Raw genomic sequence first — 144,179 nt, 5'->3', positions numbered from 1 at the left:
CATTTTCACAATTCTCATTGTTTTGAAGAAGTTGCAAATCCCCAGCATAGCAAGACAAGCTCAGGAACATGGATAAAATAAAGATGAGACAGGCCATCTTTCTGTGGCACAGAGCAGAGAAATGATCAGTTCTTTAAACCTTGGTTACTAACATGCATACACTCTGGAAGGCTTTCACTTCAGCCACTGAATATTTTATAGGCAGCGAAACTTAAGACACATGAACGTATTAATATAAAACATACATGAAAGATACCTAATCTTATTGTGTTTCCCTCAGGGTCATATAACAGAAGCAGGATCTTGTCCAATGCAAACAGCTAGCAAGTGAGATATGAATACTGGGCTGGGGACAAACGCTTCGCTGTTTTTATCTGCAATTCCTCACCATTCTGATCCAAGGATCTCATTCCTAGTTGCTGAACTTTGTGACTAGAACCTGAGCTTTTTGGGGATGATCATAACTGTCTCTCTTCCTCTTAATCTATGAATCCCCACTCTAAATAAGTCTGAATTAAAAATAAGCTACCAGAAATTTAAGTGTGAGATGAACTTTATGTTTTGGTTTTGAGGCAGGCTACATAGTTTACACCAACAAGTCATTATTATGACCTTACTTTCTCTCTTTTCCCCCTCCAGCTTGGCTAGGTGAATCATCCAAAATTATTGGCATAGATTTGAACACAATACCGGAGGCCTGTCTCCCAATGCTTTGCCTTTTTGCATCCTTTTACACTTTTTAAACAGCAACATGGAAAGTTTTGCAGGACCAATTGCCCAGCAAAAACTGGATTTTCATCCTGTTAGTAGGTTTCCACAACAGGTGGCAGCATTGCTTCTTGTATAGACTGGTAAAAGATCATCTGTGCCACAATCAATTAGAGATTGAAGTGGCTGCATACTTACTATAATTAGTGATAATTTAATTGCTTTAAACATTGTCAAAACAAAAGCAAACAAAAATAATTTGGATGGTTCATCCTTATGTTTTATTTCTGTTGTTTATTGCAACAAGCAGAACTAGATTATGGATTCTCTTCACCTAGGCCATGACAAATCTAAGGGTAACATTTTCAAAAGGGTCTATGGGCCAGATTTTCAAAGGTATTTATGCTCCTAAAGATGCAGATAAGCACCTATTGGGATTTTCAAAAGAACCTGAGCACCTAACTCCCATTGACTTTCAATAAGATTTATACCCATATGTGCCAAAGTCAATTTTGTTCTAAAGTCTTATTACCAAAATAACTTAGGCACTAAGGCCCAGATCCTCAAAGGTATATAGGCACTTTCAGTGGGAGTTAGGTGCTACATATATTTGAGCACCTGGGCCTACAGTAACATTTTCAAAAATGCCTAAGTCCTATTTTCAAAAGTAATTTAGGGCTTGTCTACATGGGAACACTTGGGAAAATTAATCCAAATTAACTGAAGGTCTGAATTTAAAGTGGATTAAATAATAAGGCATGCATTTTTAACATTCAGGAAGGTGGTGGTATTATGCTGACAGGAAAACTTCTTCTTTCTGCATAATCTGTGTCTACTCTGGGGGCTCTTCTAGTATACTTACACCAGTATAGCTATATTGGCAAAGCAAAGACAAGGCTTCAGCAGAGAAGAAAGAAAAGGGAAGTATTATTATTCCCATTATATACATGAGGATCTGAGGTACAAAGAGATCAAAGTCCCAGTCCACAAATATGAGTGTGCATGTAACTTTACACACACACATACTCCTATTGGTGAAGGGGCTAATCAAGTGTATAAAGTTATGCACATGTTTGTAGGATTGGGGACAAATAACTAGCCCAGGGTCGCACAAGAAGTCTGTGATAGAGGTAACTGAACTCAGATTTTCTGCATCCTAGCTGGGTGCCTTAAATGCAAGACTGTCCTCATTAGCACGATTTTAAATAATAGACTAGTGGAAGCTGGTTATAACATTAGAGATTTTTTTTTCTCCTAGTGCTGGAAGGGCCTCCAAATCATAGGTATGGTAGCAGCATCTGCAAACATAATGCATATAGCATCAGATGAACAGACCTGAGAATCCGGGATAGATTTGGTTTTATAATGAAGAACATGGAATAATTCAGGATAGTGGCTTATACAGTAACTCTTTCATAATTATATCTCCTTTTGGTCTCTGCAGCAAATATCAATACCTGTGGCTATGGGCCTGAACTGATGAGATAAGACTTAATTGTGGAAAAGCTATCAACAATTGGTGCTAGGTTACTACTCAGTGTTACTAAAAAAACATACAATGTCTCATTTCTCCAGAAGTGACATAAGGGACTGTGGTGTGTGCCAATCAGTCACTTCCCTTGCTTCTGTTGGGAATGCTGGAAAGAAAATACTTTAATGGGAGGAGGAAAAGGTCAGACCCCAGTGGAGATGGATAATGTTCTAAGGGTGGAGGCTAATGCTGTTTTAGGGAGCTCTTCTGGTTGTTTTTAGTCAATTGTTTTATGTCCAAGTTCTCTTGATAATACTAAAGGGAAGGGGAACAAAGAAACTAAATAGGAATTTTTGTACCAGGAGGGAGTGCTTTGGTCTTAGAGCAGCAGCTGTCATGTAGCTTTCTTCCCTTATTGTTTCTAGTGTGCTGGAGAGCAAACCTGATATATTAATCTTGATTGCAAAACAAACAAACAAACCACACGTACCAAATCGCCAAACCCTCAAGATACACGTTTGCAGCATTGACAACCCCAAATGTTCAAAAATCAGGAGTCATGCTCCCCAGAATCATGAGATTGGTTTAGAAATCACATTTTTTATTTGGATTGTTTGGTTTGGTTTTGAAATTGGGGTTCTTTTTATGGTTTTGGAGTGTTTAGAGTGCCCTGGGGTCACATTTTCAAGCTTTCCTCTGAAACCATGAGTGCTAGAAACTCACTTTTTAAAATGCAAGCTGAGAGTCTCACATAATCACAAAATTCCAGGAGCCGGAAATTGAAATAAAACATCACATATTGTGAGACTTGGGATTAAAAGTCACAAGAACAAGCAACACTACATTTGTTTTGTTCACATAAGCATCAAAAAGCTTAGACTCTTAGCCCAAACTCTTGGGACTCCTTTTCTCTCCTATGATCTCCCAGGAGGTGCCTGGCTCCTTTCCTTCCCCTCCCACTCTCCTGTGGGCCTTCTGATTCCTACCCAAAGACCAACTAGAGATACCCCAATATTCAGGGAGAGAGAGAACAGGGTGATGGGTCTTTGGGATTGTTGCAGTGGCTTACTTGCCTAGTATTGAGAGCAGCCACTGCCTCAGTTTCTACTTGCTGATTGGGTAAAGCACTCCAGCTAAACCACAAATTCAAAAAATCATAGGACTGGAAAGGACCTGGAGAGGTCATCTAATCCTGTCCCCTGCACTCATGGCAGGACTAAGTATTGTCTAGACCATCCCTGACAGGTGTTTGTCTAATCTGCTCTCAAATATCTCCAACAATGGAGATTCCACAACCTCCCTAGGAAATTTATTCCAGTGCTTAACCACCCTGACGGGATTTTTTTCCTAATGTCCAACCTAAACCTCCCTTGCTGCAATTTAAGCCCATTGCTTCTTGTCCTATCCTCAGAGGTTAAGAACAATTCTTCTCCCTCCTCCTTGTAACAACCTTTTATGTACTTGAAAACTGTTATCATGTTCCCTTTCAGTCTTCTCTTCTCCAGACTAAACAAACCCAATTTTTTTCAATCTTCCCTCATAACTCATGTTTTCTAGACTTTTAATCATTTGTTGTTGTTCTTCTCTGGACTTTCTCCAATTTGTCCACATCGTTCCTGAAATGTGGTACCCAGAACTGGACACAATAATTCTAGTTGAGGCCTAATCAGTGCGGAGTAGAGCAGAAAAATTACTTCTTGTGTCTTGCTTGTAACACTCCTGCTACTTTCAGAGTAGCAGCCGTGTTAGTCTGTAGCCGCAAAAAGAACAGGAGTACTTGTGGCACCTTAGAGACTAACAAATTTATTAGAGCATAAGCTTTCGTGGACTACAGCCCACTTCTTCGGATGCATGCTACTACATCCCAGAATGATGTTCGCTTTTTTTGCAACAGTGTTACCATGTTGATTCATATTTAGCTTGTGATCCACTATGATCCCCAGATCCCTTTCCACAGTACTCCTTCCTAGGCAGTCATTTCCCATTTTGTGTGCAACTGATTGATTGTTCCTTCCTAAGTGGAGTACTTTACATTTGTCCTTATTGAATTTCATCCTATTTACTTCAGACCATTATGATGGGTTTGATCACAGAAACTCCCTCAAGACTGTCACTAGATGTGCTGGGATACCACTGAAAGCAAACCCCCCTGTCAGAGAAGGCTTCCCTCCACTCCCATATTGCTGAATTAGACACTCCAGTCAGCTACAGCACAGACCAAGAGGTTGGGCCATGCCGCCCTGCAGTGCACAGGAGTTTCTCAGTTAACAGGGACTTTCCCAGCACCCAGTATTCAGTCTTTCTGGGAGCCTAAACCCCAAATGAATCCATTTTACTCTGTATAAAGCTTATACAGGCAAGGTAAACTCATAAATTGTCCACCCTCTATAACACTGATAGCGAGATATGCACAGCTGTTTGCTCCCTCAGGTATTAATTACTTACTCTGTGTTAATTAATAAGCAAAAGCCATTGTTTACATGTTGTTTACATGTTGATTTGAGTGTTACCAGGAAAGCTCAGATGTGGATTGGCATCTCCCAAAGTCCATTGTCAGTTAAGTGTTTCTTGATTGGGCACTTACTCAGAATAGTCCTTTCTCAAGAAGCTGACCAAATGCTTCACTGATGCTATTTAGAATCAAACACATTGAGATACAAGTCATAGCCAAATACAAAAATGATACACACATACAGACAGCATAATCATAACTAGCAAATTACAACCTTTCCATAAACACCTTACTTGACCCGCTTTGTACAAGATTTGGTGCAACTATAGGACCTTGGTTGCAACAATGATCTATACAGTCACAGTTCATGTCAATAACATCACAACCATTTCTCCAGTTTGTCCAGATTTTGAATTTTTATCATATCCTCCAAAGGACTTGTGACCCCTCCCAGCGTGGTATGGTCCACAAACTTTATAAGTGTACTCTCTATGCCATTATCTAAATCATTGATGAAGATATTGAACAGAACTGGACCCAGAACTGATCCCTGCAGGACCCTACTCGTTTGTCTTTCCAGCATGGCTGTGAACCACTGATAATGACTCTCTGGGAATGGTTTTCCAACCAGCTATGCACCCACTTCATAATAGCTGCATCTAGGTTGCATTTCCCTAGTTTGTTTATGAGAAGGTCATGTGAGACAGTATTAAACACTTCACTAAAGTCAAGATATACCATGTCTACTGCTTCCCCCCATCCACAAGGCTTGTTACCCTGTCAAAGAACGCTATCAGGTTGTTTTGACATGATTTGTCCTTGACAAATCCATGATGACTGTTATTCATCAGCTTATTATCTTCTAGATCTTTGCAAATTGATTGGTTAATTATTTGCTCCATTATCTTTCCGGCTACAGAAGTTAAGCTGACTGGTTTGTAATTCCCCGGGTTGCCCTTATTTCCTTTTTTATAGATTGGCATTATATTTGCTCTTTTCCAGTCTTCTAGAATCTCTACCATCTTCTATGACTTTTCAAAGATAATTGCTAATGGCTCAGATAGCTCCTCAGTCAGCACCTTGAGTATTCTAGGATGCATTTCATCAGGCCCTGGTGACTTGAAGACATCTAACTTGTCTAAGTAATTTTGAACTTGTTCTTTCCCTATTTTAGCCTCTAATCCTGCCTCATTTTCACTGACCTTCACTATGTTAGACGTTCAGTCACCACCAACCTTCTTGGTGAAAACCAAAACAAAGAAGTTGTTAAGCACCTCTGTCATTTCCACATTATCTGTTACTGTTCTCCCCCCTCACCCCATTGAGTAACAGACCCTACCCTGTCCTTGGTCTTCCTCTTGCTTCTAATGTATTTGTAGAATGTTTTCTTGTTATCCTTTATGTCTCTAGCTATTTTGATCTCATTTTATGCCTTGGCCTTTCTAATTTTGTCCCTACATACTTGTGTTATTTTTTTATATTCATCCTTTGTAATTTGACCTAGTTTCCACTTTTTGTAGGACTCTTTTTTGATTTTTAGATCATTGAAGATCTCCTGGTTAAGCCAGGGTAGTCTCTTGCAATACTTCCTGTGATGTTATTGACATGAACTGTGACTGTATAGATCATTGTTGCAACCAAGGTCCTATAGTTGCACCAAATCTTGTACAAAGGAGGTAGAGTAAGGTGTCTGTGTAATTTGCTAGTTATGATTATGCTGTCTGTATGTGTGTATCATTTTTGTATTTGAAGTTATGAATATTGGCTATGTACTCATTTCTCAATGTTTTTGATTCTAAGTAGCATCAGTGAAGCATTTGGTCAGCTTCTTGAGAAAAGACTATTCTGAGTAAGTGCCCAGTCAAGAAACACTTAACTGACAGTGGACTTTGGGAGATGCCAATCCAAATCTGAGCTTTCCTGGGAATGGTCAAACTAATATGTAAACAATGGCATAGGCCTCCAAAAAGCTGAATCATTCATGGACATGTGACTGGCTAAAAAATCCTGTGATTTTGCACAGAAGAACAAAGGGGTTTCTTCCCACAAGAGAGAGAATATAAAAAGCCCTGGAAGCCTTTCCATTTTATCTTCAGCTGGCTCTAGAGAGGGCCTCTCCACCCCAAAGAGATGCCTGAAAAAAATGGAACAAAGGACTGTAACTATGGGGGTGTGAGTGATTGCTGGACCCAGATCATAAACCACAACGTTGGTCTGAAAAGGATTGGGCCCAGACTAGGAAGGAGTCTAATCTGTGAAAGAAGCTTATTGGGGCATCTCTGAGGTTGAGATTTAACTATATTCAGTTTCCTATTGTATTAGGCTTAGACTTGCGTGTTTTGTTTTATTTTGCTTGGTAACTTACTTTATTCTGTCTGTTATTACTTGGAACCACTTAAATCCTACTTTTAATACTTAATAAAATCACTTTTTGCTTATTAATTAACCCAGAGTAAGTAATTAATACCTCGGCGAACAAACAGCTGTGCATATCTCTCTATCAGTGTTATAGAGGACGGACAATTTATACGTTTACCCTGTATAAGTTTATACAGAGAAAAACAGATTTATTTGGGGTTTGGATCCCATTGGGAGCTGGGTGTCTGGGTGCTAGAGACAGGAGCACTTGCTAAGCCGTTTTCAATTAAGTCTGCAGCTTTGGGGGTGTGGGTCAGAACCTGGATCTGTGTTGCAGCAGATTAGCGTATCTGGCTCAACAAGACAGGGTTCAGGAGGCCCAAATTGGCAGAGAAAATGGGCTCAGAGGTAGTCTCAGCACATCAGGTGACAGTCCCAAGGGGATCTCTGTGACTGAACCCGTCACACTTCCTGTCTTTCCTATGCAATGGGATAGTTTCCTCTTGTGCCCTTAATAATGTCTTTTTGAAAAACTGCCAACTGTCTTCAATTGTTTTTCCCCTTAGACTTGCTTCCCAGGGGATCTTACTTACCAACTCCCTGAGTTTGCTAAAGTCTGCCTTCTTGAAATCCACTGTCTTTATTTTGCTGTTCTCCTTCCTACCATTCCTTAGAATCATGAACTCTACCATTTCATGGTCACTTTCACCTAAGTTGCCTTCCACTTTCAAATTCTCAACCAGTTCCTCCCTATTTGTCAAAATCAAATCTAGAACAGCCTCTCTCCTAGTACCTTTCTCTACCTTCTGAAATAAAAAATTGCCTCCAATACATTCCAAGAACTTATTGGATAATCTGTGCCCTGATGAGTTATTTTCCCAACAAATGTCTGAGTAGTTGAAGTCCCCCATCACCACCAAGTCCTGTGCTTTGGATGATTTTGTTAGTTGTTTAAAAAAAGCCTCATCCACCTCTTCTTCCTGGTTAGGTGATCTGTAGTAGACCCCTACCATGATATCACCCTTGTTTTTTACCCCCTTTATTCTCTTCTACCTCTTCTAGGGTAACCAACATTTTAAAAAAATCAGCAGTCCAAAACTTTCACCCCATCTCTTTCCCCTTTGAGAACCTGTCAGTATCCTCCCCTTATTGAGCTCCAATGAAAACAGCTAGAACTTAAATTGCTCTTGAAGGGAGAGCTCTCCCAGACCTGAAGGAGAGCGTTGTGTAAGCTCAAAAGCTTGTATCTCACACAAACAGACGTTGGTCCAATGAAAGATACTACCTCACTCACCTTGTCTGTCTAATATTCTGGGACCAACATAGCTACAACAGCACTGCATGCAGTTCTCCCAGTGACAGAGATAAAGGCGGATTTCTTTCTAATCGTTATTTTTCTTGACTTTACTCTTTACAGAAATAAAATGAGAGAGAGCATCCAATGCAACCAGAGAGCTCAAGTTCCATTGTTCCCTCTTCTTTTTAAACGAATGTAGGAAAGTGGATGGCATAGGGGAACAGACAATTAAATGCAATATGTTATTGTAAAAAGGAGAGAACCAAGTAACTAATTAAATTTTTAAGCCTGCTCAATGTATCTCTTAAGTGGTAGAGCAAATACCTCTTCTGGGACCACCCCACTCTAGTCCACTGTGGAACTGATAATTAAGACCTGTTCTTAATCCAGTTGTTGCTCTAGTGTAACTATTTCAGTTAGAGTGTGTTGGTTTTTTTTAACCAAAATAGTTATATTAGGGACAACCTGTAACATAGACACAAATAGTTATATTAGGGACAACCTGTAACATAGACACAATTGTATTAATATAAAAATAACGTATACTGATGTAGCTTATTCCCCTCCCTTTATGGATATGACTTTACTAATATAAAACACCATTATACTGATTTCTGTGACCATATTAGAGGGGGTAGGACCTCTTTAACTATAGTGGTACAATGAAAACAGTAGAACTTGTGTGTGTAGACAAGCCCTAAGGCTATTGAAGGATGAAGTGTGTCTGTAACATAGTGATGTGAGTGAAAACTAAACAAAGATGATTTCTGCTATATTCTTATTGCATTTCTGGGAATTATTGTTCAAAAATAATTTGTAATTCTAATTACATTATTCTCTGCATAACAAACTGAGTGAGATGTCAGCATGTTTGTAATGGGTTATGGTTAATACGGCAATTCAAGCAGGTTGGTCTAGTTTCCTGTATAAAAGGTTAATTAGGGTTGTTAAAGAAAGGAGAGAATTTGTTCACATAGCTCCACGTAGGATAAACCTTCTCCCAGAGGCACATATGCAGACCTATCTCTGAGACATGTTGACATACATTATTACTTTCCCGTGTAAATGTTATTTTCCAGATAATGTTTACAAGAGCCAGAGGCTCTTGTAAAGGAGGCCAATTAATGCTAGATGCTGCTCTGTTTGCATTGCACAAGTTCACTGCGGGAATATTTAGGAGAAGCTTACATATTTCAAAAGCTGACCAGTTTAAGGGCTTGATTGTGACGCCATCCTTGGCTCAGGGCTGTGCATTGTGTTGCACACTAGAGTAGCACTGGAAGGCATAATGACTCTGAGAATCACAATCCTTCCTCCTCCCCCCCTCAGGATGGAAGTTATCTGTTATCTGTTATTGGCCTATGGCAGCAGTATTCCCTCCCCTTCTCTGGCTCAGCTGTGCTGGCCATGGCATTGGGGGAGGTGGAGTCAACATTCCATGTACTCACTACCCACCTACTCTGAAAACGAAGTAAACAGGTGCATAGCCCCCTTTACTTCTGTGTGTTGGACCCAATGTCTGGTTAGCTCATGTAGAGGTGTAAAGAGAGTTCTTACTGGGTATGTAGTCCTAGTCAAAATCTGGCCCGAACAAACCCCAATATACTTTGTGATTAATTCATTATGGATACATGATTGTCATTATAATACACAGTGCATTGTTTTGCCACTGAGTTTCTGTGCTAAAGTGCATCTGATAATATTAGCAAACTAGGGAGAAATTCTTCTCAGTATAACAGTTCATATACATGGGAAGTTAAAGTCCAACATCAGACATATTGTATAGTTTATGTAAATATACTTGATATGGACTTTAACTGTGTGTGTGTATTTTATTATAGGCGACAACATGTCTGGCTGAGAATTCTAAGAATTGCAGGGTTCCAGAGAAGCTGATTATCTGGCATTCGATCATGGCGGAAATGCCTTTATGGTTGCGTAATGATTCCAGCGAAATGGAAAGGTCACATTACCTGCGACTCAAACACGTACACCTGCAGGCATTAGAAAATGATTCCTCATCAGTTGCCAAAGTACTCGCAAAGCCCTTAGCATGCATGGGTCTAATTACTGTTCAACTCAAGATCTGAGTTTTCTAGTGTCTTACTAGCATGTGAGCCAAACAACTCATAGCCAGGTATTTCTTGCTTGATTAAAATGGGACTTTACCACAGACTGTAGAAACGTATAAAAATTCATTTATGCCCTCACTTCTAGTAAAGTATTACATAAAGGCCTGAGAGATCTGCACAGGAGGTATAACCTCAGCCCTTGTGATGTAATAGGTAGAAATAAACAGGCTAGGTTAAGGGAGCTGTGGCAGATTTAATTCTCAGTTTCCATGTAATTGTGTATTTAATGCAGTGTAAAAACTGTGGTTTAGTCTCACTATTTTAATGCTCCCAAAATGTGTGTGGTTTGTTAAGGTCAGGTTGTAAACTGCTTACTCCCACTGGTGTCCAGTTACTCATGTGAGCAACTGTTCACCAGTGAGTGGAAGGGCTCACACTCAGGCGATTAGTGAGCAGCAATGGGAACTGGCTGGCAGGGCGGCCCGGGGGGTGGGCAAGTGGGGCAATTTGCCCCAGGTCCGTGGCCCTGGAGGGGCCCCCACAAGAATATAGTATTCTATAATATTGCAACTTTTTTCTTTGCCCCCAGGTCCCCTGAATCCTCTGGGTGGCCTTGCTGGCTGGTTCCATAAAATATACATATTCATAATGAATGGCATGTAAAATTCAAAACCTGCCACTAAACTTAGTATTAATTGATAAGGCAGACTTTTCTGTGCTTAAATCTCTGTCACTAGTGAATGTTTGGATGAGGTCATATAGTAACCAGGAGACAATGGCATTTTGGTTCCCATTCTTCACTTCCGTCACGTCAAATGTGGTGGTTATTTTGGATATCTCATTGTATTCCAACTTTCAAAAATTAAAAATTAAAGCTCCTTGGAGACTTACGGGATCATCACAGTTGGATATGAATGACAAACAAAGGCATAAAGAGAGGCTGGATTTGACCCCCCAAAACAGACTCCTCGACGTGACAGTGCAGCAAGGCCTAGAGCAATGCCAAAGGGCCTTCCTGGTAGAGAAATTGGACAACATTTTCACAGACCCTCCTCCCCTGAGAGATGATATCTCAGACATCACATCCCAAACGGCTGACTCAGAAGATGAGCCCCAGAGAACGGCCATTGAAACAAAGGAGAGAAAGGGGGAAATGTCTGCCCCAGAGATGACAATGAGGAGAAATTGGATGACTTGGAAGCCAAGGCAAGAAGAAATAATCTTCATATTTCAGGCATCACAGAGAGTTTAGAAGGTAAAAACACCCTCACTTTTCTTCAGCAACTGCTCCCAGATCTCTTCCAGATAGACCCACTGCTTACTACTGCCCCCTTTGAGATAGAGCTCAGCAAGTGGGTTAAAAAAATAAATAAAAATGGCGGGAAAATGCTCAGCCTGAGGTTGTGGTACATAAACTGCTGAAATGCACTGATAAGCTGCTAGTAACAAAGGCAACTAGTTCACATTTGTGTGTTGAATCCTATTGTCCAGTTACAAAGACCAGGATCTCAGACCTGAACTGATGCATTTAGGACTGAGTCTTGCAGGCCCTTGAGTGCCATGGAACCAAGCTGTGCAGTGTCTCTCTCCTCAGGAGTGCTTGGAGGAGAGCTTGTGGGAGATTTAGGAGGAAGGGGGGGAATGGCCAGTGGATCTATGAACTGTGTGGAAGCACTGTATCACAACACTGTGTGGGTGCGTTTGTGGTAGGGCACATCATATTATAGCCACTCCTACAAGCTAAGGGACTTGCTCTCTGTTCTGGGTGGAAGAGTCTTTCCTCCCAACATTTGCATGGTTCCCCAACTCAAAGATCTCAGCTTTACTCAGGAAATTAGAATTTCAGCCCAAATGCCATCTGCCAGCCAGTTCCATTCTCAGTGCATTTCATCCCGCCCTTTCCACGCAGCTACAGAAACACACTTTGCTTGAATTGAATCATTTTGTTTCCAAGTTTCCTGAATAACAAACAAAGCAGAAAACAAATATTGTCTGACAGCTCCAGCAGAATCTGTATTAGCCAAGACATTAGCCTCCTCCCTGGCTCAGAACCTTGTCTTCTCTTACTCTCCATGCAGATGAGCCCATCTGCCCTCATCTAGTGCAGCTAGCTCTGGGGTGGAAAAGGAGGGAACGGGGAGCTTATGCTAAGGCTGTCTTCTCACAGAAATCCATGGGTAGACTTTTCCTCCTGAAAGACAGCTGCTACCTGTTATTCTAGAAGTGGCAGGGAGAGGTTTTTATTATCATTAACATGACTTCCCATGATGCAGAAGGTTTTCTAAATTAATGTAAATTCTCCTCTTTCCTGACTTGCCTGTGATATGAAAAAGTAAATCCTCTGTGCTAGTCAGGAAATTGTTTAAAAAAACACCATACCATTGGCTTTCGCTTTGCTGTTGTTTATTTAGGATATGGTATTTTTAAACTGAAGTTGGTTGCATCAGGGAGATGCTGTTTGTTTTGGCACTGGTCACTCGTCATATAGTGCTTGTACACCAACTGTTCTGTATACATTACAATGCATGGTCTCCAGGACATATTCCTTTTAGTATATTTCTTGGGATGAAAGGAGAGAGGGATCTGGATTCTCTGCTGAGAACAGTCCCCCTTTCACCATGTCGGTATTACAAGGGGGCCAGAAAGCTGCCAGATCTCCCCAATGTGGGATTTCCCAGCAGGCATAGTACTGGTATAGCCAGGTTCTACACCACCATGCCTGCAGCCCTTGGCATAGCACAGTTCCTAGGTGGGCAGTTCCTTGATGCGGGGCAGAAGCAGCCACTGTAGATGAAAGCACCTCTCAGGCTGCATTCCTCTGGGCTGCAACTGGCGTAAAACTGATTCTAAAATCAGGGGACCACAGGTGGGGCTTCTTTGTTGCTGAACAGAACTGCATCCTGCTGAGAATGTGGGTCAGAATCTCTTCTCTGACATTTCTTGGTTCCACTCGCCATATTGCATGTTCCATCATGCTGAACCTAACGCCTGGAATAATGTCTCTCTTGTTTGCCAAGCACCCTCTCACTCCTCCATGAAATCCCTCCATTCTTCTTATCCTCCGTAATCCCCTCAGCCACCCTCTCCTGAACCATTACCCCATAACTGGTGAGTATATGTCTAGTAGTCATAGGTAGATTGCAAGCTGTTCGGGGAGCCAAGAATGTGCCTTATCTCTTTTTGCAAGGTGTTATGAAAACAGATGGCACTATACGCGTATGTTAATAATATTTTCTGAAGATTACTAGACATCCGTGTGTGCCAAGGAAGCTACTTTGCAGATATCTGCACTCTAGCACTGCTAGGGAGGGAAGTATTGTATCTGCAAGAGTTATTACATCTGTGATTATGTGAAGTAGCTTCACCGCTGCTCCATGTCCTTAGAATAGGGTGACTAGATGTCCTTATTTTACAGGGACAGCCCCAATATTTGGGGCTTAGTCTTATATAGGCGCATATTGCCCCCCATCCCATCCTTTTCCCCCCCCACACTTGCTATCTGGTCACCGTAGGTTGGAAGGGGAGGTTTCCTTCCTCTGGAAACCCAGCAGACCTCTTGCCTACAGTTCCCACAGTGTGGAAGGATAGACAACCTCAGGACATTGTTCTTACAGGAGACAAACTAATATTAAACACAAAATCTCTGTGAAAGGAGACAGCTTTGAACAGACTCAAATTACTATAGGGTTCTGTAAGTCAAAGGGGATCATATTCACCCTGTCTTTTGTTTACACTACCAGTCTTTTTGTCCCAGTCCTAACCTCTGAATCCAAATATGTCCAGTATTTAACAGTGCTGTTCTGTAGGTAGATAAATCCTCTGCACCGAATGCAGCAGTTCACCTGACTCTTCTTCAAGTCATAGCATGTCTGCAACAGTTTCATAATGAACGTCCTCTCTCCTGATGCAAAAATTCCCCAAAAGGCATTTAAAGCATTACATCTGATCCAGGTGCTTGTTTTGTCTCTTTCTGTGCTACAAATTGACTTTTGCATTCAAATGCCAGGCCCCTGCACTTTCTTTATGTCTTAAAGTAATACCGTGTGCTGGTTGGACTTATATGTTGCCTGAAGATGGCGGTTTTTTGCATTTAATAGTTTGGTTGATTTTGCGCTTTAAGACCTGAACCTATATTGCAAACCCATCTTATTTCTTCATTACAAAGTCATGGGAGAGGCTATTTAGTTAAGTTTGGGAAGACTATAGCACCTTTTGATGTGATCTTGTTACCTTTCCTAAGCTAAGCAGGGCTGCACTGGGACAGTTCTTGGAGAGGAGATCTACAAGGAACACTCAGGGGCGCAACAGGTAATAGTGTTGATGATTCAGTAAGCAGCAGCCTTCCCTCTGAATCAGTAATGAATCTGTACCAAGCATGGTGCCAGGGAGTTGCATTGCCAGAGGGTGTCTTTTTTCCAAAGAGATGTAAAAGAGAAATGTTGAGTCGGAACAACTGTGGTCATTAAAGATCCTAAACTCAACTTCTGTATGAATCAGGGAGTTAACATAAGTGGCCAAATTGCAATATTGGCAATTATGTGCTGCCTCCCCAGATTCCCCAGTTAGACACTGTGTTCTTCACTTCCCATCAGACTACTGTGTTCTGTGCTGGTGTTAAAAATCTACCATGTTCTACACAGACAGGGTTGCATTTCAGTGGTAGAGAAAGTGAGCCCTTTATATCTCATATTTTACCCAATAGGATTGGTATGAGGCTTTATAAATGTTTGTGAAGTGTAGAGATAATTAGATAAAAGTTATAGAAGTGCAATATATTCTTATGAAAAACAATTCCTATTTTAAGCCTTCTTCTTTCCCAGGAATGCCCCTTTTGGCCTGATATATTTTATGTGATTGATTGTTAAAACAGCCTCTCCCTCTATGAACTCTTGCATTAGCGAAGTCTCTGGTTCCCTGAATCACAGATTAGTTTCTGATCTGAAGCTAGAAATTTTTAGACATGATTATAAAATACATTTAAGTGGGTGAGACAAGGGAGAGGGAAAAAAAATCTTTTTTAAAAGAACATCTTTCCTATTTCTATGTTCCAGTTCTTTAGGAAGTTCTCATGTAAATGTGAGAAATGAATAAAAGGAGCACATTAAGATCAGTTTTATAGCTTGAATTTCACATATTGTAAATAAGAACTACACTATTTGCAGAGTTGGTATAGGAATGTTTATAGGTTCCAAACAGATTCCTTGCTAGAGTGACTGTCTAAAAACCAAGACTCTCTGTTCAGACCAGAATCGGGTTTAAGAATCTCTCTCTCTTCACTTTTGGTAATGGTGGTATTACCCCTTTATAATAACGATGAATTTAAGCAGATTGTTAGTGCATAAGATGCTCTTATTTCCAAGTTTCTAACTATCTTTTATTTTATAATGTAATACAACACTGATACCAATAGGTAACACAGTAAATACATGAGTGTGAAATTATCAGCATTTATTGACAGTGAGAAATAGTGGAATGTAATTCATTGCATATTAGACAAAGTTCTCACTGAGTCTTCATTAAAATACAGCCTGTAAAGTATATATTTTACAATGGTTAATTCAGTTTTGAGCATAATATTTAATAAGTGATACAAATCAAAAGTTCAAGGTTCAAGTTCTGCCCTCACATACACAGATACCATGGAAATAAGGACAATACTATGTTCTTATTGTACATCTTGCGTCTGTACTCTTTACACTTCTATCTGTGAAGTCCACAACTGATTTGACTCCAGTACAAAGGATCACTAATACAAGTTAAAATCTCTATTATTATGCTGCCTCATTTGTACTTTTTTAGTTATATTCCAGGATTTAAAGGCCATTGAAATCAATGAAAGGCTTTCCATTGACTTCAGTGGGGGCTAGATCTAGTCCTTAATTCTTATTTCTCAGTTTAATAAAGTGATACAGTATTCCTGAGTTCTATCATGCATGTGGTATAAGAAAATCAAGATGATTTATTGTATATAGTGGTCTCTGAAACATTCACCATGATCTTTTCTTTTAAAAAACAAACTAAAATTTCCAAAATATTGCAAATCCCTAGAAACCTACCAGCCTAATTCTGCTGGTAGGTTCAGGTTCTCTGACCCTAAGCCTAGGAATGACTCCTGACATCCTTCATCCAAGCTAGAGTTAAAGTGCAAACAATAGTAAAGACGGATGAAATATAATAGAAAAGAAACCAAATTAAGGAAAATAGTTCTATTTTGGGTAAAACTCTGAAAGAAAGACCTTATTCGATATCCCACACTGAGGAGATATATGGAAATCAGGAAGTGAATATTCAACATACAATATAATACAGAATAATTTATTTTAAATATATGCAGTTATAATTCTTATTCAGACTCTGTTCCTCACTCTGGGGGAAAATACAACCTGAATATAAAAAAATCTTGATATAAGAACAGTGTTTAGCTGATTAAAAGGTAAGAAGTTTAGGACCTGATCCATCATCCACTGAACAGTAGCTCTCAGAGCTTAATACTCAAAAATATTCAATGAGAGGAAGGAGACCCTTTATTAAAAGCAAAATGCAAAGACATAATTTACATAGGGGGAAAATAGATCACATTCGTAAGTACTTGTTACCGGTAACCCTGATTCTACAATATCTACACATGAATAAAATCTCTCCCATTTATTTCAAAGAGAGAGGGATATATGAATTGATTGCAGAGGATCAATCCTTTTATGTGTTATATATTGCTCCATATGTAGCAAACAAGGAAGTTTCATAGAAACCAGCTAATTCACAATCAGAGTTTACAATAAAGTGAGACTAAATCTGGAGACAGGTATTGAGGTTTTCGGGAAGTAGTTACTAAGTCTCTAAAATTTCCTAACAGATCCCCAATTATTCGGTGATAACAGTTTTGATTTTTTTTTAAATTGAAAAGTTACTTGGTATAAAGGTGACATCCAATATTGTGAGTAAATATCTACAGTTATATGGAAGAAATTTTTCTTCTGTTGATCGTACAAAAATCGATTAATGGTTTTAAAATTTCAGTTTTACTATTCCAGACTACCTACATATACAGTCTTCTACTGTTATAAACTCTGATGGTATCTTTAAAAAACTTGTCCTTAGTTGAAAACACATAGTCAGTTGTAGGAATTTTTTTCAGTGCGTGCCTTAAAAATCTGTAATAACCCCATCCTTGAAGTTCCCATTGACTTTACATGCCACTGCAGGTGCTTAGCATCTCTGAAAATTCAACTCATATGGTAGGGAATAATCTTGTACCGGCACTTAGCGGTTTGGACTCCAGAGATCTATGGTCAACATTTTCAAAATTAGACACCTATATTGTAATGGCTCAGGGTTCTGAGCTCCCACAACTTGAACTAGCTTCACAGGGAGCTGTGAGTGCTCAGTGCTTTTGAAAACTAGGCCACGTATTTAAGGCTCCTAGCGTTAGATGCCCGAGTTTGAAAACTTCTTTTGAGTATTTTCCTCTCTAATTTCGATTAGTCCAATTCTGGGCTCTCGGGGGGTGTTTTCATCAGCAGCTCAAGTTTTAACAAATTCAAAAGACTTTTACTGTCTGTTTTCTGGCTGTTCCTCAGCAACAGCTGCGGAGGATGAGATGGGAATAATGAACCTACTGGTACATTCCTAGAAGGCAAACAAACAAATGAAGCATTCAGTTGAATAGTAGCTGTCTTGTTTTAGTTATTCTACATTTTTTTTCCTGCTTGTCTCTGCAGGCAAAGGTGATTTCAGTGCAGTGCAGAACTCTGGGCCTGATCCAAAGTCTTTTGAAATCAGTAGGCATTTTTCTCCTTGACTACATTGGCTCTGGATCAAGCCATATGATACTATCTTAAACTTACTCAAGTTCCAGGAAGGTGGGTGGGTGCAAGCCCACTCACAGCTGAAGGCCCCTCCCCCAGCCTAAGGGGAGAAACCACTAAGCCCAGGGTTCAACTACGTTCAGGGGACAACAAATGATCAAACAGGAACAGGAATGAGGGTTACAGGGCCGTAAGTAGGGATCCGGGGTGGGGTGGGGGGAGATACTATTCTACAGGTGAGCATAGTGTTGCCAACTTTCTAATTGCACAAAACCAAACACCCATGCCTCGCCACTGCCCCGCCCTTCCCTGAGGCCCCACCCCGTCTCTGAGGCCCCGGCCCCACTCCCTCCAGCCCCCCTCCCTCCATTGCTCGCTCGCTCTGCCCCACCCTCACTCACTTTCACTGGGTTGGGGCAGAGGTTGGGGTGAAGGCTCCAGCTGGGGGTATGGGCTCTGGGGTGGGGCCAGGGATGAGGGGCTTGGAGTGCAGGAGGGGGTCTGGGCTGGGGTCAAGGGGTTTGGCATGTGGGAAGGGGTGAGGGGTGTGAGTTCAGAGAGGGAATTTGGGTGTGGGGGCTTAAGGCTGGGGTAGGGGTAGGGGTAGGCGTGAGGGAGTGGGTATGGGGTGCGGGCTCCGGAGGGGGGCTCAGGTCTGGGGTAGGGGGTTATGGTGCGGGATGGGGTGTGGGCTCTGGGAGGGAGTTTGGTGCGGGAAGGGGTTCCAATCTGGGACAGGGGGTTTGGGCTCCAGCCGGGTGGCACTTACCTCAGGCGGCTCCTGGTCGGTGGCGCAGCGGGGCTAAGGCAGGTTCCCTGCCTGCCCTGGCTCCACGCTGCTCCCAGAAGCAGCCACCATGTCTGGCCCCTAGATGTAGGTGTGGCCAGGCAGCTCTGTGCGGTGCGTGGCTGCTGCGCCCGCAGGCACCGCCCCCATAGCTCCCATTGGCCGCGGTTCCCGGCCAATGGGAGCTATAGTGCTGGCGCTGGGGGCAGGGGCAGCACACAGAACTTCCCTGGTTGCCCCTGCACCTAGGAGCCGGACATGCCAGCTGCTTCCAGGAGCCACGCAGAGCCAGAGCAGGCAAGGCGCTGGCCTTAGCCCTGGTGCACCACCCACCAGACTTCTAATGGCCCAGTCAGCGGTGCTGACCGGAGACACGAGGGTACCTTTTTGACCAGGTGTTCTGGTCGAAAACCGGACACCTGGCCACCCTATGTAAGCAGCTTCTACACTAGAGCTATTCCGTTAGGATGCCCTTAACTATGCGGCACAGTTGCCTTCCTCAAAATTTACCTTTAAGAACATGGCCAGCGACGTTCGAAGATGAAGAGGAAAGAGGCTCAGACATTTCTGGTAAATATGGAAGGGTCCCGCCACTCAATACGTTCGGTAAGCCACAGTCCTGTACAAATGAAGCATCCAAAACAGTCAAGCGTTTTCACTCATCACCATGAACTCATTTCCTCACTATGGATACATTCAGGTCCTGACATGCAGGGGCCAGATTCCTTACTCTATTCTAACCCCAGGGGACAGAAGATGGCAAGTTCAGTCTCTTCATAGATTCATAGATTCTAGGACTGGAAGGGACCTCAAGAGGTCATCGAGTCCAGTCCCCTGCCTGCATGGCAGGACCAAATACTGTCTAGACCATCCCTGATAGACATTTATCTAACCTACTCTTAAATATCTCCAGAGATGGAGATTCTACAACCTCCCTAGGCAATTTATTCCAGTGTTTAACCACCCTGACAGTTAGGAACTTTTTCCTAATGTCCAACCTAGGCCTCCCTTGCTGCAGTTTAAGCCCATTGCTTCTTGTTCTATCCTTAGAGGCTAAGGTGAACAAGTTTTCTCCCTCCTCCTTATGACACCCTTTTAGATACCTGAAAACTGCTATTATGTCCCCTCTCAGTCTTCTCTTTTCCAAACTAAACAAACCCAATTCTTTCAGCCTTCCTTCATAGGTCATGTTCTCAAGACCTTTAATCATTCTTGTTGCTCTTCTCTGGACCCTTTCCAATTTCTCCACATCTTTCTTGAAATGCGGTGCCCAGAACTGGACACAATACTCCAGCTGAGGCCTAACCAGAGCAGAGTAGAGCGGAAGAATGACTTCTCGTGTCTTGCTCACAACAAGGGGGAGGGATAGCTCAGTGGTCTGAGCATTGGCCTGCTAAACCCAGGTTTGTGAGCTCAATCCTTGAGGGGGCCACTTGAGGATCTAGGGCAAAATCAGTACTTGGTCCTGCTAGTGAAGGCAGGGGGCTGGACTCAATGACCTTTCAAGGTCCCTTCCAGTTCTAGGAGATGGGATATCTCTGTTTATTATTATTATTATTATAACACACCTGTTAATACATCCCAGAATCATGTTTGCTTTTTTTGCAACAGCATCACACTGTTGACTCATATTTAGCTTGTGGTCCACTATAACCCCTAGATCCCTTTCTGCCGTACTCCTTCCTAGACAGTCTCTTCCCATTCTGTATGTGTGAAACTGATTTTTCCTTCCTAAGTAGAGCACTTTGCATTTGTCTTTGTTAAACTTCATCCTGTTTAACTCAGACCATTTCTCCAATTTGTCCAGATCATTTTGAATTATGACCCTGTCCTCCAAAGCAATTGCAAACCCTCCCAGTTTGGTATCATCCACAAACTTAATAAGCGTACTTTCTATGCCAATATCTAAGTCGTTGATGAAGATATTGAACAGAGCCGGTCCCAAAACAGACCCCTGCGGTACCCCACTCGTTACGCCTTTCCAGCAGGATTGGGAACCATTAATAACAACTCTCTGAGTATGGTTATCCAGCCAGTTATGCACCCACCTTATAGTAGCCCCATCTAAATTGTATTTGCGCAGTTTATCGATAAGAATATCATGCGAGACTGTACCAAATGCCTTACTAAAGTCTAGGTATACCACATCCACAGCTTCTCCCTTATCCACAGGACTTGTTATCCTATCGAAGAAAGCTATCAGATTGGTTTGACATGATTTGTTCTTCACAAATCCATGCTGGCTGTTCCCTATCACCTTACCACCTTCCAAGTGTTTGCAGATGATTTCCTTAATTACTTGCTCCATTAGGTTTGTACCTTTTTTGGTTGGGCCACCTACATGCACAGCCAGAACCTCAGCCATTGTGTTTATATATATGGTGTTTTCTTTATTGGATATTAACTCTATATATCCTCTGCAACTATCTTTTCACCAAGTTAACCAAATTACCTCCTGAAGAAAGTCCTCCCTTTTGTGGCCATGAGATTGGAGGAAACACATCATCTCCTTATTTTCCTGGATTTTTAGAAAGTGAGTTGCAGTTTGACACGATTTTGGTTTCTATGGAAAAAAGGAATCTAAAATTAAGGGAGGGAAATGAAACCCGCCCACCCACCCACCCACAAAAACAAGTAAACAAGTCATTTACCCGGAGACTGACACTCACCTGCAGCCCAGGGTTTGCTCCCATTTCTAATAAACAATTAATTCCCTCAAGAATTTTATCTTTGCGCAGTTGCAAAAACTTCCGCATGTCACTGTGGTTGATGACTTTTTGAGACTCCCTCACTAATGCAGTGTGAGCAAGAACTGCACAGTGTAATGGTGTTAAACCTGAATAGGAAGAACCACAATGACATCAGACACTTTCTGGGGACTAAATCCAAATGATTGGGTATATTGGTTTTAACAAAAACACCAACAATTAGATAATGTTCAACTCAAGCTTTCTTCCCAGGCTTAGCTATTCCCAGGGGGTCTTCCCTCAGGACTGCTCAGCCCTCACCCTGGGGCTTCTACCTGTAGAGAACCACTTCTACCTTTTTTATATCCCACTGGCATAGCAAAGCACCAGCCTCAGTGAGCTGGAAGAATTCAGCCCTTCCCAGCAGGGCGTTGCTGGCAAATATTGCCAACTTGATATTTCCGACCTAATTTCTGGGGTTTAAAATTACTTAGCTTAGAGTAAAGCCAGAGTTTGGAGCCTTAGAGAACTCTACAGTAGGCTTAATTGTAGTTAAAATGGCATCTCTTACCATAATGGTCAGTTAGATCCACTTCCACATGCATGCCGCCTTCTTTACATTTTTTCAGAACCTGAAAGGAGGAGGATGCAGAAATTGTAAATATTGTTTGTGGCCTCTGGGCACTGCTACAGTACAAGAAAACAATAACAATAGTGACCCCAGTTCATCTCCGGTGGCATGGTTTCTCATATATAGAGAGTCGTCTCACATTTTGCATGGCATAATATGCATGCGTTTCCTGCAAAATGCAGGCAGAAAAATCCAGTGCATATGATAGTGTAATTGCATGCGTCTGACGAAGTGGGTATTCACCAACAAAAGCTCATGCTCCAATACGTCTGTTAGTCTATAAGGTGCCACAGGACTGCTTTGGCTCTGTAATTACACTGTATCTTTAATTAAAGCTCTACTTACATCCAAAACTCTTAAGTACCCGTTCTCTGCACACAGATGGAGTGGTGTTTTCCCTAAACTGTCCTGTTCATTGACATTGGCTCCCAGAGAAATCAAATCGTTGACCATCAGGTGCTGGTTCTTTTCAGCAGCTAGATGTAATGCAGTCTAATGATAAGAGAGAGAGAGAGAGATTTACAGTGGAATAAATGAAAAGTCTTTAAGCAGCAGGGATTAGCAGCTGGGGAAAACATTGGGAGTCAGGACTTCTAGGGTCTATTCCTGGTTCTGGGATGGAAGTGTGGTATACTGGTGGAGGGGCGTGGTGTCAGGACTCCTGGGTTCTATTCCTAGCTCAGCCACTGACTTGCTGTGTGATCTTCTGCAAATCATTTCACCTCCCTGCACCTCAGTTTCCCCATTTGTAAAATGACAGTAGTAATACCTGGCTGACTGGGGTGTTAGGAGTTTAAAATCAATGTTTGGAAAATGCTCAGAGATCCTTTAATGTACTAGAGATGTGCCCGATTTTTTTTCCTGTTAGTGTCATACCCGTTTTGCTGCATCCTTCTCATCAATTTTGTTTAGAGATGCAAATCTCTGTGCAAGTGCATATGTCAGTGCTCTCCTTCCTTGAGTGACAGCCTTGTGCAGGAGCCTGGAATAGGACAAGGTTTGTAATGCATTAGAACATTCAGCAAATGTGGGCAAGGTTTCTAAAATAACCACAGGGGTGGTATCTTAAAGCAAAAGGAACCATTTTTTTCAGTGTGTAAAATAAGGCATCAAAAACTTTGGGGACAGTTTGGTATTTCAGTCATTTATTCTTTACTCTCTATTAGCTGAGCAGGGCCGGCTCTAGGTTTTTTGCCGCCCCAAGCAAAAAAAATTTTGGCTGCCCCCCATCCCAGCCCTGGGCTCCCTGCCGCACCCCCCTGCTGCCCCAGCCCTGGGCTCTCCCCACCCACTCTGCTGCCCCAGCTCTGAGCTCCCTCATGCCCCCCCACCATTGCCCCCCCCCCACACTTCCTGCTGCCCCAGCCCTGGGCTCTCTTCCCCTCTCCCCCACCTGCACCCTCCTTCTGCCGCAGCCCTGGGTCACTGGTAACTCGCTCCCCCGGCAGGTCATTCAGCATGAATTTTAGATGTGCACAGAACACAGAGAGGATTGGTTCCCATATGGTTACAGAACTGCAGTAAAGTGGAACAATTTTCAGCTTGTGTGATTGGAGGATATCTGGATGCATATTATAAGACTGTCCTACATAAATGAGGAAAAGTTGAGGTGCCTTTATTATTCTTTTCTTCCACTCTTTCTTGCTATGGGGAATTTGCCAGTGCAGTATCACTGTCTTCCTTTTAAACAAACAAACACACACAAACAAACCAAACAAAAAAGGCAATGGCTGTTGAAAATAGCAATTCCAGTCCTAATAACCACTGGGAAGCATTTCTTGCTCAGTTTTATCCTCCTTTTTCTACAGCAAGTTACAGTGGATCAGTATATTTGATTTGGGAGAAATGAAGTAACAGCTGCCCAAACTGAGCTTGAGCACTCCTGAATTTTGAGGTGTTCAAATCTGGAAGGCAGGTGCTGGGGGGAAGCAGGGGAAAGGGAGCTGTGGCTCCACAGGGGAGCATGGCAGCATGTATGCAGCAGTGTGTCTGGCGCTGCACGGAGCCAGACATGCTGGTCTGAGTGGCACGGTAAGGGGGTTGGATGGGGCGGAGATTTGGGGGGCAGTCGGGCAGGGAGACGGTGGGGTTAGATGGGTCAGGGGTTTGGGGGGGCAGTCAGGGGACAGGCAGAGGTTGGATAGGCATGGGAGTCCCAGGGATTTGTCAGGGGACAGGTAGGGGGTGGAGTCCTGGGGGGAAGTTGGGGTGGTCTCAGGAGGGGGCAGTTGGGGACAAGGAGAAGGGAGGCTTAGATAGGGGGTGGGGTCCTGGGGGGGCAGTTAGGGGCAGGGGTCCCGGGAGGGGGTGATCAGGGGACAGGGTGCAGGGGGGGTCGGATGGGTTGGGGTTTCTGTGGGGGGCAGTCGGAGGAGGTGGATGGTGGCAGGGTGGGGCTACCCTCCCTGTGGACTGTCCTATTTTTTGAATGTTAAATATGGTATCCCTGCCCTTCAGAGTACAGCTCTCCATTCATAGCAGGCTGCAGCATGAGGTCTCAGCTACCTCACTCCCTCTCCCTCTTTCCTGTTGGTAGTGGCCAAGGGAATGCTGGGAAATGTAGTTCTTTCCCTGCTCCAGGGCTGGCTCCATAGGCAGGGAGCTAACCAAGGAACTACAGCTCCCAGGGCCCCCTGTTGGTTCTCAGCTCCCCTACTGGATCCCTGCCGCCCCTGCAAATGGGCTGCCCCAAGCACGTGCTTGCTTTGCTGGTGCCTAGAGCTGCCCCTGTAGCTGAGGGGGTGAGGGAGGGCACACACACTTTGTAGGTCTGTAGGCTGAGATCACTGCACATACAACGGCCTAGTTGCATCCCTCCATTTCACCCCACAAGCTCCCCGTGCACCTGTCTCTCATCATCTGTATTTCAGAGATCCCCCCACAACATCCACCCTGCCAGCGGTTGTGTATACACCCCATTTCCCCATCCTCCCTTACCAGGGTTCTCTGTAGGGTTGCCAGTTTTGGTTGGACGTATTCCTGGAAGTTTCATCACACAACATAATCTTTAATGAAAGATTAATCTTTAATTCCTGGAGACTCCAGGACAATCCTGGAGAATTGGCAATGCTAGTTCTCTGGTATGGGACAAGTGGGGAAATGTAGAAACCCTCCTGACCAAAACCGAAAAATAACTTCTAACTCCAGCTGCAAAACAATGTTTCTCTTTTTAGGTGAAATTCACCCCTCTGCAGAAGGAAGCTGGGAATCATACCCCTAGCTCACCGTGTAAACTTAGCCTTTGTGTAGAACAAATAGATCCTAGTACATGCATACGGGTATTGGCATACCCAATCATTTTATTTTATTTATTTCTATCATTTTATTGCTGTATTCAGGATCATTCTTCAGCATAGCACTTGGTCCACTTATTACATTTCGTTTCATATAATGTTGCAATCCTGTAAAATGAGATTGTGTTTGGATCCCTTTGCATTTTAAAGACAATCAAGACGTCTCATCCCTGCTGAGACTAGGCCAGTTTTAGGAAAGACCATTTCTGTTTTATATCAGCTTCCTTAAACTGGCTGAGCTGTGAAGGAAATCAAGTGGTTGGGGTTTTTTTGGGGTGGGGTGGAGTGGGGGAGGGATTGTTTGTCTGGGTAAACAAATATTTGCTCTTTAAACACAGTTTATTCTAGTGAAATGGGATCAATAACCTTGTTGTCTTCAAGTCAGTTCCAGTGAAGCAGGCACTCCCAATTCTTTGGAAGTCTGCTGCCTGCACACCACATAAAAACATACGTACGTTGCTAATCTCCTCACCCATTTTTATTGCCAGCCACTAAAAATAGCAATTATTCATAGACTGTTTGCAGACTGGTAAACAGTGTTAAGGAGTTTTATTATTGCAAATCAGTTTCTCAGGAGCATAAAGTAATTGTTTCAGAACAGATGCCTTTGATTACATTTTCTTCTAGCAATTCAGTCCTTGGCCTTATTTACACAGGGATGCTGTCCTGATTTCAGTTGTCAGTGGCCAGAAAGTGGGCTAAATACACCAGTGCAAACCTCTAGTGTGGGCAGGCAAAGTTGCTATCCGCACTGGTAGAACTTGGCCCTACCTAAAACCAGGTCCAACTGCACTATCCAAATTACAGTTTGCACTGCCTTCACTCAGGCTTTGTCTATGCTACAAGTGATACTGCGGGTCAACTGCAGCTACATTGCTGTAGTGTAGATGCTTGCTACAGCAACAGATGGTGTTTTTCCACTGCTGTGGTACATCTACCCTCTCAACAGGCAAGGGTGGTGTCTATACCGCGACTTAGTTTGGCTCAACTATATCTCTTAAGGGAGTGAATTTTTCACATCCTGACCAACAAAGCTAGGTCAACCTACGTCTTAGGTGTAGACCAAACCTAAAGGTTTGCACAACACCAGTGGCTGGAATTGGATCAACTCCCCTTTGTCAATAAGGTTTCAGAAAAGAGAAAGTGATATATTATATATCTATATAACAGTCACAGACCTGCTCCCGTTTTCATCAGGTGCAAGCAACTTGTCCACTGGAATATTTCTCAAGAGACTCTCCTCCCAGTATAGTTGGAACTGGAAGAAAGAGAGGGCAGAAAGGTCTTGCTGTTCGAAAGAAACAGAGGTTGACTTCAAATGTCCCACATAGTCCCGGGAGGTTGCATCAACTTCCAAGAACTCCTCTGGATGGTGTCCTGGTGGATTATAGCAGAAAGGTTTGTTCTGTGCAGAAGGCCCTGGGAAATGCCTCTGGGGATTGATAAAAGCATCCTGCATCTGCCAGCTGTTCCGTTCCTCGCTTTTACTCGGAAATGATATTTCCCGGGAGTCCAGGTGTTGCATTTTTTTATAATCGGATAAATAAGAATTCTCCTCCTGTCCACACAGAAGTGGGTTGCAATCAGCAAATGGGCAACACGGCTGTAATTTGGTCAGGTTCTGGCTCCTTTCCAGCAGGCTGCCTGCTGGTTGTTTGCTGCCGTTCGCTTCCCACCAAGAGGCCTGAATATCAGGGGAAAAGCTGTGCCAGCAGCAAGCGGGCAGAGGGCTCAGAGACTCTAGCTTAGCGTGGCTCTTGTTCAGGTCTTCCTCCAATACCTCAACCAGGATATCAAGGTCCTCCAAGCCTTTTAGTGCTTTCTCAGAACTTTGTTTTTTCTAAAACACCAAGAAGAAAAACAAAATTCAGTCATCAGGTGTTCTGTTCTGCCTCAGAACTGTAACATGTGATTTGCCTGGGAAAGTCAGAAAGGTGTGATTTGCCTGAAGCAAAAGGTGTCATGCATACCTGTCTGAACTGGTTTTCTGTATAAGGGCGAGCTTTTCTTCTTGCTATTGGAGACAAAAACAAACACATTTGAATTTAAAAAAAATGCAAATTATATTCACTCCAGTATTTCTCCCCAGAGGATACATGGGTGAGAGGAAGTATATGGTGAAAATGCCTCAAGCCTTGTTTATAGCACAGAGGTGGGCAAACTACAGCCCCCGGGCCGTGTCTGGCCCATCAGACCTTTTAATCTGGCCCTTGAGCTCCCTCCACTCCATGCACGCTGTGGCTCCTGGAAGCAGCAGCATGTGCCCCCTCTGGCTCCTACGCATAGGGGCAGCTAGGGGGCTCCGCACACTCCCCCTGCCCAAAGTGCTGGCTCTGCAGCTCCCATTGGTCGGGAACTGTGGCCAATGGGATCTGCAGGGGCGGCGCCTGCAGACGGGGCAGCGTGCAGAGTCGCCTGGCTGGTGCCGCGCCTCCACATAGGAGCCGTAGGAGAATGTGCTGCGGCTTCCAGGAGCTGCTTGAGGTAAGTGCCTCCTGGAGCCTGCACCCCAGAGCTCTGCCCTAGCCCTGATCCCCCTCTCGCATCCCAGCCCCCTATCCAGCCCAAAGCTGCCTCCCGCACCCTGAACTCCTAATTTCTGGCCCCACCCCAGAGCCCGCCCCCCGCCCCCCAGCCAGGCCCCTCACCCGCTCCCGAACCTCAACCCCTCAATTTCATGAGCATTCATGGCCCACCATACAATTTCCATACGCAGATGTGGCCCTCAGGCCAAAAAGTTTGCCCACCACTCTTATAGCATGTCTCTCAGCTTTGCAGCCCTGCTAGAGCTGCAGGGTTGCTGGTGCAACCATGAAACATTTAAGAAACAAAGCTGGTTCTGACAAGGGCTTTGGAGTACATGAAGGTGCACATATTAATGTGTATTTGTGTTAGCATAGACGTACTATGAGGGTGGATCAGTGTGTGCTTTAAGGGACATTGAGGAAGCTTTTGCTAGATGTGTGGAGGGAGCAGAAGGACAGAAAAGCGCCATAAAACTGGCTGGATCTAAGTCTACAGAGCGGTTTTGTTTGTTTTTTTAAAAGGGTACAACTTTGAAATATATAAGGGGACAGCCTCAACAGCATCATCTCAGCCTATCTCTGGCAAAACAAAATAGTTATGCCAGTTTATACCAGCTGAGAATCTGGCCCTGTATCCTTAAAACAATAGGCAGCCAGTGGAAGTGTCTTGTGACTCGGTTTTTTGTGTACATGTGCTTGTGAGAGGCATCAATCTATAGGAAGAGGAGTTTGCATTCCCCCAAGGGGGTTCTTTACCTGTTGTTCCAGAAGATCCTTTAGTTGTAGTTGCCTTTATTGATTGTGCTTCCTAAGGAAACAAGCAAACAAACAAAAATTAATATATTTTGAGCTGGTAACATTTACTAGAAAAATTTAACTAGTGCACAGTATGTGGCCTGAGCCAAATAATTCTGATACAAACAACTTTTAGCTGATAAATTTTTTTGCAGAGCATGGAAACTGTGATTTCTTTTGGACGAGAAAGATCCTTGCTACCCTGCTCTTGAAAAAATCTCCACTCTAGTCCCTCAGTAATGTCTGAATTTGGGATGTACAGCACCAGATTGCAGACCTCTATCACTTCACTTAAAGGAGTAATTCCATTGGATGGCAGCAGCACCGTGCAGGTATCATATGCACAGTAGCCACAGAGAGAGAACATGTAACCTACTTTGCCATCATGTTACACTTTCATATGTGGTGACTTCTCCAAACTCAAGGAGATTCGTACCTTTATGTCACTGGGGGCCATCCCTTTGGAAAGCCGGACTTTTCTCAGCAGTTCCCGCACTGGCATTTTCACCCGCACGCCAACATACTGCTTCTGAGGGGGGAAAGTGCTAAGCGTAGAGTCTGGAAACAATCAAAATAAGGTACTTGAAAAAGAAATTGCCACAAGATATATTCTACAAGCCATTGTGTGATAGGGAGAGTAGGAGGTAGTTTTGCCCTGAGAGGATGTGCATAATTTCAAGTGGTTTGTTAGTTGGGGAAAATTCCCACTCTGAGCTATATGTCCTCTGGTTCTGAATTTTCAAGAATTACTCTTATTTAGTATTGATAAACATGCTCTAACAGTTCAGGGGGCTTCTCAACAGGTAAGAGATAATCAATAAAATAAAATACAAATCTGACTAAGACAGAGCTTACAACTTGAGGGCATGAATGGAGAGAGAAAACACGTGTAAGCAGAGTCTGAATGAGCTCTCCTCTGCCTTCTATGGATGAACTGGGGGGAAAAGATCTCAGGAGCAGACTATATTGGCATAGACCAGGGATTGGCAACATTTGGCCCGCAGCCCGCCAGGGAAAGCCGCTGGTGGGCTGGGCCAGTTTGTTTACCTGCAGCGTCTGCAGGTAAACAAACTGGCCATGACAAAAATTTACTGATGTGAAGGGTCCATTGTCCTTTTGGGTTGTGGGCCAATTGAAAGAGAACACAGGGCCACAAAGAAGGCCTAGGTTTAGGAGGCCTAGGTTCAGGAGGACCCTCATGTGTCAAGACTCACTGCATGGGCTGCTGAAAGCCAAGACTTTGATAGAGGTGATGCTCACTGAGGCAGTGGTGAGCTACTGCATCTCCTAGCACACCTCATTGTGGTGCATGTGGAGCTAAAGCAAAAGAGGATACGCGATTATGATTAAACACCAAGACCATGCTGGCCTAGAATGACAGGGATATATGTGACTCGGGTGATCAGATCCTGTGGTGATAGCAGTCATACACAGATAAATAAAACCTGAGGTTTCAGAGTGGTAGCCATGTTCGTCTGTATCAGCAAAAACAATGAGAAGTCCTTGTGGCACCTTAAAGACTAACAAATTTATTTGGGGATAAGCTTTCGTGGGCTAGAACCCACTTCATCAGATGCATGTTGCACTGCTAAGTTTATCCCATGGACTAGATTTTCAGCTGTACCCAATAATCACTGCTCTACTCTGGCTGGCTATTGCTTCCAGCTGAGAATAGCCAGAGTTCAGTAAGCTCTGACTACGCCCCTTTCTACCCTTGACATGCTACCACATCAGAGACTACAGGGGATGGGGAGTGGCCTGGGAATTGGCTACTGTTCATGTGGTCCTGTTTTTGTTCCCTGTTTAGGAGGCTGAAATATTTTCAGCAGGAAACATGTAATAAAATTGCACTTATGATAGGCGCTTTGGGATGACTTGTCATTTTTGCTAAAACTTGTGAATCCTTTGGAATTTCTGAATGCTTAGCAGGTGACAGAATACCCATGAATAATATGACCTCACAAGTCAGTTGTTTACTATTCAAACAGCTCTAAAAGAGGGACTAATACCTGCTTCTGGCAGATATTTTAAGGCTCAATTAATTACTTTTGTAAAGCACTTTGACAGCCTGGATGAAAGTACTATTGAAGTTCAAAGTTGATGTTAATTGTATTGTTCTCTTTCAAGCTATTAAATAATAAAAATGCTGGATGATGCATCAAATCACCTGCCCAGGTGCATTCTTGCAACTGAAGCATTCAGTAAAGGCAATAATGTATTATACATATTCATATACAATTCTATAATTATTCACCAAGTCATACATTACTATTACATGCAGAACCAAACATAATTAAAAAAATAAATAAATGAGCAGTAAAATGTTATACGTAAACAAATCACGGAATATTACTACAGCAATCTCCAAGACATGGAAGAACTTTTGCCTTTAGGAATAAACCACATCAAAACCAAAAAGAAGCTAACTACATAAACTGATCATATTTCTCCATTTGACATTATTACTGCATGTACCTAAAATGCACAGTTCTTACAACAAGTTACTGTATTGCTTTGCAAAGCGATGCAATATTGTTGTACAAAATAGTTGAAAGTATGTGAACAAAATTTTAATCTTACCAGTGAGAGCAGACATCTCCTGGGTTTTTACTGGGGAAATATGACAGCTCTTAGGACTCACAACATTAAATTCTGTTAATCCAGAAGCTGGCAAAGATGGGCTCTGTTGAGAATAACTTTTGGGGTTGGCAGTTTCCCCAGGCAAAGGAGATCCTTGGCCTGTGCTATAATCACCGATTTCACTTTCACTGATGTTTTGATTGGTGAGTATTTCAGGACTCATTCTGATTTTTTGCAGCATTTCCACCATACATGTGAAAAAATGCTTACTTGATTTTAAGGAAATCTGTAAATCCAAGTTTTACATTGAGAATTTGAACACTGTTATTCCCCAATGCAATTAGCCACTGCTAGCTGAATCCAATTTCCTTATTCTCTTTAAAAGGAAAATATAGAATAAAATCAATCTTCAAATCCCAGCCGTCTGTGGAAACTACTTTTGAGTGCTGCATGGCTTATTATCTCCCTACCTCCTTTATAGTCAGGCATGGCTTGAAAGACGTCACAGCATGAAAATACCACACCCTCTTTCTAACAAACTATTGTAGCAGCTGAAGAAGAAGTGACTTTTCCTAAGAAGTGCTCAGTGGGATTGAGCAGGAAGCGGTGAAAATACAAAACTGAAAAATACTTTTTTTCCAAACATAAAAAAGAAAAATTAAACAATGATTTGTTGATTTTAAAAGAATATGGGAGGGAAAAATGGTTTCCCAGGAATTCAGTTAGTTTGCCCAAAGGTTTAAACTGTGCAAAGAACAAATAAATCTGGCCCTAAATTTAAACAGTTTTATTAACACTTTTTATTTATATTTTTTCTAAAGTTACATAAAAAGCAGCCTTACATGTGTGACATTTAATCCTGAAAAAAGGAGCAAACACTGACACCCCCTTGCTCCCATAAACCCCTTGGTGGGGGTGGGGGAAAACCACAAAGAAACTCTACCCACTCAGAGTTATGATTCCATAAAGAGAGAAGTGCCAGAGGGTCTATGAAGTCCACGAGGAACTTTGCTATTGCTATTGATTTTACATTGAAGGCAGTCAGATACTGTGACGATGGGTGGTGGTATGAAACCCTGAGATAGATATTCTTTTTAAACTTTTTTTTTTCATAAGCAGTGGCATGCTGTCATGGTTGATCTATGAAAATAAAACGTTACATGTGGCTAATAACATTCCTCAAGTTTTTGACAGAACTGTCCAGTGTGGGAACTAAAATCCATCTTCATTTCTCCAGGGAAGATATTTGAAGTTGTGTATCTATCTCCAGTACTGCAAGTGCATACCAATGGCGTGAAATGTAGAACAAGCCCATCAAGCCTTATAGCTGTTAAACATTCCAGCAAGATCGTCCACAGTTAATGGTGAGGAAAGACCAAACTCAACTTGTGACACTAAAGTGTTTACTTGTGCTTTAGCCAATCAGAAATCAGTCCCTACAACTCAATTATTTGGGCGGGGGGGGGGACAACATATCTTTATGTCAAGTAGAGAGACAAAGTGGGTGACGTAATATATTTTATTGGACCAGCTTCTGCTGGTGAAAGAGACAAGCTTTTGAGCTACACAGCGCTTTCCTTCGGGTCTCAGAAAGGTACACAGAGTGTCACAGCCATATACAAGGTGGAACAAATTGTTTAGCATAACTGGTTAACATATATTGTAAGGGACCATTCAAGATGAAGTGACTCGCTAACACCTCTGCCGTCATAGGACAAAAGGGAGGGGGGGAGTTAGTGGGTTACAGATTGTTGAAATAAGCCATAAATCCAGTGTCTTTATTAAGACCATGATATTTAGTTCTAGCAAAGTTATGAATTTAAGCTCCGAGGTTTGACTTTTGAAGGTGTTGTGCAGGTTTCCTTTGAGGACATGCATTAGGAGGTCAGATATGGAATGATCATTTAGTAAAAAGTATTCACCCACACGTATGATATGGTATTTTTGTCTTTTATCATTTTTCTGTGTGAGTTCACTCGAGAGTGTAGTAAGTCCCTGGTTCCACCCACATAGCTGTTATTGGGGCATTTACTGCAGTGGATGAGGTACATCACACTGATGTGATGTGCATGTGTAGAACGCATTGACCTTGAAAGGTGTGTTGTGGGGAATATTGATCATTGTAGCAGAAGAGACATGTCCACAGGTTTTGGATCTGTTGTTCTGGTAGTGTCTGGTGCTGCTTTGAGTTGCTGTGTCCTGGTCTGTGGGGAGCTTGCTTCTGATGATGAGGTTGGTGAGGTTTGGGGGGGTTGTCTGAAGGCCGGAAGAGGCGGTTCAGGACAGGGATGCTGGAATGGGGGGACCAGGGGGCTATGCCCTCCCACTTTTTATGGCTGTAAGGGTGAGCGACAGGGGAAGAGGGCGGGGTCCTGGGGGAAGAGGTGGTGTGGGAGTGGGACTTTGGGGGAAGGGGCAGTGTGAGGATGGGGGCTCGGTGAGAAGGGGCAGCCTGGGAGCGGGGCCTCAGAGGGAATGGGTGGCAGGAGGGCAGGGGCTGGTGGGAAGGGGTGGTGTGGGGATGGGACCATGGTTCATGTACCTGTGGGCTTCCCCCACCCCCACTTGTAGAAGGCTTCCATTGCTCCTGGTTCAGGAAAGATTTCTTTCAGGATGAGGTCCCCATTGCGTATGGGTTGTAAAGTAATTATTTAATGATACCCTGTAATTGTTTAATGATACCCCGTGTATCAAGCACACACAGATGGGATTCAGTCCTTAAGTGTGCTTTAGCTGAGTTCACAACACCTTAGGGATGGGGACGCAGAAGTGGCATTATATCTCCTTTTCGCTACCTGAAATCCTAAATCAGCCGGGTGCCAGTTTGGTCCTAGCATAAATTACAGTAACCTCACAGCTCCTCTAATCAGCACCAGTGAGGCTGGATCTCCAGGAGCTGTTCTGCTGGGCAAGGATTGCTGGAATGCCTTGCCTCTCCACCTCATATTGTTGGGGGAATCCTCAGCTCGGGCTTTGGGCCAGATTCCCAAATGATGTAAATCTGAGTAACTGCATTTACAGCATCTGAGGATCTAGCCTTTTGTGTTGATAACAATAGTACCTAGTTCTTATACAACACTGCTTTTCATCCATTAAACTCCAAGCTCTTTACAAAAGAGGCATGTATGATTATCCTCATTTTACAGATGAGAAAACTGAGGAACAGTCAGGTAAAGTGTTTTGCTCAAAGCCACACGACAGACCAGTGTCTATCTTACTTGTCTGTTTGCCAGGTAACCTCAATGTTACATAGAAATATGGCTCCACAAGTTTGTAACTCAAGAAAGATTAACAAAACAAAGTGAGTGCTGACTTGCAGATTTCCCCAGTGCCAGTATATTTACAAAAAGATTTCTGTGCGAGAAGGAGGAGCCAAATAATTGTGGTTGACAGGGGTGGCTCTATGTATTTTGCCACCCCAAGCACGGCAGTCAGGCAGCCTCTCTTTTGGGAGCCTAGCTGGAGACACCTTATAACGCGGACCTGATTTTCAGAAAGTGCAAAGCACCCACTCTCTGAAAATTATGGTCCTTTATAAGAAGTCTCAAGTTGAGCACTCAAAAATTGAGGCTCTCAGAACTACTAGTCACTTATGAAAATCTTGGCTTTTTTAGTGTGTTAGGGTTTTTATTTATTATTATTATTGTTGTTATTATTATTTATTATTTTATTAAATCTTTATTTTAAAAAATAATGAAACAAAAAAGAATAACAGAAAACTTACTCTGCTGATTAAACCAATATCAAAGCCAGGTAGATACCAGTTTCCATTCTCTAATTTCAGGCCCCTTCCATCACTATCTGTGTTTCAGATTCTATTCTATATAGATTCTTATACTGCCCTCCTCAACATAGTATGTGAGTGCATTAAACAACATGACTGACATCTCTCTTTCATCCTATACTCAGGAGGTGTGCAGTGTAGTGTTTTGTTTTGGTAGGGTTTTGTTTTTAAATGTACACAGATAATGACTTCACCAGCAGGAGTCCCAACGTGGATAACTGTAATTCAGATCTTTCCTCTGAAATACATTTCATGGTTGTTTGCATAGAGAACTTCTCTCCATGTGAATTTTTGGGGTATGTTGATGAAGGGTGCAGTTGCCTTATCTTATTTAATGCAAGGTAAATTTTTTATAACTTCCTTTGCTCCTTGTTGGGTACAAGTTTCCCTACTGCATACATCCACATTTATGGCATTTGCTGGACTTTCCAAGGGATTGTCCCCCCTGTAAATTTTGTTGCTTTGCCAAGAATTAATCCAGCTGAGTATGAAATGCTCCTATTATGAAGATTTCTTAATAAGATTCTTCTTCATTTAGACTGTGGGTGAAATTTGCCCCAGTGAAGAGAGCCAGCAGAAAACCTGTCCTCCACTTACGCTCTCAGGACTTAATTATGACATAAGTTGTGCATAGGCCTTCTTCTGGTTCTCTGCACAGAGGTGCATTTCATGCTGTGTGACTAAATTTTTAATCAAATAGATGTTTACGAATTAACAGGTTACTCACTGAACAATGATCACATCTCACGTTTCAGGCTGATGCATGTCATTTGTGGATTCATAGTACGAGATGGATGCAACAGTGGATGGATGCAATAATATGAGCCTGACACCGGATATAGTCACAGCCCAGGGTTTATGCCAAGTCTGGGGAAGTATGTTGAGTACACCAGAAAGATATTGTACAATACTTCCCCCTAGTGAGCAGAGTCATAATGCAAGCTTGGGGATCCCATTTCCCACAGTTTGCATGCCAGTAGAAGTCTAAAATGCTTTTATTATAGCTATGCATATTCTACCCTACCCCAGATTTTGCATCAGCGCTGGGTTGTAACTATCCAGTGTCAGGCTCATAGTGTCATAGCAAGCAAGAATATCCGATTTGCTACACCAGGACAGACCGTAGGGTGATCCTGTCTGGGGTCTGTTCTGGCAGTGGCCAATACCTAATGCTTCAGAGAAAGGCAAAATATATTCACCGGTAGTTCAGTGCTGCACATGGGGCAAACCATTCTGTTTTGTCTCTCAGAATAACCCCTTTGTTTGTATGTAACACTGCAAATATTGTTAATCATAAAATGATTTAGGCCCTTTTAAAACTCCATCTTCAGTATTTGACTCTGCCTTCCTGAGGCTTTGAATGCTGTAGGCTCATCATAGGCTTAGTAAAGAAGTATTTTCACCTGTTACATCTTTGCCTGCTGTTAATTTAATCTAGTAACCTCTCCTGTACCTGTCTTGCTTTTGGATGACAAAATCGAAAGACGTTGAAGTCAGTTTTCACTGTATTGCATCTTCCTCAGTTTTAAATGTCTCATTTGAGCCATATTTAACATATCCCCTTTGCAGGTTGAATTATCCTAGTTTTCAAGGTCTCTCCTGTATCTCTAATCATCTTTGCTGTCCTTCTCTAGGGAGGTAGGATAGTTTTGTGGCTAGGCACACAAATGAGAGTTAGGAGACCTCAATTTGTATTCTGGCACAGGCTTTCTGAATAATCTTGGGCATGTTTCCCTTCTCCATTTTCCCATCTGCAAAATGGGGAGGGTAATACTTACCTACCTCACAAGGGTGCTGCAAGGCTAAATGCATTAGTGCTTGTGAAATGCTTTGAGATCCTTAGGTGGAAGTCACTGTAGAAGTATAAAATATTTTCAAATTTACAGTTAAATGTGAGGTCAACAAAACTGGACTTAGTAAACCTAATGATGGTGTAAAAAGCAACAGAGGGACCTGTGGCTCCTTTGAGACTAACAGAAGTATAGGGAGCATAAGCTTTCGTGGGTAAGAACCTCACTTCTTCAGATGCAAGAAGTGAGGTTCTTAACCACGAAAGCTTATGCTCCCTATACTTCTGTTAGTCTTAAAGGTGCCACAGGACCCTCTGTTGCTTTTTACAGATTCAGACTAACACGGCTACCCCTCTGATACTAATGATGGTGTAACTGTCTTTCATAGTATTTTCCATATGATCTCTATTGTAATACACCCAAACATATTTTTTGTTTCCTTAACTGCTATTGAAACATATTTACTGACAATCCATGGCGATTCCTAAATATTTTCCCTCTGTTCAGAGTCCCTCAGCATGTACAATATGTGATGTTTGGACTTTTAGGCTAGTTGCAATCACAATCCTCCATAGTTATTAACTGAAACAACTTAGTTCATCAGCAAACTTCACCAGCTCTCTGTTCGCTTACTCTTTCAGATCATAATAATTAAAGCTGGTTCCCAGACCCATGTGGAATTCTGTTAACTTCTATCATCATGCTAGAATGCACAGACACAGTTAATATCAACAGGTCTTTGTTCTCTTCTGATATGTGCGGTGAGATCTTGAGGGATTGTGTGTTGTCAATGTGAACAAGAAACCATTTAACAATGCCGTCAGTGGCGTTCTCTGTAGGTACATTTTGTTTCTTGATTCAACTGTATGAAGTAGCAGTCTTCACTCAAATAAATTTCTTTTTATGTTCATTGTTTGGTATTTCTGGAAAATGCAACTAAGAAGTGGTCCTTTGGGCCAACGTAGCTGATGCAGAATGTTAGAACTCCACAGCTGAATTGTGCCATGTCTAGTCACCCTAAAAATAGCCACTTCTAGAGGAATCCTATGCTTTAGTGCTTATAGGTGTCTGCTGTAAAGCAACAGCGACCCCCTCTGGATAGGTAAGATTCTTCCCTGTATCTCACAGGTGAGCTGAACTGCTCACTAGGTATTTGTTCCATTCTAGCGAGCTGACAGAATCTGGTATGGTAAAAATTAGTTCTACCCAAAGAGTTTACTAGAGAGAGCTGGACCTGTGTTGCACACATTAAAAGGTCATTTGGGGTATGTGTACAGTGCAAAAAGAAAAGAAAAGAAAAGGAGCGTTCTTAACTTGAGTTAGCTAACTCAGGTTAAAATAGCGGAGAAGACATGGCAACTTGGCTTAGCAGCTTGAGTTCAACCTGAGGGTCACTTACAGGCTTTCACTTGAGCTGTTAATCTGAGTTAAAAAATGAGTTACTGTCATCTTCGCTGCTTTTTTAACCCGAGTTAGCCAACCCAAATCAAGAACACATCTTTTTTGTTTTTTGTTTTTTTCCTTGAAGACATACTCTTATACATCCAACTTTGTATTATAGATTTGCAAAAGTGATTTTCCACAGGTAATGCCTGTTGGTGACATCCTAGCACACCTAAATGTGAAAGTATAAACTCACAGGCCTGGTCATCTGCCTAGATGGGTAAGGAACATTTTTAACTCCTTGAAACTGTGACTGATCACTCAGTGAGACCTACTATGGGCACTAATCATAATTTCTCTTCCAGGCCACCAGTGAAAATTGTGTGGCTCAGGATTTTATGCAAACAAACCCTGTAAGGTACAGCTAGGATGACCAGATGTCCCGATTTTATAGGGACAGTCCTGATTTTGGGGTCTTTTTCTTATATAAGCTCCTATTACCCTCCACCCCCGTCACGATTTTTCACATTTGCTGTCTGATCACCCTAGGTACAGCTATGTTTCTGGCTATTTCCTCCAAATATTTTTCTTCTCTGGTTTATGTTAAAGAAAATATTCTGGGGAGGAGAGAGAGAGGATCTGTACTCTAAGCGTAGGGTGCAAAGGCAAACAGTCTGTGTTCTGAATCTCCCAGAGAAAAGGTACTGCAGGATACTGGTTTGACAAAGTAGAGCTGGTTTCTGTGGGAAGCTAAAAGTGGATTTGTAGGGTCAAATGCACCATGTTCTGGTGTTACTTATAGTTGACAGGTTTGGGATTCCTAGTACACCTAAATTACCACCTTACATACCATCAATATTATCCAGAGAGCCACCTGCTATAGTAGAGGCAAAATTCTGAATTAGGGTGACCAGATGTCCTGATTTTATAGGGACAGTCCCGATTTTGGGGGCTTTTTCTTATAGAGGCTCCTGTTACCCCCCACCCTGTGTCCCGATTTTTTACACTTGCTATCTGGTCACCCTACTCTGAATGCTTATGGTTAAGGCACTGAACTCACAGAATAAGGGCTCAGTTGCTGGCTCTGCCATAGAACTTCTCTGTGTATTTGTGAATGATCCAGTCAGGGGCGGCGAGCTATTTTGCTGGAAAGAATTGAGCGGGAGCCAGCTCAGGTGTTTTGCAAATTTGCAGGCAAAAATAGATGTGTGCTTCTTAGAAAGTCAGATTAGCATAGCAATTACTGCAAGAACTTAAGTCAAACATATGGCTTAGGCTGATTGATTTGGAAAGTAATAGCCTGCTTACTGTGATACCGCACCTACATGCCATGGTGCTGGCTGCTTCAGAAACGCTCATAGATGGACAGACAGACAGATTTGGTAGATGACAACTGATATACATTTTTTTTTGCTTTACCAAAAAATTAAGTGAATTTAGTGCTGGTAAAAGATTCTATGTTGACCTCTGTGCTGATGGAAGCCCTCTATTCACAGAATAGCTTCAGAATGTTCTCCTGGCAACAGCAGCACAAGCCGAGACACCTTGCGGTTATCCACTTGGTCCTTTATCGCTCTGTCGAGACTGCCTATACTAGTACCATTTATGGGGGTGGCTTTGTGTTGTAGACACCTGGCAAAGAAATAGACAGAGACAAACTGACCAGTACTTTCTGGTTACTGACCTGAGCAAGGTTGAAACTGGAAATCTGGAGGCAAGAATGCTTTTCCAAAATCCCATTACCAGTCCCCTGAACCATCCACTTTGCTCTGAGTGGTCATCACTTGTGTTTGTGGATCACCTGGTGCACTGGATATCAGCTCACTTATCTTATATATGCAGAACAACAACTAGGCAGGCCCTCATGATTTATAAAATCTCTCCCTGATAGACCATTGTTATATTAACACAATGTGTACTTGGGTAGGTCATGGGTTAGGGCACCCATCTGGGAAGTGGAAGACCCCAGGTACAGTCCCCCTGCTCGAGTCACTCTTTTGTTATTTACTCACAGTGGAACAGCTTCAACAGGAGAGATGGGGGGAACCCCACATTAGAATATCTGAGAAGTCAGTGGTTAGCGCACTCTCCTGAGAGGAGAGAAACACATGTTCAAATCCTTTCTCCCTTTTGGGTAGAGAGGGGGGAATTGAACTGGGTCTCCCACATCCCTTGCTCTAACCACTGAGCTAAAAGTTATAAGATATGCACCACCGCCTTGTGTGGCTGGATTTTGAACAGCACCTGATCCAGTCGGCAGCCTCTGAGCACGCTGGACCCAATCCACGATTTAGGTGGCCAAAGGTCTATCTTCCCCTGGTTTGTAAATCGCTCTGGGGCTTGGGCAGGGGAGACTGGCAGCTGGATGCCTAGAGAAAGAAACATAGGCGCCTCGGGAAATGTTACCCTGAAAACTCAAGATGAGCCCTGTGTGGATCCACAATTTATATCCATGGATTTGCAGGGAATTAGGTGTCTGAACCCAAGACTCAGTAACTTTGTGGCACCAACCCTGTGTCTTTAAAATGAAAGCCTGGGAACTAAGTTGCTTCACACAGCACTGCGTATTGAGAGTCACAGTGAGGATGAGGGCTGGAAACTAATGGAACAAATGGATGAAGTAGTAGAGGAGAAGAAAAATTAATATACAGATAAATATTTTCTTTAATCTGTAATTGCCATGTTCCCTTCAGACCCGCTTTGCAGGAAGCTGTAACTGCTACATAAGAGTTTGCTTATGCACAAGGGAGCACAAGAAGAACACCCATTTTTTTGTGTTGAATGGTTTAAAGCTCATTTGAATATAATATTTGCAAACTGACAGTGTTCAGATATCCACAGATTGTTCATCACTCAAATGAATCACCTGTCAGATGCGGAATCAAGTGCTGCTACAAAAATGAGAAATCAAGCATTGCCAGAATAAATTGACATATGAAATAATTTTGGTGTCTTCCATGTGACCCACTGGGATGCATGGAAAAGAACACAAAGTAACTATGTTCTCCTGGCAGCTGGAAGCAGGATGCCATGGAGGGTGAATACTAACTCGCTCTCTCTTATTGTCAGGAGAAGAAGTTAAAAGAACATTTGTTGGTGGGAAAATTTACTTCGTGGCAGCAAGTGGATGAATGTAGTTAAGGAGGTAAATAATTCAAGATCAAATATGAGATATATTCAAGGCAGGATTGGACAACTAGGGACCCACTCCATCTCCCAATTAAACTCCACTGGCTTTCATGGGAATTAGATTATTACTCAAGAACCCCAAAGCCCAAATGTTCTAAGCATTGTACACATAGTAAAAAAAACAATCATTGCCACATATGGTTGTAATCTAAATAAATAAGACAAAGGGTGGAGGTGCAGAGAGATCCACAGTGACAGAACAGGACAAGGGCAGAGACAGGAACAGATCCCTGGTGTCCCAGTACCTAGTCCACTGGACTATACTGCTGTAAAATGTCAGTATGGAGTTACTCCTGAGCCAGGGAAGGGTCAACATTGATAACCCACTATGTTCTCCCCACCAACTCATTGATGATTCATGAAGGTTTCATTTTTTAGCTTTTTCCTCTGTGACTTTTAAAATAAAACCAAGACATTGAAATCAAAGTGAGAAATATCAAACAAAATATTGACTCCAGAGCCCCTACTCTAGCAATCCATCACTAGATGGTGCTGTGAATGCAATCAAAGGAAACCTATTAGAAATAAAATGAATATGTGTACTTTCGACACATTGAAATAGGAACACTGGTTCTTCAGGGAATATTAAGATTCAGATGAGAAAGGAACTTTTTCTTTTCCTTCAGAAGAGTAAAGATAACAGGGTGGCCCAGACGGGGTGTGTATAAATTCTATTTACTAAGTAGGTGACTGTTTCTCAGGGATAAAAACGTAACATCTTGCTAAATACTAAGCCTGCTATTTTGTGAATTCCTCTTTAGAACAGATATTTTATCTGATGATTTAAAAAAATTAAATTAAAAAATGACTCTGATCAGTAGTTATTATAGTGAGATTGAATGGCTGGCAGTCAATCAAATTGCTTGAATTCTCCAGCCCCTCTTACAACATTCCTTTCCCATCTTGTAACTCATGTTCCGGGGTGACAGATGGAACAATTCTGCTATGCTTGCATTGAATAGTAGTTGCTCCACAAGCGATTTCAATAGGAAGCGTGGTGGAGAAAGGGATTACTCCATGAGTAAAGGTGGCAAAATTGGGCCCAAAGTAATGGAATGGAACCAAGTGTAATATTAACTTTTTTCTGGCATTTTCTTAATTCTTTCTTTATCTCCCATTTCATCTTGCCCTGGAAGGGTACAAAATTCCTGATAATCTATTTCCTCCACATTTCTAGAGGCTTTATCTCAAATGAGATTAGTACACAAGGTATTCAGGACCATAATGTAACCCTCTGCTGTATTTCATCTCACTTATCCTATTTGGTCGGCTCTTTGTAGCCCTGATTCTGCAAAGCACTTAAGCATGTGATTTTCAATGAGAGTTATGCACAAGTTTAAAGTTAAGGATGTACTTAAGGCATAGATCCTCAAAGATGTTTTGGTGTCTAACTCCCATTAAAGCCAATGGGAGTTAGGGTCCTAAATACCTTTGAGGATCAGGACATAAGTTCTTCGGTTAAATGGGAGCACTATAAACTCCTTTTTATGGTGGTTTAATATTCCATATGGTTTCCTGATGCAGCTGTCTGTTAACGTCAGCTATACACATGAAACAATCCTGATTGGGCCCCAGTCCTGCAAATACTTCTGTATGTGAATAATTTAACAGATGTGAGTAGACAACCTATAGGTCCAATTCCATTTTATCAAGCACATAGTAAGATCAAAGCAGAGCCGATAATTCACTACAGGATTGCATAGATGGTGGCCTATTGGCATGGCACCATTCATTGGGTTGAGATAACATTGAGATGGGAATGGCATAAGTAAGTATATTTAAGAAGCATAGAAGCTTTATAGCAGAACTCCTGTACTTAACAAAGGTCAATGGTTTTGGATCATGACTACAATTCATAAACCATAATCTTATATGTTGACATGGAAGGCCATTGAAGAGTAGCTTAAACCAAGCTGATGATATTTGGTCCTTGTGAATTGAAAATTAGCATAGTATTTTAAACGTTTGTACCTATGGCTGGTCCTGCTTTGAGCAGGGGGTTGGACTAGATGACCTCTTGAGGTCCCTTCCAACCCTGATATTCTATGATTCTATGATTCTGCAGCTGTAGAAAATGCTGCAAGATCCCACAGGGTCTGTATACCAATATCTGTATCTTTCATTGATTCCCTGCTACCAATGGAGAGAATCTCCAGAAACTTGCTTCCAATACCTCTAGAGAATGTTGATGACTTCAAAACTTTATCTGCACATTGCATAGCAGAGAATTCAGACAAAGGCCACCTTAGACATTGCTCTGAAATGAGAGAAAGAGAGTGAGAGAGAGAAAGAGCAAGTGTGTGTGTGAGAGAGACAGAAATTAAGAATTTTTTTTTTCATTTGACAAATGGGAACAGCTACATGTATTTACCCTTACATTTGCTTTAAAAATGTACATAAAATTCCAGTAAATGCTATAAAAATATTAAGGTGAACCACATAATAATAACACTCCTATTAACTGAAACTGAGCTACATAACTTTTAGCTATTTGCTTATTTAAAGTTAATAATTAAAGCAATCAATATGTGAGGGGAAAAAACTAAAGTTCCTAAATCCATCTCTCTTCTCCTGAACAAATATAATGAAAGTCACGGGAACAATGGCCTGCAATCTGAGGTTAAGTTTCATAGACTTTTTCCCACACTTTATATTTTACTTTTGATTAAGTCAGGGGGAAGACTCCGATTGAAGTTAATGGGCATTGGGTCAGGCCTATGAAAGTAGAGGAAAGGGGAAAACAAACTCATTTTGACTAGATTGTGACTTTTAGCCACAGCCCATAGAAAGGGGCAGCGATTTGGCATGCTGCCCCCAGAAGCGGCACCAGAAGGCAATGCGTCTCAAAGACGCTACTCTGAGATACAATTCCTCAAGGTCTCCCCTTTTGCACTGAGATTAGGGAAAGTAATTTTCTGTAGCCCTTGAAAATGTGTGCGATACTTCCTCGAAGATATGACCAAAAAGCTTACCCTGAGCATGCGCTAAAATCGTTATTGCCAGCACAGGAAAAGATCCGCGGCTGCTATTATTGTAATTATTTATATTACAGTTGTCCCTCAACTGAGATTAGAAACCAGTGCCTTATCTGGTGAATCAGCCTGATCCTAGTAGTCAGATAATAATAATAATACCTAGGTCTTATGTAGTGCCTTATAATTAGTAGGTTTCAAAGCTTTTTATAAAGATAGTCAATGTCATTTGTCCCATTTTACAGAGGTACTGTTCTGTTTACCAAAAATTTAAAGCCAGAAACTTCATATAGTTCTGGTTGAAATCTAGATAGGATGATCTGTTATGGATATGCTCTGATTTCCCACAGTCACAAATGGCCCTGTTATCCTGGAGGATGAGGCTCATGACATATGAGATTAAGACTGCGTTGATGCATCCTTGGCCAAACTATTCCAGTTGAGTAATACAATGAATATCTATGTTACCCTGAAAACCATCTGCATAAGATTTCACGGAGGATACTAAGCCACTTTATTTGTTCAAGGTTGTGTTTTTTTAATAAGTAATTGTGACATCTGGTATTTATATAAAAATAAGGAAGTAAACCCTATTAATCAACAAGGCTGAGAAACTTATTCAATTCCTTTGTAGTATAATAAACTAATCCCTGAGAGTTTTGTGTATGCAAAGCTCAGTTATAATGGGGGCATTAACAACAAAGCTCATACCTACTTTTAAGACCAGGGGCCAAATTTATTTAATATATAATACCGTTACAACAATGGTGGGATGTATAAGGGACTTTGTGGGGCAAGAGGGGGTAAATTACACAGGGCTTCTGATTAGGGCTGCAGTCCACTACGGCACTTAAAAACATGCTTAACTTTAAGTATGGGAATACTACTGTTGATTTCAATGGGACTGCTCACCTGCTGAGAATTTAACGTGTACTTAAGTGTTTTGCTGGACTGGGGTTAGTGGAGAAACACCAGGCCCATGTGCAATTCTGATTAATGAATTAGTTACAGTGTTTTGAAAATATAAAATGCTAAGCAATATTCTTATTCGTCAGTTATCCTTGTGATTGCTTTAGAATGAGGGTCTCTTTTTGGTAGGGAAAGAGAAGGGCTGAACGTAGCAGCAGGCAGCAACCACAAACTAAAGAAGATATAACGATCATCAGCTTAGCCTGACAGCCTTTGCACGATGTCTATAAAGCATTTGGTAGGAATAGTAACATTTAGCACGTTAACAGTATTGTGCAGACATCAACTAATTAATCCTCACAACCCTCTCCCCCCCCCCCGCCATCCCCTTCAGGGTGACAGTGGGCAAATATTGTTTGCATTTTGCAGATGGGGAAACACAGACAAAAAGGTGAAGTGACTTGCCAAAGGCTATGAACGGAGCAAGTCACAGAGCCAAGATTAGAAGTCAGGATCCTGATGCTTCAGCCTATGCGCATTCCTCCAGGTGCCACTATTTTCAAACTTACTTAAGTTCCCAATTTACACCAGGTTTTTTGGCCACACTTTCTTATGTATGGTAGATTTTTTTTTTATGGAAAATATCCTACACACAGTACCTACAGCAAGTAGAATACAAGATCTATAATGTAGTGCACATCCCTCTTCAGATAGAGTCCAGGAGTGCAGCTGCACCCAATGCAACATGTGCCAACTGGAAATATAATTTATAGGACAAATTTGGAAGCTGTTTCTCTTAAGTAGGCATATTTTACAGAGATATAGTTATTGGTTATATTAAGAGATGTTTACTTTGATTGTTTTTCTCTACATATTGTATAATTTGCTTGATCCACAGATAAGTGGTTATGTCACCTTTTGAGGATTAAACTCTAAGACCAAACCAGTTTAACTTGGTGATTGTTTAGATTGGTTTTTTGCCACATTTTTTTTTCTGAACAATCTGTTCCCATGAAAATGCCAACATCTCCCTATTACTATAAGTTAATGCTGTATTAACATAAATCATTCAGAGCATGGCCTGGATTCTTCTACATGAAATATAAACCTTCATGTAACCCTTCTTTGTAATTTGCACAGCCAAACAAATTCCAGTACCACTTCCTTGTGCTGCAGTTAGTTTAATGTAAACCATACTTTTTAAGCACTTCTTTCATTCTTCAGTGGCATATCTCCCATCTCCATCAACAAGTGCTTAAATCCTCCTAAGCATTTCAGGTACCTACAGAAATGTACAAACCGAGCAACTCAAAGAAAGGATGTCTAAAACAAAGGATCATATTGGTGCTCCATTGGAAAACAGGAATCAATTGATGGGAATACCTCTAAGAAAAAGATTACAACAATTCTCACCAAAAAAGTTAAACATATCTCCCCTAAAGACAGGGCTTCTTGTTAAATATGTCCAGACACATCCTTAAGTGAAGTAAATCAGCATAGCTGCATTGGCTTCCAAACAGTTACACTAGCCAGCCAAAATTATGCATGTGGTGTACACCTACAATACATTGTACAGCATACTCCAAAAATACTCAATTGAGCATCGAGGACCAGAGTTTAAAGATGCTGCAGTTTGGCAAGGTGTTTAACTTCGCCAGAGGCGAGTTTGTATAGGGAAATGAGAGAATGCAAAAACACAGGTGTTACTTGGAATTAACTCCTCTTTATCCAGGGTCAAGGGGCTAATTGAAGTCTAACTTGAGCAAGGAGTTCACAGAAATGATTAAATATTTACCCAGTAAAAGAAATGCAGGTCTGCAGAATAAATATGCAGTTTGCTCTCTGTTATCATTCCAATAATTCCATAACAATAACTTAAATCAGAAGGGGCACCAAAAATCTGGTACACACCTGTGCAAAGCAGAGAGAGACTTACCATCTGTAATTCTCCGTAGGAGTATGACCCTCTTGAAGTATCATGATTATTTTTCAGTCCTTCCAGTCATTTTTTTCCAATGCACTTTTTAAATCGTCAGTTGTACATAGAACTGGGCATAAATGGTTTACCCTTTCAATGAAAATGTTTGAGATTTCAATTTTGTTTTCCTATTCTGCATTGGGATGAAACCAAGACCTTCTGAAACTGTTTACAAAAAACTGGAGGGGGAGGCCGGGAGGCACTGAGTTATGGTAGACCCAGCTTCAAGTTCTTTTTCTGCCTGATTAATCTCTCTCTCTTTCTGGTTTTGACCAGAAATTCCCTCCCTGGACCTGAGAAACCTTCCTGACAACAATTTTATCAAAACTGATATGTTTCCAAAAAAGGTTCGGGTTTGACAAATTGGCATTTTCCAATGAAAAACAGTTTTGTCAGAAAATTCCTGACCAACTCTAGTTGTATACACCAATAAAATTCAAAGAAAAAGAAAAATAATGAAACCTTTAAGCAATAAATGAAATCTAGGGCAACATCCTCAGCTGTTGTAAATCAGCATAGCTCCACTGATTTAAATTGAGGGATGCTGATTCCTGCCAGTGGAAAATCTGGCCCTTTTACAGCAATGAAAGCAGAAGTTAGTTCTAACGGTCTTAACTTCAGCTTTGGCCTGAACTAAGGAACATAACTGTACATCTCATGTGGGCGCTGTGCTCTAGAGTCTAAACTCCATCCTCAAAGGGTGACATTTCCAGTATGAGGTTTATGCACCCACTTACACCCATAGCTTTTTCTCCTATTAAGTCCCAGAGGGGCTAAGCTTGGTGCTGGTGCCTTGCAGAAGGGATAAGTTTCACCCTATGGGCTGATTAGTGCTTTCCTCCATGAGTAATCCACTGATTTCAACTGCACCCACTTCTAAAAGAGGCGCAGAATCTGCTCTTCAATTAATAAAGATGTAGGCCTGATCTACACATATTTTTTACCATATATATTGGTTAGGGTTGTGTTTTTGTTTTCCAGATGATATAGTTATACCCATACAACCTCTAGTGGGGACACAGTTATTTCAGTATAAAGGTGCCTTATAGCGGTAAAGCTATACCAGTATAAGCACATTTATACTGGCATAACTTCATCCTCTCTAGATTGGTATAGTTAAAGCAGTACAGCTTTTGAGCGTAGGCAAGGCTGAAGTGAATTTATCATCTAGACTGATGCTATATCTACACTGCCGACACAGTTATGTCAGTCAGGGGTGGGAAGGGCTATGATCCTTGACTGACCTAGTGGTGCTGGCAGAAGTCCCTAGTCTTGACACAGTTATACTGGCTAAACGGCACTTTTACTGGTTTAGCTTTACTATACTGGTACAACAAACAACTTTGCCAGTACAAGCCGCATACATATTAGGAGCGCTTTGTTGGTATGGTATATCAGTATTCCTAGACTGGTGCTAGACTGGTGCTAGACTGGTGCTCCTACGGTAGGCATTGTGCCAATGTATTTATCAGCAAGACTTGGTGATCTTATCGTCTCATTTAGATACAAGGTGGTGCCTGTTTTGCAATGTTGAATGTCTGGGAAATATTTGATTGGACATGACTCGCTTTCTCTTTGTAGTATCATTGCAAAACCCTGACAATTAACCTGTAAAATGGGAAGAAATTCTTTATGCTGTCTTTCAAAGGAAATATTTAAATAATCTTTGTAATACTTCAGAAAAGGAGGGTTTGATGCATCTTTTAGCTCCTTTTATTTGCTGTCCCTTACCAGTTTGCAGGATTTGTTTTTCCTCTTTTAAAGAAATCTGTTGGAAGCTTAGACAATATCACACAAACAAACTGCAGGTGCATTAGTAACCCAGTAAACCACAACAACCAGAGACCTGTGCCGGAGATAATATACATGGAATAAACACATCAGGTGACACTGAAGCCTTTTCATCTCAAATAAAGGACAGCTATTTGTTTAGCGTCGTAAGCTGGACATTTCATTGATCAAAAGCAAAGGAAAAACTTTTGTGCTCGGGAGATTAAACTTTTAACTCAGCTGAGAAATCTTCTTTAATTCACAGTGGCTTTTGTTGTCCCCTAATATTGTGCATAACTATATGCAAATAAGAAGAAGAATGACTCCTTCCACACTGAAATTTCACCAAAAAACAGTTATCATTTAAGCCCAGCATTTTTATTTATTATGCCTCCTGTGTTAGCAGGTTGGCCATCTTGGTCAAAGCAGTGCATGGACAAAGAGGAAGCGGAATCACAAGGCTGCTGTCTCTGGGTGCTGGCAGACACCCCCTCGCCCCACGATAAGAAAATCCTGTTGTTATGGAACGGGGTCACTCCTACATAGCTCTGTTACATACAGGAGTGGATTTACCATGAAACAAACCGTGTGGTGGCACGGGGCCCCCAACAACAGAGGGGCCCCCAAAATGCAGGACAAATCTCTGACAACCACCCCCCGAGTCCCAGCCGGTGGCACAGCAGGGCTCCGGCAGGCAGGCTGCCTGCATGCTGCGGCTGGTGGCCCCATGCCGCTCCCGGAAGCGGCCAGCTGCTGGCATGTCTCTGTGCACCCCTCCATGCACTGCATGCTGCCCCCACCCCGGGCAAACCATGGAGACCTGCTGACCCCTCCCCACAAGGGGCGCGTAGAGACGTGCCAGCAATAGGGCTAAGATGGCTCCCTGCCCGCTCTGCCTCCCTCCCTCCAGTCTGCTTCGCTCCTGGAAGCAGCTGGCATGTCCCTGCGGCCCCGAGGTGTGTGTGTGTCTCCATGCGCTGTCCCCGCCCTGAGCGCCGACTCTGTAGCTCCCATTAGCCAGGAAGTGTGGCCAATGGGAGCTGCAGGGGTGGCACCTGCGAGCAGCAGTGCGCGGAGATCCCCTGCCCTCCTGCCCACCTAGGAACCGCTGCTGGAGGGGTGTGTGTGCTGGTCACTTTGAAAGCCACACCGCCCAAGGTAAGCGCCACTCCCCTATCCCCCTCCTGCACCCCAACCCCCTACTGTAGCCCAGAGCCTGCATCTTGCACCCAAACTTCCTCCCAGAGCCCTCCCCCTCTCCCAGGCCCCAACCCCCTGCCCCAGCCCAGACCCCGCACTCAAACTTCCTCCCAAAGCCTGCACCCCTCACCCCTCCTCCCATACTCCAACTCCCAGCCCCAGCCCAGAGCCCACACCCAGCACCCAAACTTCCTCCCAAAGCCCTCCCCCCACACTCCTTCCTGCATCCCAACTCCCTGCTCCAATCAAGGTACCTCACTTTATTTTCACTTTACTTCCCATTACTTATTATATAGGAGGAGGAGGATGAAGAAAAAAAGAATGAAAAACAGGGGGTGGGGAGGATGGTATAACAGAGAATGTTCTTTTTCTTGGCTGGGTCCCAAGGGGAGCCCCCGAAAATGAAGCTGCCCACGGGACCCCACTAATTCAAAATCCGCCAGTGGTTACACGTAATCTTACAAGTTCTTTTTCCTCATGCGTGAACAAGTTAAGTATCGGTGTAAGCTTGTAAGTGTAGACATGGCCTAACTAAAGTCAATTCTTGAGGCAGAGTTGATCCCTGGGAACAACTGGCATTGGTGTTTGGCCTGAGATCCCTGGAAGCGGGGACTACCTGCATTCTGTTTGTGACCGCTTCTGTTTTATGACTATGTTTTATGTGTAAATAAAAAAAGTTATACTAATGGCAAACCCAGACTCCATAGCAAAAAAATGATTTCTCCTCCAACTGGAAGGCAACTTGCCAGGCCCCAGAATTCTGCCGGCTCTCAGCAGACAGGCTACACTGTAGTTGGGAGTGTGACAGGGGTACCAAAAGAAAGAGGCAACATTATACAAAGAGAAAGGATGGTCTTATGGGTAAGGCACAGAGCTAAGATTTGAGTTTAATTCCCAGGTCAGCTTCCTGTGTGACCTTCCCCAAGCCATTTAGGCTTAATCATAAGCTTGACTGTGTGTCTGTGCAAGTTTGAGAGGGCTCATGGGGACCCTTTTATTCCCCTGTCTGAGATGCCCAAATTTCCATACCATGAGGGGACCAGGCGAGAGCAGCTGGTGGGCTGCTACACCCCTCCTGTGCAAGTGAATGGGCCATGGGCAGAGGCTTGTTCTAGCAGTCCACTTGGAAGGGGAAAGAAACTGTGCTAGGAACAGGGCTGGTCCAATTTACTTCCCAAAGGGGAGCAAGGCAAGACTGAATCGTGACACTTATTCACAATTGGATTCCCCCAACCTCCCCCCCCCCGCCCCCCCCCCCCCCCCCCCCCCCGCCCCACACACTCCCCCATGCTCCTGGGGCTGTGCAATTGCATGTTGCCCCTTACTTTGGCTGGATTGCAAAGCGCCAATCCAGCCCTTAATCTGTCTGTGCCTCAGTTCTGTACCTGTAAAATGGGGATAATAACACTGTTTTATTCATCCCAAACAGTAAACTCTCTGGGACAGGAACTGTCTCTTACATTGTCTATGTACAGTGCCTAGCATAACGGGACCCTGATCTCATTTGCAGCTTTTAGGCATTACTGTAATATAAATAATAACCCATTTGTGCGTGCATAAATGTAGTGCCTCTGAAAAGGGCAGGTTGGCAATCTTGGGATCTGTTTATTCCCAGCACAGCGCAGAGTCCTGCAGTGTAAACTTCTCTAAACCAGCTTCACTAATGCAACTCAAGAGCTGAGAGCAACCAAAGTCATTGAATTTAGGACAGCAATAGCAATCATATGGTACAAACTTTCTTTCACTGCCATCCTGACCTGGATTTGAATGGGTGACCTAGGGATGAAAGGATATGGTTCCCTGTACCTCTGCAACTGGCCAGATGGAAATTTTCTATCTAGCTACAGAAGACATATAGCATGAGCCTCAGCTCTACCTTGGCGAGATCACTTCTAGGAGTGAGAGGGGATTGCAGTCTATCTGGCCTATTCAATCTTTGTTAGAGCTGGAAACAAGCGCCTAACAAGTGCCAGTTTGGATGGTGGTTTTTGTGATGTGGACATTTTTCCACTGGGACCTGGACTGAGAACATCATTTTAGCAAAGGATCAGTGCAGCATTAAGTCTCCCACTAAGAAGGGAGCTGCATGCAGTGGCTTTCTGCACGCATTGCTTTTCCCGGGGACAAATTGTTTTTGTTCCAGCAAGCTGAATGGCAGCTGATACAATCGCTAATACCAGGAGCAATAACTCTGCAGAGCTGTAACCTGCATCTGCTGGCTTGTTTGTTCTTCCCAGGGAGAGAAGGGCTTGACACTGCGAGATGGACTGTGCCGTATTGTGTTGCTTAATAAGAGCACTTCTCTTAAACTGAAAACAAAAGCACATGTGATACCATTACCTGGCTTCCTTCCAAAGCCTGTAGTTCCTTAAAATGTCAGCATGTCATAGCCACTTTCAGAAATTGCTGTAAGCATTTACTCTGCATGTTCCAGGGAACACCATAGTCCCCACACCAAAAGGTGCTTTAGAATGAATAGTTTCCTTAGAGTTTCTTTTATTTAGATCACTCCAATCTGCAGAAAAAACTCACAGGAGGAGAAGGCTGGTCTAAGAGAGGAAGGATTATTGCTAAGCTGGTCTCAACCTTTTCTGTTTACAGCTTGACTCTTCTAAGTGCTCTAAAACCAGATTCCTTTGAAATTTTGTATGTCTTGCTTCTTGTTCTGTCATCTGTCACCACTGAGAACAGCCGAGCTCCATCCTCTTTGGAACCCCCCTTCAGGTAGTTGAAGGCTGCTATCAATCTTTCATCTAATCATTTTTCAATCCTGGAGACTCCTGGACAATCCTGGAGGGTTGGCAACCCTACTCATGATTCAAGCCGTAATCCAACCCTTAACTGTTTGAATTTAAGAGGAAACTTCTCCCATCTCCTATTTTGTTCACTACAGGGGCTTTTTGTGCCTCCCTCTGAAGCGTGTGATATTGGCCACTGATAGAGACAGAACGCCGGATTAGAAGGGGCACTGGTCTGACCTGGTTTGGCATTTCCTATGCCCTATTTTGAGGCTTTAAGTGGGGCCTGGCCTAGTATATCTTGTCCACATGCTTTGCACAGGGGTATGTCACCCAGGAAGAGACACAAGAGGGTATCAATGTGCCTGAAGGAAAGGGTGGTGGCACGGTGTAACTACATAGACCACGTTGTCTGTGTACACAGGTTGCGTGCTTCTCACCGGTTCCACTGCAAGCCTCATGGCCTTCCTTCTCTTCCAGCCTACCTTACTTACCAGACATGTTTTTCTGCTCTCTTCCAGTCTGCTCCTCCTCTCCGGTTTATGTCTCTCTCTCTGGCAACAGCTGTACTGTTATAGGATTGGCAAAGAGCCAGCCTTGTGGCTCTTGACAGTTACAGAGGGTGGATTAGCCGTGAAACAATATTATTTTGGAGAAAAAAAAGCGCCCTTCTTTAATCCACAGCTAGGGGTGATGTGAATTATTATTAAATAATATGCAGATGGGGTGCATGCACGATGACAAAGTACTTCATGCTAATGGAGAGGAAGGTATAAGCCTCTCTCACGGGATCTTAACCTCCACTGGGACTTTTGCTCCTAAATCACTTAGCACTTTGGTAAACCCTGCACTACATTTCTTTGTGGACCTGATTCTCAGTTACACTATATAGCTCAGGCATCAGGAGAGGGGTCTTAAACTGGGCAGAACCAGACCCTGGACACCCCCTCCTGCACAGAAGGCCTCTCCAGCCTTTGTATAGAGCTGGTAAAAGGACTCTGTGTTAGACCCCTTGGGATAATGGGTGTGAGACTAGAATGCACTGCACTGCAGCTCTTCTCTGCTCCTCATTAGGGCCATAAGGACGCAGAACATAAATTAGAGCAGCGCGGGGGTTGCTCTCGCTTACAGCAGGGCCTGGGAATATAGAATAGGGAAAATGCAAAGGTGACTCAAAGCTGCACGCACACGCGCGTGCACACACACCTAGAGTCCCTGCCCAAATTCAGGAATAGAATAACTAAGAATTAGCCCTGTGAAATTTCAGATGAGCTTCTGGGAAGAGAGAGCAGGAATGATTGGAAGGGGTCACTTCTCTGGGCCACAGACCTGCCCCTCCCATTATTATTATTATTTATTTATTATTTTATATGCTGAATGTCTTGGTTCAAATTTGCTGTCCAGTATCCAGTGAAAATGACAAAGTGGCCTGCGAGTTTTTGTTTCTAGGACCAGCTGTAAGGATTGGTGGGACTTGAATCCAGGCCTAGAGGGCTAGCAGACAACCCAACGCCCACCCAGTGGTATCTTTAACCTAGCTAATCCCTGTTATTCCCAATCCGCAGAGGTTGCACACCACGGGAAGTTCCACCTGGAGTAAGTTGACAGTGGTCATAACGATCCCTGATAGACCTTGAGCCTATATAAATTCCTGGAGAGTACCAGGAAGTGTCCAGGCAACAGTGTGGATTCCTGGCTAGTAGCTGCGATTGCCTTGCTTCTGAATGTCTGGTACTGACCTTTGCTCTGACTTGGGTTCTCACTCCCAATCGACCCCCTGGAATCCCAACGCGGACCCTGATACCTGGTATCCACCCTTGGCCTGATTTCTGACTCTTTCCAGCTTTGACCCTTGGCTTGGCCCCGGACTCTGGCTTGTCCGTCAGCTTGACTCTTGACCCTGATGCTGGCTCTCACCCCGGCTTCAGTTCCTGACTGCCACGCTCCTGCCATGAACTGCTTCCTGGGGATTTTATGAATACTGGTTTTCAGCATTTTTCCTGCTGCTGCTGCTGCTGTCCCCTGAGTAGATCATGATGTTGTAATATGAATATTGCAATAACCAATAAGGGCCAAATTCCAAGCCCATCTATTTTAATGGAAATGTTCCAGTTGGCTTTAGAGGCTCATTTCAAGCCCAGTAAGGCACTTGCATTATTCAGTATTGCCAGCCACAAACATTCAAAAATCATGTATCAGAAATCACAAGATCTTTTCCAAATAGTAAATTTGGGGTTCTTATCATTTGCTTTCTGTTTTTTGACCCTTTAGCATGCACTCACTTCATGTTTTCAAGCTTTTCTCTGCAACCATGAGAGCTAGAAACTTTCATTTTAAAAAAAGTAGGCTTAGAATCTCACATAATCACATGACTCCCGGAGCTGGGGCTTTCAGAAAAATGTCCAAATACCACAAGTCTCATGATAAAATCATGAGCATTGGCCACACTGATTACATGGCTTTTCAAGCAGTGTAGTTAAGCTGAAGGTGGGGAACAATTCCAAAGAGTCTGGCTCAGATGGAATCAAACAGTGATGCCCAAGGTATGTGTTGACCTTTTGTTCAGGAGGGGTGAATTTCACATAAAGAGGAAAATGTCAAAAATCTGACATTGAGAGCCTGGCATTGCAATAACCCACAAAGCTATGCTGTTTTCACCTGCTTCACTCCTTGAGGAGGTGGGTTGGTCCTGAAATATTTAATTGTTTGTGTTTTTACTGCGGGACAAGGAGATCCTAGCTGAGGCAGTCGTGGTTGTTACAGTTTACAAATTGAGTTATTAGCAAGCTTTGGGGCACAGCGAGATCAGAAGATATTTCAAACCTAAGTCCACAGTAAGTCATGACAGATTGTGCTGCATTAGGCCATTTATGCCTTGAGGGCATTGTGAGACTAGACAAAATTCCATCAGTCAGGAATATGTTATTGTCCCATAAAACCTGCCCTGTCCTGCCTTATAGGCATTCTAATATTAATCTTCCGGCCTGATGAATGCCCTGGCTGGTTGACTGAGACGGGGAAGGGGCAATCAGGAAGCACGAGGAATAGGTTTTAGATAAGTTCTTGTCTTTGAGGTATGCGTGCCTACTTGCCATATCCAGTAGCCCTGGAGTCAGGAGCATCAAATTAACTCTTGAAAGTGTCCTGGATTAACTATGAAAAGCCTTGGAGAGGCACAGATCGGGAGGCGGGTACATGTACGTCTGGACAAAGAGAGGATGTTGGTACCACTGTGTCACCACTATCCTACTGTCCATCCTGTCTTTTCTAGCCTATGCCCAGCCTCCCCCTTACCGTACATAGATTCTACTTGTGAAAGAATGTCACTGTTTCCCATTCCTGTGTTCTGCTATCACCTTTAGTTACTAGTTACACCCAGAATTCTCTGCATTGATAACTTCAGGGGTTTAGTGAGGCCTAATTAAATAACATTTTTACACTGGAATTGCCCAACTCCTACTCACAATCACTGGGGCTGGCATTCCAATTCCCTTAGGCATCTTTAAAAATCTTAGGTCTGGTCTATACTACCCGCCTGAATCGGCGGGTAGAAATCGACCTCTCGGGGATCGATTTATCGCGTCCCGTTGGGACGCGACAATCGATCCCCGAATCGGCGCTCTAACTCCACCAGCGGAGGTGGTAGTAAGCGATGCCGACAAAAAGCGGCAGAAGTTGATTTTGCCGCCGTCCTCACAACGGGGTAAGTCGGCTGCAATACGTCGAATTCAGCTATGCTATTCACGTAGCTGAATTTGCGTATCTTAAATCGACTCCCCGCTGTAGTGTAGATGTACCCTTAGTCTTAAAGCTCCAAATAGGGGTGAAGAGTCAAAGCCAGTCAGTGGGTGGGCAATTACCAGAATTTAGGAGTTGCAGGCTTGTTCCTGTCGGCCCTAGCCTCATTTCACGCTCTTGTTTCCAGTGAGTTTCTTCACGGAATTTATTGTGTTTTCATGGAAGCGCTGTAAATTTTAAAACGAGTAGATTTTTGTAAAAACAAAGAAAATCCCAAGAACTTTGGAACAAATCCTTTTTGCAGGAGCCAGAATATTCGCCCCCCAAGACAAACACACAAACAAAAATCTAATCAGAGCAGAGTTTTCTATAACCAGAGAAGTGAGACAAACATATGATTCCATGAAGTCCAGCGGGAACCTCGCTATACCAGTCTAATCAACCCACAAGCTTCTCAGATGCTATGGTGGTGGGAAGATAGGTAAAACACAACCTTAAGTTAATGTTTTGTCCACCTGTAGTGCCAAGTATTAGCAGTACCACAGATTTAATTTACTGAACATTATGTAGCATAAAAGGGAATAAAACAAAAACACCCGCCTTAGTAGTAGGTGATGCTCTATAGCAGGGGTTCTCAAACTGGGGGTCGGGACCCCTCATGGGGTCACGGGGTTATTACATGGGGGGTTCGCGAGCTGTCAACCTCCACCCCAAACCCCACTTTGCCTCCAGCATTTATAATGGTGTTAAATATATAAAAAGTGTTTTTCATTTATAAGGGGGAGTCGCATTCAGAGGCTTGCTATGTGAAAGGGGTGACCAGTAAAAAAGTTTGAGAGCCACTGCTCTATAACAATTGCAGATATTTGGGCGTACACAACAGATGGCGCTCTATAGCTGCTTTTCCCTCCATCATTGGCAGGAAGAACACAGAAGGACTCATGTGTCTGGTGCTATCCCTTGCTGTTTTCTGTAAACCCTCTTACTTTTCCGAAATATTCTTATCTATATCCCCCTTAACTGAGAGGACCGTCCTAAGCGGTCAAAACACAGTCATTTCTGCTCATTACAAGTGGTAGAGTGCAATATATGCTTCCAGTAGCCAAGAGTTAAAGGTAATTAGAGATACAATCTAGTCTGCTAGTTGGATCATACAATGCGAATAAAATGCACACCAATAAAGAGACTTTGGATAACTAAATTTGTATGATAACTTAGCCTGCATGTAGCTACACTCCTTGTTTGACCACAGTCAAGACACTAAAACCAACCCAGCAAAGCACTTAAGCATGTGCTTAACTTCATGCACATAGGTAGAGTCCCACTAACATCACTGAGACTATTTGTATGCTTAAAATTAAGCATGTACTTAAGTGCCTTATTGGATTAACATTTAGCCCCTTGCAGGAATGGCCCCTTAACTATAGCTGGTGAAACTTTTTCAATCACAATTGTGTCAGTGAAAAATGCAGATTCAGTGACACCAAAACATTTTGTGAATTTGTGTCAATTTTACTAAATTGTTTTGCTTGGAAAAAAATCTTTAAAAATTCCAAAAATTCAAAACATTTTGTTTTGACATTTTTTAAATGAAACATTTTGTCTTTTTACTTCAAATGACTTTTCATTTAGAAATTTCCTTCAATCTTATCTTTAAAAAATGAAACAAAAAATGCTTGAAATCACAACTAAATGTTTCATATCAAACAAAATGGGCTTTAGTATTGCTTAATATTGAAAAAATTTTGGTGGAACTGTTTTTTCATCTAAATCTAAATGCCTCACACGAAAGAGTCTATTTTGACAAAGTTTTCAATGTTGAAACATTTCAACTTTATTTTATTCATTACATTTTGACTTTTAGGTCATTGTATATAATCTTAACATATTAAGGAAGTTGGAAAAAATGAATCAAAATGATAGTCATCACTGATAAGCAGGAAAAATTTCTGGCACTGCTGCAGTCCAAAAATACCAGGTTGCCTTCCTGTTTCTGATATGTGGGTTCCCACTTGTGTGCACATCTATACATGTCTCTTAAACTTTCTTTCTGTGGGGTAATGCATTACTGCTTCCTGCTGAATTACAGATGTTGCTGGATTGTTTGTTCTATCCCTTCTCCTACCCTTTGGTGCATGCTACGGATGGGTTAGAGCCACCAACTTTAGATGTAGATCTGATTTTTTTCATTGTTCAGGAACGATGCAGAATAATTAGGATCATAAGACAGGTGGGCCTGAGCCATGCTGTTCAGATCTAAATCCAAACTGTCCCAGATTTTGTATGGTTCAGATCTGGGGTTCCAGGCTGGCCCTATCTCTAGTACTCACCCCTGGTAATGCTGGCACACTTTAAATGTTTTCTGTTTCTCTATGTCCCTGTCACTGAAAGGGGAGGATGGAGGAGTCTGTCCCACTAATGAAAATGCAAACAAGAGTGTGTGTCCTCTTCTCTGTAGTACAGGCTCAGTCTGAATATCTCCCCTTATCTGCAGTGCAGACAGCTGAGATTCTTTGCCACACTGAAAAACATCAGATGGAGCCATGAAGATCTGGTAAAGGCTGGTTTTGTTTCATCTGTGTTTCTCAGCTGATATCAAGTCAAAAAGCATTATGGAAAATGCCATTGGAGTCTGAGATACCTACAGTTTAAATCTGATAGTATGTGCTGTGCCCTGGCATAATGTTGAGGCATTGGAGGTTGATATTAGATCAAATTCTGTTCTGGTGTAAATGGGCATGGCTCCATCAATCTCAGTGGGGTTTTCCCCATTTCCACGAGCACAGAATTTAGCCTGTTGTGTATGTGCAAAATTTAGCATTGGGCACAGAATTCCAAAGAACCTCTTGGCTTGCAGTGGGGGCGTGTGTGGTGGTGCAACGGGAGCGTAGACTATTAAGGAGGATTCTAGCCCTCAGTCTCGGTGCACTATTGCAGTCCTGAGGACCAGGTTACGCAAGAAGAAGACAAGCACAGAAAATTTATGATTTATCAGCTGAATGCTTTCTGTAGCTTTCTCTTTAGCAACAGTGACACTTTATTCAGAGCTGTGATATATAGATGAACATGTTGGGTTAGTCATCGAGCCTTGTGGACCTCCATTTGGTATTTTTACATTTACATTTTTGCAGCACACTTGAACTCTAAGAGAACCTAGGCTCAGAGCCCTCATTACCTGCAATTGGTAAAGCATAAATTATTATGCCATTGTTTAATGTGTAATCCAAACTGTGCTGGGTGCTGCCCAATATGGAAATTCTGCCCTTCTGTAAACATAAGAGCAATTTAAAATTCTTTCTTTGGAAATCACCTGGCTTGGTCTAATCTTAAAAAACACAACGGACTCTTTAATGTTCAGTTTTAGATCTTTCAAATTATTACTATTTCAGTTACAAACAAAGTCTAAGTGGAGAACACGCACCAGTTCTGTGATATGACTCAACGGGGAATTAATGAGACAGAAGCTGTGTGCCAGCTGAGCCTTTGGTGTTGTGGTGACAATGAAACTTTACCTTGGCCTAGACTGGTGAATTTTCATGAAAAATACCTGTTTATTATCCAATGCCGGAAAAGCAAAACCAACAACACTATGGGGTGACACAGCAATTCCATGTGGAGGTGGCGGGGGCTGGAGGAAGTGAAAGTGCTCCGGAGTCAAATATGGCTCAGTCAGCCTGCTATTTGATGTGGCTTGACATCACCAAACCTTATTTCACACACAACATCAAACTCCTGTTAGATGGTAACAACTATACTCACTTAATGAGTGAGGGCTTAAATCAGATTTAAGTGGTATGCAGGGTTTGGGCCGGCCCTCTGCACAGGGGTGAATTGCACCCATTCTGACCTTAGAAGAGTAAGTCTGCATCCTCAGAACCATTCCTCTCCCACCACAGAGTAGTTATAGTATATGATTTATTACAGCTGTTATCTGATTCTCCAAAGGTATGAATTAACAATCCAGATTATATTCTCACTGAGATGCATGTAGTTTGCATACCCATCTCCAGTTAATGTTACTGGGTGCTGGGTGCAATTCCAAATGGAATTACAAAGGAATTTTTAGAAATCTATAGTCTCATGATTAATGCCAGTACTTTTTTCAAGTCTTCCTTTCTGTATTGGTAGAAAATGTCCTGCAGGAAAACGGTCCTGCCTTAGTCCTCTGGAGACTGACCAGCTGAATCCTAATGTCTTTTCTATCTCTAGTTTCTGAGATTCTGTTAAAACTAATCAACCAGTGATACTGGCAGCTGCAAATGAGTGCTGAAAGCCTAGCTGGAGTCTTGGTGTCATTGCAGAATCAATACCTCTGGTAATACTATAGTTCCTCTGATCAGAGGCTTTCCACTGTCAAGAGCAGGCAAATCTTATTACAAAAAGCCACGGTATGTGGAATAACATAGTATACGATTCATTTCCATTGGGTGCAAACCAAGCAGTGGCTGGGAAAGAGAGAAGGAAATTTAACAAAAGGGGAAAATGGTCAAATGTCTACTTGAGAATGTTGTATCTATGTTTTCTCATCAACACTTAGGCTGAGATTTTCAAAGCTGCATAGGGGATTTGAATGTAATGGAAAGTGGGTGTCCAAATCCCTTAGCGTTGAAAGTCTCAGCCATAAGGCTGTGCTGGTTACGAGAATATCTGCTGTCATAGGGTGCCTGGCCCCACTAAATGAAGTAGGTCCAGCTGCCCTGTGCCAGAGGAGTTGCTCCCATGAGGCCAATTCAGAAAGTGGGGCAGCACCTGGGGGTTATAAAGGATCAGGGGGAAAGCCAGTCAGAGAGATAGACCTAGTGAATCAGAGCTAGACAGGAAAAGGTGAGTGAGAGCTGCCTGGCAGTGAGGAGGAGGGCGGTGAGAGCTGCTAGAGATAGTATGCGTGGGGTCTGGTAGAAGGCAGGAGAACTGCAAGAGGGGTTTGCTAGCTGGCATCCCCAAGTCAGAAAAACCCCAGGGCAAGATGGCTGTGGGGAGGAGGAGCAGTTTGGGGAAATGCCTGCAGATTCCAAGCCAGAGCCAAGGGCCTTAGTGGGATGAAGGCAGGGAAGCAGCAGAGGATCCTCACTGTTGAAGTCTCCAGGGTTAGAGAGCTGGAGCCAGAGGAACCACGGGAGGCCAGGGGGAATGAGGGATGTTTACCTGGCAAGGAGGCTCCCCAGCAGAGAGGCTGTGAGGAGTCTCCCTGGGAAGAACGGGGTTGTGCTCTATTTGGGAGCATTGGTGTGGCTGACCTGGTACAGGGACAGGGCAGGACTGACGGAGTCCGGGAGCGGTTGAAGGCAGCGATGTGTGATATATGGGGTATTGTGGGACGAGATATTGAGTGATGTTAATGACTGCAGCGGGGCAAGAAATGGATTATATGTTTGCAACTCTTATTATGGATTGCTTTGAACTATATTCTGGTAATAAACTATGTTGATGGACTAGAGGATAAACGTGCATAGATTTACCGGGGACAGGGGAAACTGAGTCAGGTGTGCCTGTTGTGGTGTGGCCTGCTGCTGGAGGGTGCTCCAGGCAGGTGCTGCCCTGTGACATTGGCATTGTAGGAGCTCCTGCAATCACTGAGGTTGAAATGCAACTTGTGTTTATAAACGTTTCCTATTTTCATTTGTTGATACCTTTCTCAGAAATTGTCCTGTAGCTTGAAATTTTCCATGCTTGAGCTCTGCCCAGATGTGACTTTTTTAAAGTATCAAGAAAATCTTTTCAATCACTTTTGACTTCTATGTAGTTCAAGGGAAAAAATAAACTTGGCTCATTGAGACTTAAAACATAGATTTGACACACTTTTATCCTAAGAACCAAAGACTATATAGACTGTAGTATAACTTACCTTATTTAAAATTGTATAATAAATTCCAGTGCATATTATATATTGTATTCATTGACACGTAATGTACAACAATATAAAACAGACCATGTTTTAAGTCAGAAACACAATGGAGCAGAGCTAAGGTTGAACTTTCAACCTTAACTCTGCATTTTCTAATTTCTCAGTCCTTTCTCTGCCTTGCCATTTCCAGCAAAGCTAGTTGGTTTGTTGCATTTTTTTTTTTTGCATGGGATATCTTTGCTTGTAATGCCATGGTTATTGCCAGATAATCCAGTGCCTCTGGCTGGAAATGAACATCAAAATGCTAATGCATGTTCACTGATTGGCTCACTTCCATGCAATCAGGTCTTTTGGACACTTCTATGTTATGCTTATTATTTTGGGAATCGAACCACTGGGGGTTTTAATGAATTCAAATTTATTTTTTTAAGGTTGCATTTCTTCATTTCTTTATTGTAGTCAGGGCCGGCTCCAGGCACCAGCGGAGGAAGCACGTGCCTGGGGCAGCACATGCTAAGAGGCAGCATTCGGTCTGTTCTTGAGGCAGCACAGTCCGAGTGGCTTTTTTTTTTTTTTGCTTGGGGTGGCAAAAATGGTAGAGCCGGCCCAGATTATAGTTCATGCAGCAAAGACAGCTCTGCTATATATTACACAGAAATGCAGCACATTGTAATGTACATTATAATGCTACACATTATATAGTCTGAGGGCTTAAAAATTGGGAAATATTGGGAACTGCATCACTCTCCTTCCTAGCTTTCCATAAAAGCCCCTTCAGTCTAGCGAAAAGGATTGATTCTGCCTTTTGTGGCTGGAAGAAAAGAGCTGTTCTGACGCCAACATGAACATCTCTTCATTGGCTAATCAGAAAAGATTTTTGCAGCAGTCCGTTACTACTGGGTAAAGAGCGGCCAGGATAATGAAGCACAGGAGAAGTGCATTCAGACCAGTCATGCAGCCTATGAAATACCTGGTCACTGGCTACCAGAGCATCACGCCTTCCAGCATCACGCCTGAGCCCGGGTCATCTTTCTTGTTTTAAGTATGTTTTCTCCAACGAGACAGGGTGCCTAGTGATTTTTGGGTGCCTACCTTAAGTTACCTTGAAGGAGCCTGATTTTTTGGAAAGTGTGGCACACCCTTTCTCTTGGAATAATGTCCCTTTGAGGTATCTTGAGTTGGGCACTGAACATCACTAATCACTTTTGTAAAATATTGGCTTGTATCTTGAAGCCTTCTGTAGTGAACTCACACTGAAATACACCTTGTGTATTCCTCCTTATCATTAAATTTTGTCTTCAACAATGGAAAAAATTAAGTATAGAAAGAAGAATATCCATTTTACCATCGCACCTGCACTCTCCATATCTCATGCTGGGGCTTTTATCATAAAAAAGGATGTGAATTTTAGATGACATAGAATCGTAGGACTGGAAAGGACCTCAAAAGGCATCTGGTCCAGTCCCCTGCACTCATGGCAGGACTAAGTATTATTTAGACCATCCCTGACAGCTGTTTGTCTAATCTGCTCTTAAAAATCTCCAATGATGGATATTCCACAACCTCCCTAGGCAATTTATTCCAATGCTTAACAACCCTGACAGTTAGGAAGTTTTTCCTAATATCCAACCTAAATCATTCTTGCTGCAATTTAAGTCAATTGCTTTGTGCCACATCTATAGTGACAATCATTTATTGTATTATAACAGTAGATACACCTGTTACCCCTATATCCAGGGGGTAGTTCCAGATTGTCCCATGAGTAAGGACTGAATATTGGCTTCAGGAATTTGCCTTATGACCTAAATATTAAAGGTCAGTATTTGAATAATAGTACTGATAATGTAGTAGTCATTCTGCAATAATGACTACAAAATGAAATGGTTATGATGATTATTTATTATAGTGTTTAGAGGCCTCAACTAGGTCAGAACCCCAGGGTGCTAAGGTGCTGTAGAAATCTGTGTTAAATGACAGTCCCTGCCCCAAAGAGAACTAAAATTAAATTATTTTTGAGAGCCAGACTAGTTGCTGCAACATGAGGACTGTTGTCCATGCAGCCTTTGCATGGCACACTTTAAATATTGTTCTGATGCTCGTTAAAATGGCATAATGTGGAATAATGCAAGGAAACACATTAATCTAAAAAGGCAAAGTATGCAAAGCCATTGACAGGTAAATGTATAGGAAACTAATAAGAATGTCATATATAAAAGTCATGAAGTTACTTAATTGGCATTAGTACCATAATCCTCAGGCATAATAATATAAAGGCAGTCTATGCACCTGCAGTTCTTACAATGAAAATATTACACAATAAGGAATCCACTCAGGAAAAGAAAAGATCAGACAGTTTCTTGCAACTGATTCCCACAAAAGGAAAACCCCTAACTTTCCAGGGAACTGACAATATTTATCAAATAAATTCTGTGAAGCTAGAGTAAAAAATATACGCTTATCTCACTATATTGTGATGTGAGAGGGTCTGAAAGTATGCCATGTACAAGGAAGTATAAATAGTTAGACGTCAACACTACTTTTCGACTGAGAACATCCCTGTTGATCAAAAGCAAAATCCCCTTGAAAATAAATACTGCTGAATGTGTTTAAAAAGTCCACTTACTCTCTTAACACTGACATGACTGTCATACAGATAGCCCCAAAGCAGTTCTATATGTTAAATGTCAGAGATCCTATAATTACAACATTTAATTCAGAATGTTTTTGATAAATACCAAACTCAGGTCTCCCATATACTCTGTGGAATATAGTCAGAATTAAGACAAATGCAGATACACCTGACCATAACCCCTAATAATGAACTGTAAACATCTTCTGAATTAATAGCTGATCCTAAATGTTATACTCGATTCTATGAACTAAGCATGCAATTCACCTCTGTGCAAAAAGCTTAATATATGTCTTGGGAAGGCCCTCTTCACAGGGGCAAATTTCATCCCAAACAGTATATCATAGCTGTAAATAGATCCCCTCCCTACATCATGAGAGGAATGTAATCTAAGATTAAGGAAACCTGTTTTAGAAACCGTAGAAACTAGGAATATCCATTTCAATTAGGATTATTAAAAGTAAAATAGTTTTGAAATATAGTAGCAGCACATGCTATATTTACTATGTGACTCAAATGCTGATACAAACCATCATCTTTATATACACATTTTTCCTTTAATCCCTACCTGTCTATTACATACATAATTCATACTGGAAGGTCTTTTATACACACGATATACTTTTAATTTCAATATTTATCAGGGTTAAATAAGAGGTTTAAAGTTAGCTATATTTCTAAAAATGCAGATCAACAAGTATTTTCTCAAATCATCCCTTATAGCAGAGTATCATAAACATAATGGGCCTGGAGATGCATTGGTTTAACTGAGAGTAGAATGTAATCAACTTGAAGATGTTTCAGGCAGAATGGGCAACTGTTTTTATATCAACATTCATCTATACCTGTTCTTTTCTTAGCTTCCTTGTAAAATGGATTACTCTAAATCCTTACCGGATGTACAGTATCCTCTACAGGATTTTGGAAAACAAAAGAGAATGTCTCTAAGTTAATTTTTTTAAGTTGTTCCATGGTTTCTGTGCCTAACTCAGAGCAATAGGGCTCATTGTTTTCCCCTGCAGCAAGGTTGGCAAAGGCAGGGAGACTAACGAGAATGCCTGGGCGGGGTTATGAACTACAAATCTGCGTTTTCCATAGAAGAGCCTGATTCTTAACAATTGCGAACCCTGTTTCCACTTGTAAAAAGATCATTTACTTGTAAAAAGCCTTTTTCTGTGCAAAGTAGATGTTGTTCTTTGCAGCAAGCCATGGTTTGGTGCTGTCACGGGCTGTTCTCTTATGCCTCCCGCGTGTTGTGAGACACTGAGACCAAAATGCTATATGAGTGCCTGTCACCATTTGGGAAGCGCACTGATAGCCAAACAACGCACTTACTGGAGTGGCTTATTGCTACTGGGGTGAAATTCACCCCATCTGCTGAAGGTCAGTACAAGACACCATTTAAATCCCACTTAAATATTATTTATATCTGACTGCCCTCTGTTCCTTACGTTATCCTGGGACCGGTCAATGCTCCTTCCCTTCTCAGAGGTCCTTTGCTTTATCCTCTTTCCCCTTTTGTTCTCGTATGTAACAAATTCCTAGAATGGCTTTGCTTCCCACTCTGTTTTTAGCCAAAGGGTTAGCTTCTCTTGATTGCACTTGTATGGCTCTCACTGAAATCAACAGGGGCCATGCTAAATGCAGCTGAAGGAAGAATTTTTGGCCCTTAATGATTCTATTCCATCCTAAGCTTCCTGAATAAGAAGTTACTAAAAGAAAGGGGAAGCTGTCATATTTATGTTGGATCTTGGTCATAGATTTCCATTGGCTGATATAGATGTACCCCTCTACTACCACATTCTGTATCAACAATCCAACATCATGAGCTATCTTGGTATCATTGCACTGTCCTCATACAGGAGCTGTCTGTGTGAGATTGCAAAAGCTGTCTTGGTGCTATTGTAATAGTAATGTATATCCTTTGGCCTAAGACTTGCTGTTGATCTGCTCAGTAATTGCCTTAAGGGATACTGTATATTGGTAGGAACTTAAGACAGCTGCAGCTAATTAAAGTGTGATTTTTTCAGTAGAGATCAGTCACTAATTATCCTGACAGTTATGTACTCAGGCTCTTATTCTTTATTTAATTTTAGGATAAGCCATTTGCAGTTCAGGACATTTTTTTTTTTTTTTTTTTTTTTTGTAAATGGTGATATACCTATCTCATAGAACTGGAAGGGATCCCGAAAGGTCATTGAGTCCAGCCCCCTGCCTTCACTAGCAGAACCAAGTACTGATTTTTGCCCCAGATCCCCAAGTGGCCCCCTCAAGGATTGAACTCCCAAGCCTGGGTTTAGTAGGCCAATGCTCAAACCACTGAGCTATCTCTTCCCCAAAGGAGGAAGGGGGGATAGCTCAGTGGTTTGAGCATTGGCCTGCTAAATTCAGGGTTATGAGTTCAATCCTTGAGGGCGCCACTTAGGGATCTGGGGTGAAAATAAGTACTTGGTCCTGCTAGTGAAGGCAGGGGGCTGGATTCGATGACCTTTCAGGGTCCCTTTCAGTTCTTGGAGATGGGATATCTCCATTATATATATAAAATAAAAAGACCTAACATAAATAAAATCCTTGCTGATGCATGTTCTACTACATTAGTGTGGCTGTGACATTGTAAATGTTTCATTGTTTTCCCCTGTAAAGAAACCCCAGTCAAGTTCATTAAGGTGAAATAGATTCATTGTTATTCTTCGTTTGTTACTGGAGTGTGGAGGAAGGTGCAGCAAAGTACAATATTCATTTGTTAGCTATTCAGTCCCCCCCTTTCCAATATGCCAATATTCTGGGACCAACACGGCTACAACAACTCTTCCTAGGCAGTCAGTCACTGGGATGGGGATTTGTGGGGGAAAGTCAAAAGAAATCAAAGGGCATTTCCAGAAGATGAATTATTGACAGGGCTGACATATTTGTGGCTGGTTTAGGGATTTATGCGCATATCTCGGGGAGCATAAATAAAATATCACTCTACTAGAAGAACTGTAAAAACAAAATTAAGAGACGGAATATGAGGCTATACTAGCTCCTTCAAGTCAAAAATGTAGAGAGAAGAAAGCCAGTGGCTTCTGTGCAGTAAATAAAGGTTGAATCCTCTCCTTGCTTATGTGAAACAGATGACAGCATGCAACAGGAGGTCAGAGATCAATGGGAGAAGATGGGTTGAGCTGTGCAGATCGCAGGACAAATGCACCATGTGCTTGCTCCTCCATGGAGCTTCAGCCCCGTGACAGTGGCAGCATGGTCATCTGAATGACATACTGCCAGCAGTGCCCTGGCTGTGCCTACACACAACCACCTACTGTCTGAGATCCCACAAGTTACTGTGTACCATAAGGTACTAGGTTTCTTGGCTGCACCCCCCAATCATGCCCCACAAAGAATGTGGAGCTCGAAACATACAATGATGCTATGTAGTGACTGCTGCCAGCTAGTCACTGTGATGAAGATTATATCAAATCAAAGAGAATTTTGGAAGAGAAACCGTAAAGATTTGTGTGAAACCAGGGAAGGGGCCTATAGGGGGCAGTGTAAGTGCAGATTGGCATTAAGAAATCAGTGAGCAACCAGGATCCGAGGGATTAAACAGGGGTTTGAGAACTGGCAGTGACTGTGACACGCCTAGAAGCCAGGTGATGTTTCACTGACTTTGTGGTATCTTGCTTATATTTCTTTAGAAGGGGCACTATATGAGTTTTCGATGATATATAAGAAAGGTCACAATGGATGGGGCTACTGACGAACTTGAGTGAAGCTACATAGCTATAGGGCAATGTCATCTCAGCTAGAACATGGATGAGTGCTTGTGGGACCCGTCCTAAGTCTCTCAGTGAACATGATCCCACAAACACCTGCCCTTCCCTGTGAGTCATTTTCCAGTGTAGTCCGCTCTGCCAGGCAGGTATGGCTTTGGGCTGCAGTTCTGGTTGCTGCCACTTGAATGCACAGCATTTTTTTTTAAATAAACAATTTAGGAGAGGGAAAGAAGGACAAAGAAGAATCCAGGTCTGGTTAGGAGCAGGAAACAAACCAATAAACTCTCCAAAGATAAACAGCTGGACCCTCAGATGGCAAGAGCAGAGTCCACTCTGCGTTACATTCTTATGCCAACCTTAAATAGTACATTCAGCTGAAGAGAAATACAATAGACTGATAGAAATGGGAACTCAGTGCAGCTTACTGGACCTTTCTAATGTGCCTTAAACCTATGTTAATTGTTTTTCACCAGATCACTCAGTGCATCCTCTTAACATATTGAACCTATGTGGAGTAAAAAGGGAACCTAGAGCTTGATCCTATAAAGGACTGAGCAATAGGAATTGAGAGTGCTCAAAACTTTTCAAGATCAGGTCTTTAAGCAGAACTACTTCATGTAATGTGTGCTCAACATCTGGAATATAAATGATTAGTGAAAGTAATTGAAACAGAATATACATGAGTTCAAGAAACTTGCTGGGCTGAAAGGCCTTTTCCTGTTTCTAAAGTTTCCTATGCCCTGGGGAACAACTCTAGTGGTGTATATACAACAGCTTGACCATTCAATAAAACCTTAAGCTGAAGTTGGCTCTGAGCATGGTATAAGTGAAAGCACGTTGACATGGTCTTTGATACACTTGGTTTCAGTTTCCTTTTCTTGCAGTTGTCACTCATGGCAGCCGTATCACTGTTCAGATCTCTTCAATCTTCCGTAAGTCGCAATCCTTTAAGGCCAAGCAAATATCATCAGGGTACAATGCAGCTATGTTCTAGTCATGTACCCTGTGATTACCCTAGGGGAAACTAAAACTGCAGCCAGAGTACCAAATCTATTGGATCATGGATTACATTGGACATAGACAAGGAGTCTAGTGAAAGTATCTTTCCTATGGTAAATTATTTTATCCATGGTAGGCCTGGAGACAGTGAGACTCCATCCACCAATGAGTAGGTTTTCAGTCTTTTTAAAACGATCAAAAAAAAAAAAAGGAAATCTGTATTCTCAAAGGTATGTTAAATGACAGGCATGGGAAATGCAATGTTAAGGTTTATACCCATCCTAACCTCTTTCATCACAATTTGCTTAGATAGCAACACATGTAGTGACATACTGAATTCTGAGTTCCAAACATCAGGGCAGCAAGTGGCTTCACTTTTAACTTGGCATTCTCCTGCTTTGCTCTTGTGCATGACTGCCTTACTGTACTTGAGCCTTTGCAGACGTACATTTTATTATCAAACAGTCACAATGTCTTGAAGCAGAAGATCATAGTAGTTAGAGATGGAAAAGATTTTCTAGGTTATGTAGTCCATTTACCCCCATTTGTGCCTTTGAAAATGTTCCCCTATGTGCTTTGTCCAGTCTGTTTTTAATAATATGACTATTCAAACCCAGAGCATGTTAATGGGGCTGTGGAAGGAGACCAGCAGGTGGCAGCTTCATCTAGGAAAATAGAAATACGTATAATAATATGTTTGTAAACATTAACTGTAGAAGTTTGTGTTTAAATATGGCTTTTCCCTCTGCTCTGCTGTGCTCTTGAACATTTCTTGGGCCAGTGCTTCACTGAACCTTGCTAAATGAATATTCTCCATAATTGTCATTAAGGGCCTAATGCTACTGCCATTGAAGTCAATGGACAAACCTTCACTGATGTCAATGGTGCAGCATCAGACCCTAAATCAGTACTAGGGCCTCGATTCAGCAAGGAACTTAAGCACCTGCCTAACTTTAAGCATGTGAGTAGTGCCACTTAAATCAATGGGATCACTTGTATGTTTAAAACCAGGCATGTACTAAAATTGGATGGGCATGTCTATGAATGTGAAAAGGTACTGTGTACATGCCTGGTTCACACAGCTATTGTGACAGCTCAGGCATGTTTCTTGGATGAATGTAACTTGTATATACATGGTTAATTCTTCATTAATGTGGGTTGTTTCCACTGTACCAGTTGCACATCGGTTCATGTGTTATTAACGAAACACCACTCTGGGACTTTCCTTAGCCTTCATCCAGCCCTATGAGGTATTTTCACTAAGTGGTTTTCACTCAAAATTCATGTGAACAGCAGGATGAATTTTGGATGAAAACCACTTTGTTTTCTTGTTACATATACTCCTCTTACTTTCATGCCTTAATTGTTCTACGTGTATGCTGCAAAAACAATCCACATCTATTAAAAACATATGACAACAGCTACTCCACTGAGTGACATAAGTTACACCGACCTAAGCACCGGTGTGGACAGTGCTATATTGGCATGAGAGATTCTCTCACCGACATAGCTGCTGCCACTCGTTGGGGGGTGGGTTAATTAAATCAACCTGAGACCTCTCTAGTGCACCGCTGTAAGCTCTCTAGTGTAGCCATAGCCTGAAGAGTTGCTTTTCCTTGATAACTGTACCAAAGGGGGACGATTTCTCTGTTTCAGTACTGTGGCTTTTCTGCATGTACCATGGCAAAAGCAAACTCACTTGAAAGACTCAAGGGGTAACCTTGCATGAACATTTCTAATTGTAATGAATCTTGCTTTACAACAGTTTCTGCAAGTAAGTCCCACAACTCTTCCTGCTCCATCCCATAGCCTTCCAGAGCTAATCAAATGATTCATTGTGATTAATATTAATTACAAATTTAGCCCTGTTTTTTGTTCTTGAATCATTCACGATCTGATCCTGATTTCTGCCAATTCGTGGGTGGGTGTTTTTTGTAATTTCTCACCGGATAGTTTGGACGAACAATTTTCATTCTGTCCGTTGTTCACAAATTGTGCAAATCAATAAGGCATGTGTGTGATTGGTCACATAAGTTAAATGGTGTTGTTTCAGCTCCCCCGACACAATGACAGAAACTTTTAGGGAGCGAATAACAAAGGTATTCATCTGAAGAGAACTGCTCTTCACTAAATATTCATACCAACAGTAACCTGTTCAAACTGATGTTTGTGAGCAGAATCGATCAAAAGGGCATGTCCGTGGCTGAATAGAACAGCAGTAGAGATTTGACTGAACACTTGTGAACACTATTCTGCAGTATTTTACTGAGTGGAGCAGGATCACCACACAGAGTGTGTAACTTTTCCTTGTCCCAGCATCCAGAAATATCCAGGTACAAATGAACCCCGAATGGTGCATTGCTTCATGGCTTCAGAGGCTTAGGAAATAAGCGTGAGCACTGTGTAATTTCTTGTTCCTCTGCAGAGTGACACACGAGAGGGTGTGGTTCAGTCATGGAATCCCTGCCTCAGCATCAGCTTTCACCTTCATGGGAAACTCTCATTTCAGTGTGTGGGTGTGTAATGGCACAAGACAAAATTGTCTCCGAGCACAAAGTTGCTTTGCCAACTTTTTCTACCTCAGACCCTCTGCCTGGGAAGCTTTCACAGGTGCTGGGAAATAGTCTCATCTCAAGCTGGTTGGTGTGGCAGCCCTGCAGTGTTTCATGTTATCCAGTATAAGGGGGCTAATGGAGTTGTGACAGGTCTCTTTGCCCTAGGGGGTTTATTAGTAAAGGCAAGGGTCCTTGTGTGAGCATAAGCTCACCAATGAGTAATCTCATTCTAAATTGTATGGGAAAGAGCCCCCTTCTCTCAATATAAAATGGGTCTGCAGTGAAAAGAACTCCAAAGTGACACTCTCCACGTGGGCTGGTATGCAGCAACGTTGGAGCTGATACTCCCTAAACTTCTGGGCTCAGATCCTCAACTGGTGTAGATCCATTGAAGTCAGTAGAACTGTGTTAATTTACACCAGCTGAGGATCTGGACCCTGGAGCTGAATAGACATAGACTTTGCATGCGTCATTTGTTAGTCATGAAAGCTGGAGTGTGAATCAGAACTGATTGTTTCAGACAGTACAATGGATGAATGAAACGTTGTACAATACTATAGGTCTTTATAGAGTTTTTCACACAAGCTGTGTGCTAAAATGCATCATAGATGTAAAAATGCAAGACAGGACAGAATATGATATAAATCATAGGCAGGAAAAGAAGGGGTGACTTTGTGGTTAAAGCACTGGACTGGGACTCCAGAGATCAGGCTCCAGTTCCTAACTGCTACAGCTTTCTTGTGTGACCTTGAGTAAGTCACCTAATTTCCCCGTGCCTCCATTTCCCATCTTAAAATGGGGTTAATAATATTTCCTTTGTCTGTCTTGCCCATGTAGAATGTGAACTCTTTGCGGCAGAGGCTGTCTTTTACTGTGTGTTTGTGCAGTGCCTAGTGCAGTGGGCCTTGGTTGTAATTGGGGCCTCTAGATAATATTATGGGAAGAAAAAATAGGGAGTGGGGGAGGGCTGGCAGTTTTTTATTCTTTCTTAGCTAAATTATGCAATCCTCAACTGGTCCCTGTGCAGGCAAATCTTCCAAGGAAACAATGGGAATATTGGCTGAATATGGGCTGCAGAATTTGGTCTTCTTTTTCTTTCTGCTGTATGCAGGTTGGGTGGTATGTGAAGCTTTTCCTGCCATGTTTAGGTCCCCTTGCTGGCAAGCGTACCATGACATTTGCTTTTGTCACCCTCTCACATTTCTCGTAGCAGGCATGGAGTTCAGCACACAGTAAATTCTGGCATTATGCGGACAGTCATCATGAGATTTATTACAACTCACTCAGAACAAGTCTCTGTCTCCCTGCACAGCAAATGTATCTAATTGGATGTGATGATCTGGCTCCTACCTTGACTCATGCACCGTATTAACTTTCCCAGTCCCAGGCTTCTGCTGAAACAGGACGATTTCATTTTAGATTTTTGTTTTAAGTAATATTTTGCTTTAAATGCTTATACAAATGTTTGGGAACTTGCCAGCATTATCTGTTAAACTGTCACTTAATGTAGCATGAAAAGTCACTTAGCACTTTAAACTGCCTGACAGCCAGCCTTGTGTTTCAGATTGCTCGGAACAATGGTTTGATCGCGTTCCTGCAGGAATTAGACCTTTGCTTTGTTGCCAGGACAAGAGCAATTTTGGAAGGTTGATAGCTCCTGTTTGGAAAATCATTCTTTCTGCACAGTGCAAATACCGTGAACCAAATTAACTATAAGAGACAGGAGGAGCTGCTATGTTGTGCCCTTCACGCTACGATTCTGGCTACTGCGTTGTCTCCACCTTGTAATGCAGGAATCCTAGTCAGGGCCTGCCTTAGATTTTGCTGGGCCATGTGTGAAATAAGACGTGTAGAGAACTGTCCAGTTCACCTCTTTAAACTGTTCGCCCACCTTTGTATACTCACAATAGCTCTTGGCTACCGGTGAACCAGATTTCCCTTCACCTGTCTGTGAGGCTCCATTGGCTCTAGTGATTATGCATACACCTGCAGAAGGTGACTGAGAGGGAGGATTGCCTGGTGGCTCTGGTCTGGGATTCCAGAAATCTGGGTTTGCTTCATTTGTCTGTGCTTCATTTCTCGGTGCTTTGATTCCGCTTCTATTAAATGGATGCAGTCTATTTTGATTACAAGCTCTCTGGAGCCTGGGTTGTCTCTTACGGTATTATGTACAAAGCATATAGGTGCTACAGTAATAGAAATAATAGACACATAAATAATAGAATATGCCATCTGAAATGCCTATTATTGTTCAATCAGATTTCTGCATTTATTTATTTTTTTTGAAGTAGGCTCAATTTGTCATTTCTTCAATCTTCCCATATGACTGATGAAAAGAATTATGTGAAATGACCTTTTATAAGTGTAGCAGTCCTTAAAATACTCACCCAACCTAATAAGTAGATATTCCTTTATTAAATTAGTTATCATACCGTAGGAGACAGCTGTTTGTGTTTTTTAGCCCACAAGATTTTCTGAAATCTTAAACTACTATTTTTGCATTCATACTCTTTGCATAGTGCTTCCGGGTTAGAGTGCTAACACTGACATGATTTAAAAAACCTGGACATCTCTCAAAAACACTGGCAATTTTCTTTCAGAAATGGATTAATGAACTCAGCTGTCTTCCAGGGAATACGACAATAATTAAAGCATGATTTTGCATTTACTTCTTCATCATCTTTGGAATAATGCTCAGGTGCAAAGGGCAGAACAAAAGCTGAACACAGCATATCCCCGTGTTTCTCTAATGTTTGGCTAGCCAACATTTTCACACGGCTGTTTTGCTGTATACTGCACTGGCACAGTATGTACAGCTCTGGTTTTTTGGTTCCTCTTGTTTTTCTCTCTTCTTGGCACCTGTTGCAGTAGCAGTCTAGCAGGAGTCTGGGCTATGGGTACATATTTCCTGATGTGTTTTGGTCTGAGATCACTGCACAGCTGCCTCCTCTCAAGTCATTTTATCTTGCTTATATGATTTTTGTTTACATTTATTTTAAAATCATTGGCATAGTGGTAATTTTAGAATTGGGGATACTGTATGAAGTTTTATGGGATCGCAGCCCAGCCATTCAGAACTAATTGTGGCAAAGCACTGACATTGTTCTTGTGTTGTCCACAGACATAGCAATGGAATATTGGAGTCCTGGTCATATCAAAGACTTTGTGTCTTGGCAAATGGAGCTTCCAGACAGTGGGGGTACATCCTTCTTCTCTCCCCGTTATTCCCCTGCACCATTGCATTCTCTGTGCACTCAGGTACTCCCTCTGTACACCTTTGGCTGGGATCTTCGAAGCTGAGGCATATCAGATCTGTGTAGTTGTATCCCTGGGCCCCACTGAAGTCAAAAAGGCTCTGAACAGGTCTAAGGAACTGCCCAGGTGGAGCTGTTTGCAAGCCTGTGATAGGTTCTTGGTGTGCACTGAGCAATTAAATATGTGGAAGAATGCAATTCTCAGCCCATTGGAAAGTGGTATTCTTGCACTGTATATGATCAGGAGCGCCGCCAGCTTTTCTGCCGCCCTAGGTGGCGGAAGGTCCCGCCCGGAAATGCCACCCCCCATAGAGGCAGCGGAAGGTCCCGCTGCCGAAATACCGCCGTGATTGCCGCCCCCCAAATTGTAGTGCCCTAGGCAACCGCCTAGGTCGCCTAATGGGTTGCACCAGCCCTGTATATGATACATTATTAAGCTAATATATGCATTTGATTATTGTTTGGGCTGCTTTGTGGCTATAATATCTAAATACTGTGTTGCTTGTAAACCTTTCAGTCTCTGGATATGTGACTCAAAGCGGTACCCATCCGCAGAATGAGAAACTCCACTTTGCAAGTGAGCCACCAACTTTAATTTTTTGGGTGATTTTAAGGTGTGGCTCCATGTGGAGCTCATTGCAGTAGTCTTCACTTGAGCAGACAAAGGCAAGGCTCAAGAGAGCAAGGTGTACATCCAAAAGAAATGACCCTGCCTTCAGGGTCATTGCTGCTGTGAACGTGAATAGGTAACAGTAGGCCCATGTCTTCCATTAAAGCGGAAGATGTAACCTTTGCCATATTTTCTGGTTGCTTCCCTCATGCAATCTGTATTACTTTAATTTTATCTGGTCAGTTAACTAGTCCTTATCCAAGCCCACTCTATATCAAACATTGGGTAAAATATTCAACATGAAACAAAGCTATAATTATTAAGAGCAGTAAATTGGCAGACTCTTTATTTTGCTTTGTAATGTATTTTTCCATCAAACTAAAATAAATTCTCTGTTAAAATGTGTGAAGCTGTGTTTTGAGGAGTGGCTCTTTGGTAATACACCAAAGGCTTATCTTATAACTGTGTGTTAAAACATGGAAATGGATGACTGACTATCAAACACCAAAATAGTTTGGGCTGTTTTTATCTGTGGATAACATGCCCTTTGCAACTTCCTCATTTTAGATATTTACTACAACAAGGCTTTAACTGTACAATTTCAGATATTTAAAGTATTGATAGAAAGATGTTTTTAAAACATTTAATTTTGGGTGATTTAGTTCAATGAGATTTTATAATTAGATGATATCTGTATCTGTATCTATGTATGAACTTTGTGTATGTGCATAATATATATAATTTGCACATATGTACTATCCAATATACTTGTGCAAGTTGCATAGGCACATAAGACTGCAAATCTCAGAATCAGTCATGCACAATAGATTTTGCATGAATAACTTGGGTGTGTGCAAATGTGCATGGACATCTTAAGTGCATACTTTTGAAAATTTGGGCCGTATATGCTCCTTGATTTACTCCTTGAAAGGAACCTGCATATGACCTTTATTTACCATGACATTTAAAGCAGTAATACAATATCAGAATGCAATTTCTTTAGAGGGACAGGTCAAGAATATGTTTCTTAAAGTACCGTACTCGGATTTTCTTTTTACTGTTGTTCAGACTGGTTCCTTACTCAAGCAAAACTGCAGCTGGCTTCGCCTCGCAACTTCTTGAGACCATATTATACCATCGGGTATTAAACAGAACTCCTGTTGGCTCGTGCGGGAAAAATCTGGCCCACGTTTTGAAATTGCCTGACTTGTTAAAAAAGTGGTTACTGTTGTTGTCAACATATATTTTGATGCAAATTACAGAGTTAAGTGCTGTTACAATGATCTACAAAATTCCACTAGTTGAAGGGGGAAATTGCCTACTTTTTTTGGTGACAGAAACGTAACAGAGAGTGGGAATTTTTCTTACTATGGGCCTAATCAAAACCCCATTGAAATTTAGAGCAAGACTCCCATCTTTTCATGTACCGTGTATATATATCTGCCTACTGTATTTTCCGCTACATACATCTGATGAAGTGGGTTTTAGCCCACGAAAGCTTATGCCCAAATACATTTGTTAGTCTCTAAGGTGCCGCAAGTACTCCTCGTTGTTTGTCATTGACTTCAATGAGCTTTGGACCAGGCCCTATCTTACATGTCTATCTATGCAGTGTTAGCTAACTGAATGCCTACTGTTACTAAGCATTAACAGTAAAGAGGATATTACACTGCATGATTGCTAGTGAACACTAATATAGCTATGCAAAATGTGGCTAAAGAATACCATCAGGACTCTCGGAGACAGCAGACGAGGTGGATCCTACTTCTGCATTAAGCAGATATTCTTTATTTTTTTTAATACTGAGAGGTCTTAGAGAAAATGTTTTAAAGAGATAGACATATATTAACTTATAATCTGCATTTGATTGAATCCTCTTTTCTTGTTAAATTTAAAACCAATTCTACACTTGTAAAATGGTACAAAATAGGGGCCTGATTCTGTGAGGTGCCCAGCTTCCTAATTCCATTGGGCTCGTGCATCACATTCCAGGATTGGGCCCCAGACTAGATGTCAGGATCCCAACTCACTTAGGGTCATGAGGAACTCATTTCTGTGGCCATCTCTTTTTTCATAGGAAATGATGTATTTCAACAAAAACAAAACAGAAAAAACAGGGTTTCTTTTTTAAATGAAGGATGTCGTCGTTTAATGAGGCTTGAAGTGTTTACAGGTGTTTCCTCATGAGTTCAGATTTAGTGACCCCAGGGAGTTGATTCTCGGAAGGCAGGAGAAAACACTGAGCTCAGGCTTGTATTTTAAAACAGTTGAGCACTAAAGGGCCAGATCCTCCTCTGGTGTAAACCAGTGCAGTTCTGTTGAAGTCAATGGAGCCATGCAGATTTAGACCAGCTGAAGTCTGGCCAGACATATGCTCCTCTAAACACAACAGATCAAAAAAAACATATTAAAAGATGCTTGTGTGTTTCTGCTTTAGAATCTTATGGGCCAATCTTGCAGACCTCGCTCAGGCAAAACTCCTATTGACTATAGGTTCCGGACCTTAATGTTTGTTTAAAAAATGTTTAGGTGATCTAACATGTCTTTTATGCATAATATCTTCCAGCGCACTCTAGCCTTGGAGAAACTGCATAATGTGGCGAAGAACAAAACATAGCAAAGGAAAATATAAAGTATTTGTGGTTGGAGGATGTGATGACATCACGTTGCTCAGCGGGAACTTAGGGCTTTTAAAAAGCCGAAGGAAACATTCTGACAGCCAGTTATCACATCACTTGTAAAGGAGTAAAACACAGTTAGCGATTAAAAAGCCACACTATCTTCTTCAAAGAGAAAAGACTCCGTTCTGCCACAGAATATGCACTGGCAAAAATGTAAGTGAGTTCTGATTGCCTTTGTTTTTCATAACTACAGTAGATATATGAAGATCACCTGAATAATAGCTCTAAGTCAGTATTAGAATAGCATTTACTATACCCATGTACTGAGAGGTGCCTGGTTTAGGAGAGACAATTACTAAATGTGTGATGCTAATTTTCCAGCATGGATATTAACACAAGACAACATCACTGCTTTGTTGGCAGTAATCACTTTGAATCAAATGGCAGACTGATTCATAAAAACAGTAACAGGATGCAAGGTATTATGTCAAAGGTTATAGTGGTTACTTGCCAGAGTTTTCATGTTTAAAAATGAAGGCTACTATAAATCTTATTTTTGTAACTGACTTTATGTGGACACGACTTTTACCAAAAATGATATTGGGCAGTCAAAGGAGTATTTCAACTTCCTTTACATCTCAGCTTATGAGTGATGTGTTTAGGGTCATATCCTCAGCAAGTATAAAGCAGCATAACTCCATTGCAAATGGAGCTATTGGCATTCCAATGGAGCTGGTATACACCAGTTGAGGATCTGGCCTTTAGTGACTAACTTTTTATTAAAGATAAACATAATTGTTGATTGTAGGAGTTAACCTCTTACATAAGTATTCAAAGAGAGAGTGACAGATATAAAAGATAAGGAACAGGGCAGAGCTGAGGACGTATGAGCTGTAAGTTACCATATGTATACATATTGTTATATCCATGGGGTTTTTAAATCATTTTGTTCTATCTGGCCCATCTTTCCTCAAATAGTTTAGTTCTTTCTCTAATACACGTAGAAATTTGTACCGTTTCTTTTAATTCTTTTATTGTCTCCAGGCATATTTCTATAGATGATGTTTGTTTTTGCAACCATAGTAACATCCTTTACCTTTCACTACACTATTCACTTAACCTATAGCACAACATACCTGAATGGAAAGGGTTAATTTCTTAAATATTTTCCAGTGAGTTGACTAACATGGAACAAAGATGAACCTTCTTTTCCATTATGTTAGAGATCAAAGAGTAGACAAAGATCAGTTTTATCGGTACCTATTATTCTGAGATAATCAACAGTTGATCATATTTTCTTTGTAACAGATTTAAATATTTTTCCTTTATTTGTTTGTTTTGTTTGAGAATTGCATAGTCATTTTTTCCTTTAGGTAAAAATGTGGATTTTTCAAAGTTATATTATGGATTGCAGAATCAAATAGCAAGAAGCTCCAGCTATTTTTTTTTCATGTACTTTGAGTTTGTATTGCAACATGACAGATAGCAGACTATGGTAGCACTATAGTGACATTTTTCTTCTCAGTATCTTTTTCTCTTTTCAGAATCAATAGTGAAATATTATATAGAATCAGCAATCTAAAACGAACTGCAGCAAGATCAGAGTAAAATGTAATCTAGTAGCTAAGAAATCTGTGAATTTTAGATTTCAGCTGCAAGGACAGAGACACATGAGCAAAGTTGGTTGTCTTTGCTAGAGTTAGAATGATAGTCATACTGAATATTGCTAAGGTGTGTTCTTCCCTTAATACATACACAGCTTCTTTAAAGATTAATAGGAATTACAGGCCTATGTTGTGAGTGACCAGGCTGCAGTACTAGGGGTTGGTTGTCCCCACAATGTGACTATATGGATCCCATTTGAAAACACTGCAACTCTTGTGCAATCCCTTCCTGTCACTTCGTCCACAGGGCACCCGTCCAGTTCTCAATGCAAGAATCTGTTATAGCAATTCTTATTGGACATTTCAAAACATATCATGAGATACAGCAACTGCCTTGACTGGCTTCCTCAGTGGAGAGTATTTTTACACCAGGTAAAGAGTGGGCAGTGGAGATATTGTAGTTCTGTTTGACATCTGTTCAAGAAGGTTTTGGGGCAGAGTTGAGGGTATGTGTCTTAGAACAATGAAGGGGCGACAAGTAGATTTTTGTAGGTGGCTGACTGGTTGAGTTCATGTTTGAAATTATTATTTTTGGTACTGAGGTTTTATTATATGCTTAATTACATGTCAGGGTGCTAGACCTTAGGGGTCATTTTTTCTTTTTATTTAAATCTAAATAAATACTTTCTAGATATTAAACCATTACAACACTCTTAAACCTGCCTTTTTTCCTAAGTCAGTGGGATAAAATAGCTAATTGCTTTAGCTTCCTGTGTTGAGAGGAAGGATGATCTAGTGTTATAGCACTAGATTGGCACTCTGGAGACCTGGATATATGTCACCTTAGGAAGGGATGCAGAGATAAAATTTCTAGACACCATAAATAACTGGTTATTAGAGCAGCTTGTCCTGAAATCCACAAGGGGAGAGGCAATTATTGATTTAGTCCTAAGTGATACACAGGATCTGATCCATGAGGCGAATATAGCTGACTTGCTTCGTAACAGCAACCATAATGTAATACATTTTAACATCCTTGTAGGGGGAAAATGCCAGATAACTCCACCACAGGGGCATTTAATTTCAAAAAGGGGAATGACACAAAAATGAGGAAGCTATGTTAAATGGAAACTAAAAGGAATAGTCACAAGGGTGAAATGCCTGCTAACTGCTTGGAGACTATTTGAAAACACCATAATGGAGGCTCAAACTATTTACCCCAAATAAAAAAAAAGTAAAAGAACCAAAAAATGCCACCAGGGCTAAACAGCAGAGTAAATGAGGCCGTTAGAAGCAAGAAAGCATCCTTTAAAAATTGGAAGTCAAATCCTACTGAGAAAAACAGAAAGGAACATAAACTCTGGCAAATCAAGTGTAAAAAGATAATAAGGCAGGCAAAGAAAGAATTTGAAGAGCAACTATCTAAAGACTCACAAACTAACCATTTTTTAAAGTACATCAGAAGCAGGAAGCCTGCCAAATGATCCGTGAGGCCACTGGATGATCAAGGTGCTAAAGGAGCTCTCAAGGAAGACAAGGCCATTGCAGAGATGTTAAATGAATTCTTTGCATCAGACTTCAGTGCAGAGGATATGAGGGAGATTCCCACACCTAAGCCTTTCTTCTTAGGTGACAAATTTGAGGAACTGTTCCAGATTGAGGTGACAGTAGAGGGGTTTTGGAACAAATTGATAAATTGAACAGTAATATGTCACCAGGATCAGACAGTATTCACCCAAAAGTTCTGAAGGAATCATGAAATTGCAGATCTACTAACTGTGGTATGTAACCTATTGCTTAAATCACCGTTGTATTGGATGACAGGTGGATTCCTAATGTAACACTGATTTTTAAAAAGGGGGATCCAGAGGTGATCCTGGAAATTATAGGCTGGTAAGCCTAACTTCAGTATCTGGCAAATTGGTTGAAACTATGGTAAAGAACAGAATTATCAAACACATAAATGAACATGATAGTTAAGTCAAAAGCTGCCTGCAAAGAGTTACAAATGGATGTCACTAAATGGGGTGACTCAGCCTTTTTTGTATTAAAGCTGTCCAAAGTGATTTGCCTGAATGGAGAGACTGTCAAGTTGGATTTGCAAGCCAGGTGAAAGGCATTGTGCTGAAATGTCACTTAGGCTAGGTCTACACTACCCGCCTGAATCGGCGGGTAGAAATCGACCTCTCGGGGATCGATTTATCGCGTCCCGTTGGGACGCGACAATCGATCCCCTAATCGACGCTCTTACTCCACCAGTGGAGGTGGGAGTAAGCCCCGTCGACAGGAAGCCACGGAGGTCGATTTTGCCGCGGTCCTCACAGCGGGGTAAGTCGGCTGCGATACGTCGAATTCAGCTACGCTATTCACGTAGCTGAATTTGCGTATCTTAAATCGACTCCCCCCTGTAGTGTAGATGTAGCCTCAGTATGTTTAGGTCAGAGACATAAATGTTTGCTCAGCCTGGAAGAACATAAGAATGGCTGTACTGGGTCAGACCAAAGGTCCATCCAGCCCAGTATCCTGTCTACCAACAGTGGCCAATGCCAGATGCCCCTGCCGTCCATCACCACCCTCTGACAACAGAGGCTAGGGACACCATTCCTTACCCATCCTGGCTAATAGTCATTAGTGGACTTAACCTCCATGAATTTATCTAGTTCTCTTTTAAACCCTGTTATAGTCCTAGCCTTCACAACTTCCTCAGGCAAGGAGTTCCACAAGTTGACTGTGTGCTGAGTGAAGAAGAACTTCCTTTTATTTGTTTTAAACCTGCTGCCCATTAATTTCATTTGGTGGCCCCTAGTTCTTATATTATGGGAACAAGTAAATAACTTTTCCTTATTCACTTTCTCCACACCACTTATGATTTTATGATTCTATATACCAGGGTGGAAGAAAACTCAAACAGAATTCTGCACAACTACCCCAGGGTTTTACAGGGAAGGTGGGAAGACTCAGTTTAGATTGAAAAGATCTTCAAGATAACAGGAAGCACCATTAGAATAGTATGATTCTCATCCTGATTAGAAGAGACTGCAAGAATAACACAAGTCATCAGATTTGAATGCTCATAGCCTGATTGGAGGGAATTTGCTCATTATTACTATTTATCTCATAGTAGCACCAGAGAGAGACGCCTCAATCCAGCCAGGAGTCCTTCCTGCTAGGCACAGTACAAGCATATAGAAAATGATTAACCTTGCCCAAAACAGCTTACAGTCAAACCCTGATCCTCCAAAGACTTATGCATGTGCTGAAGCTTGTGCACTGGGAGTAGTTTCCTTGACGTCACTGCACTCTGCATGGGAAAAAAATCTTTTCAGGATTGGGACCTCAATGCATCAGTCCTGCAAAGACTCTTTAAGCAGTGCATTTTAGTATGAAAGTCAGACTCTAGCCCTTGCCCCTGCCCATGGCAGAAGATAAATGACAGCTACGGGCTTCCCACATCTTCGAAGGGTTTTATTTAATGAAATCCAGCCCTCATTGCAACTATTTTTTGTTTATTAATGGCAAGTGCAAATTTCTAAAAACGCAGCACCAAATACCATTTTGTCACGTGCGTTTGAAATGATCTATGATTTTTATGACCAAATGAACATACCTTTCATGCAATTGATTTCTGTGTGAATAGCTTATAGAGCTGGTGACATTTTTCAAACATTTGAAATTTTGATGACATTTTTTGACCATCTCAAATAACTTCTTTGATTTAAGGGTGAGATTTTCAAAGATGCCTGAGAAAATTAGGCATCCGACTCCAAGTGAAATGAAATGGTATTTATGCACCCAAGTTAAGAATTTCAAAAGCACCTATGTGACTTCAGACACTATGTTCCACTGACTGCTTAGGCTCCTAAGTCACTTAAGTACTGTTGATTGTACGCCCGACTCCACTTTGCCGCTTTGACAATCTTGCCTCCACCAAAATGGCTTTTAAATCATGTAAAGCCCTTGCTGCACACCACAACAGATGTGAGGTTTTTAGCACCCTTTCTGAAAGTATCAAATAATGATACTGAAAGCTGAAACTAAAATGTGTTGCACCTTGTGAGTCTTAGTTTTGGTAACACCGCTCTGGGAAAGGCGGATAGCACAAGAATCAAACACATCAGTGCTTCACAAACCAGGTGTCAGGCTCTATGAATGACCACATCTGAGATTAAATGGAAAGCTTGTTTTACTGAAATAGAAACAATATTATGGGTTGTAGCTAGGGATTAGGTTGGGAGGCTGAGACCTATGGGTAGATCTCTTCCCATCAGTGTATCTCAGTTCCCCCATCTGTAATATCAGCTCCAATGTTCTGAAAAATTGGACTTATTTTTTACCAATTCCCATTGACTTCAACATGCATTGGCTTAGACCTTTTATATCTTCATGCATGATGTTGCTGCCTTCTGCAGCCATTACAACAGCAGACCTCTTCAACAAACTCTACAAATTGCATCCTAAATCTCTTCAGAGTTTTCTGTAGCCTCAGACTCTATCAGTGTAAAAGAAAAGTTAAGATTACTTTTGTTAGTCTGCATCATCTTCCTTGTATCCACGTTAAATGTAATCACCATGCAGGATTCGTGCAAATTAGAGTATTCAGCATGTTCACTAGACTGCAGCACACCGGAGCAGATAGGAAACAGTGATATGTACACCCTCTAGAATCCAAGGCCCATCTTGAATAGACCAAATTTAGTTCTTACCAATCTTCACAGTGCCTGTAATCACTTCATTAAAATAACAACAAAAAAACTAAGATATTGCAGATGGCACCAAGCTGGGATGGGTTGCAAGCACTTTGGAGGACAGGTTAAAAATTCAAAATGACTTTGAAAATTTGGAGAATTGGTCTGAATTCAACAAGATGAAATTCAATAAAGACAAATGTAACGTACTTCACTTAGGAAGGAAAAGTCAAATGCACAACTACAAAATGGGGAATAGCTGGCTAGGTGGTAGTACCGCTGAAAAGGATCTGGGGGTTATAGTGGACCACAAACTGAATAAGAGTTATCATTGTGCTGTAGCTACATAAAAAGGCTAATATGGTTCTGGGGTTTATTAACTGTAGTGTTAGACACAAGGGGTAATTGTCCCACTCTGCTCGGCACTGGGGAGGCCCCAGCTGGAGCACTGTGTCCAATTCTGGGCACCAGACTTGAGGAAAGATGTGGACAAATTGGAGAGAGTCCAAAGGAGAGCAACAAAAATGATAAAAGGTTCAGAAAACCTGATCTATGAGAAAAGATTAAAAAAATTGGGCATGTTGAGTGTTGAAAAAAAAAGAAGACTGAGGGGGGACCTGATAACAGTTTTCAAATATGTTAAAGGCTGTTATTAAGACTATGGTGATCCTTTGTTTCTCCATGTCCACTGAAGGTAAGACAAGACGTAATGGGCTAAATCTGCAGCAAGGGAGATTTAGGTTAGATATTAGGAAAAACTTTCTAACTCTAAGGGTAGCTAAGTTCTGGAACAGGCTTCCAGGGGAGGTCATGGAATCCCCATCATCAGAAGCTTTTAAAAACAAGTTGGACAAACACCTGTCAGGGATGGTCTAGGTTTACTTGGTCCTGCCACAGAACAGGGGTCTGGGTTTGATGACTTCTTGAGGTCCCTTCCAGCCCAAGATTTCTATGATTCTATGATTGGCCATGATTCTGGTATCACTTAAACTGGATTTACACTAATATAACTCCATCAACTTCACTAGTTACTCCTGATTTACACCAAAGAGATCAGAATGAGATCCAACCAAAAACTGTCCATAAGTACACTGTTGCTTTTAAGGTAGGTCAGATGTTTGGTCTGTTGATTCAGAGTGCTAATTATGCTCAGAAGTCTCCAAAGTTTGTTTCCTTATACTGTGCAATGAACCAGCACTCTGGTTCCTTCGCTCTCGCTCAAGATTTTTTGATTGTAGAGCAAACACTCTGCCCAGATGTTTGCTTAGCACTTTGCATTTAAGTACATTTTTATTGAAGTATCCGCCCATAATGTGGCAAACAGTCCATGGTATAATCCACTCCTATCCAGCTCTCATTGTCAGCATTACTTACAAAAATAATGGTAATGCTTCATGGGAAAGCTAGAATGTGTCAGATGCACAGAAAGTGCTGCTTGTTGACTCCTGCAGACAGGCTGCAACATGTAGAACTGCAGCTGTGATAGTCACATTATCACAGCATTCCATGAGAAGCAGAAATGTCCAATTCGGACAGAAAACCCATTGACGGGACCATAAATCAATTGATAACTCATCTGTGCTACATTTGATTATCTTCTGAGTGATTTCATGATTTATCAGATGACATCACACAGTTCTGTCGGTCAGTACAATGCAGCGGGGATATTCCTGCCTGTTATCTGTTATCTAGTAGCGCATCAACGAAGGAGCCGGATGTTGTTTGCTGAGGGCAGTCAGAAAATCTCCCATCAGCTCAGCACAGCATGAGGGTTTACACCTTCCTTTGAAGAATCTGGCTTGGAGCTGTGTAAAGAACTTGACACTGGCTAGATACCCTGCATAGTCCTACTATAGCAGTCTCAAAGGAGTAAACCCTGATCCGCTCTGATTCTGGGAGCAAAGAGTGCAGGGTGCTTATTAGTTCCCAACTCCTGAATATTCCTGGCAGATCGTGAGGCAGAAGAGGACACCCATGAAATCCCTGAGAGGAGAAGGGAGGGGAGTTTAACTCACTAAACGCCTTCCTGAGTGGCCCTGCGAGGATGCCTGTTCTCCCTATTGCCTCTTGCAGCTTGTAAAGATTACTGCATTTCTGGGGTTCCAGTAACACCACAGACCCGCTGACCAAGAAGACAGGAGAATGAGGACGGGCCATAGAATTTTTGCCCCCAAAAGTGCATCTTGGTAGAAACTGGGCTAATTGGCTAGGGGTTCACCAGAGGGGTGATATTTCCCTGTCACCACAAGAGAATCCTCGTCCTGATGCAGACCATCACACACCCAGGCTGACAGCTACATTGTGGAGAGGACCTGATGGAATTTAACATCTCTTTAGCTGATGTTCCATTTATTATTATTATTTTATGTGCATTCAAATGGGTCTAAAGATGCAGGTAGGCACCCAGTGAAACCAATGGGTGTTAGGTGCCTAACCTGCTTTGATACCTTTGAAAATCTCACTAACCACCTATCTGCATCTTTAGTCATGTAAATATCTTTTGAAAATCTGGCCTTTGTTGACTTGCTCAGCATCACACAAGCCGTTTGTAGCACAGCTGGGATTTGAAGCTGGCTCTCAAGAATCCAAGTCCAGTGCCTTAAACACCAACTCCTTATTGGTCAGTAATTGTGGAAGGTTAGGAAGACTTTATTTAAATACAAGAGGAGTTGATTAAATAAAGCCCTGTAAAAAGGGTCACCTGCCTAGCTGTTTAACTTTTTGGAGAGATATTTTTATCAGTGTAAAAGTCTTTTCCCTGAGTTCCACTGGAACAGTATGGCCTTTTGTTAAAGTAGATACATTGTAAAACAAAATATCGATAACTCAGCGGGGGGGAATTTCAACTCTGAGAGAAATACTGCGCGATAGTTAAAAATATACTAAACCCAAAGCAGCAACATATACAAAAACAGTATTACTAGTTTGAATAATTAATAGTATTTTTAAAAATATGTTAAAGGATTCAATATCCAAAACCAACATAAAGTGTGGACATGAACAAGTGTGATACTTGTTTACCCCATCATATACAATATACAGTATTTACCCCATTACTTAAATACTGCTAAAGAGGCATCGTTATATTAGTGTAAGCAGATTGTGGTTGCAGACAGAGCATAAAAGTTGTGTATCCAAGGCTAAGCGTGATTTCTTTTAAAAATTTAAAGTTCACAGTGTAGAATATAGGTGTCAGCAGCCTGCCTTGTGCAATGCAGTTTTCAAGATTCAAGCCAAAAACTCAGACTAGCCTGTTACTTGAAAGCCTGGAATTTTTGGTTATTCAGTTATTGTTTGCTCTTCTGTATTACTGCAAATAAGAAAAGATTGCCATTGTATTTCTCTGTAGTTTTTTGATTATATTGGAGAGGCAACAGGAAAGAAGAAAAATATTTACACCGGTTGCTTTGATAAGCTTGTCATATGCCAGAGTGTGAGTAAAGAAACACTAAATCTTCTGAAACTGTGAGAAGTGTGTCATTTGCTGTTGCAGTCAGTCAGGCATGCAGTATATTTCAAAGTGGAAATTGGCTTGATGGGAAATTGTACTGAGTAGTGTGTGTGCAGGGCAGTAATATTAGTCTGAAATTCAGAGAGCTAAAACTTTTCATGCTTTTTGACCTTTGCGATTTTTATGCAGCTGTTTGTCATTAATTGCCTCCACCGCTCGGGACTGATTAGAGACAGGATGCTGGGAAATGAGTTTTGTTTTAATTCTTAAGAAAAAATAATTTAAAAAATCAAGTTCTCAGTGCTGGTTTCAAAGCACCAATATGCATGTTAGCATTTAGCATATGTAGATTGTTAAGAAGCAGAACTGACTGCACAGAAAAACTCTTGCTGGTACTATGGCATAGACAAATCGTAGGATATGTCTTCACTGCAGAGTTAACTTGGCTCTTATTCAAAGGCAAGTTTTATGACCTCTTATTCAGCACTTCGATAATGTGGTGCTAGGAGCTATGGACATACCTGAGATAAATATTCCAAAGCACAGGGAGCCAAAGGAACTGAAGCCCAGAATTTTACAATATCACCCCTTGAGCTATTAATCTGCTCAGCATTTCTCCCTTCTTTGCCAAGCTGTCTTGCACAGTATGTTCTCTGAGCTCCTGTAACCCCATGATCTAAGGCCTGATCCTGATCCGAATGAACTCATTGGCAAGAGTCCTACTGACTTCAGTGCCAAGACTCACACTAGAGCCAGATTGGGCTCTACTTAGAAGGCAGATCTGATTCCCCCCCCAAACATAAATCCAAAAAAAGGAGAGGAATAGGTAGAGAAGAGATAAACGTTACCTGTAACTATGAGCTCATATTAGTCTGCAATAAGAACCTGATCTAAAGTCCATTGAAGTCAATGTGAATCTTTGCACTGACTTCAAGGTGCTCAATGGTTATTCTTTTGGAAACCAGTCTGGGAAGATTCTTCAGCAATCTGTAGTAAAACAGTATTGTCATTGTTTTCTATTGTCAGTCTGTGCAAAGATCCAGCAGGGTTAGTGGGTTTGGTAAATGTTCTCCTAAGCTGAGCCTGAAGTAACAGTCAATCATTTGGAGTGACAGCCCAGAACCCTGGGATTTATTTGTGTGTGTGTGTGTGTGTGTGCCTGTGTGTGTGTGTGTTGGGTGTTTGTCAGCATTAAAATGTTCAACAAAATTGTGAGTAATAACTTTGATGAAAGGAGCCCTGATATACAACACATAGTAGCTTCATCATAGCTGGTGCAAGAATAGGCTACGAACTGAAATATATTTAACATTCAGAAATCTTGCAAAGCTGTTCAGTCATGGAAAAGTTCCCATTGATTTTGCTTGGCTCTGGATTGCCCCTAGCTGGTTTGCACTGCTCTGACTACACAAAGCAGCTGCAAACCTGGCTTCAGTGCCTGTATAAGCCGGATTTATGGCTGTTTTCATTACAGGAGTCGTGCAAAGCACTCTGGAACACAGAGTGAATCTGGCTCATTGTTTGCACTCATCTTGTTGCCACTTTAGTGAAGTATTTTTATTTGTTTTAAAAGAATTTGTTCATGTGTGTCTTTGTTCATTTACAGCACATGTCATGAGCAACCAACTAAAATGCTGCTTTGTCTGAACACTGTACAATGGGGACCATTTGTTTTAAGATAAACCTTGCACCAAAAGGTGAAGAATGAAGTGCCTAGGTTTGTTTGAATCAGGAACTTACCTGAATTTGGGGAATGTCATTAGTCCTCATGTCACTTTTAATTTGTGAAGATCAGATTCTTTTGCTCTACAATGAACCGTGCACCAAAGCAGAAAGTCATTTTTCTGTGGGTACGTCTATAAAGCTCAGACATGGGATACACTTGACTAGTGGAAGAGCAGCTGCACTAACATTATTTTTGTTTCAGCTCTGGGGGAACTGAAATATGTTCTGCAGACTTTGTTATATTTTGTCAGGTTTTTGGTTGCTGACACAGGAAACTGTGAATAGGTATATTTATCAGCTTTTACTGTAAACGTCGTTTTCCCCCTTCCACCTCACCCACCCCCAAAAAACCCCAAAAAGATTGGGGTCAGATAGTGCCACTCTTACTCAAGCTGAGTATTAACCTACTTTGCAAGTAGGCCCACTGAAATCAATGCACTTACTCAAGGAATAAGGTACTCGTCTACTCAAGGAGTGAAATACTGGCTCAACTGAAATCCATGACACTCCCACTGACTTCAATGGAGCCAGGATTTCACCCAGCATGAATAGTGGTAGCAGAGTCTGGCCTGCAATTAAAATTCATTAAAGTACAAAATAATATCATTTTGTATGTAAATGAACTATAGAAAACAGAAAGTGCTATTTTAATGTTCTTAATTTCAAATATATTGTTTAATAGTCAGATAGTTCTTCAGGTTATTGCTGCTGATCCCTCAGTTGTCAGGGGCCAGGACTCTCTTCTTTGTTAGAGTCAGGTTCTGATCCCTAAGTGGGAATCCTAGGCCATTTCATTAGTACTAAGAATAATAAAGCCGTATTAACAGAAAATTACAGTCTGAGTCTCTCCTCAATTATGCCAGTCGAAATCAGAGCGTGGTTGCATTTACACTGGTAGTAAACTGATATAAATGAGATCAGAATTAGTCACCAGCTAAGAATGACGAGAACATTTTAAACACATGTTTATAGTCGTGTCTGGTACCACCACTATTTGTAAGGGCCTTTCAGCATTCCATGATTAAGTGGTTTATAACTAGGCAATTAAGATTCACACTGAAATGCAACCGTTGGATTAGATTTCCTTTTAAAAAAAGGATAGACATGAATAACTTACAGGAGGGTAAAAGAAGAGACATGAGGAAGGCTTAAATATGTTTCTATAACAAGCTTAGATGTTTCAAAAAATATTGCTTGGCATTAACTTGCAATGGCTTTATTTAGGTAGCTTTACAAAAGCTCAATAATTGGAAAAGTTGCTACATTTTGAAATTTAAAAGCACCTGCCATGGATCCATAATATGCATTACCTTGTTGTCAAGCTTTGCAAGATTTGTTACAATACAGCGGATCCATTCAAGTCAGTGCAGCTACAGCAATTTGACCAGCTAGAATCTGGGCTTTTCTGATTCTCCTTAGGACTAATCGGGGAAATACAGTTAAATTTATTAGAGGCACCAGATTCTTAGCAGCTGTAAATTGGTATAATTCCTTTGAATTCAATGGAGCTTCAGAACTTGAGCTGAGAATCTGACCCTGGACCCATACCCATACCCATATAGTGGAACACATACTTATTCACAACATGGTCTCCAAAGGAAGCAAAGGGTTAAGAGAAATATAAATTAAAATATGTTATTTATTTTGGATAAGCAAAAATATAACTGTATTTTAACAGGGTTTATGATGTGATATTATCTTTTAAGGGATGTCAGACCTTAGAGCAAATCAGGTTTTCCGCATCTATTGTTTTTTTTTACTTGCAAGCAACTAATAGCTAGACACTCTTGATACAACTATCCAATTACAGCAATTTTCAAGAAAGTAAATCGTGCATAGATTCACTAGGACACCTGAGGATGGGATCCACTAATGTAGTTTTCTGGATGAGGACCTACACAAGGCTTATACATTATTTAAGTCCCCATTTAAGCCTTATTTTCAGGGGTTAAGTAGTACAGAGATCTCTTGCTGGCCCTCTAGATGGGGAGAACTTCATTTACAATGAATATCTCAGCATCACCTTGATGATCTCAGTGTGTGTGTGTGGCGAGGGGAGGAAACGTATTAAAAACATTTCAAACGTCTGTAACTGTTGAACCATTTTAATGTCTTAAAAACGTAAGAATGATGAATAGCCTATGTAGACATTGACTCTGCTGGTCTAGAGTAGATCTATATTTTAAAATTCTCTAACACACACAAATGAATTAAAATGTCCAAATATTATATCCATTTGTATATAGAAGAGATGAACAGAAGTATAATGAATGTTTTGTTTTGTCATATGAAGAATTTGTTGTATCTCTAAATAAGTTTAATTATATTTTAAATTCAATATTTGATATGGTTTCAAGAAATATTTAGTTATACTTAATAAATAGAAGGGCCAGCCAGATTCTTTAGTAATGGGAATTTATCAGCTGGCATATTTACAAATCAAAGTTCAGTGAAAGTCGGGCAGCTAAAGTGTTGATATCAATGGTTTTATAAAGATCAGAGCTTTCTGAGCTATGATACACCACAGTCTCCTTCTGCCACTAATTGCCCCGGATACTTCATGTAAGATAAGACTCAATAATATCAGCTACTGAAGTATTATACTTCCCTCTGACTCAAAATGTCACAAGACTTTTATGATAGGCATTTTAGCTGGCTGCTAGCTTTGCTTTTCAAAGCGGATCTTAGCCATGTATTGGCTTAAGCCCTGGGATCTGTCACTATGATAATTGGCCGCAAAGCAAGAAAAAGCGAAGGCGTGTATTGAGAAGCGGGAATGGTCAAAAGAAAAACACTGTTAAAGTCAATGAATTGTGGAACCAGTTAGCTGCCATATCTCACACTCCTGCTAACCAATTTTTAAACCTCCTTGGAAGGCAATACACAAAACGTGATTTAGAACTGCATGTGGCCCCGATGCAGGATAGCACTTAAGCATATGCTTCAACTGAAGAATTTGTTTAAATGTGTTTCTGAACTGGGATGCTTTCCGGAATTGGGGCCTATGTTTGCAGTGTATATGCAACAATAGATATAACATATTCCTATTCTATATTTTGGCTATATCTATATATAGAACTATATAGGCTATATGTGTATATTATATATATATAATAGGAATTTTATTGTATATCTAATAGATAGATATAGATTATATAGCTATAAATTAGATATATAATAGGATACTAGTAGCTGAAAGCCATCTAATTTGTAAAGTCATGGATGTAAAAAAGCTGAAAACGGCTGCAAACTTAAAAATTTGCAAAATCCCAGTGATGACTGAACCTGGTGATATTCTAAATCAAAAGAGATCTCAACCATACTTGTAGTTATTTCCATCACTTCACACTGTCTCAACAGATGTTCTAGGTTCAGAGTGATTTGGGGGGATAGGGTGCAGATGGTTGTGTTGTGCTGGGAGAGTTGTGTGGATTTGTGCGGGTGGTGAATGAGGGGTGTGTGCTGCTGGGAGGGGCTATGTGGGTTTGGGGATATTGTGTGTGTTGGTTGTGTTGATTTGTGTCTGGGGGGTGTGTGCTGAAAGATTTGTGTGAACAACAGCTGAGCGCACAGGTAAAACAGTTGGGGCAAATAATCCACCCTCTGTGCAGTCTCCTTCATACAGTCAATGAAATTGTGCATGTAAATTAGCTGCAGAGGGAGGGTGGTGATTGCTTGTGTTCATTCTGTTATTACAGTGACTTGTGGCTCTTGGTATGGCATAGCTACGTGCCTTCTTATAGCTGCTCACTGCATGGGTGTAATTCATAAAGTCACAATGGCTGAGAACTTACAAAAGTGGAAAGAAACAGACTGTGAAACCCAGGGATGATCCAACATGGTGATATTCTGAACAAAAAGAATTCTTTATCATGCTTGTAGCTCTTTCTGTTGCTTCACAGTGACTCAACAGATGTTCCAGGCCAGGGATTCTCAACTTCATGGCACCGTGACCCTCTTCTGACAACAAAAATTACTACACGACCCCAGGAGGGGGGACTGAAGCCTGAGCCCACCCAAACCCCACCGCCTCGGGTTGGGGGGGAGGCAAAGCTGCCTGAGGGCTTCTGCCCTGGGCAGGGCGCATGTAACCTTAGCCCACCTGCCCAGCGCTGAAGCTTTGGCCCTGCGTGGTGGAGCTCGGGCTTCGGCCCTAGCACCCAGCAAGTCTAACACCAGCCGTGGCGACCCCATTAAAATGGGGTCACAACCCACTTTGGGGTCCTGACTCACAGTTTGAGAACCCCTGTTCTAGACTTCAGAGTGACACAGAGTGACATTCCTGGAATCATACAGATTATGCCTATTATATATTTTCATAGATTCATAGATTCTAAGGCCAGAAAGGACCATTATGATCATCTGATCTCCTGTATAACATAGGCCATAGAACTTCCCCAGCATAATTCCATATCTTTCAGAAAAACATCCAATCTTGATTTAAAAATGGTCAGTCATGGAGAATATACCACAACCCTAGGCAAATTGTTCCAATGGTTAATTATTCTCACCATTAAAAATGTACATCTTTTATTTCCAATCTAAATTTGTCTAGCTTGAGTTTCCAGCCATTGGATCATGTTATACCTTTCTCTGGTACATTGAAGAGCCCATTATTAAAGACTTGTTCCCTGTGTGGGTACTTTGTAATCAAGTCACCCTTAACCTTCTCTTTGTTAAACTAAATAGACAGATCTCCTTGAGTCTATTACTATAAGGCAGGTTTTCTAATCTTTTAATCATTCCTGTGGCTCTTCTCTGAAATTTCTCCATGCTTCTTCAATGTTGGGCACCAGAACAGGACATAGCATTCCAGCGGCAGTTGCACCAGTGCCAAATACAGAGATAAAATAACCTTTTTACTCTTGTTTGAGATTCCCCTGTTTATGCATCCCAGGATCACATTAGCCCTTTTGGCCACAGTCTTACAGTGGGAGATCCTGTTCAGTGGTTATCCACCATGATACCCAAATCTTTTTCAGAGTTGAACAAAGTGGGCCTGATTCCTCTCGCGCACTTTCACTTTCAGTCAATGGGATTAAACCTGTGTAAGAATAATGCAAGTGAGAGGAGCAGCAGACCCAGTAAAATAAATAATCTTTTGCATGCTATACCCACTAGGTACCTGAAGAAACCAATATTTCAGATTATGAGAAAAGTAGATCATAGTTAAGGGCCCAGTCCAAAGCTCATTGAAGTCGGTGAAATGAATTACATGAGATTTAGAGATTATTTTATGAATCACAGCTTTTTGTTACTTCCATTCCATTCCTGTGTTTGTCTTTTATCTAATTAGACTGTAAACGCTTCAGGGCAGGGGCCTTGTCTTCAGACCTGTCTGTAAAATGCCTAGAACTCTGTTGGTACTTTCTCATGGTTTGTTTATATGTGTGTGCCTATATATATGAAAAAGAAACAGTGCCAGAGTTCTGCTAATAGCCAGGCCCTTAATGAACACAGCATAATTCTGCAACAATTGTTGATATTTAAGGCAGGGCATATTGTACTATATAATGGTGGTCATTTTTCATGAGTAACCATGTCCTCACAGCCTTTAAATATGAGTGCACTGATACCACAGTTTATTTATTTAATAGAATCCATTCACTATACGCTGAATCTGATGTAACACACCAGACGGCTCAGATTACTAACAATCCTAGTCTTGGGGCAAGGGGATGGAGGTTTTGTTTTGGAGGGTGAGGGGGTAATATCTGGGTCTGGCTTTACTGCCAAGTCTGCAGTATTCTGCCCATGTTTTTCATACATATATTTTTAAAAGAATTTTCTTTAAAATGTACAAATATTGGGCCCAATCCTGTGGCATCTCTGCAGGTGATTGTAGCCAAATGGGAGTTCTGCATGTTGCTGGAGAATGAGTGTATTGCCCGCGTGACATGTATGATACATAAGGAACACAAGTCTGGAGGCAGACTGCACCTTTCTAGTATCAAGGAGCAGCATTAACTCTGAGCGTAGGAGAACCTGTTCTAGGAGGCAAAGAGAGTCATATTGACAGGGCAATCTGCAAAGAAAGGATTTTCCTAAATGGCGATTATGGCCTTGCACTGGTATAGGGGTGAAGGAAAATAAATGTCACCAAAATATATTTCTCAGCTTCTGCTTCAGAACATCATCAGCAGCCACGACCCTATCAAGGTGTCCGTGTCAAAGAACCAGTGAAGGAGCTACTGAAGAGGAAACGTGGGAACATCATTCATAGTGTTAATGCAGCTGCAGCGACAACGGTAAGAAAAAACACAGAATGCCTGAGGAAAGCTCTTCCTTTCTGACTGAATAGGCACCCAGCCCGTCTCCATCATGTGCTCCCATCGATTTTAATGGAAGTTGAAAGAACTCAATACCTTGCAGAATCAAGCCCTTAGACAGGAACAAAAGGAGGCAGAGAAGTTAAGTGACTTGCTCCAGGCCACAAATGAGTTCAGTCTCAGAACCAGGACTAAAACTTAGTCGAGTGGTGCCCGGTCCAGTGCTCATTTATCAAGACAGCAGGTTACACTAGCGTCATCGGCTCATTCAAGACCATGAAACTCAGCAATGCTGAAGTTATCAAAGGAGAGAGTTAGGTGTCCAACTCCCATTGGCTTTCAGTGGGATTTGAGCACCTATCTCCTTTAGGATTCTTTGAAAATCCCAGCTTAAAATACCAAAATCAGCAAAATAAGTCACAGGATTCAGGATAGTTGCCTTATGCAGATGTACTTTGTATCATCGGGGTTACAGAAATGTCTAATTCTTAAAAATCCACTAAAACTTTGCGGAGCTATTTCCCCATGGAGTCTAATTTCCTATTTTGTAGTGTGCTGAAAACACTCGGTTATACAGGTGACCTGTTGTGTATATACTGTTCCAGACAAAACACACAAAGCAACCTTAAAAGCTACCGAAGCTGTCCAAAAAAGCTCTCTGGCCCCTCATTTCCTATACTTAGGCTAGATCCATTTATTCTGGTGTTTAAACTCCTGGAGGGAAGCAGTTTGACTGTATCTTCACTAACAATGAAATTCACTCTGAGCAGTGGAGCCACACAAGGTATCATGTATCATTTAAATCCCACTTAAGCTTCAATGGAGCGTGGATCTTGTGCTGACCCACTGCAGAGGGGTGAATTTCACCCTGAAATCGTTTTCAATAACTGCTCTCATACCGGTATAACACAGGCACATGATACCTTCATCTAAGAGGCAATGGATGATAATATATTTATTGCTACTTCTGCTCTGAGCAAGAGTTTCTCAAGATATGCTGAGTTTAAATCTTTCAGGAATAACTGATATCTGAATATTCTTCTTTGTTCTCTAGGTTGTTTTGCCCCATCAGCCACTTCCGTCCTATTCACCAATTGGTAATGCTTCCAAACATTTATTTTCATTTGTTCGTCAGTTTGGTTTCAGCCACATGCTTTGGCTGACATTTGATACAATTCTTTTCTTGTTTTGCAGGCCAGCCTTGCATTGATATGGATGTTACTGCCTCTTCCTTGCCAGTTACCGACGAAGGGGCATTATGTTCTGGTTGGCTCTCTCAGCCTTCTCCTGCGACCCTACAGCCCTTAACCCAGTGGACAACTTACCCAGATTATATGTCACATGAAGCAGTCAGCTGTCCATACACAGCAGACATGTATGTTCAGCCTATGTGTCCCAGTTATACACTTGTTGGACCCTCTTCAGTTCTGACTTACGCATCCCAGCCGCTGATCACCAATTTTGCGGTAAGCTAAAGATACCTAGAAATGAAGGCAAATCTGCTTTCCAGTAGGCGCTATGAGAAGCCACATTTCTCTAAATTTATCTTTATACTATGGTTTGCTTGACATCCCTGACTCACATTATATCGTCAAGGATGATGTCCGCAGTAAAAAGTTATACAAGTGATGCTGAAAAATCAGAAGTAGTTTCCTCTGCCACAATTGCCTATGCAAGGAGAACAGTCCTGAGAAGTGAGACTGAGGAGAGAAACATGCCTTAGTGACCCTCTCTATAATGGTCATGCAACTGTCTCTTCTTGGTGTGAGTCTCTCGTATGGTTTTCTACGTGAGCTACAGATTCCTGTTAGTAACCTAACTGTCTAATGTGATGGCCTGATTTATTCTCTGCCTGGGCCTGGAAGTTAGGGGGATTGTTCTGAGAATTATTGTAGTTTGAGAGGGATTAAAAGATTTGACTATATTGAAGTCGGAGTGAATCCAATCTTTTTAACAAAGCTTGCCTGTTCCATGCTCTCTCACACCCACCAGCACTCACCACCTAATTAACTCATGAACCATTCTGCATTGTTCTCAGGAGACCTTCTCCAGCTCCCATTGAAGTCATTGGTAAGACTGCCATAGACTTCAGTGAGAGCTGGATCAGGCCAATGGGCAGATTTTATCTCAGGAGAGTATTGTCTGCAGCTAAGGAAAAATAATGCAGAGCAATAAAGTCATGTCGCCATCAGCTCCAACGTAACAAGGAATCCTGCAGCTTTGATTCATGGTGCTCATGAAGTTTCAATTAGAGTGGATCATAAATTATAATCTTCTGTTTAGATGCACAGAATATCAGATATCAAATAAACAATAGGCTCTGTTGTTTGGACAAACAGGACAAAACTGTACTTGAGAAGCTGAGTGTTTCAGATGCTGTTTCTGAGTTTATTTCAATACAGTTTTTTCAATAAGGGTGTGGTTTGGGTTTTTTTAAATAAGGCTTCCAGGGAACTTGTTTTCACTGGGAAATCTTATGATGTTTAAACATGACCTTGACTTAGCTGACATGATGCTGACCATGAGTGATTGGTGGTCAATGTAGACAAGGACATGTTCAGCATCATGTCAGCTTACCCTGACACATTCCATCTGTGTTGAAACATTATCAGAGAGCCACAGATGAGGCTTGACAAAGCCCTGGCTGGAATGATTTAGTTGGGGATTGGTCCTGCTTTGAGCAGGGGGTTGGACTAGATGACCTCCTGAGGTCCCTTCCAACCCTGATATTCTATGATTCTATGATAGCAGGTCCAAATACAATTTATAATAATCTTGAAAGGATGCCTTGCATGCTTACAAAAGTGGAGGCAGGAGGGAGACCGGAAAGGTGACAGGAATGTGATATGTACGAGTATATTTACCACTGCAAAAACTTTGAGATTGCATTTGCTGGCTTGCTGACAGCTGGGGTTTTAACTAAGTTGCATCCTTCTTTCTGGTGAGCTTGTGAAAATTTTCTTATTGAACATGAAACTTTATGAAGCCAGGAAAAGATGTTTTAACTGTGATAGTGAGTATCCTTATTCTGATATCTTTGTACTTAACAGCCAAGAAGCACCACTCCAGCTGTTGTGCCGCAGCTGGAGGTGACAGACCAGCAATCCCCTCTTACCTATTTCCCATGGGCTCAGCCCATTTCTGCATTACCAGCATCTACCCTGCAGTATCAGCCGGCTTCATCCTCACTTCCTGGGCCACAGTTCGTTCCACTTCCCATTTCAATTCCAGAGCCAGCCCCACAGGAACTCGAGGATGCAAGAAGAGTGATCAGCACTCTGCCCATTGAAAAGCTACTTCTAGAAGATGAAGACAATGATACGTATGTTTTAAATCACACTCTCTCTGTTGAAGGGCTTTAAAGTAATGTATATGGGGCCTGATCCTATATTTCTTGTTCACCCAAAACTCCAAGTGAAATCAACAAGAGTTTTGAGTGTACAAGAAAAACAGGTTTGGGCTATTTATTTTCTTAAGATGTTTTGTTGTCAACCACCACTAATGTTCCCTGAATATGAGATTTGCACTGTGGAAATAGAGAAAGAACGGTCGTGCATTGCATCCCCTTCCTGTCAGTTCTTTCTCTGCTTCCACAGCACTCAGGGTGAAATTTACCTGTGCACACAGGACTAGCATGAGACTCATGTACTGCTAACGTCACTTTTAGTCCTTCCTAGTGGAAATATTGAAGTGCATGGTTCTTGTGCTGGACCTCTGCAAGGAGTAAATTTCACCCTCATGTGTGGAACATGGGCTCAAACTGACATGGTTTTTAGTAACATATTTGCTAACCCTGTAGTGTCTGACTGTAGCATTTGGATACACGTATCTTAAGGGCGTCTTAGAGGGTTTACTTTACAAGCCATATTTTCTTGAGCTATGTGTAACGGACACACATCGATATCTTTGCTTTGTTCAGGTGGAGGAAACTACCCCAATACCTGTGCTTAATAAATCTTTTTGAAAAAGGCCCAGCTTAAGTGTGGGGCCTGAAATGAGATGGTCCTTTAATTGATAACACTGTTGAAAAATTTCATTGTATGATTATGAATATTTTTATTCCTGTGGTAGCACCAATTGTTAGCCAGTCTGAAGACCAGTAATATAAACAGAACTGGTGAGATATGTGCTAGTGTGAAAAGAGGTCACCAGCTACAGAGGAACACAAAATTACTTAGGCAAAGAATTGTACAGTTGCTTCTTAATTTCATTTTACTGATCATTCTTGCAAAATGTACAGATTTGTCTTCATGCAGAACTCTAGCTCAGTGAGTGGGGCAATTGGATTGATGCATTTTCAGCATTCAGTATGTGAAATGTTCCCCTTTAAAACTGGTAGAGTCATATTTTATGGCTGCCGCATGATGTTGTGTATTGCACTGAGACAGAACCTGGTCCCAGTGGGATTGCAAGATATGGCCCTATGTCAGGAGATCATTGAGAAGACTGGGCCTTCCAAAATTCAGATGGGTGTGTGGCAATACTGACAGCACCGTCATTCATTCTCTTGTTCTTGGGCCTTAGTTCAGTTTACAATGATGATAAACAATCCTAAAATTGGAGACAGGCCATGTCAAATTAGAGACCTTTAACATACCTTATCAACATTGAACGTTTCTCTGTATTCCAGTCTTTTAGAGTCACAGGCATATGCAGCATCATTATTGCATTTTGTTTTTATTCACTGGAAAATGAATAGCATCTGCCCCCTCTAAAGCTATTGTAAATATCGCTACTGGTGTTCCATGTCATCATGCCACAGACAAAGGTATTTGTGTGAGGACATATCCATTTTTAACATTTGTTAACTGTTTTCTTAATGCACCAGGGACTCCTAGATGATGAACACAATTTCTCTGGGTTTTTCTGCTTCATAAAGCCCAGGAGCCTTAGATGACTATAGCATTTAGAAGTATTTTTTGAATGAATTTATTCAAAGGGTTGTTACCTTGCATTGGTTAACTACTTGGTGCCCTCTCCTCCTCCTTCTACCCAGGCAATATTCCAAATAACTTTACAGTTTTTGCCTGAGTAAGGACTGCAAAATCGGGTCCAGTGTCTCTAAGACTTTCAAAGCAGGTTTCACTATTGACAAATCTAAAGGGTTTAAACAGCAGATCATGCAAATGATCATAAAATTGTTTGAAAACTGCAGTAGCTTAGGCTTACTGGTATTAGTGGCTTAAATTTTGCAGAAAAACCCAGCAAAGAAATTAATTAGATGAGGCTTGATCTACCACTGTGTTACTCCAGGTTTATGCTGGTAATATAGTTCTACCAGTGTAACACTGGAGTGGTGCAGTTGTGAATCAGGCCCGTGTTTGCCAAGATTTATTTGAAACTTTTTTTTTTCATTTCACTGTATGTAAAATCTCCCAATTGTATATAAAGTGATGATGTGATGTCTATGGATTTCTTTCTGGGTTGTTCTGTTAGATTAAAAAAAAAACAATGTTCAATAAAGATCTACAGTAACTTTCATATGCCTAGAGTGTTTTTTTCATACTCAGAGAAGTATCCCATGGCATTTGACACAATATAAACATACTGGCTTGGAAAGCAATAATATTAGTTTGATAGCACGGTTACGAGACTATAACCAGCGATTAATTACATGGCTTTGTGTTGATTTAATGTATGCTAAAAGAGACTCTTGTGAGCCAAATATGGGCTCAAAACCTTCCTTACTCAAGTAGTCCTTACTTATGCAACTGTGGTCATGTTGTTATTTATTTGTGTTACAGTAGGGCCTAGAGAGGCTTCAATTGAGAGTGGGGACACATTGTGCTAGACACTGCACAAACACATGCTAGGAGATAATTCCTACCCTGAAGAGCTTACAGTCTAAGTAGACAAGACAGAGTGACTTGGCTAAGGTCACAGATCAGGTCAGTGGCAGAGCCAGGAATAGAACTGAGATCTCCTGACTCCCAGTCCGGTGCCATATCTAGTAGATCACATCACCTCCCAGTAAAGATAGTAAAGATATCCATGATCATGCTCTCTGGACCAAATTCTCTGCTGGTATAAATGGCTGAAGTGCCAGAAGTCAGAGGAGCTGTATCCACTTATAGCAGCAGAGAATTTGCTTCTACCTATCTGCATGCACTTTGGATGCTGGTTTGTTTGATTGTTTCCACAGCTGTGCATCAGCATTTCAGAAAGCAGATGTATGTTTTTTTATTAATGTGGCCAAGCTAACAGGAACTCTAACCCATGTAGGTATTGTGATTGTTAATTCATGTGTCAGCACCTTTTATGCTTTTTCTCTTTATGTCCGGGTGTGTGGTCCACCTGCTTTAGCTTATCTACTGCCTAACATGGCCCAGATCCCACAAAGCTTCATTTCATGCACATTTGTCCTTATTTTGGCAGAAATAATCTAGACAGAAGGCCAGGGTGAGTGGGGCTGCACTTAATACCGAGGCTGGCTGGAAATCAGATGCCCAGTTAACATTGTACGTGTTTTCTAGAGTGCAAACTGTGGCCTGAGGCAATAAATTTGTGGCAATTACTTTGGACAGAACAGAGTTGTCTAAGAAAACAAGCATTCGTTCATCATTATATTATTCTAAATGAAAAATATAGAACAATAAGGAGAAGGATGCCCAGCTGACTGACATCAGAGTGTCACAACATGCTTACAGGGTAAAATTCCCCCCTGCACACAGGGCCAGCACAAAATTATGTACAGCTTAAATCCCACTTGAAGACCTCAAAGCAGGGTTGAAATGGGTGGGACTTAAGTGATGCATAGGTTTGTGCTAGCCCTCTTCAGAGGGGAATTTCATCCAAACTGCAGAAGTAAGTGCACCTAAGAATAGAATTTCCCCCATCATTAGAGACCTCAGCTCCAACGAACCCTAATCTGTAAGGAATATTTCTGCTGTTATTTTATAACTTGATTGTCCCGTGGAAGCAACATAACATTCTTTCCTTCAAGCCACTAGCTTTGAAAAACAGGTAGAACCACCTTGCCAAGAAATTCTGGATTTATCCTAGAGATGAAATCATTTAAAAGAGGATCATTGTTACTTTTGATGCACAGGTATTACCCATGTGTCCACTGCCTATACATGGGATAATGTAATACTGTAATATTACTGGACCCTTGCAAGTATAACATTGTGGTTCTATTAAGAAGGACTTAAGAACTGCCCAGTGCCCAGGGGTGAACCTCAGTCCCGGTAGAGTGCATTCATCTGAAAGAAAGTCTGTAACTAGGCTATGCAAGAATTGAGTAAAACTGCACGCTATTGAAATCAATAGGTTTAACTCATAGTAGCAAGCACTATGTCTGTTTTCAAGATCAGACCTTTAAATGGCCCCTCGGTGCACACCATATGCCCTTACTGGAGTCCAGCACTCACAGTATAAAACCACAGACCAGATAGTGCTGTGCAGTAAAACTGTTAATTAATCTTCAGGATGATTCATGGATAGGCAATGATCAGTGTCTTTATTTACTGTCTTAGAATTCTACATATTTATGCAGCTAAAGGTATGAGGGAATACACACTGGCAGCCGCAGAGCGTATGAGAGAGCTGCGAAGACTAGATGCCAAGGAGCACAGAGGAAAGGTAATGCAGACACTGTACCCTGCTCAAACCAGAATTGCAGCATTTAATTCACCTCTGTGCCAGCACTCATCCTGAGCATCACTTCATTCCCACTGAAAAACACATCTCCCATACATGAGTCATAAGCCTTCGGAACAAGGGTGAATTTCATCCTGGGGACAAGTACAGGATTTATTTCAGTGTTTCATGAAAGGGCCTTATCCAGGCATGTTTCTGTCTCTGTCTATGCTCAGAAGGGAGCACTGTGTTTCTCAGAACACTGCCAAAGACAAGAGCTCCATGCTTCTCTGTCAGGAGCATCCTTGGGCAACGTAAGGGCTCAGTCATCCCATGGGTCCTGCACGGAGTCCTTCTCCCCCCTCCACAGCCTTTTCTTTTTTATGAGTTTCACTGTTGCTGGAGTCTTGTATTGTATTTGTTTTGCTGCTATTTTCAGACTCCCCTGTTGGTTGCTGTAGCTGCCAGACAACCAGCCATAGTCTATGATTTGATACTGACAGGGGCTGATGTCAATGCTGTGGACGATAAAGGACAATCCGCTTTACACCTCGCGGCAACATATGGATACGCACAAGTCATTCAGGTAGGAACAGCTTCCTTATTTTAATTGCAAGCAATATAGAAGTGCAAAGAAATCACAGTATTGGGATAGTGTATTGAAAACCATGCTAAAAGTTCAGTTCTCAGGGGTTTCCTGGTCCTGCTTGCAGGCTAAGGGGCTCTGTAATGAAATATGCAATCTGAGCCTAGCAGCAGTCAATCTGCAAAGAGCCAGTCTAGAGCAAGCTGTGTGAGTTGTGTCTCTGTGCCTTACGGAGCAGCCTGCATCGTCTCTCTCTGTTTTTGGTTCTCATCTTGTGAAGGTTCTGGATTGTAAGAAATAGTGTTACACTGCAACCTTCCAGAAAGAGTATTTTGTTTTTATCTAACGTCTCTGTTTGTATGCCGTGAATGTAACAATCGATTGAGAGATGTGTTTCTAAAATGAACATCTCAGAAGTAAATATATCCTTAAGTAAAAATCTTTTGGCTTGATTTCATTCTTTCCAGTCCTTTATTAGGAGTCTTTTTTGCCACTTGCACCTAATATGTCAGCCCTTCACTTCAAAGGAGATGGCTGTATCATGTCACTATCTTGCTACTCGTGTTGTGGATGCTAGCTCCAAACCTGGTAGAGGAAATCTAGGCATATTATTGTTGTTATTGTTTGTTATTTGCATTGCAGTAGTGCCCGGGGCTCCAGTCAGACCTGAGCCTTATTGTGCTAGGCACTGTACAAACACACTAAGAGAAAGCTCCTGCCCTGAAGAGTTTGCAATCTGAAGAGACATCATGGAACAAGTGGGTGTAGCAAACAGAAGGAGTCACAGGGAGGGAGAAGGTAACAATGATAGGAGCACATCAGGAGCACACAGGTGTAAATCTGGAGTAACACCACTGAAATCAGCAGTTACTCCAGATTTATATCATTGTGAATGAGAGCAGAATTTGGTCCCTGGATACGTAGACTAGCTCCCTACACAGTTTGCAAAATCAGATATATTTTTTAAATGATAAATAGAGACAAGAGTTATTGATGTGGCTTTTCAAAGGCACAAAGAGGAAGTAGGCATTCATGGCAGACCCTCAGCTGACGTAAATTGTCATAGCTCCATTGCCATCAGATTGATCAGCTCCCTTGCTCCAATTCTTACTGAAAGTCAATGACACCTGACTGCCCTTTGTGCTGTTGAATATCTCTTCTGTTAACGATAGCAGTAAACTTGGTGGGCCACCTGCCGAGCCATTATTTCCTGTGCGTTTCTGCCTGCCTGGTTGTATGGCCAGATTCTGATACACTTTCTCACACTGAATAGTGCTTTATTTAGGGTGAACATATATTCCATTTTGGCAGGGACAGTCCCTTTTTTAAGCCCTGTCCCAGCTGGCCTGACTTTTTTGTGTGTGTGTGTGCGAAAGTGGGCATTTGTTCCGTTTGCTCTTGCTGACTCGATCGGTTGGCAAGAGCATAAGGGACAAATGCCCACTTTTGTCAAAAAAGTTGGGTGCACTGAGGAAGAATTTGCAGGGGGGAGGCAAGCAGAGATGCCAGCCCTGCACGAGGGGGTGGGAGGAGGGGGGAAGCAGTGTTCTAGCAGGCAACAGCCTCACGCAGGGGGGAAGGGGGCAGTTTTCCAGCAGGCAACAGGGTTCCGACTGACAATAGCCTCACACGGGGGGAAGGGGAGTCGGGCGAGTGGCTGGGAGTGTCCCGTTTTCCTTTTGGGAAATATGATCACCCCAGCTTTATTCTGCCAGAAATCCTATTGACTTGAACAGGATTTCTCACAGAGCAAGATACTACCCAACATGGGTGAGTGTATTGGAATCTGGCCCTTTAGTAGATCATCGGTTGGTAATAAACTTTAAAGAAACCTTTACCTCGCTTTCTATTCATACCAGCAGACACTGTAGGCAGCTTCCCTGACAAAGTTCTGGCACCCACAATGATAGGATTACGGTAGGGCTGTTCCTCTAATGATGGCGCTGCATTGTAAATGAAAAAATGTTGCAAGATCGCCTTAGTTCTGGCCGTTTGAATTCCAGCACTGGTTAACCATGCCTTATACACAGCCCTAAGTTAATTCATAAATAGGAAGTTAATATGTAACTTACAGAGTGCTTAAGACAACATTCTTTTCACGCAGCCTCATAAAGTGCTGAATCTGACTGGGAGGATTCCGTTGAAGGGAATGTTTGTGGGGCACTTGTAAAACCGACGGAACCCTTTTTCATGGAAATGCATCTTTTTCACTTAAAATAAGTGCTGCAAAATATATTCAGGCTCCCCAATCTGTGTAGGCAAATCCTTGAATTTTTAAGGTTTCATTCTGAACTTTTCTTCTCCCCCTTAATGAACTGAGATTAATAAGGAGGAAACTCAGAGCTATGTGTCAATATTTTATCTGGATAAATCACATTCACATTATGTAAAGTTGGCACTGATTCCAGGTGTCTCTGAAATTGGGGCCAAATTCAATCAAAGACTTAGTGTCTCATGCCTGTATGTTAAGTATTAAGGGTTCTGAATGAGTCATCACAGTACATGTATTTATATTTGAAAATCTCAGCTAAGATGCTATGCTATGGGGAAATCAGGTTATTCAACAAAAGTAGGGAAAATGTTATACTTTCTAGTATTTTAGATGAAGAGCCTGTACGAAGCATCACTTTATATCACCCTATCTGGGGAAAAAAGAGCTGAATGTTTTCAAATGTTGCACTCTGCATTAAATCCAAACAATGCTCATTTCCATAGAAATTCTTAACTGCTTTTATTAGTTTCATTTGCATACTGCCCCAGATATTACAAGCAGGCATGTTTGCTTCAGCCTGCCATATTGCTACACATGAAAATTTTACAACATGAGCATTGCCAATGTCAACAGATCTTTAGGAAATGAAGTTATGCTGTAAATGATAATATGTGGAGACAGCTTGTTATTTATAGGTTTCTAAGATAGTTCTAAATACACATGCGTTCACGTTACAGGAAGGGTTAAAAGGCCTGAGTTTATATTGTTTGTTAACCCAGTGCAGAGTGCGCTAAAGAAAGTTGGCTGAAGTACTTGACCATCATTGACATAGATGCACTGACTAAAATTTATAGCTGTTAAAATAGAACTCAACAGAATTATATTAAGACCTGTTCTATGGGTTTAAGTGGGACTTTAGTGACACAACCTGGGACTCCGGTGTCTACACTGCATTATGCAGGCCCAAATCCAACCACCCATATCCCAGACTTCCTAGTGCAGTCCCAAAATCTGGTCGCTCTAGCCCTTAGTTCGTGATGCAATGTGGGAAACCTTGACTGGCCACAAAACGTAAGTGTCCAGAGGACAAAGAAGGCCAGCCCTTCAGTATGGTGGAATACTTTTGGCGGGCTCCTGGAGCATGAATCCCATGGGGCTGCATCTACACTGCAAAGCAACAGGATCCCAGCTTGACTGAGGCTCGGTTCCTCCACCCCAATGGAGTCCGGGGAACCTGGGTCAACACGATTTGTGTGTTGATGGAAGGGGAGTTATGCTTGAGCCTGAGTTTGAACCCTGGTATAGACAGACCCACATAGATAGCTTTGTGCAGCCTTTCTGGGTAGGATTCACAGCTCAATAGTTATCCTGCCTTTTGCTCTAGCAGGCATGTTCAATATCCCAGAGCCTCTGCATCTCTCATATACAGTACCGTGTGCAGTACAGTTCAGTACATCAATGACCAAAGTTCAAGTGATGGTTAAGGTAACCGGCAAAGGGGGAAAATGGGTTGATGCTCTTCTTTGCTTCTTTATGTTGGATAAAGAAGGTCTGTAAGCTTGGCTATTATTAAAGGGAGCAAAAGTGTTCTACATGTTTTTTACATTAGAAATTCAGTCTTTTCCCTCTGTTTTTCTATGATCCAGTAGGATTGTGATATCATCAATATCCGAGGGGAAACGACATTTACCCAGCTGATTTGTGATTGTGACTGGCCTCTCAGTCATGCCCAGTAGTGACCTTTATTCTGTAAGCTTTTGGGGGAAGGACTTTATTTCTGGTATCATAGAATCAGAGGAATGTGAGGCTGCAAGGGACCTGCATTGCGGCAGGGCCAGGTAAACCTAAACCATCCCTGACAGGCGTTTGTCCAACCTGTTCTTAACAAGCTCCAGTGATGGGGATTCCCCAACCTCTCTTGGAAGCCTGTTCCAGAGCTTAACTACCCTTATAGTGAGAAAGCTTTTCCTAATATCTAACCTAAATCTCTCTTCCTGAAGATTAAGCCCATTGTGCATACATACAGCGCTAAGCATGAAAGGGCCCCTGATCTCTGCCTGTAGCTTTTAGTTGCTACTGATATACAGGTTATTATTATAATTATTACTCTCTAAAGTTATTTGAATTAAACATATTTTTAAAAACAAACACCCTATATGCGACAAAAGGAAAAAAACCTGTTTGTTAATGATTCAGCCCCTGCCGTATCCCTTCAGTTAAGGATTGAGAAAACTCCCAGTCCACAATTCTGTATCCTCCAACTAGACATCCAGCAAAAACAGGTAAGATTTAACATTCCTGATATTACCAAGTAAAAAACAAGCAGGAAAAAAATCCCTTATCCTGCACACACAAAAAAAATAGGCCTTCTCTAGCCATCATAAAGAAAGCAAAAAAGTGCACAATACTGTTATTTCTCCTCCTGCTGCCACCTTTAATACTTGAAAACATTCCCAGACAAGATGAAATAAAGGGCCACCCATAGTTCTACAGCTGGGACAAAATAGACAGGTTTGAAACAATCACTAACTCCAATACGGAGGCTAAGTGCATGAACATATAATTGGATTCATCTGTATTCTGCCATCAACAGAAATTCTTGCCAGTCAGTCGGCTCTGGGAATGTTACAAATGTTTATGGATGCTTTGACTGGTTTTTGCTATAAACAGTGTCCTGTTGAATTTAAATTCTCCTGTGCTTTTGTCAACTCTAGGTTATTATGTCACTAGGTTTCCCGTACGATTTAGAAATGAAGGATTTTGAAGGTAAGATAGTTTGAGTTTTAACTCTTTCACATTTTGGTTTTGCAGATTTTGATGGTGGCATTATAATAAGGAATAATAATTATAATGGAGAGACGAGGCGGGTGAGGTAATATTTTTTACTGGACCAACCACTGTTGGTGAAAGAGCGAAGCTTTCAGGCTTACACAAAGCTCTTCTTCAGGTCAGAAAACGACAAGCTCAAATGCTTCTGACCTGAAGAAGAGCTCTGTGTAAGCTTGAAAGCTTGTCTCTCTCACCAACAGAGGCTGGTCAAAAAAAAGCTTTTACCTCACCCACCTTGTGTCTCGAAGTTCCTGGGACCAACACGGCTACAACAACACAGCAAATAATAATTATAATGGATATTTGGGGCCCAGATATTTGAATTCAATGAATTTTGGGTTTGCAAGAATATCAAGGAGAGTGTTGGCGTCATAGGCTCTGTTTCAGGAAAGAACTTAAGCTATAGAATTCAATCATACTTAAACATATGCTTCAAGATAAGCACATGTTTATGTCCCCTGCCTGAATAGGGATGTTTTCCTGAACTGGGACCATAATGGATAACAAAGTCCTGTATAATATATAATATAATGGGTTCTAAGGTTTATGGTCTCTAATCACATCTCATGTATTCCCAAGCAATTCGCCATTCATTACTTTGAGTTAATTGTACACAATAATATTCCTGGAATTCTCTCAGAATAGAGGGAACTGTTGGAAAAAGAGCTGAAAATGAAGCAAAGGTTCAGAGTTAGTGCAAATGACCAATGATGATGATGATGATGATTGATTTTTGTACAATGGTAATGCCAAAAGGCCCCAGTCACAGATCAAGACCCCCATGTGCTAGGCGCTGTATAAACATCCAGAGCTCACAATCTAGGTTTAAGAGAAGATGCTGCACATAGATGAAACAGACAAAAGAGGGAGCCCTGACTTAAGAGAACAACTTACATTGTTGTTTGCAGTGTTGTTGTAGCCGGGATACTACCTCACCCACCTGCTCTCCCAGAACAACTTAGGGAGTTAACTCTTCTCAATATGTAAAGATTCGCTTTGGCTACCATTGAAACTAGCATTTAAAATCTGGGTTAGAGATCCATTCTGTGATTTCCCTCTCCCTTGAGGCCTATGTGTCTTTGGGGCACCTCAGACTATATATGTGAGACCTGTGTCTCTCATGAAACCACTTTTGTCATAACTGTGAAGTCACTCAGGGTGAAAGGAGCCAAAGATGTCTTATTTATTTATTTTACACTTTATTTAAATCAACTCTTTATTGAAACCATTTTAACCTTATTTCCTTTTTTTTTTTTTAGGCCATACCCCACTTCACTGTGCTGTTCTGTCCCATAATTCCCTGTTCCGAGAGCAGCAATGTCACCTTACACTAACCGAGGAACAGAGAAAAGAACTTCAGTACCAGAGTGAGGAGGTGCTATCATGTATCCACCTTCTGGTGCAGATGGGAGCCTCCATCCACAGCCGAGTAAGGAGCGAACATTGTTGCTTTCTGTGGTTGAATTACTGATTACACCGTGTCGCGGAGCAAGTGCGCCCTGTCTCTTCTTGGAACGGGATGGGGGTAATGATGGTCCCATGGCTGAGTCTATACAACCATCCCTTGTCTTGGAATAGCTTGGCCTAGGGGTAAAAGTCAATATGGTTGCCCTCTCTCAGGGCTGTGTGGCCTAGCGGCCAGAGTCAATAGGGCTGCCCAGTTCAGCAGGGCTTCATGGTCCAATGGCCAGAGTCAGTCTAGCTGCCCTCTCTCAGGGTTGCATAGCCCAATGGCCAGAGACTGTATAATGGCCCTCTTCAGTAGGACTATTTGGCCTGACTGCCGGTTAGGGGAGAGGGCCGCCACCTGGGTGGAGTGTGACGCCTAGGTAGGGGGACCCAAGTCTTCCCTGCTCCACTGGGTCACAGCTCAGGGCCCTGTCAGTGGCAAGTATGCCCGTCAGTGGGGAATCCACCTGAAACATGCTGACCCCACACAGTGCAATAACTAGTCCCCCTGAGCTACTTCTTACCTTGTTCCTGATGCAGCATCCCCAGGGTCTCTTGGCTCTTCGGTCAATGCAGTTCCCAGCAGCTCTGACACTCCTTGGGTGTCCTCCGGAGTCTCAGCGTCCCAGGCTTCCACCATCTGGGGCTTCCACGGTTCCCAGGCTGGGGCTCCAACATGTGTCTTCCCTCTTCAGCGGTCCACCCTGAATGAGCCAAGGTGCTCCCTTTTATATCTGGTCTCCAGCCGGAGCATGCCCAGGGGGGCCGCAGGGACAGGGCCTCCCTTGGCCCAGAGAGTAGAGCTAACCCTTGCAGTACGTGTGGGGCACATGTGCCCCGTCACACACTATAATGTAGCAGCAGCACTAGGGAATCCGATGGATGTCTCCAAAACAGGAATCCGGTTCTAGAATGTAACATTTCTGTCCGTTCTAGTTGTTAAACTCTATACATTATGTTCCTGCAAAAACTGGCTGAAAATTTTCAATGAAAAAATTCTGGAACAAAACGGTTGCAGAGCCAACAACCTGTTTTTCAACAAACTCGAGTTCACACATTGAAAACTTTAAAAAATAGCAATAAAAGTGGGGCAGACTGAGATGGTTGTAAGATGCCCTGTCACCAACAAGTTGAGATGTAATTGCAATATAATTGACTTTTCCAATCGAGTCGGTATCACGGATTTCATAGTGAGTGATGCAGTGTGTGATGTAGCTATTTCATGTGCAGTATTTCATAAACAAAGTATTTCTAACCAGATTATTCTATGGCAAAAGGCACACTTTGGAAGGCTGCACTCTTCTTCTATTCTTATTATTTTATCGATTAAACTTCTACATCTTCCTTTTCACAATCTCGAAGCAGAGTAAAATTCACTCCTGTGCCAAGGTCCAACACAAGGTCTTTGCATCACTTAAACCTCACCTAAACCCTATTTCAATTAATATATAAAAGATAGGTATTATTATTATCATTTGTATTATTTATTAGAGAGAGAGAGATTCCCCAGTCCCTCAAGTTTCCTCTCTGCATTCATCTCCTCCTCCCATAATACACAAGGCTTATTACAGGGTAACAGAGGTAATTCTTACGGGACCCTTTTGTGGAAGGCCTTTTTTGTATATATAAGCTGAATGGGATGGCCGTACTAAATTCGTATCACAGAGATTAAAGCAGAGATGTGTTGGCACTATATTACCAAGTGAAATAAATATGGAGCCTCATCCTTTTTCAACTACATGATCATGAAATGTTGGCCAGTGGCATACTGGCTGAGAATTTAGGGGCTTTCAGATAATTTATTCTACAGTTATTTTATTGTTGCATGTTCAGGACCAAATCCTGTATCAGCGTAATTCTCCAGAAGTCAGTGCTTGATTTATAGCAGTTGAGCAGCTAGCCTTTAGTCTTCTCCAGCTTACTTACATAACATGCTAAGCTCTTCTGCAAACGCTTTGTTGTTGTTTTTCTAACAGGATGTTAAAAGCAACAAGACAGTACTTCATTACACGGTACAGGATGGGAACATCTCCCTGCTCAAGTACTTCTTAGAACTAAATGCTTTCATGTCTGAGGACTTTGTCAACAGTAAGGTGAGTTAGGGCTGGTACTGGTGCCTAATTTGCATGAACCATAAGACATGGGGTGTTCAACTGGAAAGCAATATAACAATTGGATTTCACAGGAAAAGATTTTTGCATGCAGATATGGCAAACTATCCAAACTAAACACAGGAAGTCAATGGACTGTGCAACTTTTCAAAGCTACCTTGAACCTGTGTATCCTGTTTCCATTTATAAAACATATCACAGGTAATATTTTCTAGAAGGCATTATGCAGGAAGCTAATGCAAGAAACAGAGTACGGAGATTTACATTTTGACCATGAATAAAATAACGTAATTTGTGTTGCTGTTGTAACACTCACATACCCGGATTGGGTTTGGAATCCCCTTGTACTAGGAGCTGTATCAACAAAGATGAGAGATATTCCCTGCTTACAGTCTAAGGCTCTGATTCAGGAAAAGCAGCCCTAGTCAGACAAGCATTTAAGCACATGCCTAATTTTAAGCACATGCTTAAATTCCATTGAAGTCAAGGGCCTTTACCCATGTGGTGAATGTTAAGCATATTCCTCAGTACTTTCAGAGTCAGGGCCTAGAAGACACAAAACAGATGAATGGTATGAGGATGAGACTATAACATACAAACAGGTGACAGATCTGGGGATGAGGATAGAACATACAAGTAGAGGAAGATGGGGAGGAAGTCCCACTGCTTTGTTAGCTACGTGTTTTGTTGCATCTTTTATTTTATTTTTTTAAAATTGGGAGTAAGGTAGGGTGGCAGGAACAGGGGCGTTAGTAGAAGTAAGGAACTAGAAAAAGAAGGAAGGGGAAGAGGGACAATTGTAGCTTGTCACCTTCTTAGGCATAAACAGTAGGCAGGTTTTTGTGAGCAGCACAGCAGAGGTAAGCCTTAAAGAGGGATTTGAAGGAGGATTGAGTACTGGCTGCATGGACTGTATTCAGGAATGTTTTGCATTGGGGATCAGTGCCCCATTGTGCTAGATGCCCTACACACACATAATAAAATGGCAATCCCTGCCGCAGAAAGCTTTGGCCCGAATTTTTAAAGGTATTTAGGTGTCGTGGCACTAGGTGTTGCAATGCCTAAGTATTTAGGAGCCTAAATCTCATTTTCAGAAAGGATTTAGCCCCTTAGGAGCCACGATCCCATAGACAGTCAATGGGATTTAGGCTCTCAGTGCCTAAATCGCCTTTGAAAATGAGATTTAGGCTTCCACATTTTTTAGGCATTGCAGTGCTGAGTACTGCAATGCCAAAATACCTTTAAAAATCTGGGCCTTACATTCTACATGGAGCATCAAATCTATACTGCATTGAGAGTACCTGTAGTAGTATTCAAACATGGATCTTTGTCCACGCCGTGAGTAACTGACACAAGCAGTGAGGGAGATAAGCAGAAAAGGGGTTGGGAAGGAAGGGGAAGGGCAAGAAAAGTGATTACTCAGTGAGGATGAAAATTATTATTGAATCATGTCGCAAGTTGAGCAAAGAGGCCTGAAATGATGCATTGTGCTGTTCCAATGCCCAGTGCGATGCCGTGGGTCAGCAGTATAATGCGGCACGTTTCAGTCTGCATGTCTCCTCCATCACCTGTGCCATCCACAGTATGGAGACAGACTCTTGGAAACACCCCTGCTGCTTAGGGCTCATTCCAAGGACCACCAGCACAATCGTTTTCTCTCCAAATTATTTACACCCTTGAAGCAAGTCTCAGAACCGTGTGTCTATTTTGTCACAGAGCAGTGAAGTTGTTCATGGTAACAACTAGCTGTAACTTTGAGCTTGGAGAATGTAAATATTTTACCGCACATTTCCAGTTCCTGGAAACCAAAAGGGGAGAGAAAGAAGTGACATACAGCAGCCGATGAAAGCAGTGACCCAAAGTTGCATTTCAGGAGAAATACAAGGAAATCAGCCTAGTACAGCTTGCTCTGGTGCCAAACCTCTAAGAGGATGTCTACACGGCAAAAAAACCAAACCACCCACGGCAGTGAGTCAGAGTTTGGGTCAGTTGTCTCAGGTTCACACTACAGAACTAAAAATAGCAGCGTAGACGTTTCTGCTTGGCCTAGAGTCTGGGCTCTGAAACCTGGCGACGTGGGAGGTCTCAGAGCCTGGGCACCGGCTCAAGTGGCAACATCTACAACTGCTATTTTTAGCCCCGTTGTGTGAGCTCCCTGAGCCTAAGCCCGTTAACCCAGGCTCCGGGCAATAGTTATTGTGAACGAACGTCATGACATTTATACTTTACTAGAGACCATCCCCTGGACATATTTCCTGGAGTTTTTACTCCTAATGGCTTGCCTAGCAGCTAGACATCAGGGCAGATCCTCAGCTGGTCTAAACGGGTGCCGTTCTGTAGGCTTCAGTACAGCTACGCCCATTTATGCCAGCCAACGATCCGACTCAATCTGTTCAGGCTGTCTCAGCCTTTTTTAAAAACCTTCTTATTTATTATGTTTCACATCCAGCAAGCATATTAGCAATCCAGCTGAACTCCGTATTGCAACGTTTCTCCCCGTAGAGTGACATCTGGGACAACACCTAACACCAAACCATCACCACTAGTGGGAGATTCGTTTAGACTCAGTGTACATTTTCAGCACTTGTCATCAGCTCTGAAGAAAGGGGGGAAGGGAGTTATTCATCTAATGTCCAGAAATGAACATGGTTTGATACAGAGACTGGGAGAAAGCTGTCCCGTTAAATATTATGTAGCTCCATTTACCCCAGCTGAGGATCTGGGCTTATAAACACACAGATCCAACAGCAGAAACTCACTGCCATATGTTGAGTTCTCTGAAGTGTGGCTTCCTACCATCATGTCAGCCTCTGACTTTTGAATGTGGCCTTATTGAGGAATTCTCCTTGTCGATAAAAAGCAACAAAGAGTCCTGTGGCACCTTATAGACTAACAGACGTATTGGAGCATGAGCTTTCATGGGTGAATACCCTCTTTGTCAAACCCATGTCCTTGTCTAGTTTACTTAACTGTTCTCCAAAGGATTCAGCATGAGAGAAGATGTTATTCGGTTCAATTAACCCGGCGCTCAGTTTTGTGGATGCACAAGTGACACTTGCACGTTTTGTCTTATAAAGTTCTGTTTGACGGGGAATGGCACGTGCCTTTTGCTCTGTGTGGCGGGACAAAGATCTGTAAAGAACAGCCTCCCTCCTTACCCTTAATTTTTTGAAACACCCTGCTCTTTTTTGCATCATTCTCCCTTTATCTCTTAGGACTCATTGCACAGGCAATAACTTGTCCATGGGGTTCTGGTATCTGACACTGTCTCCTGATAAAAATCCAGTAGGCTCTTTCTACGTTGATAGGATCATCTGGAGTCTTCAGCTGCACTGCTGTGTCTCTGATAACCATTATTTCCAAAAAAAAAAAAAAAAAAAAAAAGATTAAATCGTTGTCCTCTTGTCTTTCCTGTAGTTAAAGAATGTGAAGAATTTGAGCCCACACCTGGCCCTCAGTTTGCTCTAATTTCTTTTAAGTTTCTGCACGCTGTTCAGCTTCTGCTCTTATTTCTTCACAACTGCATCCGCCTTGGCCCCCGGTGCAGTCAAGGCCTTCCATGCTCTTTCTAAAGCACCCAAGTGAGAGTCTAGAGAGTCCCATAAGATTCCTGTCTGGCTTTCTTCCATTTATGTTTAGCAGTTTACTGAAAGAAATATCCTTGCAATATTTACTAGCCAGTGAGATCCGGGACAAGGCTTCTTAAGGGAATACTCAGATACTATAGGCCAGAGGCCACATCCAAAGCTCAGTGAAAGAAGTGGGAATGTTTCTACTGACTTTAATGGGCTCTGTCTTAACCTTATAAGACATGGATGGATAGATGGATGGATGGATGGATGGATGGATGGATGGATGGGGAGGTGAGGGAGTAGGTGGGTAGATAGATAGGATTCAGAGGCCTAGCAAGTGGGTCTTGGATCAGGGAAGAAGTGCACTGGCAAGTTTTTAACTTGGTTGCTTTGTTTGTTGGGATCCTGGCTATGATTCAAGATCATGCCTATGTATGCAAATGCCAGCTTCACTGGGATATTGAGTAAAATCTGAGTGAAAGCTGTCCCTTTCGATGATCTCCTGCCTCGATGGGTCTGACTCTTTACTTGCTACAGTGTGGAAATTCAGTGATCTACCCAATACAAAGTCAGTAACATTAACAGTTTCCCTGGAAGCTTGGAGGAGTTCTTGAAAGTGCAGAGGGGCTTGGAGACCCTGAACTCCATCCCAGGGCCGAGTATGCAGCAAATACTGAACCTCAGCGCAGTTTGGAGGAGGATGAGATGATGAGCCCACTGTGCCTCGAGGGTGCAGCCCTGAAGTACTCCCAGTAGGAGTGCTGGCGAGACGGGCATAATACCTCTGGCAATGCTGGGGGGAGCACATGGCAGAAATTACTGGTGCACCTTGTTACAAGGTACAGCAGCCGCTCTGCTCCTCTGGCTAATGCAAAGGGGTGGGGAGTATTGCACAGCATGACCCTGTCTTCTCCCCAGCCACCCCACCCTGTGTGTGTAATCTAGTGCCACAGTGGGCACTAGAGTCACCAGTCTCTTGTGCACCAAAGGTCTGATCTTGCATGCATTAAAGTGAATAGTAATGCTCCCTCCATTAAGCCATAAGATCATGCCTCTGTGCAATAGGAGAGAAGGCTTCTTGTGTTCTCTATCCCTTGTCCCACTACAGGCATCATTTAGCCTATAGTGTCCCTAATCCAACTTCCATTACAGCGAATGCAAAGGCTTTAATGACAGCTCAGGCTTTATCAAGTTAAGAGTCTTATTTGCCTAGTTTAATGCTTGGTTTCTGAAGATACCAATGTTTCTGCCTCAAGACTGTTGTCAAAGATACAGCATATAAACACAGGTGCTTCGTTTTTTCTTGAAAAGCCATATAAATAGCTAAGTAACAGTCATTTTGTTTTATAGGATGGTAAAGTTGACACAACAGATTTGCTGATTCAGAACTTGTAAAAATAACTTGTATCCCTAAGAAAAGCTTTTAAGAATTCATATTTGTTTGCTATTTAGAGGTGTGTTTCAGAATATCTTCTGCATCAGTAGTGCACGTGGAGAAAAAAATGACTAGCCACTCTTTCTAAAATTGGTTAGCATTTGTGTCCCGTACCTTTCAATGGCATCCCCTTTCCAACTGAGCTCATAAAATAACGGCAATGGCGTATCAGTGTGTAATAGCTAAGTAGTAGTATTTGTTATTTCATCAGTTAATAAATAGAACCACAGCAGGGGAAATGATCATACAAACTCAACAGAGCACCATCTGTGATGAATATATGATGATTTGAAAAATAAAAGTTATGGGGCTGGTTAAATATATTATTAGTTTCAGAGTAACAGCCGTGTTAGTCTGTATCCGCAAAAAGAAGAACAGGAGTACTTGTGGCACCTTAGAGACTAACAAATTTATTAGAGCATAAGCTTTCGTGGACTACAGCCCACTTCTTCGGATGCATATAGAATGGAACATATATTGAGGAGATATATATACACACATACAGAGAGCATAAACAGGTGGGAATTGTCTTACCAACTCTGAGAGGCCAATTAATTAAGAGAAAAAAAACGTTTGAAGTGATTATCTAAGGTGCCACAAGTACTCCTGTTCTTCTTTTATATTATTAGTATCATAGAATCTTTACTAAATTAATCCCTTGCCATCTATATTTCTTTTATTAGTCCTTCGTCACCAATTCTATTGACTCTTCTGGCTATGCAGCGTTACAGCGTTTGTCCTGTCCTGTCTGATAACTGTGATAGAGTTCCTCTCCGGTTACAGAACTCAGTCTCAGGCCACCTACCGACCTGGCAAGGAATTACATTTTTTTTTTTTTTTCATTTTTAAGAATGCTTATGTAGAAGGACCCAAAAAAGCACTTAAGCGTGTTCTTAAATCCCATTGCTTTTCATGGCACTTAAGCACATGCTTAAAATTAAGCACACGCTTACATGCTGTCCTGAATAGGATGCTTTCCAGAGTTGGGGCCAATGACAGGTGTGATTTCTTTCACCTGCTCCAGTACCTGAGCCCCTCTATATATACAGTCCTAGCATATATTCTTAATATTACATAGAGATACATGGACAGCAGTAACCCTTCAAAAACTGGCCACTTTCCAGGTGGATCACTTCTAATCTGAGTGTTTTGCAGTAAGTTCCACTGAGGACATTTACCTAGTGATCTGGAACTTGGAAGCGCTCTAGCAGTAACAGGCAAGGTGGCTGGGACTTGCATTTTTTTGAAACAGGAAAGGCCCAGTGGCCAGGAAATCAGTGTCTTTTAGCTCCAAATATAATCCATTAAATATTGTTCCTGATCCTCATTTCCACTAAGGCCCTTTTACACTCTTCTGGCGGAGGTCTTAATGTGCATGGCACAGCAGTGTAAAGAGGCGTTACTGGAAATGAGAATCAGGCCCATCATTTTCAGCTATGATGCCCTACGTGAATTGATGCATGCCATCGCACAACTGTGTGTGGTGCATCCATGTGGCACCAGATTTTACTTTCTCTATGTAAAGTTAGTTTCTTGATAAGTGACTTTTCTTTAGCTCTTCAACTTCCTTCTACAAGGCACTTTATATGGACTACGCCCTTCTCTTTTTGCAAACAGCTTATCTGGCCCCGGCCACCTAACAAGATATGGTTCTGCAGAAGTCTGCAGGCTCATTGGGCATATTGCTAGTCAGGTGTCTTTTGCTGGCCTTTGAGGTACTGCTACAGCCAGGTATCTGTTCTTAAAGCATCAAAAGCCACCAACTCTTAGAAGCACTGTTTTCCCAACTTTGTAGCAGGTCTATTGAGCTGTGGTGTTTAGAATAGGCATATATAAGTAGCAGATAATGGGGATACCCTCAGGCAAACAATATTTTCTGGCCTCTTCATCTCTAATTGACGGTTTTCCATTTTTTGGGTACCTTTTTAAAACTGAAAGTATTTTTGCGGGGAACTGAAAGGTACAATTGAACAATGGACTGTAAGGTGTTTGTTTTTTTTTCATTGTGTTAGGCTCATGGTAACACAGCTTTGCACATGGCAGCTGCTCTTTATCAGGACAAAAATCAGGAAGAAATTATCAAATTGCTCCTGGACCATGGGGCAGACCCAAGCATCCGAAACTTAGACAACGACCAGGCAATTCACATGGCACAGTCAGGAAAGGCTGGCGATCGGGTAAACATTACATACAGTTTATATTTTGTAACTCTTATTACTTTATAACTGCCTATTAAACATAGACATCATGTACCTTTATAGAAAGAAAGAATTCGGTTATAGTGAAATTTTGCTACTGAAATTCCCCGATTGAAAGGCTCTGGAACAATGGACCTTCATTCCACTCATAGTGGAGTGTCCACTGTGCTGACCCTCCAGATCCCCAGCAATTACCATCCATCAGCTAGGCTTTAAGGCCCAGATTTTCAAAAGTGACTGTTGATTTGGGGTACTTCTATCTTCAGGGGTTCAACTTGAGACCTTTTAAAGGGCCCTGATTTTCAGTAAATGCTGAGCAACCACCCTCTGAAAATCAGGCTCCTTTGTCAAGTTGGGCACTGAAAATCACTAGTCACTTTTGAAAATCTTGGCCTAAATACAGTATTTCAAAGGGATTCTCCCGTCCCCCTCCTCCTCTGTTCTATCTAAACAGGGGAGGAGGAAAGAAATTGTCACTGCTCCATAAAGAGTAAAGAAGAATTTCCAACTCCAGTGTTGTGGTTGTTCCCAGCTGGAGTAAAGAAGAACTAGTCTTGCTACAGTGGCTTCCCACAGTTAGGACCTAATCCATGGCCTATTGAAGCCAATGAGGGTCATCCCAGAGGCCGTCCCCTCTCTCTCACACACGCACAGTTCTCCCTGCAGCTATATCAGGTGAAGAAAGCCTTGGTCACCATTCCCAAGTGAATAGGGCTAGCTATTATGCCAGATAGGCTCTCCTCTGTTACAGCAAATTTGGGTCTCCACTGTACATGCACGGATGGAGTGCATATCGGCATATGCCTACACAAAGGACATTTGCCTACTTTGGCAATTCCATAGCCAAGGAGCATAACAGAAGTATGAATGGATGCTCTGGAGATCATAGAGAACTGTCAGCACATAACTCTTGTGTTATGAAAACAAATACTGACAGAAGATTAAGTTACAATGCCTTCATGTGTGAAAAGGTTACTGGAGCACGTTCTAATTGACAATGGGATCATATACATCCACCATGTATGCATCCATCCACAATTTTACATGACATAAACAGTCTTTATATTTTATATTTTAAGTCTTTATATTTGTTGGCAGGTCAGGCATTTGCTGAAGAAAGGGAGAGTCACGTCAGCATTTGTTACCTGCCGTCGAAACGCCAGATCCTAGATCACCTGCCAGTTCAGACAGGGTTTTGCCTTGGTTTCCTGATAAGACACCTACTTTCAGAAAAACTTGAAGTCTTTAAATCAAGACTGAACGACTTTCTAAAAGTTTTGCCACAAGTTGTTGGGCTCAATTACAAGGATTGCTGGGTGACATTCTGTGGCCTTTGTTATGTAGGAGGTCAGAATCTAACTGCTCCTTCTGGCCTTAAAATCTATGAAAAACCAAAGGCTTCAGTAATGAACTGTAGGGTGCAAATGTGTAGTAGCCACTAAGTTACGCTCACCATCGTACGAGTCATTTGCAGGTTTAAACTAGTTTAAATGGTGGATTTTCTGTAACTTGAAGTCTTTAAGTCATGATTTGAGGACTTCAGTGACTCAGCCAGAGGTTAGGGGTCTATTACAGGAGTGGATGGGTCAGGTTCTGTGGCCTGCCATGTGCAGGAGGTCAGACTAGATGATCATGATGGTCCCTTCAGGCCTTAAAGTCTATGAGTACGTCTGAACCGAAGACCTCTAAAGAGAAAATTCCTCTTGTCCATGAAGCTACTATCAATTCTGTTCTTCAGTATTTTGCATGAGAATATTGAAGTAGCCACACTTGAAAGCTTGCGTATCATGCTTCTGACTGTAAGAGGGGAAAACAAATGCTCACAAGGATAAAAATACAGGACCAGATCCTCAGCTGGTGTAGGTCAGCATAACTCCACTGAAGTCCATACAGCTGCACTGATTTACACCAGCTGAGAATCTAACCCACATATTCCATTTAGCATTCAGAAAACTTAATTTAGCAACAGTTCCTGTATATAAAAATAACAGACCCGGCTGATCATTTGAGTTCTTCTCTTCTTTTAGGATTATCCTCCTACAGTATGTGCAATGACTAATGGGATTTTGCAGCTCTAATCATGCAGTTAAGAGTGCAGGAAATCACTTTGTCCTACAGAAGACAGGTAATGATTACTGGCGAACATGGTGACATGTTATCTAATCTGCTTAATTAGTTTAGTTAGATTTATCACAATGGCAAAATCATCAGCATCAAACCTAGACTGTCAGTCATGTGCCCCAACTGATGCTAAAAGTAACCCAGAAAATCAAAAGTCTGAAGAAGAAAGGCCTGTTGGATTTTGTTTTCAGGCATCTATTTCATTTAAAATGCGTTAAAATTAACCGAGGATATTACCCAGAATAGTGACCAGCATTCAGGATGCTCATTCAATATTTCCGGTCAGAATAATCTATACAACACTGTCAATCATAGCAGGAATTATGGTCCTGAAAGCATTAAAATACAAGAAGCTAGATCCATCTCAGCTGCAGCCAAGGAGCACAGGGTATAGATGGCGTGAGCTCATCTCTGTACTCTCTCAAATCCTCAGCTCACTCTGTGTTATTCCAGTCCCATGGTGTAATTTAGAGCAGTCTGGGGGTTGCCAATGGTCCCAAAGGACCAACATGGCATTGGGGAATCAACAGAATGTAGGGAAGCTCCAGTCTGCCCATTCACTGTGGGCTTCCACTGTGGACACAGTGGAATTCATTGCAGGAATAAGGCCCAAAGCATGAATGGAGAATATTCATAGTAACATTCTTAGCGGAATGTGTATAGTAGTAGGTTCTTTCTATGAAAAGATTTGTGGGTTGCTATGCAATCGTAGACTGAAAATAATGTCTCTCGTGAGTCGATAGAAATGAGGGGGAGTAAAGGTGACATTCTGGCGATCAGTATCACAGATGGTAATTTTCGTTAATTATATTTAATAAGTTGACTAGAAAGCATTTTGATTGTACCTCGCTATCGTCGCATTGTAGCACCAATGAATTTTTAACAAGCGTAAGCAGAAAGGTAAAGGATCATTTTAGTTTCGTTTTTTTATTTTCGTTTTTTTGGCAGCATCTACATGACTTAGGAGCCTGAGTCCCAGCAACTTAGCTATTGGCGCATGCGTCTCTGAGAGTGACTCTTTCAGCCTTTGCTTTTTGAACATGAGCGCTCAGTGTGTCCCTCTTGAATGATGCTGTTATATTGGGAATCACTAGTGATTTGCACTGAGACTTAGGCTCATAAGTTACTTAGGAGTTTTGAAAAAGAACGTTTAGCCAAATGTTTAGCAGGTTTAGACTAAAGCTCTTCAGAAACACTGCTATAGGTATTACGTATCGGGGGTAGCCGTGTTAGTCTGTACAAGGAGTCTGGTGGCACCAAACAGATTTATTTGGGCATAAGCTTTCGTGGGTGAAAACCTCACTTCTTCAGATGCAACTGAAGAAGTGAGGTTTTTACCCACGAAAGCTTATGCCCAAATAAATCTGTTTGGTGCCACCAGACTCCTTGTTGCTATAGGTATTGTAATTACAGATTGCTGTAACTCTTAGCCTTCCTCAAACCTTTCCCTCCCTACCTCTTGGTTACCTCCTTTCACTTGCATCACGTCGACATACCTGCCAACATTCTCAGACCGAAAAAAAGAGCTGCTTGTATATTTGCATATATTTGCATGCATTCAGGCACACATCAGCCAAAGCACATGCCTTCTCATTTTGAAGCTATGCTGTAAGAAACTCCAGTGTGGGAATGACTGCATGCATGTGTGAATGTTCAGTAGGTGATATGTGTAAATGCAAATAAATAAATAAATGCAGTCATCAGAAATCTGTGAATAACACTGAGCATGTAATACACTTTAATGTAACCACTCATGCAGATTTTTATGTGGAAATTCTTATTTGTGCGATACATTGGACGCCATCATACAATACATGGAATAAACCATTCTTGAATTAATGAGTGTTTAAATTATTAGCTCCCCATTTTCTAGGGTGAAAATGACCCCTGTGCAGAGAACCAGCACCACACTTGTGCACCATTTAAGTCCCTCTTTTGCCCTCAAAATAGGACTTATGTACTAGTGCATAAGCTTCTGCTGATAGCACAGGGCTGAATTTCACTCATTGAGTAGTACCTTACACTGCAAGAGGTTCCTGTTGATTTCAATGCAATTGTTCAAGCAATAAGGCACTCCACACTGTGAGAAAGGATGGTCGAATTTGGCCCTCTGTCTATGTCCAGGTTTATCCTTTCCTACCTTTGACTTAGCATAGGTTGTTACTCAAAAGGCCATGTTATCATTAAACAAAGGCATGGAGAATTGGCACTATGGAAAATCTCCAAATGATCTGTAGTTGAAAGCAAAGAACTATTATTTGATGGATTAAACAGCCAGGACATTAGCGGAAAGCCATAATTTGCGAGGTTTTGTCTTACCTAAATCTGCACATTGCAGTTAGAAACTGGGGTCCAGACATTAGGTTTGTTAATGGCTTGAGTCTCAATTTCTTATAAGAAGGGAGTTATCTTAAAATAAAATATCAATTTTATATGCAAACTAGATAATATATAGTTATTATATAAACATTGGCCAAATCCTCAGCTGATGCAAATCAGTGCAACTCCAGTGGTGCTTTGTCAGTTTATATCAACTGAGGACCTGGCCCAAAGTGTTTTCCTTTAAACAAATTTGAAAAAAACCCACCAAAAAAAAAAAAAAAAAAAAGGCCTGCATTCCTTATTGTTGAAAAAGCCCAGGAGCAACCTTTGATAAATTGTCTCCTTTTATCATTTCTTTCTGATGTTAATAGACAGTCCATCGGTGGGTCAATAATCAGCAAGTTTTTACTTGCACTGAATGAATCATCTGAAATGAATGAGGACCTGGAAACATAACAACCCAAAACACAAACAAAAGTCTGTAACATGTTTGCTGTCTTAGGTTTGGACTAAAAAAATAAGAGACAAAATTGCAGAAACACATGATTGATGGCATTATTCAAAAGGTCTATGAAAGCCAAAAAAAAAAAAAATGGTGTCAGTTCTGAGCCCTGAATTTGTAAAGGACAGGCACAGAAACGTGGCCTGTGATTGCCAAGCCTCTGGCGTTCATCTGGGCTCCAACACCACGTTCCACTCCAACAGTTCTGCCACAGTGATCTTGGAGAGATGCACATCATTCTTCCTCCATAGGCCCCCTCCGGGAGCAGGGAGGGGTGAACCTGCACACCCTGTGGCTCTTGAGACTCTGAGGGCGGGAGAGCAGAGCACATCCCTGTGGATCCCTGACTAGCTGTGGGGCTAACTTTCCCCTTCACACTACTCTGGAATCGTTCTCCCTAACTTACAAGCAGATGTTTTTTTTCTAAAAGATCAGCTCTAGGAATTATTGTGGGGCAGTTCTCTGGCCTGCGTTATACAGGAGTCAGACTAGATCACAGTGGTCCCTTCTGGCCTTTTAGTCTATGGATCTATAATTCTCAGTTACGCTAAGGCCTCTTTACACCCGTCATATTGTGACTGGCTCCTTTAAGGAGAGATGAGATCAGCCACCCCTGTGCCATAATTAATTATCTATTTCCCAGCCTGAGGAACAGGACTAAGGAGGGTCAGGTAACAGCTTAATGGGCATCTGCAACTTATAAAAGGACTGAGAGCTCAGTCTGGGAGCTGGGACCACAGTGTACGGGAACGTACCTGTGGAAGGCTCTGAGCTAGAGTCTGCAGGAGGCTGGGTGGTCTGGAGTGGAACACAAGGAGCGGGCAGGCCCGGAGCTGTAGGAGGCTGGGTGCTTCAGGGACCTGGCGCTTCATACCAGCGTGGGGAAGGATGCAGAGCCCAGAAGGGGCTGTGAACAGTATTCCAGGGGAACCAGCCTGGGGGCTGAATGCTCTGTCCCAGAGCCAGAAGACCCTCCAAGGTAACCCAGGAAGGGGCTGGGAACAGGGCTCTGAGGGTGGGCTGAAGAAACCCCTGAATGGCAGAAGGACCTTTTGTTTGTTGGGACATTTTTAGTTGCCCTGTTGCTCTCCCAGAAGGGATTGTTTTGTTTGTCACTTGGCTGGCGGGCTCAGCTGCATCTCTAGCCCATCTCCAGTGTGTGGAGAGCTGAGACCCAACCTGGTGAGGGTAAGTGGACCTTAAAGTGAACATTATTTGCAATTTTCACGCACTTCAAGGGCCTGCAATGCTGGCAGAGCAAAGTAAAAGGGCACTAGTGAAAATGACAATCAGACCTAAAAAGTATAATACACCATTAATGGTCACCTAGGGCCTGGTTCCCTGCTGCCCTCTATCTTGTACAGTTGTTTACAGCTATGCAAAGGATAGTAGCGATTATACCCCTGTGCATTGCACTTTGCAAAGCAGCAGGAATCAGAACTGGGCCCCTTGCCTCTCTGGCTGTCAAACCCTGCCTGCAGCAATGCATGGGCCTCATGCCAACTCCCTGCACAAGGGATGAATTCCACCCATTGGAAGGTATTTATCCAGGGCTTGATTCTCATTTCCATTAAGCCCCGTTTATATCACTTGGGCAGCATAAGGGTGCCCTAGAGCAGTGGTTCTCAGCCAGGGGTACATGTACCCCTGGGGGTATGCAGAGGTCTTCCAGGCGGTACATCAACTCACCTAGATATTTGCCTAGTTTTACACCAGGCTACATAAAAAGCAGTAGCAAAATCGGTACCAACTAAAATTTCATACAGACAATGACTTGTTTATACCATACACTGAAATGTAAGTACAGCATTTATATTCCAATTGATTTATTTTTTATAATTATATGGTAAAAATGATAAAGTCAGCAATTTTTCAGTACTAGTGTGCTGTGACACTTGTTTCTCTTTTTTAGGTCTGATTTTGTAAGCAAGTAGTTTTTAAGTGAGGTGAAACTTGGAGGTACATAAGACAAATCAGACTCCTGAAACGGTTACAGTAGTCTGGAAAAGTTGAGAACCACTGCTTTGAATGAGTGTTAAGGCACCCTTTCTGGTTTTTCTGTTCGACAATCCCAATCCATTGGAAGCTAAATACTTTGGGGAAATATGTTGATTTCAGCAGAAGTTCATTTTGAAAGAGCAATTGAAAAAAGCGCTTTGCTAAGGTCCGTTTTGGAATGGAACACTTTTTGTTTTCCTGTTTCACAATGACCTTTCATTTCAATTTTTAAAAATTGGATATAATGGAAAATAAGTAGAAATTGGAATGAATTACTTTGATTTCATTGAAACAAAATGTTTCAATTGACCGGAAATAAAAAATGGGGATTTTTAGTAGGAAGAACTTCTTCTGTTGTCTTATGCCAAGTCTCCACTGAGGAGCTACACTAGCATACCTATACCAGCAAAGCTCTGTACTGTGGACAAGCCCTCGTGACTCAATTCCTCATCTGTAAAATGGGAAAATACTCCCTTTGTCTGTCTTCCTTACTTAGATTGTGAGCTCTTAAGGGCAGAGACTGCCCCTTACCAGGTGCTTGTACAGTACATCGCCCTGATCTCCACTGGGACCTCTAGGCATGGATGTAATACAAATAACAAATGCCTGTGAATTAATAACAATGGGCTCTTGATCCTACAAATGTTTACTAAGTTTAGAGCTTATTGCTAAGAATAATTTCACTGACTGCCACGCAAGTGTCAAGCAGCACTCGTAAAATGTAGTGTATAATCGTTGTTTATAGAATAACCAAAGAAACATAATTTACCTGCTGCACACAGCCAATCCTTAGCTGAGAAAAAGTATTTAATCTTTATTTAAATTCCATGTAACTGCAATCAGATAGGAGATATACACCCCCATATAATAAACATGCAATATTTGGGCAGTGGGTAGCCCTGGGCCATATGCCTACTGCTAAACCTAGAAAACGTGTTGTGCCTCAGCACACCTGTCACACCTTAGCACTGAAATACAGACGCTGATTTCCTAGCAGGCACTGTTCATCTGATACTTGACTTGAAGTATGTTAATTACAAGTTGAGGGTAATTATTAATCTCATTCCAGGAAGATGACTCAGAGTCTCTGCATTTTTACATTTTCCTTTAATGTTTTTGTGCATTATTTTATTGGATATAATAAAGACCGTTTGACTAGTCCTCACAAATTCAGGCTAACGCTTTCAAAACTGAGCAGCGGATTTGGTCATCTTATTCCTATTAATTTTAATGGGAATTGAGCATCTATGTCCTGTGTTGGATTTGACAATCTCAGTTCACCCTTTAGCTCTTAAAACTATTAATTTCTACAAGCCTCTATTACATGTAACCAAATCTGACAGATTTCCATGAACAAGTGTGTGGGGCCAGGAACTGCAAACATATAATCAGGTGCTCAAGTAATGCAGTGATGGACACAGGATAAAAATCTGCACAGACCGAGTGATAGATTTTAGCCTAAATTGCCAAATTTTTAAAGCCAAGGTTTGGAAAAGTTGCTGCTGCATTGGGTAAATCAGCCAGCAGAAGGGACATCTTTCCACTGTATTAGAATCTTGGTTATTGCTATATAACTTTACCTAGCTGCAAATCCGAGCAGTGTCAAATCAATCTATTCCAGTCCCCAGGAAAGGAAAACATGCCCGCCATAGGTTGTGAAAAGTCTGTAGACAGCGTATTCTATGGCTGATCAGCAGACAATTCCATTTCATGAACAGCATTTTTTGATTAGAAAAAAGCTTTGTTGAAAATTTTTCAACCCACGCTAGTTGATGGAGTAGGTTTTAGGAGATGAAGAAATAATAATGCTGGCGTGGTTTTTTTAGCATGAAGAAAAAAGACAACTTTGAAAACTACCATCTCTCTTGCTATCTGTAATCACACAAGCAATCCGAGGGTACACAGGCACCTTCCACCTTTGCATTTTAAAAAAAACTTCATGGGGAATGCTCAACCATAAGCTTTTAAATGAAAATTCAAAGTTAAAGCGGCCAGAAGGAAGCACTATTAAAGTTATGGCTTGTTAATAATGGGAGCCAGTTGGATAAATATGGGTTTCTGTAGTTGTATTCACTTACAAGTTTTACTGTTATGCAGGTGGAGCCCCTGGAGGCCTCAGCTGGGACTGAGGAAAAAGGAGCTACATGATGAGTGTAGGATCTCAACTGGTTTAATTAAGCGAGCGCTAGTAAAGTTTGTCGGTAACTCAACTGTGTACAGTACAATACATCCCCATTCCTTTGGGTTCAGAAAGAATCTCAGTAAATGGTGACCAGGAAATCAAGCAGCAATGCAGCTTTGCTTTCTCTGACAAATAGCATCCTTCAAATATGACACCGAGTATTATGTCTTCATGTCGGGACTTGGCAAAAGCTCTGCAGATACAGCACAAGTAGCCACATGCTTTCTAATGACATTTTAACAGATATAGGAAACAGCTCTTGGGGGTTTTTTCTGTTAACAATGACACTAAATACTTACTGTAACCCAAATGTTTGGGAAGGACGTTGTCATGCTGAGCAACTATTTGGGAGAAATGATGGTCACGGCTATGCTGGACCAAGGAGATCAGGATTCAGGTCTCAGCTCTTAAAATGAAGCACATATCTAATCAGTGCCTTAATGTTTCTGGGGCTCAGTTCCCCATCTGTGAAAGACAGATATAATGCTCTCTGAAATTAGGGTTACCATATTTTGAGTGTCCAAAAAGAGGACACTCCACGGGGCCCTGCCCCCACCCCCAGCCCCGCCCATGCCCCACCCCAACTCCACCCCTTCCCCAAAGTCCCCGCCCCAACTCCGCCCCCTCCCCTGCTTCCCGCAAACATTTGATTCGCGGGAAGCCTGAAGCAGGCAGCAGGTAAGCTGGGGGGGGGAGGAGGAGGCGTGGCCCAGTCTGGCCCCCGCAACCGAGCAGCTCCCTCCGGCCCCGGCCCCAGCGTCTCCAGCCTGGCTCAGCTCGGGCCCTGGGGTGCCGGCCCTGGGCCAGCCCCCGGCCGAGCACCCCCAGCCTGGCCCGCCCAGCACCGCCGGCCCGGCCCAGCACCGCCGGCCCAGCCCCCAGCCCCGGCCCCCGGCCCCGGCTCCCAGCGCAGCACCACTGGCCCGGCCCTGGCCCCCGGCCCAGCACCCCCGGCCCGGCCCCGGACTCCGGCCCGGCCCCGGCCCCTGGCCCAGCACCGCTGGCCCCGGCCCAGCACTGCCAGGCCCGGCCCGGCCCCCGGCCCAGCACCCCCGGCCCCGCATGTCCCTATTTTCCTGGACATGTTCGGCTTTTTGGGATTTCCCCCCGGACGGGGATTTGAGGCCCAAAAAGCCGGACATGTCCGGGAAAATCCGGACGTATGGTAACCCTACTGAAATGCCTCTGACAATCCCAGTGCAGGTCCTTGTTTCAAATGGCATTGTTAACTGAGTACTGGAGCCTTTGCCAGCAGAGGTCATTGTTTTACTGAGCCAGCAGGCAATCTCTCTCCGTTTCATCTACTATGTATTCAGAGCACCCCTGCGGTAAGGCTGAGAATGCAAACAGCAAGAAATTCTCGGTTACGGGTTCTGCAGCTCACCCCCCTTCCCGGGGCACACTTCGAATTTTGCTTTCCTGCATAAACAGCTAAATATATACACCCGTGTGATGAATATGGCTGGAATACTGTTACTCCAGGAACCCCGACTTTGATATCCTGGACCAGATTCTAGTTTGTTCTCTGTCCCTTGGGCACCACTCAGCCAGTGTGAAGGGGATGGATTCTGGCCATAGCTGATCAGCAGACAAATGTCCTGTGGCGAAAAACAGGCAGAGCCAGCTTCCGTGCCAGCCCCCTCTACCCACCACCCCAGCAGACTTGCATCACAAATACTGATACAGTTTCATGATGTATTATTGTGATATTGTTAAACATTTGTGTCTAATGCGATAGGTGTGTGTGGGTCTCTTTATAGAGAAGACAGACGCAGTTCCTGCCATGGGGCGTATGAGATCTGGGTGGTTATAGATGACATGATATGATGCAGGGAGTGATGACAAGGCACAGGGCAGGATGGGTGGTGAGAGATTGGGAATGGGCTTGTTTTAAATGATATATATGATATTAGTAATCATATTGTTATACGTATGTATATAACATGTAAGTGTTCTATTTATTCACTAGCATTGTGCTCGTACATCATCAAACAGAGACTGTGGGAAAAGCAGGATTTGTCAATAGAGAGACAAGTTATGTGATGAACAGGGCCAGGCAGGATATTTCAGGCAGATGGTGGAGGGAGCAGTCTGGGAGAAAGAGCCAGTGGCAATGAAGGAAAGTGGGGCTAGCAGAGTGAGAGTGGCAGGAGATGAGAAAAAAGCAGGGGGTAGAGTCTGGAGGGCAAGAATGAGGATTTGATGCAGAAAGGGGTTCAAAGTGGGGAGATGCCCTGGATGGAGATGTGGGAGGGAAGGAGGAATTAGGCAGTGGACAGGCTGACCCAGCAGGAGGCTTTCAGCATGTGCCGTCACTTCCCTGCTATGCAAGGAACTGAGTTTCGGGGAGGGGCGGCAATTTCAGAAGAATCAGATGTTCTACAAATGGGTCAGGAGCCTCAGCTAGTGGCAACTGGAGTCAGTCCGCTTCACTCAATTGAGCTATCCCAACTTACAAAGCCTGAGGATGGTCCATGTTCCTGTTGGAAAATCTCACCCTTAGCCTTCTGATGCTTACAGACTCCTATTGTTGTGTGATTCATTATGCTCCATGCAATTGTCACCCCAGTCACAAAGAGAGGGTTCTATCAACATCCAGTGAATGGGTCGCTTGAAGACCCCTGCCCTTCAATGAAGGTAAGCCAGTGAGTAGAATTAGACCCTACAGAGTGAACTGGAGGCTGCAAGGTGAATGGAGATTGAATTCATAGGAGAGCAGGGTCAAAGGAAGGAAATGGAAGAGAAGGGAAGTGGGATGATGATGACTGACCAACAGGCAGACTTTCAGATAAGTAGGGCCCTACCAAATTCATGGCCATGAAAAACGCATCATGGACCGTGAAATCTGGCCTCCCTCTCCCTGTGAAATCTGGTCTTTTGTGTGCTTTTACCCTATACTATCCAGATTTCATGGGGAGACCAGCTTTTCTCAAATTGAAGGTCCTGACCGAGAAAGGAGTTGCAGGGGGATCGCAAGGTTATTTTAGGGGGGGTCATGGTATTGCGACCTTTACTTCTGTGCTGACTTCAGAGCTGGGCAGCCGGAGAGCAGCAGCTGTTGGCCAGGCACTCAGCTCTGAAGGCAGCAGCACGACTCCTTTTTGGGTCAGAGCCCTACAATTACAACACTGTGAAATTTCAGATTTAAATAGCTGAAATCGTGAAATTTAGGATTTTTAAAATCCGCTGACTGTGAAATTGGGAGCCTATAGTTTGTTAAAACACCATGGGCCAGCTCCTCAGTGGTGTAAATCAACATAGCTCCAGTGAATTCAGACAGAGATGTAGGGTCTGCATGCAACATCTCTTCAAGTCAATTTGCTGATTTACACCAGCTGAGAATCTGTCCCCATGTCTCCTCGTGCAGTCCAAATCCCAAACGCCAGGTGTTACTCCAATGTATAATATAGATCTAAGATGAAATGTTGCTAGTTCACACTAACATGTCGTCACTACTGTTACCTGGACTAGATTAAAGCTAGCCCTGGTATGCCTGCCCATTCCACAACTGCACCTTCACTTGCAGGGTAGATGCACCCTGCAATAAAACTCCCTTAGGCTCGTTTTGAAAATTCCAGCCAAACGTTTTTCTCTACGCAAAGGTGAAAGAGCACTAACTTTGGCTAGGTCTACACTACGGGGGGGGGGGGGGTGGTGAATAGCGTAGCTGAAGTTGCGTATTTTAGGTCGACATACCTGGCTGTGAGAACGGCGGCGAGTCGACTGCTGCCGCTCCCCCGTCGACTCCGCTTCTGCCTCTTACTGCGGTGGAGTTCCGGAGTCGACGACAGAGCGATCGGGGATCGATTTTATCACGTCTACACTAGACACAATAAATTGATCCCCGATAGATTGATCGCTACCTGCCAATCCGGCGGGTAGTGAAGACGTGCCCTTTGTGTGGTAAGGATTCCTGGTGGATGTTTCCTTCCGAGAGCCCAGCCCCATTGTGATATTTAGAGATTCCATGATTTTTCAATGGTGCAGAAAATCTAACGTTTTGCTTGTGGTGTAGCTAAGATAAAAGCAACCACATGGGAAAAGTTCTGTCTTTGATTAGTCTGACCAAGGGGAGTGAACAATTGTTTCAATGACAGTTGGTGAGACTGGGAGGAGAGTACTTCAGTGTTGGAAGGATGCATGTATATTCTGACATGTGACAGAGGTACCGTGAAAAGGACAGCAGATGTTTATTGACTAATTGTCTCACCCTTCACAGCAGATGGGAAATATAAGAAATGGATTGGAAGAGAAAACTTTGGATCTGATCCTGCAATCACTTACACAACTGAGTAACTTTTCAAACCCCAGGAGGCCCATTGACTTCATGTGCAAAGGCCCCACTTTACTCACATAAATATGTATTTGCAAGAGCAAGACCTTTGATTATAGCAGAAGCGACACCCCCTCCCCCTCAGGTGTCTGGAAAAAAAAATCAGATTTCCCCAGAATAACCTAAAGAATCTTTTATAAACTTAACAGGAAGGAATGTGCTCCAGGAATCTGTATAAAATTATTTATTTGTAATAACAAAAACTTGTTTAGTGAAGCATTCACTGAAAGCTAGTTTTTTGTTTTTGTTTTTTTGTTTTTTTTTTTATGAAACACAAGACAGAAGGACAACTGTAGCAATGCGGTGAGTCTTAAAATATTGTTACCCAGGAGGACTAAATTAACACCTGGAGCATACCAGGCTAAGTAGTGTAGAGTAAACTGAACTTTGTGTTAGACAATGATGTTTTGCATAGTTCATAGGCAGTTAGCTGATTTGGATACCTGTACGTAGGTACATATATATAAAACCATCATCTCCATTAACTGTAGCAGATGTCGTAGTTTCTATCCCTTCTAAAGAAGTCATCTGCCATTGTCACGGTGCCAGGACAGTCCATACAGTCTGCACTTGGGTAGGGGAAATACTCGGATACTCTGAACGTATCCAAGTGCTCTGAGGCACAGGATGAGCAGTAACAGGCCGAGGGGGAGCAGCTGTACTGCGGATGTGAGCACTCCTCTAGAGGATAGCCGTAGTTCGTGGTGTCTAGAGGAGAAAGAGGGCTGTAGTTCAGTGGAGGAAAAGGAGGCAGCTGAGGTGGGGAGTAGCTATAGTCTAATGGGCTGGACAGGTCAGACGAGGCAGGAGATCCAGGAACCTATAAAAATGGAGAGAAAAGAAAATGTGGTGTTAAATGAAGTCAGTAATAATGGGCATTCAAATAATTACCCAGACCAGAAAAAATACACCCGGAATTACAAGGCCCTGAATGCACAACCACATCACACCCCATTCTGGAGTTACCCTGGTCCATTGATAGTGCCGGCGTTTTGAAATCAATGGGCTTCACAAAGCGGCTGTGAACTCATCAAGATGTCAGAATGTGTGTGTGGTTCTTCTGGAAGCACTGCCCTGATCCCGCAGTGAGCTCTGGGCAGAAGGACCTCTGCACCCACCCCGAGTCCCAGTGACTTCAGTGAATTTCTGTGCTGACAGAGGGGTCCATCTGGATACAAGTCGCTGCAGGATCAGAGCCTTAGTGCTCAACAAGGGAGCATGCTAGAGAAAAGTGCCAGATGATAGCCCTGAACAGGGGCTGCTGTGCCCAAGTTCTGTTCTATACTCGTTTGTGTAGAATAGCAAGTTCTACCAAGACATGATTGGGATAACTGGCCTTGCCACAATTTTTTCTGATGACTAACTGGAATATTTGAGAACACTGCACTCTACGTTTTGTGTTGGTCCTTTAAACCTTCTGCCATGAGCATGTAGAACACAGGTCACTAAATGACATGGTATAGACGTAGCTGTTTTCTAAACTGCTAGTTACATGCAGTTTTAAACCCTCCTGCTTCATGGCATAAGCCAATCTTTGCCTGAGGAGGATCAGGAAGGATCTTTATAGTGGGCAGGTTATTCCATTATTGACCACTTCAGGGGTTCTTGCACCTACCTCGGGAGCTATCCGAACAGGATACTGGACCAGGTGGAGCAATGGTCTGACCTGGTCTGGCAGTTCCTATCTTGCTAAGCATGAACATGTCAGTGGCATTAATTTAACCCTTAGGATCCATGGGGGTGGACTGGGGTTGTTCCCTGGCCCGTCCCTAAAGACGTTCCATGGAATACAGGTAGGGGAGAACAGTGTATTGGAAATGACACTCCTCAATTCTGCAACCTCAGGTCAGGATCAACTGGTTCCTGATATCCTCTCCTCCTGTGGGAGAGGGCATGAGAGGGCCCCAATTATACATAGAATCCCAGACTCTCCCCTCCAGCTGTGGAATTGTTGGAAATGAATCATGCTCATGAAACCGTTAAGTCTTCAAAACTGGCCCAGAGCCTCAGGAAGTGGGGATTTTTATTTTGCCCATTTCGTTTCCCTTCTTGATTTCCTTGCTGGACATGCTTAGGTGATTTCTCTCAAGGTGGTGCAAGCTATAACTACAGACACCACCAGTCCAGCTCGGTAAAGAACGCAACCAACTTACCAGGCTCTGGTTAAAACAGAGAGGGGTTGACTGGAAGGTGTCTGGGTTATAGTAGGTAGACGTCTGTAGAGCACTCAGGGATGGGTCCATGGGCGGCTCTGTCTGAAGATAGGTATCAACAAGTTGCTCCAAATAACTTGGGTTTTCTTCACAGGAAATGCAATTTGGAAACTGCCGTGGCTGGAAATAGTTGGGGGCAGAAGAGAGAGGTTCTGCATCAAAATAAGGTGCTAGGAGGAAAAAAGGAGATAAGAGATTGTTCAATACTTGTGCTTACAAAGGGAGGCCAGGCTAGTTGCATGTTTCCTTTGGGTCAGACTGTGATAGCCTTGTCTGTGCTGAGCAACAACTTGCACGGCAACCCGTCCCATGGAACACTGTGAGTCTAGACATGGAGATAGGCCTTTCAGGTTTAGACTGAGATTTCCAAAGGGTGCTATATGAGTTAGGTGCCTAGTTCCCATTGAAAATCAATAGGGGCTGGGGGGGAATTTTTCAGAAGTGCCTGAATGACTAGGGAGCTTAAGTCCCCTGGGTTTCCCATAGGGACTTAGGCTCAAGTTACTTAGTGCTTTTGAAAATTGTGGGCTCCAACTCCCTTAGACTCCTTTGAAAATCCCAGCCTGACTCTGAAAGTAAATCCAAAGCAATCCTGAGAGCATGTAATGCAGGGGTGTGGTGCTGCTATTTTAACAGCTGGGTTTTGCCTTTAGCCTCTGCTAAACTCCATGTTCCAGGGATGCACGTCTCCATTAGAACAAAAAATAGCTTCTCGTCTTCATAAGCAAGGACAGAGGCAAAACACTCAGCAGAGAGACCAGAGCTGTCCCTACATTACTGCTGAAAAATGTAGCAAGTATGTAGATGAGACAGAGCTAGGTTCAACTGGTCTCATTTGGAAGAGGGCTGGAGTCGAAAAGGCTCAAGGGCCAGATTTTCACTTACACCAAGGCCTCTTTGCACCACAGAACTCTGGTACTGGGCATCCGTTACCAGAGCGGTGTAAATAAGAATTTGGCCCTCTAGACTTGACTGCACTTCATGCTAAATTCATCTGTTCGCAAACACAGTTAATAACGAAGCCCTGATCTTGCCAACACTTACCCATGCAGGTAGTCCTGTTGATCTCAATGGGATTGCTTGCATGTGTAACATTACTCTCATGCGTAAGTGTTTGCAGGACTGGGAGCAAAGTGTTTAACTGGACAGTGGGGCAAAAAACATGCACCCAAAAGAAAGAAAGATTTATCAGCCTGAAAAAGGTTATGTGCGTCTCAAGTTTCTATATTAACATAAGCAAATTTAAACCCCAAATATTCATTATTTAAGCATTTCCTTGTCCACGCAATGTATACAGGCACACATTTACAAATGAAAGGGGAAACTTTCTGGATCTCTTAGCTACCAACGTCTAGAGAATAAAAGATCTGAAAAGTCCAAACTAATATTTTTTTTCTCCCAATTCCTGGATATTGGTGTCAACCAGGAAGGAGCTGTTTATGCAGCTCTGTTGAAAAGACTAACACCCCTTCTGAACTCTACAGGAAGAGGGGGGAAAGAGAGAAACTGACTCTGCTGGAAGCTAAATGATCAGCAAAGACAAGTAATGCTTTAAGACGTTCTGGTCCCATCTGACAATCAGATAAAGGCAGTACCAAGAGATAGAAATCTTGATAAAGGCACCACGGCAGTGTTATTCTGTTGGTAATAAATGTTACCGATTAATTGGAGCCTTGATCCTCAGTAGAAAAGGCAAACTACATGGATATGAAGACAAAATTTCTGCTGGAGTGAGGGCAAAATGTACCCTGCTTGTCTTACTGCATCCTCATCTGCATTTAGTGAGCCCTTTTCAGATTCTGATTGGTTGGAGTTCTAATGAAATGGTAGTGCCTGCCTCAAGCCATGCATCGAGGGCTAAAAAGACTTGGACTGGAGGAATAGGTGGGGGGAGGGGAGAAGGGGGATGCTCTTTGTACCAACCTGTGCAGGGAGAAGAAACAGATTCTGGAAACTGGACACTACTGCTGCCTCGGGAAACCTGACAAAACAGAACAGAAGGAAAATAGCAAATGCAAGTGTTTCTGCTTTGAAAGCTCACAGACCTTTTTCCTGAACATTGAGGTGAGTCACAATTACTTTTCAAACTTACTTATGCATACATTAGTGATTGTTGTTTTTATTACCTGTGTCTGTATTACATTCAGTTCTGTTATTTATGGAGCACTCTCAATCTGTGTAACATTGTTTTGTTCCAGAGTGCCACCCAGATAACAATAGATGTGCATTACACTGAATTGCTCTAGTATTAAATATGTAGCTCCTCTGATGTGCATTCCATTCCATTGTTCCATTACTGTTAATTCACCATAGGTGTGTCTATACTTGAATTTTTAGTCATGTTTTAACATTTGTTAATTAGCAGGATTGTAAATCCTAGTGTGGACATGACACAAAAAAATCTCTAGGAGTAGGAACAATTTACAACTGTGTTAGCTAACGCGTTTAAAACACAACTAAAAAAATCAAGTGTGGCTTACCCTGTGTAGCACCACACATGCGCACCAGACTGAATTGTTCTATTGCACACTTCACTTTGCAATCTACAGATGTGATTGCTCTAATACGGCAACACTTATAAGAAAACTGATGATGTTGTTTTCCCTGAGGATTTGTGAACTGAAACTTACAAATCAATAAGCCTATTAGAAAATCACACCAGACATTATGGGTGAAATCCTGGCTGCACTGAAAACAAAGTGAGGTTTGCCATCCTCTTCAATGGGGCTTCACTCTAGCTGTTCAGACTGGGGCTTCTTCTGATCAGATGGTTTTAACTTATGCTGACCAGAGCTTCATTTCTTTCATTCAAAATGTTCCCGAGTTAGAGCGTGGCTGGTTTCCCTATCAAGAACTTCCTAACATTTGCTCAGTTATTTAACACTTAAACTGTAATTATTCTCTATGGGAGGAAAAAAAAACATTATTTGAATCCTGGCAGTTCTGGAAGAGTTGGCAAGGTTGATATTCTCTGTTTTGTCTATACATACACAATATGTAGCCTCTGTAACCTTCCCACTAACAGTAGAGTGCGTTTAGTTAACTTGCAGGTTCTGTCCTGCAGAATGCTTTAGTCTAGCTTGGCATTACATTTGTGTACAGCACCTAACACAATTGGACACTGATTCCTGGGCCTCCATGATGCAAATAAATAATAACCAGTATAAATTATGTTAAGCACAAAACTAATCTCCTGCACCACTGGCTTTGAGTCTCCTTACTGGATGGAACAATCATAGTGTAAATATCAAGCGAATAGCAAATTAAGACTAGTTCAGTCCAGCCTCTTAACACCCATCTGGAACATTTATAGCATATGTAAGTACTTAGCCATTGTATAAAGGAAGAAGGAAGGGGTGACTTTACACTTAAGAGAGGAGTATACTGCAGCATTTCAGTGCTAGAGGGCTCCATTCACCAAGCCTCTTTATTTGTGGTTGCAGGTTGCAGTCTGCTCAGCTTCTTGTGCAATCAACCGCTGCAGAGAGCAGGAGGTGGGAGATTAAATCTGAAAACCATCCAGACTGTAATGTCATGAACCAGGAAGCAGTAATGATTTACCAACCTCTTTATGCAAAAACACAGGGCGCCTGAGCTAGAGGGCTCACTTACAAGAGAAGGGGAGTGTTCTGTGTGTGTCAAGTCTTCATCAATATATAGGTCTCCTTAACCCCTTTCCTTCTCTCCAAATAGTTATGGTTTTGGCCTGGTTGTACTGAAATGCATTAAAGGCCCTGATTCCGCAAAGCACTTAAGTATGTGCATAACTTCAAGCACACAGTGGGCCTATTCACATGCCTAAGTGCTTTACTGGATTGCAGCCAGAGCGTCCTGCATTAAGGGCCTGATCCTGCACCAGTAAAGTGTTTTCATTTATTTAAATGGGAGTGGGATCAAGCCCTATTTAAATGGCTCTTTGCTCATACTCACTTTCGAACTTTCTTTCAAGACAAAAGGAAATACACTTCTGGGTTTTTCTTTGTTTTTTTTTAACATTAACAAAGTTGCATTACCCATTATAAAAATCCCAACGTTTCAAACACCTTCTAGAGGTTTTTTTAGTACAGGTTAAGAGATAAGAATCGACATGTTCATTGTTACCAGCCTTAACAAACTGAAAAGAAAAATGTTAAAGGAGAAAATTATCCCCTTGAGACAACAAAGGTAGGGGATGCATGCACATTAAAACAGGGCACCAGAAACTATCCTGTATCAGGCAACACTGAACTTCAGCTGCCAGCCTGTTGCTCATTCACCAAGCTTGGCTAGGTCCCTGTGAAATTCCTCACTGTAACCTCCAGTGTTCAATAACCTAACTAATTTTATGTCAGTTACGAATTTGGCTACCACACTGGTCACCCCTTGTCTAGATCATCGATAAACATCAGTCCTGGTACAGAACATTGGACACCCAATGTTAACCTTTGGTCATGTTGAAAATTGACCGTTTTTCCCTGTTCATGTCTACTGGCCAGTTTCTAACCCCTGACAGCACTTTGCCTTTCACCCCAGGGTGACTAATCTCTTGTGAGGCACTTTGTGAAAGGATTATATGAACATGGTGATCTCCTGCAGGCACAGTTTTGCTAACACGTTCAGAATTACAACAGAGTACAGAGCTGTGATATTCCTTCACAGAAGCCAGGCTGGTGTGTCTGTGTCGTGTTTTGTAATTTCAGATTTAATTATCGTTTAGTTTTCACTTGATAATGAAGTAAGGTGCACTGCTCTGCTAATTGCCAGGATCACCCCTCATGCCTTTTTTAAAGAGTGGTAACAAATTTGCTCCCCTCCAGCTCTCTGGTACAGTGGCTGATTCTAATGAGAGGCTACAGATTCTTGCTGACAGGGCAGCTTCTTCATTCTTAAGTTTCCATATCAAGAAAGAAAATTAAACTCTTGAGTTTTGCCCCCTGGGAAAATTCATTTCATGGAAAAATTCCCTCTGCACAGGACAATAGCTGCTGCAGTGGCAGAACAATACGCTGGGGATCAGAGCTCATTCCTTGGCATGGATCCAACACACCTGGCGAGAGCTGAGCTCGGCCTTTCGCTCTTAGGCCACCGGTGCCTGAGAGTTCTGTGGAACCACTGCTTCTGAGACCTGATCCAAAGTCCATTGAAGTCAATGGAAAGACTCGCATTGATTTCAACTGGTTTTGGAGCTAGCTTCTAGCCCTTGGGGATCCAAGCTAAGACCCTCCTTCCTAGGCCAGCAGGGGTTAGGAGCAGTATGATGCCAGCACATTCAGCCCTGGGAGGATTTGGTTGTGCACTCTCCCCAGGGGCCAGCAGAAGCTGGAAGCTGTGCAGAGCTGGTGCCTTTATCCCCTGACTGATAACTGAAGGAGCCACTGAACAATGGAAGGCCTCTGAGGGGGTTATTTGCGGGGAGGAATGACGTTCTTTTGGGCTCTGAGAGCTACCTCGTGGAGGGGAGAACACGTTGGGAGCCTTAGTACAACACAGAGCTTTACATGGGAGGGTCCTCAAAGCAGGCAACAGGGGTTTTGTTGGAGTCAGATAGAACATACATTTTCCCCTGCGGCTGCTGCACAGAGATTCGGAGCAGGCTTATCTGTCAAGCCTTGTCTACATAGGGGATATGGACCAGCAGCATTATTCCAGTATAATTGAGCTATTCCAGAATAACTCTCTTGTGGGGACAGGGGCACTGTCTTCTGGAATAAAAGTGAGCAGAGTAACTAGTCCGGAACAAAGTAATTTTTATTCCAGAATAGACCGTCCACTTGGGGGAGTTATTCTGGAATAGCTAAATGGATCAATTTCCCCTTGAAGACAAGTTCTCAGTTTTGCCTGCATCAGCAGCGTCTGCTCCCATGGCTCTGAGTACATTAAATCGATGGAAGAGAGATTAAGAGAAATAGTTTCTTATTCTTAAATTACAACATGGAAGAAGCTAGTATTTTGTCCTTACAGTGGCATCAGTTGCTGCTTGTCGTGCTCTCCTCTGCTGTAATAACTCTTTCACAGTGATCTTTACTCGAACACCTTGATACACCTTGGATTTTCCTGAAAGAGTGAGTTAAAAATAAGATTGCATGGATGAGAACAGGAAAGCAGGCACTTTAGAGTGGTGATATTTAAAATATTAAAAAGTAAATTCAGTGTGTTCTCAGTCACACTTTATATAAAGGGTATATTTACAAAGAGTTTGTAAAGAGTTTATGAATAGATGTTTTAATAAATGATTAGTCAGTTATTACAGAATGCCATAGGTCCCTTGTAACCATGACTTATACCCATTTCATGATTGTAATATGCTTGTAACATTTACTAATACTTTGTAGACTATTTGCAAATGTACCCTTAATATATAATAAATATAATTGTGACCAAGTTTTCTTCTCCCTTAAGAGTTTCTTTTTTCTTAGTAACAAAGGCTGGAGAAATAAATATCACTTAGCTCTTCACCTGAAATTCAGAGAACACTTTAGAGAGGAAGACAAGTACAATTATCTCCACTTTACTGATGGGAAGACTAAGGCAGCGAGATATTAAGACCCCAATCTTGCAAACACTTACACACATGCTTAACTTTTAATATTGTGAATAGTCCCACTGATTTCCATCAAAGATAAGCACATATGTAGGTGTTTGCAGGATCAGGGCCTAAGCAACTTGCATAAAATCACATAGTAAGTCAGCAGCAGAACTAAAAATAGACCCCAGGTACTCTAATTCCCAGCCTTGTCTGCTGGACCATACTGTCAAATTAATCTGAATCTCTACAATATCCTGAAGATTTCAGTCCAGGAAACAGACATGGGCACTGCGTTCATCCTCTGTGTTAAGAACAGGAATAAAAACAATGCAAATATGTGGGTGATTATTCTTTTATAGGACTAAACAATCACTCTCTGTGAGACCCAGTTTTCTTTCTCTCTTTAATGAGAGGAGTCATTCTCTACAACTCCAGTTTGTTTCAGACGTGCATGTGGGCCTCCATCAATGAGCAAAAACAATTGCCACTCACTAGCTTAGTCAGAACTTTGTATCTGGAGTAGTTAAGAATTTGCCTATTGACAAGAAACCACCCCTGACACTATTGCTGGAAGAAATATTTAACACCCATTGCAGTTTAGTTCAGTTTTTAGAATTGCTTCATTTTGCACTCAGTATATTTCTCTCTGAAATGATCCTGCAAAGGTTCAATAAAACAAACAGACACATTGTCAACCTGGGATTGAATCTTGCAAATGGTTATTCACATGGCCCCAGTCCTGCTATCAGACCTGGCACGGAAGCTCTGCACACAGATCTGATTGCAGGATCCAGCTCCTACTCCTATTGTCTGCAATTGGAATACTTATGAGTAAGGGCCTGCAGGATCAGGTTCACAGCTAATATTCTGCCTTTGGAGACCCTGCAATGTTACCTGGTCCTTGCTTGGAGGAGTAATAGAACAGTCCCCTGGGGAGCAATTACCTAGCTATGCACAAGTATTTATAACATACCCATCTATTGCCTGTTTGATCCCCTAACAGCAACTTTCAGCCTCTCCTTTGCTGTGACATAGGCAGAGTGTATACGTTGATCCACCACTGGCATTTGCCACCTTTCACTCCTGCTCTGCCAGGGGTGCTAGATTGACAGTAGAGCCCCT

At 42.2% G+C, this 144,179-nt stretch overlaps 2 protein-coding genes and 1 long non-coding RNA gene across 4 annotated transcripts; 1 reads left to right on the top strand and 2 right to left on the bottom strand.

Moving 5' to 3' along the window:
* Window positions 1-17,543: 17,543 nt before the first annotated feature.
* LOC117868470 lies at window positions 17,544-21,498 on the bottom strand. Its single transcript, XR_004643644.1, has 3 exons — window positions 21,403-21,498; window positions 19,461-19,569; window positions 17,544-17,984 (listed from the first exon to the last, which is right to left on the bottom strand). It is a non-coding gene; the product is annotated as an uncharacterized LOC117868470 (long non-coding RNA).
* Window positions 21,499-79,133: 57,635 nt separating this feature from the next.
* POU2AF1 (POU class 2 homeobox associating factor 1) lies at window positions 79,134-122,378 on the top strand. 2 transcript variants are annotated; one of them, XM_034754868.1, is made up of 8 exons: window positions 79,134-79,390; window positions 104,387-104,492; window positions 104,929-105,075; window positions 110,002-110,053; window positions 111,376-111,545; window positions 113,542-113,658; window positions 120,696-120,860; window positions 121,980-122,378. In XM_034754868.1, exons 2-8 carry the CDS (start codon window positions 104,415-104,417, stop codon window positions 122,049-122,051), a joined length of 801 nt encoding a protein of 266 aa, XP_034610759.1. In that variant the 5' UTR covers window positions 79,134-79,390; window positions 104,387-104,414; the 3' UTR covers window positions 122,052-122,378. The 2 variants fall into 2 exon arrangements, with proteins under 2 accessions (XP_034610759.1, XP_034610760.1); XM_034754869.1 differs by lacking the exons at window positions 104,387-104,492; window positions 104,929-105,075; window positions 110,002-110,053; ... (2 more) ...; window positions 120,696-120,860; window positions 121,980-122,378 and adding exons at window positions 96,760-96,890; window positions 97,966-98,008; window positions 98,106-98,377; window positions 99,962-102,343 and having other exon boundaries at window positions 79,147-79,390.
* Window positions 122,379-134,619: 12,241 nt separating this feature from the next.
* COLCA2 (colorectal cancer associated 2) lies at window positions 134,620-142,589 on the bottom strand (the record flags this gene model as incomplete). Its single annotated transcript, XM_034754900.1, has 4 exons — window positions 134,620-135,159; window positions 136,493-136,722; window positions 138,476-138,533; window positions 142,491-142,589. Coding segments are annotated over 4 exons (726 nt in total), but the record flags the coding sequence as incomplete, so codon positions are not given.
* Window positions 142,590-144,179: the final 1,590 nt, after the last annotated feature.

Source organism: Trachemys scripta, chromosome 21 (genome assembly GCF_013100865.1).
Source record: "Trachemys scripta elegans isolate TJP31775 chromosome 21, CAS_Tse_1.0, whole genome shotgun sequence".
Classification (NCBI taxonomy): domain Eukaryota; kingdom Metazoa; phylum Chordata; order Testudines; family Emydidae; genus Trachemys; species Trachemys scripta.
The sequence above is the reverse complement of the archived record's forward strand: the minus strand, read 5'-3'. Positions and strand labels throughout refer to the sequence as shown.

Coding starts and splice junctions, on each gene's coding strand:
- POU2AF1 (XM_034754868.1), top strand. CDS start 104,415: ATGAGGGAATACACACTGGCAGCCGCAGAGCGTATGAGAGAGCTGCGA. Junction 104,493..104,928: donor CCAAGGAGCACAGAGGAAAG/GTAATGCAGACA, acceptor TGCTATTTTCAG/ACTCCCCTGTTGGTTGCTGT. Junction 113,659..120,695: donor AGGACTTTGTCAACAGTAAG/GTGAGTTAGGGC, acceptor TCATTGTGTTAG/GCTCATGGTAACACAGCTTT.